General features: G+C 43.7%; 1 protein-coding gene across 5 annotated transcripts; it reads left to right on the top strand.

Moving 5' to 3' along the window:
* The first annotated feature begins 29,692 nt into the window (after positions 1 to 29,692).
* On the top strand, positions 29,693 to 125,150 carry LOC133086670 (protein FAM163A). Of its 5 annotated transcripts, none has more exons than XM_061183068.1 (5): positions 29,693 to 29,875; positions 116,598 to 116,689; positions 120,363 to 120,383; positions 121,205 to 121,319; positions 121,921 to 125,150. In XM_061183068.1, the coding sequence occupies exons 4-5, from the start codon at positions 121,227 to 121,229 to the stop codon at positions 122,329 to 122,331; spliced, it is 504 nt and encodes a 167-aa protein (XP_061039051.1). In that variant the 5' UTR covers positions 29,693 to 29,875; positions 116,598 to 116,689; positions 120,363 to 120,383; positions 121,205 to 121,226; the 3' UTR covers positions 122,332 to 125,150. The 5 variants fall into 5 exon arrangements, with proteins under 5 accessions (XP_061039051.1, XP_061039052.1, XP_061039049.1 ...); XM_061183069.1 differs by lacking the exon at positions 29,693 to 29,875 and adding an exon at positions 30,114 to 30,153; XM_061183066.1 differs by lacking the exon at positions 29,693 to 29,875 and adding an exon at positions 30,404 to 30,550.
* The last annotated feature ends 19,029 nt before the right edge of the window (positions 125,151 to 144,179 follow it).

The following is a 144,179-nucleotide window of genomic DNA, read 5'->3' as shown; positions in this document are numbered from 1 at the left end:
TTATACAGCAGCAACTAACACAACAATGTAAAGCAATTATACTCCAATAAAGATGTTCAAAAAAAAAAGATTAATGTGGGTGGTGTTATATGCTTGAGTTGTGGTGGCTTTTCTCTCCTCTCTCAAAAAGGACCAAGTGCTACGGCAACATGACAAGTGTGGGAAGGACATGACCAACCGTGAAGTCAGCAGTAACTCTTTTCTTTTATTCTTTGTTAACCAGTTGATTCAACAAGATAAACAGGTACAACTGGAAACTTGATATGAAACGCTAAGGAAATTGAATTTCCTGCTGTCTTTGGAAGGAATCTGTAGGAGTGTTGGGGTGGTCTGGTGTCACAAAGGGCGTTAGCTGAGGGTTTGTTGGTGATACTTCCTGGGCTTTTCTTCAAGACCAGACACAGCTGAGCTTTGAGGAGCAGCTGCTAAAACGGGACAGACAGCAAGAGTGAAAGTAGTGTGTGGAAACCACGTGGGAGTTTTAACTTGGGGATTATAAACCCAGACTTTCTCTACCTGAATTACCTCTCAGAGTACATTTGGTGAAAGGAATATTTCAACAAAGCTGCATTTTATAAAATCTGTTGTGTTCTAAATTAATTGAAGTACGTGGTTCTTCCGAGATTGGGTTTTGCTGTCTCCTCACTGCTAGGTGGCGCTCTAGGACAGGAATTCCGTTGCCAAGCCTGGTGCTAAAAATCTTTTCCTTGAAATACTTTGTTTCACAGCACTGTAGAGTTTCAGTGGTGGAAATGGATGGATCCTGGAGCTCACTTCATCCAACCTCTCTTTTTACTTGAAAAAAACAAATAAAGTGACATAAGTGACTTCTTTGGGAAGTAAGGGTCTTGGAGTAATTCTCATAGGATGCTCTTACCATGCTTTAAAATTTCTTCTAATTTGACCCTACAAGAAGCTGCCACAGAGCTCTCTCTTTACAGAACTTAGACTTTAACACTGTATGTCCATCTTTATTACGTGAAGGTGGAGGGGAAACACCAATATAACCATATTTGGAAGCTACAACTACTAATGCTACCTTGCTCCATTGAAAAAGTTCTAAGGAAAAAAAAAAGTCACCTTTCCATCTTTATTTTGGACTTTCCAAGCAGATATGTTTTTACCCTCTTTTATAAATTTCTGTTGTAAAAAAAATGCAAAATCCTTACAATTTAAGCACATTTTGAGTCTTTAAAAGGATTTTCTTATCCCAGGGCATTAAATTGTGTGTGTTTGTGTTTTCCTGGGGGAAGGTCCGTGGCTTCCTTGGATCTTCAAGAATGATTAAGAATGCCTTCAGGAATCTTGCAGCCTGTGTTAAAAGACTATAGAGGAGATGGAAATCAACTGTTAACCCTTGTGACTTCACTCTCTGGTGAAGACAAGCAAATTCTATGGTGCAGAGAATGGGTTTGACTCACAACAAGATCTTGAATCAGTTCTAATAACCGTCACTTCATAGGGCTGTACACATCACAAAGCAGCAGAGACAGCCGCCATCAAAAGCTAATGAGTTTGGGTCACATTAGCACAAGGATCGTGTATAAGTTCAGCACCCTGTTCACCTCTGGGCAACACCACATTTACAGCAGAGGTAGACCATCATTCCCAAGAGTATTGCTTGAATAATAAGAGCTTTATCGAGTTTATGTAAGGTGCCACAAGCTGCTTGTTACAGATTATCTGCTTTATACAGATTATCTCATTTAATCCTTTCAGCACCACTATGGAGTAGGTACTATTTCTCCTGTTTTACAGATAAGAAAATTGAGGCACAGAAAGTTTAAGTATCTTGCCCACACTGACAGAAATTAATATTGTGTCATAAGAATGTTAATATTAATTTACTAAGTACTTATTATATGCTATACCTTCTACATATTTTATTTAATTTTCACAGCATCCCTATTACTATTCCTGTTTTACAAGAGGAGAAACTTGAGGCTCAGAAAATTAATTTACCCAAAGTCACATCTAGTAAGTGGCAGGAACTAAATGTCTGACTCCTCCAAAGGATTGTCTACGTTGTGTCACACCATGCTTCTTCTATTCCCTCTTAAACCCCCTCCACTTCCACCCACACCACTGTATCAAAAGTGCTCCTGTAGAGGTCACCGGTAACCTCCACATTGCTGATTCTAAGAGTCAGCCCTCAGTCCTCATCTTGCCTGACCCATCGGTAGCATTTGACGCCCTTTCTCTCCTTCAGGATGCCACATTCTCTAGGGTTCCCTCCTACTTGTTGGTTAATGCTTGGCATCTCCTTTCCCGGCTCCTCCTATTTCCCCCTGAACTCTTAATGCTGGAGGACACCAGCCTTCAGTTTCTTGGTGAGTTCCTCTAGTCACATGGCTTTTAATTATCATCTGTATGTTCCCACATATTTATCTCCAGCCCAGACCTCTCTCCTGAACTATATACTCAAATGCCCGCTTGACCTCTACACTCAGATACCCAAACAACATCTGAAACTTAGCAGGTCCAAAATGGAACTCATGGTCTTTGCCCTGTCTGCAACCAAAACCATGCCTTGTACAGAGTCTTCTGTAACCCACGTGATTGCAACTCCCTCCATCTAACTACGCAGGCCAAAACCTTGGGAGTTATCACCAACTCTCCTCTTTCTCTCACATCCTGCACCCAATCAGCGGGGGAGTCCTACTGGCTTTACCTTCAAAATGTATCTGGCATCCGACCCCTTCCCCACCACGCCTACTCCTACCACCTGGTTTGAATCACAGTGTGTGTAGCCCAGGTTACTTCAGCAGCCTCATCTGGCTTCCCTGCATCCTACGTTGCTCTTTCACTCTGTTCTCCACAAAGCAGTCAGAGAGAAACTTTCAAACCATAAGTTGGAAGGAATCTCTCGTCTGCTTGAGACCCTCCAAGGGCTCCCAGTTCTACTCAGAGTCTTTACAGTGGCCCTTAGTGGCATTGCCAGATAAAATGCAGGATGCCCAGTTAAACTTGGATCTCAGATAAGCAGCAAATAATTTTTTAGTGTAAGTATGTCTCATGCAATATTTGGGACATAGTTATACTTAAAAATATTCATTGTTTATCTGAAATTCAAATGTAACTGGAATCCATATTTTTATTTGCTAACTCTGCCAACCCTACCCGCAAGGCCCTAGCTGATGTGTGCCCCCCATTACCTTCTGCCCTCATCCCCACAACCTCCCCCTTGCTCACTCCATTCCTCCCACACTGACCTTGCTTTCCTCGAGTAAAACAGGCAGCTCCCACCATTGGCTTTGCCTTGGCTCTTCTCCCTCTAGTATCTACATCTTCTCAAAGAGGTCATTTTGAAAAATACTACTTGACCCCGCACTCCCAATGCCTCCTACCCTGCCCTACTTTCTTCCGTAGCACCTAACATCTAACGTAGGATGTAACTTCTTGTTGTGTATTGTCTGTCTCCAGCAACCAGAATATGAACTCCACAAGCAGGTATTTTTACCTATTTTGTTCACTATTATATCCCAAGGGGCTAAAACAATAGCACATAGGTACCTGATAAATATTTGTTGAATGAATGAATGATTTTGAAAGACTACGCTCCTTTCCGTTGTGTTATATCCCCTCTGTTTCAACTTGTCTTATGAAAAATATTTGAAGAACCGGAGAGTGTGTGGTTTGGAGAGGAGGTTATCGGCTGAGGTGGGGATTGCACGTACATCCCAGCTGTGATGGTCCTTCCATCCTGGGACATTCTGGGTCAAGGCACGGGGACTGTCCATGTCTCTCTGCCCAGGCAATCACCATGTCCCTCAGCACCCTATTTAACAAAAAGTTGTTTATTTTCTATATGCCAGGCCCCATGCTAAACTCCAAGGATATGAGAATAAACAAGATACTTCCTACCTAGAAGGACCTTAGAGTGGGGTTGAGGTTCCTGCCTGTCTGATAAAACAAAATTGGGAATTGGGCCTGACTGGCCACATTTGCCCCCTTTCCAAAGAAAGCACCACAGCTTCCAAACACCCTCCATAACCAATCATCTCCCCCCAGGTTTTTTCCTACTCTTGGTAATCCCCAGAGAAAAAACAAAGTGAATATTAAGCAGCAGCAGTGAGAAGAACATCTGCTCTAACCTCACTGTGACCCCGATGCACTGGGCAGAGATAAATTAAAGCAAGTGCAGGAAGCCTGTTGGCGTCAGTCTCGAATGACGCCAACAGGAAGGTGGAGCGGGAGAGGGAGGATGAGAGAGTGCACACATGGGCCCCGAGAAGCAGATTTGCTGCTGAAAATCATTTCCTCCCAGAATGTCCCAGGAGGAAAAATAATCGTTAACAACTAGAATAACAATGTTTACTCAATAACTTTGTGTAAATTTGCAACCCACCTTATTTCTGCACTGTTATGTTCCTGAATTACTGATTAGAGAAATCACCATCTCAGTATGCAGTTGCTAACTAGAAAATTCTACATCGGTTTGCAGAAATGTAGTAGTAATACGGCTAAAATGCATAAACTAGAAGATGGAGCGAGAAGTATCTTTGGGGGAGGATGGTTTTCTCTTCTCTCTCTCCCCCTTCATTCCGGGTGGACCTTCAGCTTGTACTGGTCACTCAATGAGAGGGCTGTCATTTTCTAATTCAATGAAAAGTTACTGTGGCCTATTTGACACAGGCTGTAAAACTTCCTGTTTCCATGGTATTAAATTTACCAAAAGAGCTCATCCTTTACTAAAAGAAGACAGTTCCCTAGTGCAACTGACCAGGCAGAGAGAGGGTTAAAAAAAAAAAAAAAAAAAAAAAGTAGGCCTTGGGATCAACTAAATGCCAGTAGCAAGAACTTGTTCTTTCTTCTTGTGAAAACTGACCAGATGCTAGCTGGAACTCAGGACACCTTAGATGACAGCCCAGGGTTCTAGAGGGTAATCCTAGACCTGCCAGATCTTGTAAGGCAGAACTGGCCCAGCCAAACTGGGGAGGAGCCATATTGATCCTCAGCATTCTTCGATTTTCATTTTCAACTCTTCTCTCTCTGACCTTTTTTTGCTGTGCCCCATGAGGGGCCCTGCCCTGCCCTCCCCCATCACAGCACATGCAGGCCCTGCTAGGCAGCATGACCCTTGTTTCACTTTTTAGAGGCAGGATTTGGCTATCCAGTTTTAAACTTTACCCATCACTTTTAGTAACTATTAGTGTCTTATAGTGAAATCTAGTCCCCTGACTAAATCGTCCCTCTTTTTTTTCTTAACAATTGCACATATGAAGGGGAGAGAATCTATGCTCTCTGCATATTTGCTTCAACAACTTGAAGATTTTCCCATCAGTCCTTTATCTTTGGCTTAACATAATGTTTTTCTTTTTCTTGATAATGTCCTAGGAGGAAGTATTTTTTTTTTTTTTTTTTTTAGGAGGAAGTATCTTAAACTTGTTTTGGCACTGGGCATTTATCCTTCCATCACCTTGATGAGGTGGGAATCTTGGAATAAATAAGATTCAAATTGCAAAAATAGTTTTAGAAATTAATTAAATAATTTTACTGGAAAAACATTGCACCTTGAGCACCAAAGTAAGGGCACTATTTTCAATCATTTTAGTAGATTATGTCCCAAGAACAAAATGCTCAGGGCAGGCCCGGCAGACTGTCCACGACCACTGGGAACATTCAGGCTGAATGTTCAGCGCCATTACTTTCATGTTAAAGGTTAATAAAATTTTCCCTGCTGCAAAAACTAGGATCTGATAGGATCCACTTACAACTTTATCCCGAACCCCAATCTTCTTCCCAGGGAACTTAGCCATCTAGGAGGGGAATGTGATAAAACCAAGTCAAAAGGAATAGCTAATGACTATAAGCATTTAGATGACCTTTCTTGGAGTGCTTGTCTTTTGGAGAAGCAGTGAATGAATCAAGAAAATGAGGCTTTACATGTCCAGGACCAAATAGGCCCTTCTTAGCTGCTATGCCTCAAAGTAATACAAGAATTAACTTAAATTCTGCGACTATGCCAAGAAGAAACCATTCCATTGACCCTCATCATAACTGAGACAACTTTTAGTTCCTAATCAACCCTCCCCTTCTCCAGACAGACGCCAGTTCCCCTTGTTTCTAATTCCTCACCTGTGGCAACATGAAGAGGTATTATTTTAACTATGAAAAGATGTTAAATTTCTTCATCACTTTGTCCAAAAATATGTGATCCAGTCACATACAAAATGAAAGATGGCTGTTAAAGATTTCTTCCAAGATAACTAAGTCTCCACCTCCCCCAACTCAAAGGACCCATTTTAAACTGAGGAATAGGCTCTAAGAGGAAACACTAAAGCCAAGTGTGAATAAATGTCTAGCCCACTGGTCCTGGATGGCTAAAGCCCAGCTTCTTCATTCAGTCAACAAATACTTGCCAGGGACCTACCATGTGTCAGGCATTGTGCTAGATGCTAAAGACAGATGTCGTTCCTGTCTTTAAGGATTCCACAGTTTGGTGAGAGGATGGGCAGGATGGCGGGAACTTGCCGATGAACACTACTGTAGGCTTGATAAATGCTCTGTGGAGCATGTTTAGGAGTCCTCGGCAGCAGAGAAGGCCTGACCCAGCCTAGGGCTGGAGAGCAGGATATGTTGCAGGGAAGACTTCTCTGAAGTTTTCGCCTACGCTAGGTTTTGAATTTCATATTACCTGTCTCTGGTTTTAGTGCATAGAAGGTATTTAAAAACCCCTGGAAAGGTATTTCAAAAGCACAAAAGGAAGAAAGGAAGTATGGGAGACGTATTCCAGTTGCGGGGGAGATGGGGAGTTTAAAAAATAAGTTTAAGGAAAATACCCAGAACCTCTAAAGAAGGTAAAAGATGATCTTACGACCTTTTATGTCAAGCTAAGAGCATTTTCTAAAGAGCCTACCTAAATTTATTTGCACAACTGATCATGGCCGAAACATTTTACAAGTCTGTAAAATTTATAAGGTGATTTTCTTTTTTGCCAATTTAAAGAAGATAACTCTGAGGTTTGTAGTTTATTGTCCTGTAGGACATTAACCAATTTGAAACTAACTTAGCAAATTTATTTCACCATTCTTTTTTCTTTTCTTTGTTAATTATAAAAATCCCAAGTTTTCACGTTGCCTTTAAAAACAGCTTTGCCATCCTGCTGGTTTCATCATTAGAGTTAATAAAACTTTGAAATGAGCTCACTATTTTTTGTTTAAAAATCAGGCTCGGGGCTTCCCTGGTGGCGCAGTGGTTGAGAGTCTGCCTGCCGATGCAGGGGATGCGGGTTCGAGCCCTGGTCTGGGAGGATCCCACATGCCGCGGAGCAACTGGGCCCGTGGGCCACGATTGCTGAGCCTGCGCGTCTGGAGCCTGTGCTCCGCAACAAGAGAGGCCGCAATAGTGAGAGGCCCACGCACCGCGATGAGGAGTGGCCCCTGCTTGCCACAACTGGAGAAAGCCCTCGCACAGAAACTAAGACCCAACACAGCCAAAAAAAAAAAAAAAAAAATCAGGCTTGTAACATTTTGGGAATTACCCTTTGATAGATAAGTATGACCAGAAAATAATAGCTCATTATAAAAGCATACATGGTATGCAAAGTGCTTATTAAATAAAGGTTTTGAATTTAGTGATATTACCCAACTCTTATTAGCTACGTTCTCCTCTGTTTTTCCATCATAAGAAAAATAGGGATATTCAGTAATGATCTAGACTCAGCACTTTCATCTAGGCAGCAATCTCAACTATTGATCTGTCACCTATGTGAACTAATAGGGACCTTTTTTCACTGCTTCATCTAGGGGCCTATGGAAATGTTAATTTGTGGGGTTTTTTCCTTGTGCTTTTTTTTTTTAAGTTTTGGCTCTATCCTTTTATTTTGTTTTTTTAAATTTATTTATTTATTCATTTATTTTTGGCTGTGTTGGGTCTTCGTTTCTGTGCGAGGGCTTTCTCTAGTTGCGGCAAGCGGGCCTCTCATTATCGCGGCCTCTCTTGTTGCGGAGCACAGGCTCCAGATGCGCAGGCTCAGTCATTGTGGCTCACGGGCCTAGTTGGTCCGTGGCATGTGGGATCCTCCCAGACCAGGGCTCGAACCCGTGTCCCCTGCATTGGCAGGCAGATTCTCAACCACTGCGCCACCAGGGAAGCCCTTTCCTTGTGCTTTAAAAAGCATATACATTTACAGAGATTAATTTGAGAACACCAGAACCATATAGTACCATGTAGAAATTAAGAAAGTGTACACCTGCCAGGAAACAAGCTTACATCCTGCTGGAAGTAGTGCAGCACTGTGATTAGGACACTTTCTTCTGAGCTTGGCCATCACAAGATCCAAAACTTTTGACATGAGTTTAAACTGAGTAATATTTACATTAGTTCATGATTATTTTTAAAGGAGTTCATTTCTTCTTCACTTAATTAATTGCATATAAATCTAGAGACAAGTGTATAGATAAATAAGGTGGAGAGTGAGTATGCACCAAGCAAAGAGACCACATGTGCAGAGGTATAGAGATGTGGGGAGCAAGGGAAGAGTGTATTTGAGGAACTCCAAGTAGATCAGTACGACTGGATCACTGAGCAGATAAGGTAATGAAGATGTAAAGCTGCCCCAAATAGACAGAAGCCAAATGAAAATGGGCCTTGCAAGCCATACAAAGGAGTGGAGATTTCTGAGGGCAATAAGGAGTCACTGAAGGATTTCAAATGCACTTTGTAAAGATCACTTTGATAGCAAATATGAAGCATAGACTGAAGGACGCAAGATTGGAAACAGGGTCACTCGTTAAGAGGTTATTGCAATAATCCATAATCCATGTAGAAGTAATGAAGGCCTAAAGGAGGACATAGGGGATAGGGAGGATCAGATTTCCTCCCCTTGAAAAGGAAACTGTCCAAAGATCTTATCAGAAAGTATAACTCTTTCCCATGTCTTGTCTCCACATCTATTTGTATGAAAGCAAAGAGATAACAATAACATTCCAAGTAGGAATTTTATCTCTGTGTCTTGACTCTGTTCGGGGAATAATATTGTTTCACATTTGGCCTCTCCAGCTGTATCTTTTGCTGTACATACATTTAGGAACTCCAAGTCTATGAAACTTTTGCCATGTTCCTAAGAAGAGCACCCTGAGAGGAACTGGTCATGTGGCAGAAACCTTGAACTACAGTTATCTCCCTTCAAGTCTTTTGGAAACAGAAATTTTTCATTTTTACAATTCGAATGAATCACTTATAACTAATCAAAGCTCTTTTTCTTAAAAAAATGCATCATTTTCTTTTGCTAAAGTTGGTATTTTCTTTGGCATGTAGTGGAAAGATAGATAAGTTGATCTCTTAGAGGGGACTAGGATCCCAACTGGTCATTTAAGAATGAGAAGGAGACAACTGAGGAGTCCAGGACCTAAAGCCATCTGGGAAATTGGTGGAGTAAAGATCTCCAAAAATTCTCTTTCATAAAAGCAAAGAAAACACTGGCAACATTGTGAGAATCAACTTGTTCAGAACTCTGGAAATTAACCAAAGGCTTGCAGCAATCCGAGGAATGTTCAAGAAAAACTTGGTAAGAAGAGCAAGCACTGTGGCATTTTAACTTGCCCTATTTCCATTCCCCCTTTCCCCAGCATCATGGTGGTCTTGAAACCAACAATCACAATGAAAATCAGCAGCCTGGCAACTACTGTAGGGGCACAGTAGGACTGGAGCTTCTTCACAGTCCCATTACCAGAAAACTTTTATTTTTTGACCTGTCTAGCAGTTCCCTGGAAGACTCCACTAGCAAGTATATCTTTATTTGACTTGAGACAGAGTTCAACCAGTACAGACAACCTATTCCCTGGGGATATTTATTGAAAACAATCAGAGACAATTATTTTACATCATGAATGCCTGAGGCAGTAGATAATAGTTGGGACAGTAGCTGAACCAAAAGTCATAAAAGAAAAGTAGGGCATGAGATATACCTAGAACTTTGAAAAGCTCTGATGTACATATTCCTGAGATTCTAGAAAGCTGTTTGAGGCAGTGCATATGCTCTGGAAAGAATGAACTTGGACCCCTACATCACATTATATACAAAATTAACTCAAAATGGATCAAAGACCTAAGAAATACAGGCATAAATCTCAGTGACCTTGGATTAGCAATGATTTCTTGGATATGACACCAAAAACACAGGCAATGAAAGAAAAAACAGACAAATTGGATTTCATCAAAATAATTTTGTACTTCAAAGGATCCATCAGGAAAATGAAAATATAGCCCAAAGAATGGGAGAGAATTTTTGCAAATATATAAGGGACTTGTGTCTAGAATACATAAAGAAATCTTACAACTCAGTAACAAAAAGCAACCAGCCCAATTAAAATGGGCAAAGGATCTTAATAGATATTTCTCCAAAGAAGATAAACAAATGGCCAATAAACACACTAAAAGGTGCTAAACATCGTTAGCAATTAGGGAAATGCAAAGCAAAACCACAAAGTAATACTTCACAATCACTACCATGGCTATAATAAAAAAGACAGAAAATAACAAGTGTTATGGGGATGTGGAGAAATTGGAACCCTCATACATTTCTGGCAAGAATATAAAATGATGCAGCTGCTTTGAAAAACAGTCTGGCTAAATACAGAACTACCATATGACCTGACAGTTCTACTCCTAGCTGTTTACCCAAGAGTAATGAAAAGTGATGTCCTTACAAAAACTTGGACATAAATGTTCATAGAAGCATTATTCATGATAGTGAAAGAAGTGGAAACAACCCAATGACTCATGACAACAAATGGATGAATGCATAAACAAAATGTGGTATATCCATACAATGGAATATTATTCAGCCATAAAAGGAATGGAGTAATGATTCATGCTACAACATAGATCAACCTTGAAAACACTACGGTAAGTGAAGGAAGCCAGACACAAAAGGCCAAATATTGTATGATTCCATTTATATGAAATTTCTAGAATAGGCAAATCCATAGAGAGAGAAAGTAGGTTAGTGTTCGCCAACGGCTAGGGGGGAGGGGAGAATAGGGAGTAACTGTTAATGGGTATGGAGTTTCTTTTTGGAGTGATGAAAATATTCTGAAATTAGATAATGGAAATGGTTTCTTAGCTTTATGAATAAGCCACTGAATTGTGCGCTTTAAAGGGGTGAATTTTATGGCATGTGAATTATGTCTCAGTTTAAAAAAAAGGTAATTAAAAAAAGTCTTTTGATTGGAGCAAAAGCCTATATCTGATCAAGCGGGGCTGTTGACATCACAGACTACAAAGGAGGCTCAGGACACAGTGCTGTATGGGATCTTAATCAGAGACATGGATCAGAATCATTTGTGGAGCTTTTAGAACATACAGACAATAGGCCCACTTTTAAGTTTTCTGATTTAGTGGGTCTGCAGTGGAATTATGAGTGCTTCCATGCCCCAATTCCCACCCTGTCTCTTAAAGTGTGGATAAGACCAAACCTACGATTTTATATATTCCTGATTTAGGTGTTGAGGACTGCCCAGTTATTAGAGGACAGCATGAGAAATTAGAATCAAGAAATCCAGATTCCTCTCATTCTAAGTCATTTTGGTTCTATACCAAGGTTTCTCTCCTCTACTCTAAGAGCAATTGCTGTCCATAACTCATGTTTCATGAAGAATATTTACAAAGCATATTGGTCACTTACACTTATTTTCCCAAATTCATGCCAATATCTCAGCTGTGTTAGGTATGTAAGAGGTACTCAATAAATGTAATTTATTTTCCCTTTTATTTTTAAATGAATTTATTTATTTATTATTTATTTTTGGCTGCGTTGGGTCTTCGTTGCTGCATGCGGGCTTTCTGTAGTTGTGGAGAGCGGGGGCTACTCTTCGTTGCGGTAAGCGAGCTTCTCATTGTGGTGGCTTCTCTTGTTGCAGAGCATGGGCTCTAGGCACATGGCCTTCAGTAGTTGTGGCACACGGGCTCAGTAGTTGTGGCTCGCGGGCTCTAGAGCGCAGGCTCAGTAGTTGTGGCGCATGGGCTTAGTTGCTCCGTGGCATGTGGGATCTTCTCAGACCAAGGATTGAACCTGTGTCCCCTGCATTGGCAGGCGGATTCTTAACCACTGCGCCACCAGGGAAGCCCTAACTTGAGTCTTTGAAAGGATTCAGAAGGGTCTACAGAAAAAAGTCTCCCATCCATTTCCCTTAATCCTCCAGTGTCTTATCCCAGGGGCAATGGTGCCAGGCATCGTTTTAGGTCCTGGGGATAGAGCAGCGAACGAAACAGAGTCCCTGTCCTCAATGAGCTTACATTCTAGTATGGAGAGACACAAAATAGCTTTGGGTCCTGATAAACCCCATGAGAAACATAAAATAGCCTGAGAAAGACCAGCCTTTGAGGCTCTCAAGGAGAGCTTGGTCGGCTTTGCCAAATGTTGCCAAAAGGTTGAGTGTGGAGCTACATGTAGTGATGTGTCTACCGGATTTCCCAGCATGAAGATGGTTGGTGACCTTGACAGTGGAGGGTAGGGATAGGAGCTTGATTACGATGGGTGGAAGAATGAATGAGAAGTGAGACAGTGGGGACAATATTAACTCACTCCAGAGACTTGCTGTGAGTGGGCAGAGAAATGGGACAGTAGCTGGCATGTTGTTGCACAAGTGAAATGAAACAGCACATATAAAGTGCTGAGACCAACACCTGGCACAGAGTGAGCACATAGCTATTTTTAGTATTATCTTTCCTATCCCTAGTCCTTTCTATGTCTATTCAAAGCACATTTTCTTCTAAAAATATTTTCAACCTCTGATTGTCTTATTTGAGTCCTGAGAATGTACAGTGACTCAGAGAATCATCCACAGCTATGAATGATTGTATCTCTGGCGACTATAGACAAAAGTTACTGTTCCAGGAATTGTAAAAGGAAAGGCTTTGTGCTTAAGTGGCTTGTCAGAGTGCATTTAGTGCTGGCAGGGTGAGGTCAGATAACAAGTCATTTCAGCCTGAAAGAGTGCTTTGAAGGGGCTGCCAAGTACCAGATTCCAGGCAGGAAGTGATTTTTCTCCTTTTTCTCTCTGCTGCTGGGTCCCACCTTCAGTTCAATTATAGTACAGACGTGAGAGCACCCACATTCATTGTCTCTAGGCAGGTTTTCTGGCATTTGCATATTTTCCTATGACAATTGTTGGGCGGTGGCGGGTTTGTGATTTGTTTGCTTTTGGTCTTTTATTTGAGAAATGTCTGCCACATAGACATATTTCCCAGTTGTCACTGTCTATGATCACTTAAATGGCCATAAGAATAGAAAGACAAAGAAACTTGGACAACTTACAACCAAGGTAAACTACCCTAGCAGAAGGGGAAGGGTGCTAATGGCGTCTATCCTAAGTCACTCTAGTCCTGTTCCTCAAGGCACCAGCTCATGTCCCAAGCAGTAGCTCCATATTCGTTTCAAAGCCTGGGCATATGTGCAGCATGTCAATCCTGTTAAAGCATCAGTTAATCCCAGATTCTCAGTAAATGAATATATTTGTAGCCAGCTGGATAGCTATTGCTCTGGAAAGAGAAGAACATTTCTTCTTATCTTCAAGGGGATAAAGTCAGAATGGACCCTTCTGTTTCTCCTTCTGCCAGCTGACAGGCACCATTCTGAAGCTTCTCCTCTTGGAGTTGTGGCTTCTTAAACCACTCCCTTGATGTCTCTTTAGCATTGTCTCCTTTTTGAAAGCAATTTGATGGATATTCATTATATAACCCCATGTATTTGTGACTTCAGTCATTGCCTTGCATTGACATATAGTTGTTCTGTGTGTCTTATTTTTCCAACTATAACTGTGAGCCCCTTAAATTTCTTTGAATTCCCTTCAGCTGAGTATATAGTGTAGACACTCTGTAAATACTTTTGAATTAGTTCTAATGCATTACTTTACCCTCGAGGATCTTAGCGTTTCACTGGGGAGGCAAGGGATACTCAGGTGAAATAGTTCAATAACAAGGCAAAGCAACAATTCAATGCCAAAGTGGAAATGTAGACCCAGGAGGTACAGTGCCAAGGATGCCAGGAGAGAAAAAGTCACAAGGCTGGGCCAGTCTGAGAAGGCTCTTACTTGCCCTGAGAGAATAAGTCAATAGTTGGTTTTACAAATGAATCTACCTAGCATAATAGTATTACTGCAACTGTCATTTTGTCTTTTGTACACAGATCTCTCTGCTTCCCAAAAGGAATTTGTTCTATAGACAAGCCCAGATCCTGGCCCCTAGAAATCTCCCAGCAAAGTTTACTTCTGTCCTCTTTTCCCACTTTCCAAAGCCCTTTCATCACTATTTTTTTTAAACCTCTGTTTCTATGAAAAGATTTATCTTATGGTTCAGCTCTCTAAAAGAAAGAGCCGATAGCAGGAGAATGGGCAGAGAAAGGATGCATACGCTTTCCTGTGCTGTTTTCTGGGTGCTGCACTTGTGCTTTTAATCCTGCTGCTGTCAAGCTCCATTAGGAGATTTGAGCATCAGCCTCCTACCTTTGGGGCCTGGCCTCCCATCAGCCCTGGCTGAAATGAGGACAGTGTTTGAGAATGGTAATCAGGAAGAAAGACAGGTTGAGTATCTGCAAAGAGCCCTTACCATCCTTACAGCCCAATCACCTTTCATATCACACGGGGGCATTTATCCTCCCAGTTATAAGCACTGACCGCCATTAGGGAAGCCATCAAGATGCCATGTGCTGGCATCCATAAAGTGATTTTAAAACAGTAGTAGAGAATCAAGGCTAAGCTTCTGTAACCCTCGTATACTTTTGAAAAGGAATGGATTTCCTCTTTCTAGGAACATGGAACAGTGCTGGAGGAGCAGGACCTCCTTTTCCTCCAAAGTAGGCAAAACAATCCTGGTAATCATGGGGTGACAGATGTTACAGCCAGACTGCCTTCACATCTGGCCTCTGATGTGACTTTACTGGGTCAAAGCAATACTTGGACTCTTGCCTCAGACCACTGGCAGCAAGTTTCTGGGAAGGAAAAGGTCCCCTGGTTTCCCTTTCTTTGCATTTGATATAAAATAGGAACCAGTGCCATAGAAAGAATCCATGGGGATGTTTGTTTTTCAAGCTGAAATGAACACCTTTGTTGTCATCAGCAGAAAGTATTAAGAGCCCGTCTATGCAGGTTATTATGCTGGATCTCAAACCAGAATCTGTATATTTTTTGTGAGCCCTTAGTGTAAAAAAGCACTGATTTGCACTCAGCAAATATATGAAAAAAATAGATGGAATATGAAGCTCAAAATCATTGTTAGTAGGGAAAATAAATAGAAAGATTATGAGTGTTTATCCCTATCTTGTTTCCACAGCTAATTATGGAAATAAATGCTTCTTTTTTTGAGGAAAGCTCAAAAGTTTACATAGAAATTTATTTGCTGAGCCAGGCATTTAATTTGGAATTTTAATTTATTTGTTAAAATTTAACTTGTAATTAAAATTTGCAAAATTTGAATTTGCAAAAGAAAAAGTTGTATATTAATGCCTACAATTAGTTTTAGTGATACAAGTCCAACACACTCATTTTTTGAAATGGTTATTTATCCTTCATTAGGTTGAAGCAAAAAATTTTCTAGTATAATCAGTGAGACAAATATATTTAGTATTGGAGGGTTAAGGTAAGTTCAGACAGAATGGCTTCAGAAGAAAGAGGAATATAGATTTATGAGGTGATATGCCATGAAAAACTATAAATGTGAGTTTGGATGTGAAGTAGCAAAGGAAAGACTGAAGTAGCAGCAAATGTCCAGACGACAATGAGCAAATCACTTCTGATGTGAGAGCCTGGGAGAGCAATACTGAGCTAAAAACAAAGATTTAGGGCTCTCCTTTGGACAGCAATGATAATAGTAGGAGAGTGGTCTCAAAGAAATTTCCACAGGAAATAGGACAGTTTGCTCTATAAGACGTGACATATGAGAAAACAATTTATATGGTAGATTTTTAATGATAACTTCTGGTATAAGAAGAAAATATTGACTTGTGGTGCTCACCTTGGCCTGAATAAATAATGCTCTGGACTTAGGCCATTCTGGCCAGACTCAGCATTGCCCAAACTGCGGTGTTTAGAATGACCTCATCATGATTCCCCTGTGTCTTCAAGCAGCTTGCAAATTAGAAGAACACCATTCTTTTCCCTTGTGCCCGGATATGCTATATAAAGTCTTTTTAGAGGGCAAATATTGCCTCCTCTTTTTGTTGTTGTGATGTTGCTGTCCTTCATTTTTTCTTTTTTTCCACCTTTATTGAGCTATAATTGACAAATAAAATTGTACGTATTTTAAAGTGATAGTTTAATATACGTATACTTTTTGAAATGATGACCACAAGTCAAGTTAATTAACACATCCATCACCTCCTATAGTTACCTTTGTGTGTGTGTGTAATAAGAAAATCTAAGGTCCACCCTCACAGCAAATTCTAAGTATACAATACAGTATTATTAACTATCTTCACTGTGCTGTACATTAGTTCCTCAGAACTTATTCATCTTACAACTGAAGGCTTGTACTCTTTGACCAGCATCTCCCCATTTCCCTCACACCCCAGCCCCTGTTAACCACCATTCTACCCTCTGTTTCTATGAGTTCAGCTTTTTTAGATTCCACATATAAGTGGTATTATGCAGCATTTGTCTCTCTCTCTGACTTACTTCACTTAGCACAACGCCCTCAAGGCCCATGCATGTTGTCACAATGGCAGGATTTCCTTCTTTCTCATGGCTGAGTCATATTTGTATTCATATATATATCTCACATCTTCTTTATCCATTCATCTGTCGATGGACACTTAGGTTGTTTCCATATCTTGGATATTGTGACTAATGCTGCAGTGAACATGGGAGTGTAGATACCTTAGAGATACTGATTTTGTTTCCTTCGGCTATGTACCCAGAAGTGGGATTGCTGGATCATACTGTGTTCTATTTTTAATTTTTTGAGGAAACTTTACACTGTTTTTGATAATGGCTGTACCAATTTACATCCCCATCAATAGTATACAAGGATTCCCTTTTCTTCACATCCTCACCAACACTTGTTACCTCTTGTCTTTTGGATAAAAGCTGCCCTAACAGGCGTGAGGTGCTATCTGTGGTTTTGATTTGCATTTTTCTGATGATTAGTGAAGTTGAACACCTTTTAATGTTACCTGTTGTCCATTTGTATGTCTTCTTTGGAAAAGTGTCTATTCAAGTCCTTTGCCCATTTTTAATCAGATTATTTTGTTTTTGTTTTTGTTTTTGCTATTGAGTTGTATAAGTTCCTTATATATTTTATATATTAACCCCTTAACAGATATATGGCTTGTAAATATATTCTGCCATCCCATAGGTTGCCTTTTCATTATGTTTATTGTTTCCTTTGTTAGGCAGAAACTTTTTAGTTTTATGTAGTTCTACTTATATTTGCACTTGTTGCTTATGCTTTTGATGACATATCCAAAAAATCATTGCCACAGCCAATGTCAAGGAGCTTTTCCCCTATGTGTTTTCTTCTAGGAGTTTTACAGTTTCAGGTCTTACACTGAAGTCTTTAATCCATTTCAAGTTATTTTTGTGTGTGTGTGAGCAGTGTAAGATAGGGATCCAGTTTCATTCTTTTACACGTGGATATCCAGTTTTCTCAACACCATTTATTAAAGGAACTATCCTTTCCTTTCCCCCGTTCTTGGAGCCCTTGTCAACGATTAGTTAACCATACCTGCATGTGTTATTTCTGGGTGCTCTATTCTGTTCCATTGATCTATGTGTCTGTTTTTATGCCAATACCATACTGTTTTGATTACTACTGATTTGTAATATAGTTTGAAATCTGGGAGAGTGATGCCTCCGGTTTTGTTCTTCTTTCTCAAGATTGCTTTGACTGTTCAGGGTCTTTTGTGGTTCTATACACATTTTAAGATTGCTTGTTCTATTTCTGTGAAAAATGCCACTGGGATTTTTATAGATATTGTATTGAATCTGTAGATCACCTTGGGTAGTATGGACATTTTAACAATTTTAATTCTTCCAATCCATAAACATGGGATAGCTTTCCATTTATTTGTGTCTTCTTCAATTTATTTTATCAATGTCTTATAGTTTTCTGCATACAGATGTTTCACCTCCTTAGTTAAATTTATTTCTAATTATTTTATTGTTTTTCATGCTGTTATAGATGGGATTGTTTTCTTAATTTCTCTTTCTGATAGTTTGTTGTTAATGAATAGAAGTACAACTGATTTTTGTAGGCTGATTTTATAGCCTGCAATTTTACTGAATTTGTTTATCAATTCTACAGTTTTTTGGTGGACTCTAGGGTTTTATATATATATACAGTTATATCATCTACAAATGGAGACAGTTTTACTCCTTCCTTTCCAATTTGGATGCCTTTGTCTCTTTTTATTTTCTAATTGCTCTGGTTAGGACTTCCAGTACTATGCTGAATGAAAGTGGCAAGAGTGGGCATCCTTATCTTGTTACTGAGGCCAGCATTACCCTGATACCAAAGCCAGACAAGGCTACTACAAAAGAAGAAAATTACAGACCAGCGTCCCTGATGAACATACATGCAAAATACTCAACAAAATACTAGTAAGCAGAATTCAATAGCACATTAAAAGCATCATATGTCATGATTAAGTTGGATTTATCCCCAGGATGCAAGGATGGTTCAACATATGCAAATCAATAAATGTGATACACCACATTAATTAAATGAAAGATTAAAAATTGTATGATCATCTCAATAGAGATCATTTGACAGAGTCAACATCCTTTCATGATAAAAACTTTCAGCAAATTAGGTATAGAAGGAATGTACCTCAACATAATAAAGGCCATATATGACAAGCCCACAGCTAACATCATACTTAATGGTGAGAAGCTGAAAGCTTTTCCTCTAGGAACAAGACAAATGCTACATCCTTGATGGCAAAGAAAGACTATAGTGCCAGCGATGTTCCTAGGTCTATTCAGATCTTTTGCATAGCTTGAGTAAATCCCTATGTGAAGATAGGCTAATAATCCCAGTTCACATGGGCCTGGAGAGGTTCCCAACCATGTGAATTAATTACCAAATATATAATTGTGTTGAGAAAGATAAGTTAATATCTTGCCTATGTTTTAGGTGGATAAAAACAGACCAAGGCAAGCAAATTCTATTTTTCTTTCTTTCTTTCTTATTATTATTTTTTTATTTTTGGCTGCGTTGGGTCTTCATTGCTATGTGCAGGCTTTCTCCAGTTGCGGCGAGTGGGGGCTGCTCTTCGTTGTGGTGCACGGGCTTCTCATCGCAGTGGCTTCTGTTGTTGCAGAGCACGGGCCCTAGGTGTGCAGACTTCAGTAGTTGTGGCACACAGGCTCAGTAGTTGTGGCTCACGGGCTCTAGAGCGCAGGCTCAGTAGTTGTGGCACACGGGCTTAGTTGCTCCGCGGCATGTGGGATCTTCCCGGACCAGGTCTCAAACCTGTGTCCCCTGCATTGGCAGGCGGATTCTTAACCACTGCACCACCAGGAAAGTCCCTCTATTTCTTTAAATCACTCTCCTTTGATTTAAGCAATTGCAGGAACCAGTTAAAGAGGTTACAAGTCTGAATAAGAAATTGTTCTTTACTTATTTACTGAATTATCCCATAGCTCTTTTGTGAATTTTTATTCAAAAACGGATTCATCCTTCAATATATTCTGGTGGCCCATGCCAAATGGAAATTGGATGTCAACTTTGCTTCATATAGAAACATAGATGCCCTAAAGCTCTTTGGTGCTGGGTGGAGCTTTCAGGGTATGGGCGTTGGTACTGTATTCCCATACAGCCACACACTATTTTACCCTCAGTTTGCTGTACCAGTTACCTTAACTCAGTGGTGAGAAAGTACTCTACTATGATTATAATACATTTCAGCACATTGTTTTAGTGAGTTATATTTGTACCACCACCACCACCCCCCTGCCCACGCAAGAAAAGAGACTGACCACATTCAACTCTAAAAGCAGCTACCCTGGTTGTAAAGTGGTTGTTTAGTCTCGTGCATGGGCCTGTCCTGGCTACCAGGGCAGGTGAGAGGAGCCAGAGGAGAGGATGTGAACACAAACCTGCTCAGAGAGGCTTCCTAGAGTGTGAAAGTAAAAAGAGTTGCTTGATAGTGATATGAACATGAAGCATACAGAGATGAGTCAGGGACCCTAGCAACTCTCTATTTTTTAAAGCTGTCTTTATTGTATACTAACTCTGCATAAGCACTGGGTTAGGCAATCTCCGTATGTGCAGCCTTAAGAGGTAGAGAGTATTTATCTCCCATTTTGCAGCTGAGGAACTAAGGTTAAGAAAGATTAAGTAACTTTCCCAAGGTTACTCTGGCTGTGAAAAGATCCAGACTCAGTTTGTTTGATTAAAAGGTTCATGCTGTTAATCGTTTGACTATTGACTATACTATTTGTTTTTGCAGTATGATTATTTAAAATTCAAGCCAGTAACTCATGATTCCTGGACTTCCCTGGTGGTCCAGTGGTTAAGACTCCGTACTCCCAATGCAGGGGGCCTGGGTTCGATCCCTGGTCAGGGAACTAGATCCCACATGCTGCAACTAAGAGCCCACATGCCACAACTAAAAGATCCTGCATTGCCACAACTAAAGATCCTGCCTGCTGCAACTAAAGATCCCGCATGCCACAACGAAGATCCTGTGTGCCACAACTAAGACCTGGCACAGCCAAATAAATAAATAAATATTAAAAAAAATTCCAGATTCCCAAGAAGCAACTATAAATTAAAAGACTTTATCTTAAGAGAGGATAGATGCTTCACTTGTATTGGGGAGACCAAGAAAGGGAGACAGAAGAAAAATGCAAAGTTGAATAAATTTAAATGCAAGATAAAATTCAGACCTTCACAGAGGTAGCACACCCCTTTTTGTTGGATAATTCATTACACCTTACCAGAGTCTCATTTCCAAGGACTTGTGAGAGAAGACCACACCCGCATTATTTCTGGGAGTTTTCAGAACTCATTTTCTCACATTTCTCTCTTTCTCATGTATATTAACACATGCTCTTCCTTCCTGACCTACACTGCAACAGGCACAAAGCCAACCCCCTTCACTTGTTCCTACACACCCACAAATTCACTCACAGAAATGCATATTGTCAGTTTAGAAACTTTGCTGAAGATTTGGGGGAAGAAGTTCACAGGAAGGGGTGACACGTGCCTGTGTCCACTGACCTCCTCTCTTCCTCCTTGTTCTTTACATCCCAGGAGCAACAAAGTCTTCCCCTTGCCTCATGGAGAACAGTTTTTTGAAAATCAATTTCCCCCCTAAATTTAGAAAGGAAATTTGGTGCATATCCTGTCTATTAACATAACACACCCCTTACAGAGACTGGAGTGGCATTCAAATACATCAATGTTTTTGCAGAATTAATAAATACTGGCACCAACTGAGATAAATAAAGATTTTAAATAGCCTCACTGTTGCTTGAGATTTGCCACCAAATCAGATCAGATCGGCTCAGGTTCTTTCTCAAATGAGATCTTTTCTATACTGATGTTCAGAGGTTTTTGAATTTCAAATTGTGGATAAGGGATTGTAGAACTGTATAAGAGAAAACCACTGAGCTGGGTTTTATAATCTAACCCCTCTCTAGAGACATCTGTGGTCCTAATCACTGATTAAACAGTATTTGACATCTTTAAAAAGAAAAACTTAAATCCTAGCTCTGATTTAATACGTGGCTTGAATGGCAGATGGCAGAGGTGGTCATATGGAAGAAATTAAACTAACTAACTAACACTCCTTTTGGAAGCTTCCACCAGCAAAACCTGTCTTTAGATAAAAAGAATTTTTATTTACCCAATTATACTGACAACACCAAGACAGCTTTGGAAAGACAGGAACAGCCTTCTCAGATAAGGGAGGAGGAGATGTTTCCACTGGCCAAAGAGACTGGGTTGAGGTGATGTAGTCCCTGTCTAAAGGGTCCTTTTATTTTGTTATTTTTTTTTTTAATAAATTTATTTATTTTATTTATTTTTGGCTGCGTTGGGTCTTCACTGCTGCACGCGGGCTTTCTCTAGTTGCAGCGAGCGGGGGCTACCCTTAGTTGTGGTGCGCAGGCTTCTCATTGCAGCAGCTTCTCTTGTTGCAGAGCACAGGCTCTAGGCACGCGGGCTTCAGTAGTTGTGGCAGGTGGTCTCAGTAGTTGTGGCCCGCGGGGTCTAGAGCACAGGGTCAGTAGTTGTGGCGCATGGGCTTAGTTGCTCCGCGGCCTGTGGGATCTTCCCGGACCAGGGCACGAACCCGTGTCCCCTGCATTGGCAGGTGGATTCTTAACCACTGCGCCACCAGGGAAGCCCTATTATTATTTTTTTAATTTGGCTGCACCACACAGTAGGTGGGATCTTAGTTCCCCGACCAGGGATCTAACCTGTGTCCCCTGCATTGGAAGGACAGAGTCTTAACCACTGGAGCACTAGGGAGGTCCTGGGTCCTTTTATTTTATAATGAAAGTCAGTAGAAAAATATTATTGACTTTACAACTTACTTTACTAGAATGCATCTAAGAGAGCAACGGATATAGGTAATTGCTTTTTTCCTTGATGTAGTCTTATAGATCTCTAGCCAAATGGTGGAATTTTTACCCAAACATAACTCCTCCCAGATTAAAACAAAAACAATACCTTCACACATGCAACTGGAGATCTTCTGCTTCTGATAGTGACAGACACATACTCCTGAAGGGTAAGCTGAGGATAACTAAAAGGTTGGATAAAACATGTTTAAAATCTTCTTAAAAGCATCAAAGAGCTAACAAGTTAATAAGGAATTACTAGCATTAAAGCCCCAAGAGAGGATAGAAATCCAAAGAGATGAACCTTACATTTGGGACACTGGGGGGCATTTGATAATCCTGGTTAGAGGTCAAAAGTTGGAGCCCATGGTTCACCAAAGGTAGGGATGCTGCTAAACCACCCTCTGCTTTGGGTTGGGATCCTAAAGGAGTTACACTCTAGGGTAGGGTGAATGGAAGTGCACTTGTACTTGGGTGTGGGCTGGATTTAGTGACTCATTTCTCATGAATAGTATATGGCGAAGGTGATGCTTTTTCTCCACATGATCCTTCATCCTGGGTTTCTTTTTTTCAGTTTTTATTTAAATTGGTAGAATAGTTGATTTATATATTGTGTTAGTTTTAGGTGTACAGTGCACTGATCCAGTATTTTTTCAGATTATATTCCATTATAGGTTATTGTAAGATAATGGGTATAATTCCCTATGCTATACAGTATGTTCTTGTTGCTTATCTATTTTACATATAGTAGTTTGTATCTGTTAATCCCATACCCCTAATTTGTCCCTCCCCTCTTTTCTCTCCCTTTTGGTAACCCCAAGTTTGTTCTGTATCTGTGAGTCTATTTCTGTTTTGTATATACATTCATTTGTATTATTTTTTAGATTCCACATATAAGTGATATTATATAGTATTTGTCTTCCTCTGTCTGACTTATTTCATTAAGCATTATATTCTCTAAACTGAAGATCAACGAGGATATGGAAGACTTGAACAAACTATAAAAGAGCTGGATATAACATACACCTATAGGATGCTTCACCCAACAACAGCATTCTTCTCTGGTACACATGAAACATTCTCTAGGATAGACCATACGTTAGGCCATAAAATAAGTCTCAATACATTCTAAAGATGTGACATCATAGAAACCATGTTCTCTTACCAGAATGGAAAAAAATTAGGTAATAATAACGGAAATAAATTTGGGAAATTCACAAATATGCACAAATTACACAACATACTCCCAGATTACCAATGGGTCAAGGAAGAAATCAAATGGAAAATTAAAAAGTTGAGATGAATGAAAATGAAAACACAACACACCAAAACTTATGGAATGTAGTGAAAGCAGTGCTTAGGGAGAAATGTATACCTATAAACAGCTATATTAAAAAAGAAGAAAGAAAAAAAAAAAGAAAGATCTCAAATCAATTACTTAAACTTCTACCTTAGGAAACTAGGAAGAGCAAACTAAATTCAAAGCAAGAAGAAGGAAATAGTAGAGATTAGGGTGGAAGTAAGTGTGATGTAAAACAGAAAAACAATAGAGGATCAACGAAACCAAAAACTGTGTCTTGAAAAAGATCAACAAAATTGACAAACCTTTAGCTAGGCTGATCAAGAAAAAAGAGAAAACTCAAGTTACTAAACTCAAGAATAAAAGCTAATCACTGCTGACATTACAGAAATAAAAAGGATTATAAAGGAGTACTATGAACAATTGTATGACAACAAATTAGATAACCTTGAAAAAATGGACAAATTCCTTGAAAGACGCTAACTACTGAAACTCACTCCAGAAGAAACAGAAAAATCTGAATACACCTATAACAAATAAAGTGCTTTAATTAGTAATTAGAAAACTACTCACAAAGAAAAGCCTAGACTCAGATAGCCTCACTGATGAATCATATTGTTTAAAGATGAATTAACACTAATCCTTCACAAACTCTTGCAAAATAGTGGGAGAGGAGGGAACACTTCTCAATTCATTCTATGAGACCAGTATTACCCTGATACCAAAATCCGACAAAGACATTACAAGAAAAGAAAACTACAGACAAATATCCCTTATGAATATAAATGCAAAACTCTGCAACAAAATATTAGCAAATCAAATCCAGCAACATACAAAATGGATCATACACCAGGACCAAGTGAGATTTAGCCTAGGAATGCAAGGTTGTTTTAAAATCCAAAAATCAATGAATATAATACACCATTTGAATAGAATGAAAGCCGAAACCACTTGATCATGTCAATAGATGTAGAAAGCATTTGATAAAATCCAACACCCTTTTTTAAAATAAAAACACTCAACAAATGAGGATTAAAATGTACCTTCTTCAACCTGATAAAGGACATCCATGGAAAAACCCACAGCTAACATACTTAATGGTGAAAGACTGAATGCTTTCCCCCTTAAGATCAAGAACAAGACAAGGAGGTCTGCTATTTCCACTGCTATTAAAAATTTCACTAGAGGTTCTAGCCAGGACAGAAATAGTGGAGAGAAGAAAGCTGACCACAATGGAATCAAAGTAGAAATCAATAACAGAAAGATAACAGGAAATCTCCAAACACGTGTAAACCAAACAACACACTGCTAAATAACCATTTGATCAAAAAGGAAGTCTTAAGGGAAGTTAAAAAAAAAAAATTGAATCAAATGAAAGTGAAAATACAACATATCAAAATTTGTGGGACCCTGTGAAAGCAGTGCTGAGAAGAAATTCATTTCACTAAATGCATGTATTAGAAAAGAAGAAAGTCTCCAATCAATAATCTAAGTTTCCACCTCAAGAACCTAAGAAAAAAGAGCAAGATAAACCTAAAGGAAGAAGAAGGGAGACAAGATTAGAACTAAATAAAACTGAAAACAGAAAAACAATAGAGAAAATCAGTAAATGAAGAGCTGTTTCTTTGAAAGAATCAATAAAATCAACAAACCTTTGGCAAGACTGACAAAGGAAAAACGAGATAACACAAATTACCAATGTTTCAAGAATGAAACAGGGAATATACTACAGATCCTGCAGACATCAAAAAGATACCAAGGGAATACAATGAACAACTCTACACACATAAATTTGACAACTTAGATGAAATGTATTTCTTTGAAAAATGCAAAGTACCACATCTCACCCAATCTGAAGTAGACAATTTTAACAGCCCTATAACTATAAGGAAATTAAATCTGTAATTTCAAAACTTCCAAAAAAGAAATCTCCAGCCTCAGATAGTTTCACCAGAGAATTCTACAAGCATCTGAAGAAGACTCAACATCAAATCTACATCACTGCTTCTAGAAAACAGAATAGGAGGAAGCACTTCCCAATTCATTTTATGAAGCCAGTATTACCCTGATACCAAAATCAGACAAAGACAGTATAAAGGAAGAAAACTGCAGACCAATACCTCTCATGAATATAGACACAAATGTGCTTAAGAAAATATTAGCAAATAGAATTTAGCAACACATAAGGAGAATTATATACCATAACAAAGTGGGTTTTATTCCAGGGACACAAGGCTGGTTCAAATTTTAAAAATCAATCAATGTAATTCACCACATTAATAGGCTAAAAAGAAAAATCACATGGTTATATAAACCAATATAAAAGTATTTGACCGAAGGGTGAGATGTGACAGGGTGAGAGAGTGTCATGGACATATATACACTACCAGATGTACAATAGATAGCTAGTGGGAAGCAGCCGCATAGCACAGGGAGATCAGCTCGGTGCTTTGTGACCACCTAGAGGGGTGGGATGGGGAGGGTGGGAGGGAGGGAGATGCAAGAGGGAAGAGATATGGGAACATATGTATATGTATAACTGATTCACTTTGTTATAAAGCAGAAACTAACACACCATTGTAAAGCAATTATACTTCAATAAAGATGTTTTAAAAAAAAATTTGACCAAATTCAACACCAATTTATGACAAAAACTTTCACAAAAATAGGAACAGAAGGCAAATTTGTCAAGTTGATAACTACAGCTAATTTATACTTAATGATGAAAAGACTGAATGCTCTCTCCCTAATTCTTATCAAAATATCAGCAAGGTTCTTTGTAGATATAGAGAAGATTATTCTAAAGTTTAAATGGAAAGTCAAAGGAACTAGAAGATCTAAAATGATTTTGAATAGGAAGAATAATGTGGGCAGAATCAGTCTGCCCAATTTCAAGATTTATTATATAGCTACAGTAATCAAGACCCATAATAGGAAAAACTGAAAAATCAGACCTTATCAAAATTTAAAACTTCCTCTGCAAAGGAAGAAAAGAAGAAGTATTCATGTAAAGAGGATGAAAAGACAAGCTACAGACTGGGGAAAATATTTTCAAACCACACATGCACAAAAGGACTAGGAACTAGAATATATAAAGAACTCTCAAAACTCAACAGTAAAAAAACAAACAATCCATTTAGAAAATGGCCAAAAGATATAAACAGATATTTCACCAAAGAGAACATATAGATGGAAATATAGATGGCATATAAGTATGTGAAAAGATGTTCAACATCATTAGCCACTAGGGGAATGTAAATTAAAACCACCATGAGCTATCATTACAGATCTATCAAAATGGCTAAAATCTTAAAAACAGCGACAACACCAAATGTTGGCAAGGACGTGGAGAAATGGGATCACTTATACATTGCCAGTGGAATGGAAAAATGGTACAGCTACTCTGCAAAACAAGTTGGCAGTCTCTTAAAAAACTAAGCATGCAACTACCACACAATCTAGTGATTGCTCTCCTGGGTATTTATGTCAGCAATATGAAAACTTAACATTTACACAAAAACCTGTACATGAATGTTTACAGCAGCTTATTCGTAAACTCTCAAAACTGGGGAAAAAAACCCCAGTGGTCTCTCAGTGGGTGAATGGATGGTTAAGCAAGCCATGGTACATCCATACCACCCAATAAATAAACCTGGATGAATCTCCAAAGAATTATGCTGAGTAGGAAAAAAATCCAAAAGGTTATGCACTGTATGATTTCATTTGTATAACATTTTTGAAATTACACGATTTTAGAAATGATAGACAAGTGGTTTCCAGGGGTTAGGGATGGGAAGGGGTGCCAAGGGGAAGCAGGTGTGGCTATAAAAGGGAAACCTGAGGGATTCTTGTGGTGAGTAAATATCTGAAGAGGCATTTCACAAAACAGAAAATTCGATTAGCCTATAAACACATGTAGAAGTGCACAACCTCATTAGTCATTAGGGATATAAAAAGAAGATCACAATTTTGATACCATTCCACAGCCATCAGATTGACAAAAATTAAGAAGTCTAACAATATTATGTTTTGGAAAGGATGTGGAACAAGTGGAACTATCATACATCTCTGGTGGGAGTGTAAACTTTATGACCACTTTGGAGAACAATCTGGCAATATCTGATAAAGTTAAATATAAGTATACCCTATAGCTTAGCAATTCCCCTCCAAGGTATATACACTAAAGAAGAGCTTGCCCTTGCACACCAGGAAATATATGTATATACAAGAATGTTATTAGCAGTATTATTTGTAATAACCCCAACTACAACTACATGCAACAAAAATAGATGACCTCATAAACATAACCAAGTGAAAGAAGAGGCCAGACACACAACAAAATATTCATGCTACACTACTCCATTTACAGAAAGTTCAAAAACTATAGTGTTTAGAGATGTATAACAAGATGATAAAACTATAAAGATGTATAAGGAAATAATTACCATAAAGTTAGGATAGTTGTTGCTTTAGGGGGAAGGACTTACGAAAGGGAATGGGATCTGGGTTGATGGCAATGAGCTGGGTGGTTATTACAAGGTTTAGTAAATCATGATTTCTTAGGCTGTATGTTGTCTTCATTTTCTCTGTGTATAATTGTTTATAACAAAATAACACGTCTCTTCATATTTCACTGCCTTGTCTTCAAGAAGAAATAAGGAGGGAAGAATGTAGGTGTGAGGTTTTGTGTGAGAAAAGGCAGCACAGGAAAATCTGAGGTCAAAATTTAAAACTTGTGAAGAGAGAGAGGGAAAAAAAAGTGGAGTCTTGAGGGAATGGCAAACCTGCTGGCATGATTAGGTGTGCCTATGGATGGTTTTTTTTTTTTTTTTAAGTGCTTCAGGAATAATAAAGTTTGCTCCAAGTACTAAATTTCTTACTCCCTTCCTTTACAACTAGGACCTGAGCTGAGGGACTATGGTTTTTCAGGTTTTTGTTGTTGTTGTTGTTTGTTTGTTTTTCAAATTGATACTTCATTCACCTTTGCTTTGAATCCTCCAGACTATCCGGGGTACGAAGAGGAAAACATTTGATGTGGAGGAGAACCCTCCGTCCTTGAGCATTAACCTGGGTGACTCCATCCCTCCCTCCTCCCCAGTCGTCAGTCCAACCAAGACTGGAGAGCAGGGTCAGGAGAAAGATAAACAGGCCAAAACAGGTAAAAGTTCCAAAAGTTTGGAAGTGCTAGAAAGTGACAGAAAGATGAGATTCCACCTCATCCTGTCAAGTTTTTCGAGCAGATCTTCTGAACTACTGATGTCAGAACTACTGTTTGGGGTACAGCACATAAGCAACTTTAAAAACTTTTAAAAAACTTTACAAGAGGATGATTTAACAAGAAACCTAGAGCACCGTTAACGTCTTGTTCTTGTGTTGTGGGGTGGGGAAGAGCATTGCTTCTTCTTTCCTGCTTTTTCCTGCCAGATCTTGCCATCACAACTCTGATCTTACACTGACTCCCTGCCCAGCCACGAGGACCGGGTACCCCTCGACGGCGGGAACATCAGGTATCACTGGACTTCCAGGGACCACTGCGGGCCGGAAACAGGAAAATAGATGAGCCTTTCAGGCGGCTCTCAAGGCAACGTCCAGTGGATAGCGACACACCTTGGTCCTTAAGACTCTCATTCTCCTGGGAGCTTCCGTGCTGGACCCAGTCTGTATGCAGCACGCCAAGTCCCCCGCGCGAGCGTTCCTAGGGCGCTCGACTCCAAGTTTACATTTCTTAGGCAAAAAGGCAGTAGAGCTAAGGGAAGCCTCTTTGGAAGGCAACAGCCTGCGCTGTTTTATCCCTTCCCTTCGCCCTGGAGCAGGCAGCCTCTCTAGCAGGGGATTCTCCCAGGACTGGGGCCAGCGCCAATCAGGACGCTCGGCACCTGCCCCCAGCCCCGGCACCTGGAGGGGCGATGAGCTTCTTGGCTCAGTGCAAAGCCAGTCCTCTGAGCGCCGGGGAGGGCGGAGGAGCTTCACGTGGGCCTCCCCAGCCAGGGGCGTCCGGAAGGACGCGCGCAGACCCCGTGGGAACCGAACGCGGGAGTCGCCGCCGGAGCTGAGCCGCTCAGCTGAGGTAATGTGTAAGGCGCTGCTCCGCGCCGAGGTTCCCTGAAGGAGGGGGAGGGGGGGAGGGGAGCGGCGGGGCTGGGCGGGGGAGGGGAGGGGTGGGGGAGGGGTGGGGGAGGGGAGGGGTGGGGGAGGGGTGGGGGAGGGGAGGGGCGGGGGAGGGGAGCGGCGGGGCTGGGCGGGGGAGGGGAGGGGAGGGGCGGGCCGAGGACCTCGCGGGGCGCCTGCCACCGCGCGGGGTTGTGTCGGGCCAGCGTGTACTTTCGAGGGCGCCTCTGCAGCCGGGTAAGCGCTCCCCGGGGCCGCCGCCCTCTGCCCACCCCTATCTTGGCAGTGGCCGTGCCCGGCTGGCTCTGGGTCCGCGCTCGCCTCTCCTGCTCGGCCCCCGAGCCGTTCGCTCCGGGGGGGTGGGGGTGGACGTCTTGGGCCTCAAGGCCAGGCCGCGGGTCGCGCCGTCCCCGCCCCGGGGCGGGCCTTGCCGGGTCCCTGCCCCCGGCCGCACCGCTGCTGCTGCTGCTGCCGCCGCCTCAGCCCCGCGTTGCCGACCTGCTCCCCGGCGCCTTCCGCCCGGCGGGACCCCACACGGACGCGGCTGCTGCGCCTCGGCGCCCGCGAGCTCCCGGGGACCATGCGGCTGCCCGGGCCCGCGACACGGCGGGCTGCGAGGGCTGGCCGGGCGCGAGTGAGTGAGCGGGGCGCCGGGCCGGGGCTGCTGACCCGGGGTGGGTGGGAGCGGTCGGACTGTGCGGCGGGGTGGATCCGAGCGCGCGGGCGCCCCCGGGCCAGCCTTGCAATCTGGGCTGGGTGAGCTGGTGGTTTTCCTGAAGTTTTACAAAATACGGCGGGCGGGGGTGCGTTCGCGGCGCCGGGTCGGCCTCTCAGATCCAGGACCGCCGGGGGCTGACCGTCTGCCTCAGGGACAGAGAAGCCGGAGTCTCACCTGGGCCGCTGTCCGCTTCCTCCTGAGGCCCCGGGGCGGGCGTCCCGCACCCCATCCCCCAGGGCCGTGCGCTGACGGGCGGGCGCGGCGGGCTTGTCTGGAGGCGCCGGCCACATCGAAGCTCCGCTCAGCGGCCCGGAGGAGGGTTTGGCCGGCGTAGAGAGATCGGGAGGTGAGCGGAAAGCAGTGTCGGGGTGAAACCCGCATTCTGCTGCTCGAGTCCCCTTCACTCGGAGTCTGGCTGGGATGGGCGGGTGGAGTGCCCAGCGCGGCGCCCGGAAGACCGCCTGCAGGGGGGCTTCCTCGCTGCTCTGCGCCTCCGAAGGCAGCAAAGGAGGGCAGGAGTGGAGAGCTGTCTTCTCTGTCAGTGCCCCTGGGCTGTTTACACCACCCGTGTTCTTGTGTCTCACGTGGGCATTGCTTTCTTCTGGTGGAACTGTGGGGCCCTGGAAGTTCGCTCTAACTAGTTTGATGGGGCGGGGATGTAGCCAACCCGCAGGCTGGGGCCCCGCAGTCAGTTGAGGCACTTTCTCTCGTCCTTTCCAGTCTGCCCAGCTACGGACCCTCCCCTAGCCCCAGGTCACGCTTGCGGCCTGGCTGGAGGACCCCGGTTGCGGGGAGGGTGGTTCTCACCGGCAGGGCTAGGGGTCCGATTCTGAGGAAGCAGCCGTGTAACTGGCAGGGGTCGACGTCTACGCAGTCTGGTATCTGCCCTGCCCGGCCCGCCCGTGTCTGAGGCAGACCCACGTTTTATACCTTGTGAGAGACTAACGATGGGGGACTTCAGATCCTGCATGTTCACTTTGCCTGCGATTGGCTGGGATCTGGAGTCTTGGGGGGGAAAAGGCCACTTTCTTTCTGTACTAATGAAGTACTTGAAATTATGTTCAGATCTTGCCCGTTTCCTTCAAACTGACAGAGGTGGACTAAGGGGAAGAAAGAGCAAAGGAACATTCTCTGAAAGCAATTATAATTTCTCAGACCTCTCCCAGGAGGTTCCAGCTCCCGTGCCTGAGAGGATCCAAACCGCGTATAGAATATAGAGATGGGGGTCGTGTTGGCGCGCAGGGAGGAACTGAAATATGGCTTCCTGAGGTTCAGCCAGGGCATTCGATCAGCAGCAGCGCCCTCCCTCACTATCATAATTTCTGCCATCCTGGGGGATGAAATGAGACAGGACCATGTGTAAATGGGAAAAGCCTCAAGTTCTTTGGGAGGAGGGAGTGTTACATGCCTAGATAGAAGCCCTAGCACCACTGGCATTCCTGCCAAAACTAGAAATCTGCATTTAGTGACCTCATCAAAAATAGTGCTTGGGAAAGGAGAGATGGGCTCTGGTGCCGATGAGAGCAAGTCCTTCATGTTTTGCCCAAGGATCTCTGTTTTGCCTCTGACTTGCCCATCTGAAATTGGAAATGAGCTCTGCTTAGACCAGAGTGCCCTTAGTCTGAATACAAACATCATCTGGCAGCAGCGGAGGCTGGCACAGAAACAGCCCACACCTCACCCAGAGGCCTTGGGTGGGATTTTAGTGAGCTCTCCTGCTAACTTTGGAAGGAGGGTGTGGTGACTTCAAGGAGGAGTTGGGAATCCTCTGGGTGGCCACTTAACAAAAGAGCCATTCGGCCCTGGCTGGGCTGTTCCAGGTCCTGTCAATTGTGAAAAGTGCCCTGAGGTTTAGAATCTGGCCTGATGATTATTAACACTAATGAAAACTGCTACTATTTGTTAAGTACCTTCTATGTACCAGAGATAAAGCTTTGCAAAATCAGTATTATGATCCCCATATTTCATGTGAGGAGACTGAGTTTGGGAAAGGTTAAGTAATTTGCTAAGATCATAAAGCTAGTCAGTAGCAAAGCTGTGCCTGGAACCCAGGTCTGTCTGATTCCAAAGTCTCTGCTCCTTCCACAGCGCAACTCTTCTCCCACTAAGAATAGACACACATGTGGTAGCTGAAAATCTAGAACATTGTGAATAAAGACTGTTATTTGTAGGTCCGAGGGATGTTTGTGACCCCATTAGATTTCAGAGAAAGTGCTGGCCTAGTAAAACTGGATGCTCTTTTTTCCCAGTAAGACTCAGGCATTTAATTCATACACAATGGATTAATTTCTTTAATATGTAAAGTGTAAGCTGCAGTGACGTATTTATTTACCTTTCAGTTAGCAAACATCAAAAAGATTGATAAACTGTTGATGAGGTTCTGGAAAAATAGGCAGTTTCATATATTGCTTGTTGGAGAGTAAACTGGTACAACTCCTTTGGAGAGCATTTTAGAAAAGTATATCAAAATTAGAAATGCCCATGCCATCTGACTCAGTGATTTCATTTTTAGGAATCCGATTTGCCATTGTTCTTGCATGTGACCACAAAGACATGTGTATATTATAGCACTGTTTGAACTATGAAAGAACAACCTACATGCTCATCAAAGGGGGACTTGTGGTACTTCCAGGTAGTTGAATACTGTTCTGTTCATCCATAAAAAAAGATTTAGGAAGCTTACTATATAACTGATATATGACAGTTTTCAAGATGTAGGGCTGAGTGGAAAACATGCATAGGGTGTTTATAATATGCTACTCTTCATGCTATAAAAGAGGAGGAAGAAGGAGCGGTCCAAGATTTTTGCTTGCATTTGCATAACCATATACACAAAACCTAATAATACCTGTTGCCTCCAGGGAGAGTGGACCTGTAAACTCTTTTGTACATTTCTTAACATCTTTATTGGAGTATAATTGTTTTACAGTGGTGTGTTAGTTTCTGCTGTATAACAGAGTGAATCAGCTATACATAAACATATATCCCCATGTCCCCTCCCTCTTGCGTCTCCCTCCCACCCTCCTTCCTATCCCACCCCTCTAGGTGGTCAGTGAGCACCGAGCTGATCTCCCTGTGCTCTGCGGCTGCTTCCCACTAGCTATCTGTTTTACATTTGGTAGTGTATATATGTCCATGCCACTCTCTCACTTCGTCTCAGCTTACCCTTCCCCCTCCCTGTGTTGTCAAGTCTATTCTTTACGTCTGCGTCTTTATTCCTGTCCTGCCCCTAGGTTCTTCAGAACCTTTTTTTTTTTTTTAGATTCCATATATATGTGTTAGCATACGGTATTTGTTTTTCTCTTTCTGACTTACTTCAGTCTGTATGACAGAGTAATATTCCATTATGTGCCACATCTTCTTTATCCATTCATCTGTTGGTGGACACTTAGGTTGCTTTCATGTCCTGGCTTTTGTAAATAGAGCTGCAATGAACATTGTGGTACATGACTGTTTAAGAGGGGACTGTAAGTTCCCTCTATGCCTACTTTCTGGAGAGTTTTCATCATAAATGGGTGTTGAATTTTGTCGAAAGCTTTTTCTGCATCTATTGAGATGATCATATAGTTTTTCTCCTTCAATTTGTTAATATGGTTTATCACTTGGATTGATTTGCGTATATTGAAGAATCCTTGCCTTCCTGGGATAAACCCCACTTGATCATGGTGTATGATCCTTTTAATGTGCTGTTGGATTCTGTTTGCTAGTATTTTGTTGAGGATTTTTGCATCTATGTTCATCAGTGATACTGGCCTGTAGTTTTCTTTTTTTGTGACATTTTTGTCTGGTTTTGGTATCAGGATGATGGTGGCCTTGTAGAATGACTTTGGGAGCGTTCCTCCCTCTGCTATATTTTGGAAGAGTTTGAGAAGGATAGGTGTTAGCTCTTCTCTAAATGTTTGATAGAATTCGCCTGTGAAGCCATCTGGTCCTGGGCTTTTGTTTGTTGGAAGACTTTTAATCACAGTTTCAATTTCAGTGCTTGTGATTGGTCTGTTTATATTTTCTATTTCTTCCTGGTTCAGTCTCGGGAGGTTGTGCTTTTCTAAGAAATTGTCCATTTCTTCCAGGTTGTCCATTTTATTGGCATATAGTTGCTTGTAGTAATCTCTCATGATCCTTTGTATTTCTGCAGTGTCAGTTGCTACTTCTTTTTCATTTCTAATTTGGTTGATTTGAGTCTTCTCCCTTTTTTTCTTGATGAGTCTGGCTAATGGTGTATCAATTTTGTTTATCTTCTCAAAGAACCAGCTTTTAGTTTTATTGATCTTAGCTATGGTTTCCTTCATTTCTTTTTCATTTATTTCTGATCTGACCTTTATGATTTCTTTCCTTCTGCTAACTTTGGGGTTTCTTTGTTCTTTTTTCTCTAATTGCTTTGGGTTGTTTATTTGAGATGTTTCTTGTTTCTTGAGGTAGGATTGTATTGCTATAAACTTCCCTCTTAGAACTGCTTTTGCTGCATCCCATAGGCTTTGGGTCATCGTGTTTTCATTGTCATTTGTTTCTAGGTATTTTTTGATTTCCTCTTTGATTTCTTCAGTGCTCTCTTGGTTATTTAGTAGTGTATTGTTTCGCCTCCATGTGTTTGTGTTTTTTACAGGTTTTTCCTGTAATTGATATCTGGTCTCATAGCGTTGTGGTCGGAAAAGATGCTTGATACGATTCCAGTTTTCTGAAATTTACCAAGGCTTGATTTGTGACCCAAGATATGATCTATCTTGAAGAATGTTACATGAGCACTTGAGAAGCAAGTGTATTCTGTTGTTTTTGGATGGAATGTCCTACAAATATCAATTAAGTCCATCTTGTTTAATGTATCATTTAAAGCTTGTGCTTCCTTATTTATTTTCATTTTGGTTGATCTGTCCATCGGTGAAAGTGGGGTGTTAAAGTCCCCTACTATGATTATGTTACTGTCGATTTCCCCTTTTATGGCTGTTAGCATTTGCCTTATGTTTTGAGGTGCTCCTATGTTGGGTGCATAAATATTTACAATTGTTATATCTTTTTCTTGGATTGATGCCTTGATCATTATGTAGTGTCCCTCTTTGTCTCTTGTAATAGTCTTTATTTTAAAGTCTATTTTGTCTGATATGAGAATTGCTACTCCAGCTTTCTTTTGATTTCCAATTGCATGGAATATCTTTTTCCATCCCCTCACTTTCAGTCTGTACATGTCCCTAAGTCTGAAGTGGGTCTCTTGTAGACAGCATATATACGAGTCTTGTTTTTGTATCCATTCAGCCAGTCTGTGTCTTTTGGTGGGAGCATTTAATCCATTTGCATTTAAGGTAGTTATTGATATGTGTTTTCCTGTTACCATTTTCTTAATTGTTTTGGGTTTGTTATTGTAGGTCTTTTCCTTCTCTTGTGTTTTCTGCCTAGAAAACTTCCTTTAGGATTTGTTGTAAAGCTGGTTTGGTGGTGCTGAATTCTCTTAGCTTTTGCTTGTCTGTCAAGGTTTTAATTTCTCCGTCTAATCTGAATGAGATCCTTGCTGGGTAGAGTAATCTTGGTTGCAGGTTTTTCCCTTTCATCACTTTAAATATGTCCTGCCACTCCCTTCTGGGTTGGAGAGTTTCTGCTGAAAGATCAGCTGTTAACCTTATGGTGATTCCCTTGTATGTTATTTGTTGCTTTTCCATTGTTGCTTTTAATATTTTTTCTTTGTATTTAATTTTTGATAGTTTGATTAATATGTGTCTTGGTGTGTTTCTCCTTGGATTTATCCTGTATGGGACTCTCTGTGCTTCCTGGACTTGATTGACTATTTCCTTTCCCATATTAAGGAATTTTTCAACTATAATCTCTTCAAATATTTTCTCAGTCCCTTTCTTTTTCTCTTCTTCTTCTAGGACCCCTATAATTCAAATGTTGGTGCGTTTAATGTTGTCCCAGAGGTCTCTGAAACTGTCCTCAATTCTTTTCAATCTTTTTTCTTTATTCTGCTCTGCAGTAGTTATTTCCACTATTTTATCTTCCAGGTCATTTATCCGTCCTTCTGCCTCAGTTATTCTGCTATTGATTCCTTCTAGAGAATTTTTAATTTCATTTATTGTGTTGTTCATCATTGTTTGCTCTTTAGTTCTTCTAGTTCCTTGTTAAAGGTTTCTTGTATTTTCTCCATTGTATTTCCAAGATTTTGGACCATTTTTACTATCATTACTCTGAATTCTTTTTCAGGTAGACTGCCTATTTCCTCTTCATTTGTTTGGTTGGGTGGGTTTTTACCTTGCTCCTTCATCTGCTGCATATTTCTTTGTCTTCTCATTTTTCGTAACTTACTGTGTTTGGGGTCTCCTTTCTGCAGGCTGCAGGTTCTTAGTTCCCGTTGTTTTTGGTGTCTGCCCCCAGTGGGTTAGGTTGGTTCAGTGGGTTGTGTAGGCTTCCTGGTGGAGGGGACTGGTGCCTGTGTTCTTGTGGATGAGGCTGGATCATGTCTTTCTGGTGGGTAGGACCACGTCCGGTGGTGTGTTTTGGGGGTGTCTGTGACCTTATTATGATTTTCGGCAGTCTCTCTGCTAATGGGTGGGGTTGTGTTCCTATTCTGCTAGTTGTTTGGCATAGGGTGTCCAGCACTGTAGCTTGCTGGTTGTTAAGTGGTGTTGAGTCCTAGTGTTGAGATGGAGATCTCTGAGAGAGCTTTCGCCATTTGATATTATGTGGGGCCAGGAGGTCTCTGGTGGTCCAGTGTCCTGAACTCAGCTTTCCCACCTCAGAGGCTCAGACCTGACACCCGGCTGGAGCACCAAGACTCTGTCAGTCACCCAGCTGAGAAGAAAAAGGAGAAAAAAGAAAGATAGGAAGAAAAGAAAAGAAAGTTATTGAAATAAAAAATTAAAAAAATATTATTAAAAATAAAAAAGTAATAAACAAAATAAAGAAAGAAAGAACAACCAAACCAAAGAACAAATCCACCAATGATAACAAGCGCTAAAAAGTATATTAAAAAAAAAATGGACAGATAGAACCCTAGGACAAATTGTAAAAGCAAAGCTGTACAGACAAAATCACACAAAGAAGCATACACATACACCCTCACAAAAGGAGAAAAAGGGAAAACTATATATATATATATTAAAGAAAAAGGACGAGAGCAACCAAGTCAATAAACAAATCTACCAATGATAATAAGCTCTAAATACTAAACTAAGATAAACATAAAACCAGAAGCAAATTAGATGCAGAAAGCAAACCCCAAGTCTACAGTTGATCCCAAAGTCCACGTCCTCAATTTTGGGATGATTTGTTGTCTATTCAGGTATTCCACAGATGCAGGGTACATCAGTTTGATTGTGGAGATTTAATCCATTGCTCCTGAGGCTGCACAGAGCGGTTTCCCTTTCTCTTCTTTGTTCGCACAGCTCCTGGGGTTCAGCTTTGGATTTGGCCCTCGCCTCTGCATGTAGGTCGCCTGAGGGCATCTGTTCCCTGCCCAGACAGGATGGGCTTAAAGTAGCAGCTGATCAGGGGGCTCTGGCTCACTCAGGCCGGGGGTAGGGAGGGGTACGGAATGTGGGGTGAGCCTGCAGCGGCAGAGGCTGGCGTGATGTTGCAACAGCCTGAGGCGCGCCGTGTGTTCTCCTCGGGAACTTGTCCCTGGATCACAGGACCCTGGCAGTGGCGGGCTGCACAGGCTCCCGGGAGGGGAGGTGTGGATAGTGACCTGTGCTTGCACACAGGCTTCTTGGTGGCTGCAGCAGCAGTCTTAGCGTCTCATGCCCGTCTCTGGGGTCTGCGCTGATAGCTGTGGCTCGTGCCCATCTCTGGAGCTCATTTAGGTGGTGCTCTGAATCCCCTCTTCTCATGCACCCTGAAACAATGGTCTCTTGCCTCTTAGGCAGGTCCAGACTTTTTCCCAGACTCCCTCCTGGCTAGCTGTGGCGCACTAGCTCCCTTCAGGCTGTGTTCACGCCGCCAACCCCAGTCCTCTCCCTGGGATCTGACCTCCGAAGCCCGAGCCTCAGCTCCCAGCCCCCGCCTGCCCCGGCACCTGAGCAGACAAGCCTCTTGGGCTGGTGAGTGCAGGTTGGCACCGATCCTCTGTGCGGCAATCTCTCTGCTTTGCCCTCTGCACCCCTGTTGCTGCGCTCTCCTCTGTGGCTCCGAAGCTCCCCCCCGCCGTCTCTGCCAGTGAAGGGGCTTCCTAGCATGTGGAAGCTTTTCCTCCTTCACAGCTCCCTCCCAGAGGTGCAGGTCCCGTCCCTATTCTTTAGTCTCTGTTTTTCCTTTTTTCTTTTGCCCTACCCAGGTACGTGGGGAGTTTCTTGCCTTTTGGGAAGTCTGAGGTCTTCTGCCAGCATTCAGTAAGTGTTCTATAGGAGCAGTTCCACGTGTAGATGTATTTTTGATTTATTTGTGGGGAGGAAGGTGATCTCCCATATCTTACTCCTCTGCCATCTTGAAGCTATCCCCAATTAACTATTTTTAAAAAACCCTCTTTCCTTGCCCTGTGTCTGACATATTCCCTCAAGCTCTTCTCCAGCTGAACAGTGTGGGGCAATATTCCCCCTCAGGTTGCTTGAGAGGTTCCCTTTGGGATAAAAGCCAAAGCGCTGTGAGACCACACAGGGCTCATAGGCTCTGAACCATCTAAAATTCCTTTAAATTTAACTGTGCAAGTTTTCTTGGAAAGCTGGGGAGAGAGGTGTCTTTAGCCTCTCTGAGCTGGGTAGGCAAGATAGGATCCTCCAATCTTGAAAACAACATGAAGAAATAGACACTATCCTTCTTTTTACCGCCCTACTGTTTCCCTATACAGAATAAAGTGTCAGTGCCTGGACAGCACTAGGTAAGGGGGCAGGAGGAACACTGTGGTTGGGCATCAGAGAGGGCAGAAGAAGGTCTATTTCTGGTGTTGCATTTGGGCCTAAGAAAGGAGAGGAAGGGAGATACGCTTGAAAGAAAAGGTTTGAAAATTGCTCTGGGGTCTCTTGGGCTGTATTGCCCCAGAGGAGGAAGGAAGGTAGGTTATTGATGCAGTTGTCACCTGCATCAATCAGTATGTCCCTAGATGCCCATTTGGCTGCTTCCCATCTGCCCAGTTCAGTTTTTTCCCCCCATGCAGCTTGGAAGCCACCAGATGCACGAAGGGTATGGGGACAGGTATTAGGCACTGCCTTCCTTCCTTCAGGTAGAGCAGCTGTTGAATAGCAGAAGCAGTGGAAGAAAGACTTGCTTCTAATCACATGAGAAGGGGTCCTCCAGCACTGTTAGGTAGGAAGCCTTCATTGGGAGCTTTCTCTGTTCCCGTTACTCTGCTAAGCACTCTGCCTACATTATCTCATTTAACCACTTGATCAGGTACATGTGAGAACCCAGGCTCTTTGCCATCAAGCAACGACACCTTTATGCTCTCCTTTCAATGACCTTTTCCGATCTCTGCACAGTAACCTGCAGCACAGGCACAGCGGCATCACAGGGGTGCTCGCATACTCAGTTTGGGTTATAACAGCATGTGGCTGAGCTGGAATCTTTGCAGGCTGGATAGGTTTGTATAAGGCATGGTTCAGGGACTAAGCAGTCAGCGCTTTTGGTTTGGATTTCCATCTTTCTTGCTTCTGTCTCTGTGTGTGCATTAGGGCTGGGTTGAGTGGACTGCAAGTGTAATGTTCCCCAGGGACAGAGGGAGGAGGGGTTGTCTCTGCTTTGGTCCAGACGCCAGTGGTGTGGAGGGCTGTGAGGATGTGCTCGGGAGGCCCGACGTCTGCCCCCAAGGAAGAAGATGAGCAGGGTGGCCCCTGAACGCCAGGTCTGTGCTGGGAGTCTGTCTGCTGTTTGAAACAAAACAGCCTGAGAACTGAGAGCCTTGCTCACTGCAAACCTTTCTTCTCCCATGCAGCTCACTGGCTAGGACTCATCTCTGACTCCCATTCCACTTCAAAAAAAAAACAGCTTGAATTTTTCTCCAAATAAATTCTGGAGCACACAGGCAGCTTCTCCTTCTGTATGCTCTGTTGCCAATAGGGGTGAGAGCAAGAAGCTAGACTGGGCTCTCAGCTAAGGCTGTTAGAACCTAGCCAGAAGGGGGAAAGCCAGATACCACAACTATTTTTTTAAAAGTCACCTTATGACACACACACAAATGATATTTACATATATACTAGTAGTGGATGATCAGCCTAACACACTTCAATTCAGAAAATGCCTATTGTTCAAGGCACTGGAAAGACAGAAAGATGAGCAAGGCCTGGTCCCTGGGTTTGAGTTGCCTGCAAGGCGGTGTGGGAGAGGAACAGTCATAACATCAGCAGGACTCTGCAGACTAAAGAAGTAAATGCCAAGTAGAGGTACAGGCAACATGCGGTCACATGCAGAGGGGCTAAAGTGAATCAGGCTGGCCCCAGTAATTCTGGTAGATCATGAAGGTATTTTTGGAGGAGCTGATTTTTGAACTGAGCCTTGAAGGTTAAGTATGATTTTGATAGACAAGCTCAGGAGAAAGGGCAGAGGTGGCTAAGAGAACAGCTTGGGCAAAGGCACAGGGTTATGATAGAATATGGAGTGTTTAAAGATATACTTGTATCAGTAAAATGTCATGATTTACCCAGCTTCTGCTACAGACATAGTACATAGCATTTTTAGATACAGAATAAAACTTTCTCTCCCCATTAAGTAGGCAGTCACTATGATTTTTTTTTTTTTTTGGTGGTAAAATCAACAGGGCTTAATGATGGATTAGATATTAGAAGTGAAGCTCACAAGGACTAGACCTGTAAAGTTATAATAGGTTTATATCGGATTCATTTTACTTTTAAAAATAACAGCGGATGGTATTTTCATATGAAAAATCTACATTTCTGTTGTATCAAACCACTGTGTCACTGAGTTTTCCAGTTGGGAGGCAGCAGAGAATAGGAGGAAGAGTACTGAGGCTGAGGATTTAAGTTCTGTCTTCCTATTTTATTCGGTCTTTTATTCACTCATGCATTTATTCCTGCATTCAACAAACATGATCCATGTGCCTGGGCCACATGCTGGGCTCACTAGGGAGAGGGAGAGGGAGAGAAGGAAAAGCCACAGTCCCTGTACCCTCCAGGAACTTGCAGTACATGAAAGAGATCACAGGAGAAGGTGATAAATGCTATAGTAAAAATAGGGGCAAAGGGCAATGGGAAAACATAATATTTTCTCAATAAATGCTGGTTGCTAGGGACTTACCTGTTGGCGCAGTGGTTAAGAATCCGCCTGCCAATTCAGGGGACACGGGTTCGAGCCCTGGTCTGGGAAGATCCCACATGCCTTGGAGCAACTAAGCCCGTGCGCCACAACTACTGAGCCTGCGCTCTAGAGCCCACGAGCCACAACTACTGAGCCCATGTGCCTCAACTACTGAAGCCCGTGCACCTAGAGCCCCTGCTTGCCACAACTAGAGAAAGCCCGCGTGCAGCAATGAAGACCCAACTCAGCAAAAAAATTTTTTAAATAAATAAATAATATTAAAAATAATTTTTTAAAAATGCCAGTTGCTATGAATAACCAATATGATAAATTGTATGAGACACCACCAAGAGAACAAATAAGAAAACTAAAAACTTTTCTTTGGATTTGGCCAGTAAGTCTCAAACACTTGTTCATGTCATGAAACCCATGGGAATCATGGTGTTCTTTGGAGAACACCATGATATATTTATATATTAAAATGGATGAATTATAATTTTGAACTAAATCAGAGCGCATCCTATGCCAGATTCTACCACAGACATAGAAGAGTAGGTGTCACGTATTAAGAAAACTTTCTGAAACAAAATCTTTAAATTAGAATGATCTGTCAGCTCATTTTTTCCCCTAAGAATTGGGGAAAGACTGCCAGGTGTCTATTTTAGTGCAGGAAACCCTCAGTCCGGCTAGTAGAACATCAGGACTCCACAGGAGTACAGTTTTGGCAGTTTGAAGGTTGTTGACGTTAACAAGGGCAGTTTTAGAGAAGTAACGAGGCCAGAAGCTAGTTAGAGTCGGGTTGAAAAGTGAGGATCGCATTTTCAAGATGTCAACAAGTACTTATTGAGTATCACAGGGGATACAATGTTGAGGGGCACAAAAACCAAAACAGTCAAAGCCGCAGCCTTCATGGAGCTTGAAGTCGCTTGCAGGAAACAAATTTGTCGCAAGGGAAATGTAAAGTGACACTGTGAAAAAAGCTCTAAAGTAGAGAACATGGTACATTATAAGAGGGTTTAATGGGAGGTCTGGGGCCATCTAGGGAGGACCTGGGAAGTCATCCTGAGGGAGCGATGATTGAGCTGAAACCTGAAGAGTGAGCAGGAGCAAAGGAGGTGAGGGGACTTTGGGAGCCGGGAGAGGATATTCCAGGAACGGGGAAGGTCCCTGGCTACAGGGAACATGGCATTTTGAGATGCCAAAGGCCTCTCAGTGGACTGGGGTGCAGAGAGTGAGAGGGAGAAACACACGAGATGAGCAGGAGAGGTAGGAAGGAGTTAGAACATGCAGAGTCTTATCAGCCACAGTAAGGATCTGATGTTGATTCTACAGCAGTGGGTAGTCACTGAAGTACTTAAGCAGGAGAGTGACATAGTCAGATTTTCCATTTCAAAGAGATCACGCTGGTTGTATAGTGTGGATAATCTATTTGAGGTGGTCAAGAGTATATCCAGGGAGACCTATTAGGAGACTCACTTGATACTTCAAGTGAGTCCAGGTGAAAGATGACAGTTGTTTAGGCTTGGACGTGTATAGTGGAGATGGAAAGAAGTAGGCAGATTTGAGAGGTTTAGAGGATAAAATGGACAGGAAGTGATGGCTTGGATGTGAGAGTTGAGAAGGAAGTATTGAGGATAAGTCCTAGGCTTCCAACTTTGTGTGGTGGATGGTGGTACCATTCCCTGAGGCAGGAAATAGTGAGGGAGAACAAGACTTTAGGGTAAACATCATGAGTTCAACCTCAGCCATGTTGTACTTGAGGAGCCTTTGAGCCATCTGAATGGGGCGATCAGGAGGGCAGGTGGATATATAGGCAGGAGTTTTGAGAAGTCTGGGCAGGAAATATGCCTCTGTAAGTCATCAACATCTACGGGTAATTGAAGCCATGACATGGATGAGGCTGCCTATGGAGCAAGGATGGGCTTAGAAGAGAAGGCCTGGCGCTAACTTCAAGTAAAGGAGGATGAGCCTGAAAAGTAACCAGAAAAGGATGATCCAGGGAGATAAGAGAAAAAGCAGAAGGCGAAAACTTCATGAAAGCCAAGAGCAGAGGGTTTCCTGAAGAAGAGAAGAGAGAGCATAGGTGCTGCTGAGAGGTCAGTGAAAACAAGGACCAATAAAAGTCCATTGGCTTTTGCAACATGGAGATCACAAGTGATTTAAGCAAAAGCTTCAGTGATGTGATAGGCAAAAGTCAGATTGTAGTCGGTGGAGGAGAAAGTGGAAAGTGAGGAAATGGACACTGCATGTATAAATCTTTCCAGAGGTTTGGCTGTGATAGAGAGATAGGCTGGTTTAATTGTTTTAATGGGAGACAGCTGAGCACATTTAAATACCAATGGAAAGGATCCAGTTGAATGGAGAAGTTATAGGTTAAAGGAAGGATAATTCACAATGTGAGGTTTCTAAGAAGATGGGAGGACAGCATCAAACGTGCAGGTGGAGGGACTGGCCTTAGGGTGGAGAGGGACCACTCGTGGGGCTAACTGGAGAGGAGGAGGGTAGGGTTAGGGCGGATGTCAGTATGCTTGTAAGTGATGCTTGTAAGCGGTGGTGGCAAGATGAGGGTGTTGCCATCGATGAAGAAAAGGAAGGGTGAATAGAGGGGAGACAGGAGGAAGGGCATTATCTTAGAATGGGCATGGTGAGGACAGTGAAGAGAGAAGGGTGAAGAAGCTAGAGAAAGATGATATTGAAGCACTTATTAGGTGTGTGACATTGAGCCCGTTTTCTTACCTGTAAGATGAGTATAATACCCATGATGCCTACTCTAAAGAGTTATGCCTGACACATAGAAAGTGACCAACAAATGCAGGCTCCGCTTTTAACTTTTATCCTCACCATCAGTGGCTAGCTGTTGAACACATAATTGGTTTTAGTATGAAATAGTCATCAGTACTCCCAGGAAGTTAGTAGCTAAGAAGTAGATGGACACCTCTCCATCTGCCACTTGTCTCATGTCCCATCTCTGAGGCACCAATCTCTTTTTTCTCCAAGCACTTGGAAGCTTTTCTACTACTTAATGCTGAGGGATTTGTACATGGTGCTTAGCCAGGGCAGATTCTATTAGGGAATTTAATCATATGGGCAGGGCACTGGGCCAGGGTGAAAAGAGAAGAGGTTCAATTAATTCAAGAGCCCAATCTCCTCTGACCTCATTCATATACAGAGGAACTCATTTCTTCATTCCTTTCATAATGTTAGTTGAAGCCAACTTAGCACCAGGCCTGCATCCGGGGCTGAGATACAGAGATGAATAGGAATGGTTCCTACTCTCGTGGTATTAATCTGATAAGATAAATGTTGTAATGACTGTATCACATGCTAGGAGCATGGGAGAAAGAGCCCCTGGCTGTGCCCAGACAAGGCAGGGAAGGCTTTTCAGAGCAGGTAGTGTTTGAGCTGGAACGTGAAGATGTAAGTCTTTGCAGACAAGAAGGGAACATCTTTGCAGACAAGGAGGGAAGTCTCCTGGATCTTGCAGTCAGAGGGAGGCCTAGGACGCTCAAGAAATGGCAGGAGAACTGGAAACTGCATATAATCAGTAATGTCAGAATAAGAAATGTTAGATTATGGAGAAGAAATGAGAGACTGGGCAGAGCGTGGCATGCTGCCTCCCTGGCTAAGGACCTTGACTTGACCCTGTAGGAGATATGGAGCCACTGTAGATTTTTGAATAGAGGCAGAGTGATGGGTCAGAAGACAGTGGTGGTAGTCTAAGTGAGGGTTGACCAGAGCACAGTTTCAGTGATATGGGTCGAAGCATGGCCATGGTAGTAGATGAGTAAAATGAAATTAAAAGCCATTGGTGTTAAGGAAGTCGTGGAAGTTTGAGGCTAGGGTGTTAGAGAGGTCATCTTTATACATGTTGAAACTTTCTGGGATGATGGCAGAAGCTTAGGTGATGGGGAGACAATTGCTAAATCCTCAGTGAGCGAGGGAGCATCGGTTGTGGGCAAGGGGTAGAGTGAAGAATACTCAAATAGCATGGACCTCAAAGGACTAAGGATTTTTGCTAGATAGTGGAAATAAAACACTCTAGACTCTACTTCTGGAAAGCAGAATAGACTCATGAAAGACTTTAACTGTTGCTTATGTCCAAGGTGAGGCAGCCACCGTAAAACAGCACATATTTCCAAGATCTCAGGCCACTGAGGACTGCTTGAGGACACCATACAACATGACAGATGGGTACCCACAGATTCAAGATCTCAGAAATCAGCTGAGTCGTCATGATAACTCCACAAGCCATGATGTTGTCCTTGGTGGAGTCCTTTTCCCAGTCCGTCAAAGAACCATTTCTAGCTTCTTTGCTGAGGTCTTGTCCTCTCACTATGGCAAAGGAGTTGGGCAAACAGCAGCCATCATCTCAGGGCACTGGCTGTTCAACACCTGTCGTCTCTTGGCAGATGGGTCTCATTGCCAACTCACTTCTCTGTTGGTCATCCACTCTGTACCCAGTGCTGTTCTGGGCACACTGGAGGATTCAGAAAACTACCAGACATGGTCCATGCCCTCAAGGATCGCATTGTCTAATTAGAAAAGCTAGACTGGTACACCTGGAATAGTAAGAGGCAATAGTAAGAGGCCTTGTCCAGTTTAAGGGGTAGGTGTTGGGTACAGACAGTCAGGAAAGGAGGTACGTGTATTCCTACTATCTAGTCAAGAGTTCAGGGGGATGGAAGAGAGAGCGTAAGGAATCTGAAAAGACCTTCAGATTTTTGGATGGGGGAAGGAGGCATGGGAAGTGGTGGTGCCATTTGGAGAGACAGGAAGTACAGTAGAAGAGATACTTGGAGGGGAGGTGAAGACCTCTGATTTGGAAATGGAGAGTTTGTAGGCTTATTTAGGTGGATGTGGGACTCACTTTTCTATGTTGATGCAATGGAAAGTTCTGAGCGTGCATTAAGAATAAATGTCTTAACAAAAGGAAAAAAGAGTTAATGAGGAGCCAAATGAAGACAATGCAATAAAAGGATGGAGAAAGCACATATTCTAGAAACAGTCATGAGAAAAATGGGTAAGATTTGGTAATTGATTAGATGTGAGGGGAGAGACTGGGATGACTCCAAGTTACTGGGCACGGGGACTGGGTGGATGGTGGTACCACTGATTAAGAGGAGGGAAAGCACTTTGCAGAGAAGAGCAGGTAAAATAATAAGGCCTGTTTTGGAACATTCAAATCGGAGATTACTGTGGGATAACTAAGTATACAGTGTCTAGGAGCCACTTGGTGGTGCAAGTCAGAAACTCAAGGAGTATTCAGCCCAGATATATAGCTTTGGGAATCATCCGTAAACAGGTGAGTGCCTGAGGCAGGCATGGTGGAGCAAGGAAGGAACCTTGGGAAAGACTCATGTTTATGAGGGGAATGGTCTAGATAGGGGTCCCCAACCCCCGGGCCTCGGACCGGTAGCGGTCCGTGGCCTGTTAGGAACCGGGCCGCGCAGCAGGAGGTGAGCAGCAGGCGAGCGGGTGAAGCTTCATCTGTGGCTCCCCATCGCTCCCCATCCCTCACATTACCACCTGCACCATCCCTCCTGCCCCCCCCACCCCCATGGAAAAATTGTCTTCCCGAAACTGGTCCCTGGTGCTAGAAAGGTTGGGGACCGCTGGTCTAGAGGAGACAGTCAAAGAAGGAATAGTCTGGATGGTGTGAGTTGAACCAGGAGAGGTAGGATCATGATGGTTGAAGAGGAGAAAAGTTAAGGACTAAAGAGTGAGTAGTAGGAGTCCTTTCAAGTAGCAGTGAGTAGTCAACAGTAGATTGTTTGGGAGGGGCAAATGGGGCCATTGATGGCCTACGTCAGAGCAATTTCAGAGTAGTGGTGGGATTTGGGAACCAGTGAGTTCAGAATGAAGTTGTGAGAAAGTAGAGAAACAAATATTTGAGAAGTTTTGCTGCAAACAGGCAGAGACAGGCAGCAATAGCTGGTTGAATATTATGAGGATGTGGAGACAGCAAGGGCAGATTTTTATTCCTAGTAGCTTTGTTGGGAAGAAGCAAGATTGTTGGGACAGTAACAAGCGGGGATGGTATCCTACAGGGGGATAGGAGAAGAAGCAATGGGTTGTTTTTAAGAGTGGAAGAAACTTGATCAGGCCCATGGGCTGAGGGGATAGAGCCATGAGGAGAAAAGGGGAAGGTCCAGGTAGAGAGAGTATTCAGTGGAGCCTGGGCTGGGAGGAGAGGGAGGAGGTGGGATCTAGATCACGGGTAGGAGGCTGGACTGACCAACAGGAGGAGTCTTTCAGCCTTTGGATAGTCAGGAAACAGGATGCGGGTTGGGGACGGCCTGGATAAGATTTTGTGTTAGGCTAGGGACGGGGAAAAGAAGCGCAAGTAGTTCACCCTTGATGGAGTCAGTACCCTCCATGATGGAGACAAGGCTGTGTGCTGAGAGTGAAGAGAATGGGGGTCTGGTGGGAGCATGAGAAGGAGGGTGAAGGTTTAGAACAATCCCTAAGGGGAATGGAAGTACTATGGAGTAAAGGCTTCCGGTTATTAAGCCCAGACAGCTGAACAATGATGATCACGTTGACAGAAATTGGAGTTGCTCAAGGGAAAATTGGGAGGAGAATGCTAAGGGTCTTTTGAGCATGTTAAATTCAGGGTGGTGGCAGGAAATCCACAAGAACAAGTCCTACGGGTGATGAGACTATCTCAGGGTACATGACTACTAGAAGCCAGCATCCTCTCCAGCCTCCAGGCTCTGCTAGCAGAGCTGTTTACCCCAGCCGCTGCACAGAATCTCCCCTCAGACAGAGGAAGTGGTGAAACCAGTGAGATGTTCAGTAACATACTATGAGAGTGTCTCTGAGCACCAAGTGATATGGGCTCATAGATGTTGGTATTGTTATTGGATTCTTGATGACTTGTTAACTGAAAGGTCATATGGGGAAAGATAGGTTGGGCGAGAATTCTTCTTGTAGCTTTTTTTTTTCTTCTTCTGTCTCTATGAACAAAGCCTGAATCAGAGAACATGCTGCTCTGCCTTGGGAGAAAATGCTTATCTGGATGCCAGAGCTTTCCTCAATCCAGATCATCTTCCCAAATGATTCCCTACTGGCAGACAAATGGTAACTGTATCTTCTGGATCTTTTAGAATCTAAAAGAAGGTATTTTACTACATACAATATTTGAGGACAAAAGGCTGCTGTTTCTCCGAAACAGGCTTTTAATGGTTTAGGAGAAAAACAACAGAAAAAAAAAGTGCTAATGTTTCCCCTAACCCTATCACCCCTTCTCTCCACCCCATCCTCCTGTCTGCTCATGCTTCCACCAGTCTGCATGCCTCCTCTTACTAGGTGAGCTTGAGTAAGTGTGAAGGGTACAGGAATATATGACTATGTAGATACTATAAATAGTTGCTCTAGTCCCTTTCCTTTCTTCAGCTCACTAGCTACTTCATTGGTGTTCCTGGCCTTTTGTCCACCCATCCATCTGCCTTTTAGCAGGTATGTATTGGTAGGGCCATGCAGGTTATTACAATTTTTATATACTTTCCTATTGGATGGTAAATGGTCATTTTCTGGAGTTCTTTGAGTCTCCTACCCCTGGGGCTGCTCTAGCCCCTCGCTTAAGACTCCCAGATTTCCCCATTGTCCAGCAAGCAGAAGGGTAATGCCTGGCACAGTGGGGGCCTCCTCTTCATAGCCCCAGTGCTGTGGTGGACATCAGTACTGATTGGTCATGATGGGCCCTACCAGTTATTTTTCCATACTGAGGCTTACTGTGTATCAGATACCGGGCCAGGTGCTGGAGATACAACGGTAAACAAGGCAGGCAAAGTCCCTGCCTTTGTGAAACCCATAGTCTAGACCAATGTTTCTCAATCTCATCACTTGACAAACTTAGGCCTGATAATCCTTTGTTGTGGGGCTGTCCTGTGCATTGTAGGTTGTTTAGCAGCATCCCTGGCCTCTACCTACTAGATGCTCGTAGCAACCTCTCCCCGCCCCCCGCCCCCCATCGTGACAACCAAAAATATGTCCAGACATTGCCAAATGTCCGCTTGAGGGCAAAGTACCGCCCCTTCACCATTGAAAGGATAAAAAGTATTATCAAACAATTGATCACAAAGATAAAAATACAATGACCAAGTATAAAGATGCTCTGAAAAAAAAGAGCAGATACCATGATAGAGAGTGAAAGGAGACTTACTTTAGGTTTGATTATGAAGCAAGGCCTCATTGATGAAGTAACACTTAAGCAGAGGCCCAGGGGAAGAGAAGGAGCCAGTCACATGAGGAATGAGGGGCTGAACAAAGGGCTTTTGCTGTTTGAAGACAGAAAAAAAGACTCGTTTACTGGGGCCTAGGGACCAAAGGGAAAAGTGGTGCAAGATGAGTGTGGAGAGGTAGACAGGGGCTAGATTATGCAGGGTCTTGTAAACCATGGTATTCTAAGAGTAATCCAAATACTTGTACAGTGTTTTAAGTAGGCAAGCAATATGCACAGGTTAATGTTTGAAGAAGATCGTCTGTCTGCTGAGTGGCAGCCAGTTGGGAAATGATTACAGTGGTCCAGGCAAGAGATTGAGGGTAGCCTGGGTCAGGGCAGTGGAGATGGAGAGATGTGGATGGATGTGGGATTTGCCTTGCTTGTTCCTGATGCCTCACACATTTTGGTCATATCCAAGGGTTGGCAGTACTGGTTTGGGGACTACCTTTACTTTATTCAGTAGCATTTATTGAGTGCCCACTGCATGCCCAATGAGTAAGACACTGATCCAGGCAGCTCAAAGTCTAGTAGGGAAACAAATACAATATGATGCCAGAGTGTGGAGGTGCCGTGACTCTATAAGCATGAAGTGTTGTGGAAGTCTGTGGAGGGGAAGCTAACCCAGCCTGGGGGGAGGAGAAGAGTCAGGGGAGGACTGGAGGAGGTGGCACTTAAATTGATTATAAAAAATAAGTTAACCAAGTGAAGTGGAGGAGAACAGGCATGCCAGGCCTAGCACAACCCAGCGGAGACCCAGAGGATGCAAAGAGCATGGCAGGGCAGAAGCATAAAAACCAGGGCAGGAGCAGATGAGACAGGAGGCTGCAGGGGTCGGCAAGGGCCAGACCATGATGGCAAATGCAGCCTTTGGGTCTCAAGGGGCAACTGACAGCGAGGGGAAATCAGGAGCAGATGAGAGGTGTGGGGTCTCCAGCTCCCAGTCTAGTCTCCTCCAGTGCATCCCCCTCTTGCTACCAGAGGGTTCTCTCTAAGGTCTAGAACTACTTAAGACCTCTCAGGGTTCCCCTCATCTTGTATGTCCCACAAAGTTCCCCACAATGGCTCCCAGTTGTCCTCTTCGCACTCAGCTCCTGCCACACCAAGTGACATTTACCTTTACAAACCCGCCGCTCTCTTCCATGCCGTGTGCCCTCTCTCATGCGGCTCCCTAACTCCCCCCCAAAAAAAAACCAGAAAGAGAAAGCACAAGATTGTCCTCACAGTTAAAATAACTAGTATCAACGGAAATGTTTACTAATCAGGGATTTCTTTAGTAAACTAGCAGCCACTTAAAATGATGTAGAAACATACTTTACATGAAAAGATTTACATGATCTGTAGCTAAATTATAAAGTGGCATGTACATAGTGTAATCCAGTAATAAGCATGTGTGTATATGTGGGTGTGTGTATGGGAGTATAATAAAACGTTAACAGGGCTTATCTCCAAGTGAACAGTTACAGGTGATTTTAATTTTTATCTTTTGACTTACGTATTTAAAAAATTTTCTAATACACAATTATTACTTTTATGGTAAGAAACAAACAACGAACAAAGCTGCTCTAGAGATCTGGCTGGCAAAGTTCCCAAGAGGGACTGACCTCTGGCTGGCTACCCTGACTGCTCGTTGTAGACACAGCTGTATTTTTCTCCAGAAGGACTGCAAGCAAGACTAATTCATTAAGTTCTTTCAGTCCTGAAGACGACAGGAGCCAGGAAAGCATAAAGTCTTGTTACTATGACAGCCGGTAGCCTTGATGTCTGTGTGTTTATTTATTAACAGGACTTTATGTATCCATCCTCCCACCAGTTCCAGGAGCTTCACAGCTGACTTTGATACAGATCACATTCTCAAAATGGTACAGCCCCTCCGTCAGAAGAAAGACAAGGCCGGCTCACCGGAGAATTAAAACACCGAGAACACGGTCCTAGGAAGCAAAATGAACTTGAAAGATATTGACTAGGGCTGGTGAGGTGTTAGGAGAATAGCATGTTGAGGAGCAAACTGGATTCTTGGGTCACTTTCTTTAAGCTAACAATTATTGAATGCCTTTATCGTGCAGGCATCGAGTGTAGTTCCGTATACACTTTTCTCCCTTTAAACTTTGCAACAGTTCTGTGAGGAATTGCTCCCATTTTAGAGCTGTTGAAACTGAGACTCAGAGAGGATGAAGAATTAGTTAATAAGAGCTTAGGTTTTAACACAGCTATTTCTTCAACGAAACATACCTCCCCACACACACCCCTCCCTACTTAACGGATGTGGCCTAAAGGAAGGGAATTTTAAGGCTTGGAAGATGCCCTATTGATTTTGGCCTAGAAGTTACTCAGCATGGAGTAGATGCCAAATGCTCTTGTTGAATGACTGGTTGGATGGATGGATGGATGAACAAAGAAAGAATGATTTTTAAAAGGTCTTATAGGGCTTCCCTGGTGGTACAGTGGTTAAGAATCTGCCTGCCAATGCAGGGGACACGGGTTCAAGCCCTGGTCCGGGAAGATCCCACCTGCCGCGGAGCTTAGTAAGCCCACGCACCACAGCTACTGAGCCTGTGATCTAGAGCCCACGAACCACAACTACTGAGCCCGCGCACCACAACTACTGAAGCCCGCGCACCTAGAGCCCATGCTCTGCGACAAGAGAAGCCACCGCAGTGAGAAGCCTGCGCACCTCAACGAAGACCCAACGCAGCCCAAAAAGAAAAAAAAAAAGGTCTTATAATCATACAAAGGCAGAGGGAAATAATCACATTAGAAACCTTCTCATAGACAGTTCTACAAATGGATGTGGCCAGGATTGTGTGTTCCCTACCAAAGACTTACAAGTGTATGCCTGTAATGGGAGTAAACATCAGGAGAGTCATTTTTCGAGTGCTGGAGAGAATTGGGATCATGCTGGGTATGTGGGTCAATCAGTCCTATCACAGTCTGGGGAGGAAAGGTGTTAGCTTGGTCGAGTTCCCATGCACAAAGCTTAGATGTCTCCTGTTCTCCTTTGCAAACTGGTTACCAAGGTCCTACTATGTCCTACCAGTTTGCCTGCATTGCTCTATTCTCGTGGTCCTGGGACACAAAACAGCAAGGAGACCTAAACAGTGCTGCTTCCTGGGCTACTTGTGAGAGAAATGCTTTATTTCATTTTATTTTTGAAGGTTGTATCAAACTGACAGCTTTCTGTTGGCTCACATGAAGAGCTGTTTTTCTCTGTGTGTGCTGTCAACTTTAGGAATGTGGGAGATTGGTTATTGGGTCAGCAAGTAGAAAATGAAGGAAGCGTTGGTTCACATCTCTTATCTCCTGAGTCATCTTCCTTGCTCTGCATAGAAGAGGTTCACATATTCCTTTTTCCAGCTCTGCCTTAGTCAGCCAGTAACAGGAATGAAGGCCATTGTGTCCAGACCACTGTGGGAGCCTAGAAGAGAAATACTTCGGGCAACGTGATGGTCCTTGTCTTCTAGGAGTTCACAGCTTCCTTGGAAAGAGAGTGTACACCAACTTTAGATCACAGAGCAGTGCCACTGAAGCAATGATGAAAAGTCTGTGAGTGAAGGGGCTGTAGTTTCTTCTTATGAAAAAATGAGGGCAGTTTGGATGGACTCTACTTTTTCCTATTCTCTTTCTGCTTTAAGAATGTGTCCTTCTTTAATCACAAGTCTAATGAGGTTAATCAGGGAAGACCCGAAGAAGCTAACTTCTGAGAAAGGGCATAGGACACTTGGAGAACTGCATCTCAGCCTGGGAGGAGACACATGGTCTCTGGTGGTAGGCTGTGGCAAGTCCCACTTTACAGATGTGGAAACTGAGGGCCAGACATCCCCCATACCCCCTGAAAGTGGCAGAGAAATCCTAATGCTTGGACCTGTGCAATGGCTGCAGGACAAATGCTTTCCCTTGTCTGAGAAGAAGAGGTACTTTCCTGGAGGCCTCAGCCAGGTGTGTGGAGGAGTCTGAATTCCTCTCCTTGATCTTCCTGCAGACTTGTTCCCTCCTGCTTCCTCACCAGCCCCATCCAATTTGGATTGGGGAACAGCTTTTCAAAATTATTTCTAAAAGATCACACACACACATACACACTGAGGGAACTCTTCCTTTTTATTTTATTTGGGAAATCATAAATGTCTCTCAGGCTAAATAGAAACCTGAACCAATCAAATGAGTTTTCCAGGGGCTCAAAAGAAACAAGATTCACAGAACTGGCTGGCAGTACTGCAGAAAATAGAGCTGATGGAGACCCCCACGTGGGTGTGGGGTGACCTTGACAAGGAAAATACTAGCTGGTATTTTTATCTGCCTTCTTTTTCTCAGGACATTGATGCTGTTGAATGCACCAGTTAACAGGCTCCTGTTTGTTCTCATAACATCTGGGCAGAAGGGATGGGGAAGACAGCGTATACTCATGTGCGGAGTAGGGAGGAGTAGCGAAGCTGAGCCATAGATGGAGAACGAGCCTTGTTTAAATTCCTGTGGACAGAATTTCGGGTTCCTCAACTAGAAACAGGTTACGCACACTCTGATTCAGTGCTCTAACAGCTCGAATTCTATAATCTCAAGTATTTCCTATTACATTTAATTTCCTTTCCTTCTATTTCTCTTCTGTTACTCTTCTGTGGGAGGTGAGGTGTCAGGTATCGGTAGGGCAACCAACTTGCCCAAGGCTCCCAGTTTTAGCACTGAAAGTCTCACATCCAGGGAACCCTCTCAGTCCCGGGGAAACCCAGATGGTTGGTCACTCTAAAGGTATGTCACTGCTTCAAAAGAAACTCCTGTGGAGTGAGATTGTTTCCCCAAGTTTCTTCTGGAGGTGGTCTCACATGGTAGCTAAAGTGTGGGCTCTGGGCACATGGCCAGGGTGCACATCCTGGCTCTGGCAGGCGTCCCTGCCAGACCTGGGGCAAGTCACTTGACCTCTCTGTGCCTCAGTTGCCTCATCTGTAAAATGGGGATAATGATAATCTGTACCTCAAGACGTTCCTATGTGAAACTATGTAAATCAGTACTTGTAAAGCACTTTTAAAAGTGACTGTTAGCTATAGTTATTATTTTGTTAATAAATTACAAAGATCACAGGATCTCAGAATTGATGGGATGCCTTCTTAGATTTCACCTCAGTGACACCCAAATTTAAATGCACTTCACACATTGTAGTGAACCCAGTCTGTGTCCACCTTCCACCTTTACTGTATCTCCCCACAGTGGTGACAGCTGCAGCTGGTGGAGGTTAGTTTGATCGGCCCCTGAGTGGATGCTACTCCACTTCACCTGGTGGCAGGGGAATGGGGTGTGATGGCTAAGTGTGGTACCTCTCAGATGTGAACGTGCACACAAATCACCTAGGGATCTTGTTAAAGCTTGTTAAATGTGAATTCTGATTCAGCAGGTGTGGGTGAGGCCCAAGATTCTGTATTTCTTTTTTTTTTTTTTAAAGATTATTTTGATGTGGACCATTTTTAAAGTCTTTATTGAATTTGTTACAATACTGCTTCTGTTTTATGTTTTGGTTTTTTGGCCACGAGGCATGTGGGATCTTAGCTCCCCGACCAGGGATCGAACCCGCATCCACTGCATTGGAAGGCAAAGTCTTAACCACTGGACCGCCAGGGAAGTCCCAAGATTCTGTATTTCTAACAAGCTCCCAGGTGATGTTGCCGGTCCAAGGCCCACACTGTGAGACCAAGGCCACATCGTATGTCAGCCTGTGTGGGTCTGAGCAAAAGCCTGTGAAATTCATGCCCAACAAGTTCCTGAGATTAGAGAATTAGTCCTGGGGGCTGGGGTAGGAATTTTTGCTTATTTTCAGCATCAGAGCTGGTTCAAGACTATTGCTTTAATCTGACCTCCTAGCTCACTTGTGTCCATGGCTTTGGTCTCTTGAATGGTAGACAGAGGGGTGCAGTGCCCCACCAGTGCCCAGGAATCACACATGGTGAGTAGGGCTGCAGAAAGGTTCAGAGCTACTGGCCTGAAGAGACAGGCGCCCCCAAACCTAGGACTCTGGTGTCCCACCCCATACTCCCTCAGTGACCTTGCCGGAGGGAGGTGTCTAACACTTCCTCAGCCACCTCAGAACATGAGTCCGGATCTTATACCTCTGCTTTGGATCGATGGACCCAATTCTCCCAAACAATCTGAGTACCAAAATACGCATAAACAGCAGACCCCTCACATTTGAGGAGTCTTTACTTCTTTTCCAAAACCTTGAACAGGAGTTCTCTTGCCATCCGTCTTCCCTCCGAGACCTTATCAGGCACCAAGATAATATCACCGTCTAGTGCAGTGAATCTGTTCTCTGCTCTCTGGCCTGTACACATGCGGGAGGAAACTTTGCAAGAGAGGTCAAAGAAAAGGAGCTGGAAGACCAATTCTGCCTGCTGCTTCCTGGATTCCCTGAGGCCAGACTTGTGCTAATTTGAAAAATGGCCTTATGATGCTAAAGGCCTTAAATGGCCTTAAATGAGTGCTAAAAGCACTCTGCAGACCCTGGTGCCCTGGGAAGAGACTGGGGGACTCAGTCTTCCCAGCTCCCTTCCCTGCACGGCCTGCTCTCAGCATCCGCGCACTTTTAATCTCCCACACGTCTGCCGAGTGTACTACACATTTGTATCTGTCACTTCAGATTCCCCTGCATGGCTGCTCCCGGCCAGCTGGGCTTTCTCCTTTCTTCCCAGAATGTTCCCCGAGGACAACCCAGCCCGTGATAAAGGCTTCCACTTTCTTTTGTTTCTCTTACTTTGCTGAACCCCAGCCCCCAACTCCAACCGTACAGGACCTTCCCAGCCCCCTGGCGCCCCCTACCGGCAGCCTGCCTCCCGATGGATTTGGCGGAAGTTGAGAAGGTTCGGAATACAGCTTCCCTCCCACCCCATTTTCCTGAGTGGCTCCCTGAGATAGTGGTGTTCTGAGGTGCCTCCCAACACAGATCAAACTAACAGCATCCTAGAACTGTATTACGCGCCTCCATTTCCTGCAACCAGAATAGACCTCAGAAGTTGTTTTTTTTTGTTTTTTATTGTGGTAAAAAACATAACATAAAATTTACCGTCTTAGCCAGTTTTAAGTGTACAGTTCAGTAGTGTTGAGTATATTCACATTGTTGTGCAACAGATCTCTATAGAATTTTTTCATCTTGCAAGACTCAAATTCTATACCCACTAAACACTAATTCCCCTTCTCCCTACCCCCAGCCCTTGACGACCACCTTTCTACTTTCTATGATTTTGACTACTTTGGATACTTCATAAGAGTGGAATCATGCAGTATTTGCCCTTTTGTGACTGGCTTATTTCTCTTAGCATAATTTCCTTGAGGTTCATCCATGTTGTGGTATGTGAATGATTTCCTTTTTAAGGCTGCAAAATATTCCATTGGGTGTATCCACCATACTTACTTTATCCATTCATCTGTTGATAGACATTTGAGCTTCTTCCTCAGGTTTTTAACCCCTTATTTTGCAACTGGTCACCCACTTAAACTAAATGACTTGTCTAAGACCACACAGCCAATCAGATGTCAGTTTTTTTAGGATTTTATTGTTGTCTCCTGGGTTCCGGCATCAGCATTTGGGGAGTCTGGTTCAACCTGAAGTTATTGGGATAGGCCCTCCAGGATTTTTGCAGGCTTCAGAGGCAAATGATGGCATCCAGGCAAGTCCTGATGACTATGAGCCTATGAGAACACCCAGCTTCGGCTTTGGTGTGGTCAAATGCCCTATGTGTATGGACACTGGATTTTTATGATATTAGGCAATTATTATTCATTTGTTTAGGGGTGCTAATGGTATTGTGTTATATGTTTTAAAAAGAACCACTTTTAGAAATACGTACCAAAATGTTTATAAATTAAATGTGTGGTGCCTTCGGGTGTGCTGCAAAATAATCAGTAGAAGGTATGGATGGAACAGGCTGGGGGCTCATTATACCTTTTTCTCTACTTTTGTATATGTTTAAAGTTTTATCTAGTAAAAAGATTTTATTCTTTAAAAAAATTTTTTTAATCTTACGTTTGGTTAGGGTGACACATGCCCACTTTCCAGGAACTTAAATTCTTGCTGAAATTGGAGCACTTTTGACAGTTATCAATGGTATATTATAGAGAATAAAATACTGCCACCAATGGGCAAATAATGTAAAAACAAGCAAACAAACAAACCCCTGCAGGTTGTGGGGATGACACCAGCAAATAGGTGTGTAGCCCGTTGGCAGAGGGTCAGTGGCATGAAGGGCTCAGATTTCTCTACTGGAGCATCACAGGCTCTGGGCTCAGTTCTTTCATCCTGAACCTGGGGAGCTTCTCCACCAGACCCTCCTGTCAGCAGTCACCAGCTTCCTAGCTTTCAAATATTTGGCCACAGTATGAAGCAAATATGTCAGTTTGTTGTTCATTTGTTTACATATTCATTCATCTGCCCATCCCCAATTCATCCCATTTTCTAACCACCCACATCCAAGCAACACTATCTGTGATTGAATTTGCCTTCTAGATATCTTGTATCTGCTCACTTTAACCCATAGCCATGGCCGCTACCCTAGTCCACCCCACTGTCATCCTTAGCTCTGTTATTCTAACACCTCCTAATTGCTCTCCTTATCACCACTCTTACCCTCTTTTACTCCTTTCCATCCATTCTTCTGATCTTTTCACTCATCCCTGCTTAATTAAAACCCAGAAGATCTTCCTACTGCCCTTGTGATGAAGTCCGAACTCTGGCGGTGCCTTACAGAGTCCTTGGGGACCTGACTCTAAATGCCTCTCCAGTCTCATTTCTCATCCCCACCCCGTCGTTCCCAGTGCCCCAGCCTCCCTGAAGTTCTTTCAGTTCCTCAAAACACCATGCACGTTCTCATTTCCAGGCCTTTGCACAAGCTGTTCTTTCTGCCTGGGATACTCTCCCTCCCCACCCCCTTCTCTGGGTAACTCTTTCTCGTCCCACAGGTGTCAGCTAAACCTCACTGCCTCCTAGAAGTGTTCCTTGACCCAGTCAGTTGGTGTTCCTGCTCTGAGCTCATCATGTAATTCTCCCATCACAGCACTTAGACCCATTTGGAGGTGTTCTGTAAATATTTTTTAAATTGACAGAGTAAATTTGATTTGAAAGAAAGGGAAAATATGAAAATGTATATTCCAACAAGCAGGTTTACAGTATCTCAGTTCCCAGATACCCCCTGATCTGTCAGTCAACCCACAAATATTCCCTGGTCACTGAAAGAAGTTTTCCAATTGCTGCTGAGTCCATTGTGCCGCCCTCTGCTGTAGGAACCTGCTTGTTCATGGTGTGATCTCACCCTCTTCTGACATTCATTCTATTGGACTTGTCACTCCCCTCACTTCCACCCCACCACCATGCAGGACCAGCACAACACCCTCTGGCCACGCCCTTTTTCATCAGGGGAGCTGGGCGTTCCCAGCTAGTGGACTTTCCTGCCCAGATGCATCTCCTGTGCTTGCAGCCCCGCCACCTCTGCACCCACAGAGCCTCACCCAGCAGTGGGGTCCTCTTCTGCCCCTTAGATGCTCAGAATCCATCAGCCTTCACTCTCTAATCTCTGGGCCTTTCTGTGCTGCTTCTACGAGAGCTGCTATCACTGTTAATCTCCCCTTTGCAAAGTTTCTGTCCTTCCCTCCTTCTCTCATCTTGTCTCTGAAGTGTCCCTCTGACCTGTACTTCCAACCCCATCCTCCCCTTCCTCGTCCAGGACCTTGTGCCATCATTGCCCCCTTTTTTCTAGTATCTAATCTGTCCCCCTCTTCCCTGTGTTCTTTCCTTCTGTGTACACCTGTGCTTGGACATCCATCTCTTATAAAATCCCCCCCACCCTTCTGACCCCCATAAGTTAACATCCTGGCTCTCTGCTCCCTCTTCTCACCAGAGGCATCTCACCACCTCTGTCATCACAGCTCCTCACCCCATATTGCCCCACCACTGTCACCAAAGCCACCCATGCCCATTTAGTCACAAATCCTAAGTGGTCTCCTTGACCTCTCTGCTGCCTTGGATGCCAATGACATCCTCTTCTCTCGGCCACTCTCTTCAGGTTCCCTGGCACAGCATCAGCCTGCCTTGGCTTCTGTCCTTGTCCACACTTTGTGACTCATCTGCTGGCACATCCCCATCTTACCAACCTCTGAATGTAAGTTTTGTTGAGATTCTGACCTCTGCCTACACCAGCTACCCAGCTGCTCCGAAAGACCCCTCTAAGTGGATACAGTATCCAGGCCAAGCATCTCTCCTGCTCTTGTTTTGCATTTCAACTTTGCTGAATAAGGCTGAACTCAAACTGCTCTCCTCTAAATGGCAACTCTTCTGGACTTTCTCTCTCTGTCAGCAGTACTGTCATTCTCTGCTCCTCCAGGCTCAAAACCCACAGCCACCTTTGGCACCTTCCTCTGGCCACATCCCCTCAGCTTCTAGGTCTGTCACTTATGCTCTCCCCAAGGTTCTCACATCTATCTCCTTTGAGTTTTTCGTACCCCACCCTTACTTTAGGTCTCACTGCCACTGGCAGAAACTGTTTGCCCCCTTTCCTCCTCCCCTAGATCCTTTTATTCTGGCCTTTATGCCTCCAGTCCATTGTACACTCTGCTGCCAAGTCCATGCATTTGAAGAAGTCGTTCTCAAGGTGCAGTCCCTGGACCAGCAGCTTCAGCATCGCATACTCTCAGGCTCCAGTCCAGTTTCTACTGGTTCAGAAACTCTCTGAGTGGGGCCCAGAAATCTGTGTGGAGTGATTCTGATGTATACAAAGGTTGGAGAACCACTGACCTAGAACATAACAAAAAGCAAATTTCTCCTCTGCTGAAGAACCTAAACATTTTGTTTAGTTAGGACTCAGTTCAGCTGGATATAACTTTAAAAAGTGGCTTAAACAAGATAGAAATTTATATCTCTCTCACTTAAAAAATGTCAGGCCATGGATAGTGCAGGGATATAGCAGCTCCATGGTATCACCAAGAACCTAGCTTTCTATTTCAACTCCTGGAGCATGGCTGTAGTGGTCCAAGATGGCTGCTAGAGCTCTAGCTATCACATCTATCATTTTTGCTCCAATTCCAACATTTAGGGTTTGTTTGTATTGGTTTTTTTTTTTTGCCACACCAAGCAATTCTCAGACACCAGCTAGGTGTCCTACAATTCGACCCAATTTTGACACTGTCTGTCCAGAGATAGCATCAGATCCCACAGGGTAAGGGCTTAGTCTCACAAGACTGCCACCCCCATTCTTCAGATGCCAATAGCAAGTCCAGGTTGTCACCTGTACTTCTGACTGATTGGCTGTAGGTTAGAGGTTCCAATGATCCCCTTCCTTGGGTTCGATTAATTTGCTACAGTGGCTCACAGAGCTCAGAGAAATGCTTTGCTTACTAGATCACCAGTTTATCATAAAAGAATATAACTCAGGAAAGCCAGATGTAAGAGATGCCTAAGGCAGTGTACGGGGAAAGGGCACAGAGCTTCCATGCCCTCTCCAAGTGCGCCACACTCCCCCAGTCGCCACATGTTCATCAACCCAGAAGCACTCCTAACTCTCTCCTTTTTGGGTTTTTATGGAGGCTTCATTTCATAGGCACGATTGATTAAATCATTGGCCATTGACGACTGAACTCAATCTTCAGCCTCTCTCCCTTCCCGGGAAGTTGGAGGGTGGGACTGAAAGTTCCAATCCTCTAATCACAGGGTTGGTTCCCCTGGCAACCAGCCCCCCATCCTGGGGGTTTTTGGTTTGGTTACGTAGGGGTTTTCCAAAAGTCACCCAATTAACAGAACCAAAGACACATTTATGCTCTCATCACTTAGGAAATCCCAAGGGTTTTAGGAGCTCTGTGCCAGGAATGGGACAATTATGTATTTCTTATTATAAATATCACAGTATCTCACATCCTAATACAGACCAAGAGGTTAAGCAAAAGAGCCAAAAGATGGACTCTTCCAGCTGAGTCAGCTCCCTTTAAGCAGCCACCTCAAAAGACCCAAATAACACTTCCACTTAAATCCAGTTGGTCAGAATTTGGTCACATGGCCATATTGGATACAAAAGAAGCTGGGAAATACAGTTTTTGTTCTGGGAGGCAAAATGCCCAGCTAAAAATTGAGGTTCTCTCAAAAAGTTACATACTGTATGATTCAATTTATATAAATTCTCAAAATGGCAGAATTATAGAAGTGGATAACAGATTAATGGTTGCCAGGGGTTGGAGAATGGGGAGGAAGGGAGTTGACTCTGGCTATCAAAGGGCCACAAGAGCCCATCCTTGTGATGGAGCAGTTCTGTGTCCTGACTGTGGTGGTGGTCACACGAATCTATACGTGTGATAAAATTGTATAGAGCTAAATATACATATGCAGACATGCATGTGTTCATATAAAGTTGGTGAAATCTGAATCTGGATTGTATCAGTGTCAATATCCTGGTGTGATGCTGCACTATAGTTTTGCAGTGATCATTGGTGGAAACTAGGTGAAGGGCATATGGGATATCTCTTTATTATTTCTTATAAACTATATAAATCCACAATTATCTCAAAAATAAAAATTGAAGAAACAAAAAAAATTGAGGTTCTGTTTCTGATGAGAAAGGGGAGATGTTGTAAGCAACTAGCAGTTTCTGCCATAAACCTCACCCATTCTCCCGTTGTAATCAGTGCAAGCTTGTTAGCATAATCAAGACCTTTATAATCTAGCAGTAAGGAACCTCCCAAGCAACCCATACCTTATCACTGTAGGGGAGGGAAATCTCCCTGTACAGTCCTAGGTTCAATAGCTGGGTCTATGAAATAAATTGACAATATTCAGATTAACAGGATAAAGCACATACAAATTTATTAATTTTTAATATTATGTGTATGGGGGTATCACAGGGGAAAAAAGATGACTATCCAAAAAAGCAGTGAGGGACTTCACTGGTGGCGCAGTGGTTAAGAATCTGCCTGCCAATGCAGGGGACACGGGTTCGAGCCCTGGTCCGGGAAGATCCCACATGCCGCGAAGCAACTAAGCCCGTGCGCCACAACTACTGAGCCTGCGCTCTAGAGCCTGCGAGTCTCAACTACTGAGCCCACGTGCCTAGAGCCTGTGCTCCGCAACAAAGAGAAGCCACCGCAGTGAGAAGCCCACGCACCACAATGAAGAGTAGCCCCTGCTCACTGCAACTAGAGAAAGCCTGCACGCAGCAACGAAGACCCAACACAGCCATAAATAAATAAATAAATAAATAAATAAGGGAAAAAAAGGTTGTGAGATTTAAGAGCTTGTATATGGTCTTAACAGGGGAAGGGGAGAGGGAATGTAGGAACTTAGGGGAGAGTAAATGATTTTTAGGAAGGATGAATGGGCCCTTAGGAGAATAGATGGAAGATATGACAGTTTGTGACAAAGTTTGTCTGCATGTGGTATTGACTTCTAGTTTCCTCTCTTGTGATAGGAGTCAGTCTCTGTGAAGAAACTCTCTGGGGATTTATGACCATTGAGTTCCTTTTGGAGGAACTGTCCTTAGGCAGATAAGGGGAGTTAAGAGAAAGCCTCTCCATGCATTTGCTGTTTTTCAAGTGCCTTCAACTCAAAATAATCAATATGCCAAAGTGGCATTTTTTTAAATGGCATTTTAAAAAATTATAGTTGATTTACAATATATTAGTTTCAGGTTTACAACATAGTGATTCAATATTTTTATAGATTGTATTCCATTTAAAGTTATTATAAAATATTGGCTATAGTCCCTGTGATGTACAACATATCCTTGTAGCTTATTTATTTTATGCATGGTAGTTTCTACCTGTTAATTCCCTATCCCTACCTTGCCCTTACCTCCTTCCCTCTCCCCTCTGGTAACCACTAGTTTGTTCTTGATATCTGTGAGTCTGTTTCTTTTTTGTTGTATTTATTCCTTTGTTTTATTTTTTAGATTCCACATATAAGTGAAAACGTACAGTATTTGTCTTTGTCTTATTTCAGTAAGCATAATACCCTCCAGGTTCATCTATATTGTTGCAAATGGCAAAATTTCATTCTTTTTTATGGCTAATATTCCATTGTATATATACACCACATCTCTATCAGTTTATCTCTTGATGGACACTTAGGTTGCTTCCATATCTTGGCTATTGTAAATAATGCTGCTATGAACATTGGGTTGCATGTACCTTTTCAAATTAGTGGTTTTTTTTCTTCTTCAGATATATGCCCAGGGGTGGAATTGCTGGATCACATGTTAGTTCTATTTTTAGCTTTTTGAGGAACCTTCATAATGTTTTCCATAGTTTACATTCCCACCAACAGTGTACTAGGGTTCCGTTTTCTCTGCATCCTCGCCAGCATTTGTTATTTGTGGTCTTTTTGACAGTAGCCATTCTGACAGGACAGGTGTGAGGTGGTATCTCATTGTGGCTTTGATTTCCATTTCCCTAATGATTAGTGATGTGATGTTGAGCATCTTTTCATGTGCCTGTTGGCCATCTGTATGTCTTCTTTGGGAAATTGTCTGTTTGGGTCTTCTGCCTATAATATAGCCAGGTTGTTTGGGTTTTTTTTTTTCATACTGAATTGTATGAGCTGTTTATATATTTTGGATATTAAACCTTCATTGGACATATCATTTGCAAACATCTTCTCCCATTCAGTAGCTCGTCTTCTCATTTTGTTGATGGTTTCTTTTGCTGTGCAAAAGCTTTTAAGTTTAATTAAATCCCATTTGTTTATTTTTGCTTTTGTTTCCTTTGCCTGAGGAGACCAAGCCAAAATAATATTGCTACAATTTATGTCAAAGAGTGTTCCGCCTATGTTTTCTTTTAGGAGTTTTATGGTTTCTGACCTTGCATTTAGATTTTTAATCCATTTTGAGTTTATTTTTGTATATGGTGTTTGGAAATGTTCTAATTTCATTCTTTTACATGTAGCTGTCCAGTTTTCCCAGCACCACTTATTGAAGAGACTGTCTTTTCTCCATTGTATATTCTTGCCTCCTTTGTCATAGATTAATTGGCCGTAAGTGCTTGGATTTATTTCTGGGTTCTCTATTCTGTTCCGTTGATCTATGTGTCTGTTTTTGGGCCAGTACCACACTGTTTTGATGACTGTAGCTTTGCAAAGTGGCATATTTTGGGGTGACATGTCCTGAACTCCGTCACCATGTCTATGTTGTTTGTGTTAAAGCATAAACCTCTAGAAGGCAGACCCCAAGGGCATTTATGAAGCATTTATCTTTTCACTTACATGGTCCTGAATAGAGCCAGTGAAACAGATATTTTTCTCCCCTTCAGGAGCTTCCATTCTGAGAAAGTACCAAGATTCTTAGGTGTGTTGCCAACCTAAAAGAGAATGAAAATGGCCGTTTTCCAATCAAAAGGGGCAGTGAGCGAAGAGGGACTTTTTTTTAGATCCATATGTTGCTGTAGTGACTATAGTGAGAGCAGGAAGAACTGAAGCATATTTTAAAATGACTTTTAAAGAATTCCATCCTGTCATCTTTCTCCCTGTTCTGATGCTCTTTCCTGAAGGCATTACCCAGCACCAGCTGCTTTCTCACCCCTGGGCAGCTTTGCTGAACTTGACTGTGCCCCCACGGGAAGGAATTAAGCTGCTTGTTAGGAGCTTCTGCTCAACCAGAATCCTGCCCAGAGGCTTCTCCCAACAGCTTTCTGAGCTGCTCCAAAAGGGGCAAAGAAGGTGCTGAGGAGGGAGTGAAGGAGGAGGGTACAGGACCTGGAATGGAGCCACACCATGGGAAAATGGTGCTTCGGTGGCAGAAAGATGCTGAAGAGAGAGAAGGGACAGACATCTGAAGAAAGAATAAAGGGATGTAGGCACAGACCTGGGAGAACGAGGAGGAAGGATGGAGTCAGGCAGAGCCAGCATTAAGGGGCCCGGAATGAGAACCTGGAGGCCTGCCTGGCCGAGCTGTCCTCGGCCCTGAGGGGCAAGCACAGTATGTGGCAGAGGCTGCCTGCTATGGAGAGGCCTTCTGGGTTATAGGTCAGGGCTTCCCAACCCTGAGCCACGGACTCCCAAGGGGGTTCAGGGATGGGCTTTGGCTGTCCCATGAATTCCCTGAACTGGTAGGCAGAATTCTGTGCATATATGCTTTTTCCTTTAGAAAGAGTGTCCATGGCTTACATCAGACTCTCAAAAAGATCCGTATGCCCCTCAAAGCTGAGAATGCTACTCAATAATGTAAAGGAAGGGAGCTTTGGAGGGAGGAGTGGTGAGGGAATTGTAGGTAAGGGCCAGGTGGAACAGGGAAGTAGAAAAGCCTGTGAGAAAGTACTAAGCTGTGGCTTGTAGGCCAAGCTGGTACAGGCAACACTCATCCTCCCAGTTCCCTGTGAGGACAGATGTCCTGACCTGCCCTCAGTCCAGGCAGAAGTCATGGCCAGGGCAGCAGGACAGCCTGCTTCCACTCCCAGGCCCTGGGGAGCCCCTCTTTATGCTGGATCCTCCTGATCTAATCCTTTATCTCAGCTTAGTGAAGCCCTCAAGCTCAGGGAGAACTTCCCTGAGCCCCCAGACCTGTCTGTTCCACTGAAAGACACTCCCTAACCCCCACTGCATTTCCTTGTCAAAGCCCCAGCACTTGTCACTGTGGCCAGTGTCTATCGTTCCCTCTGTAGGGTGCCCTCCTCTCTTATTCACAGTTGTAGCCACTGCAATAGCCTGGCCCGGTGCCTGGTATATGATAGACATTCAATATTCAATAAATATTAATTGAGTGGATGGATGGATAAAAATATAAAAGAGTATGTTGCCTTATGGGTGAGGACATGACACCCAGGGAATAGTTTGAGGCCCCTCAGAAAAACAGCAGAGGCTGACCTTTAATCCAGCAGCGAAGAACAGGAGAAAGATGAGTCCAACTTTGTGAAGTAACTCCATTGAGGTAAAGCCTAATTCTACCTACAAGATATACCCCATGGGGTCCTTGGCAGGAAAGATTTATTCTCATTAATTCTTTGCTATAAATTCAAAAGCAGATGAGGCTGAATGAATTGATGGGGTGGGGAGACATTAGGGAAATAGTTACATTTGAGGGTGAGTGGAATAGGTGAGTCATGGATTCAAAACAAAAGCCTACTTATTTGTGGTCTAGCTAAGCAGTGTGCATTTTAGGAGTACTCATTGTGGGCCGGGTGCTGAACAGATAAAAGCAGTATAAACCTGAGGCAGGACTCATGTGGAAGAGAAGGAACCTGCAACTTTACCACCCTCACATTCACTATCCCCTCAGCTCTGCCCTATAAGGAGGTGAGTGTTGGCCTTGGTGAAGCTCTCTCATTTCCACAAGGATGTCAGCCCTGCCCTCTGCTCAGTCAATTGTCAGGTTGTGAAATGGCCTTTAATTGGCAATGCTGATGATCCTCCCTTCAAGTTTTTCTGTTTAATTTATTGAAGTGAAATTCACATAACATAAAATAACCATTTTGCAGTATAAAATTCAGTGGCATTTAGTACATTCACAGTATTGTGCAATTACCACTTCTATCTACTTCCACATTTCCATCACGCAAGTAATACCCAATAACCCACTAAGCAGTTTCTCCCCAGTCTGCACCCCGTCTCTATGGATTTACCTATTTTGGAAATTTTATATAAATGGAATCATGCAATATGTGAACTTTTGTGTCTGGCTTCGTTCACTTTACAGTGTTTTTGAGGTTCACCCATATTGTAGCATGTATCAGAATGTCATTCCTTTTTATGGCTGAATAATATTCCATGTTATGTATATACCACAATTTTTTATCCATTCATCTGTTGATGAACATTTGGACTGTTTCCACTTTTTGGCCATTGTGAATAGTGCTGCTATGAACACATGTGCACTTGTATTTGTTTGAGTACCTGTTTTTATTTCTTCTGGGTATATACCTAGTAAAGGAAACCCTTTACGTTTTTACCCCAAAATTTAAAAATGAATTTAAATTTTGCTGGCAATTGCTTATCAAAAGCTCAGTGAAGAGAAATATTACTCGTGACAGGTTTTTAAGCCTCAGTTTTTTGATGGAAAATCCTTTTGTCAAACAGCTGACCCCAACTCTAATAAAACCGAAAAGCAGAGATGCTCTGGGTGAGGCAGGTGAGGAGGTCAGAAGCCCTGTGAGATCAGCCTTCCTACAACACCACCCGCCTCATCCACTGCCCAAGGCCCGAGGAAGCTCCCCAAACCTCCTAGGCTCTGGGCAGCAGCCGTCAGAACCGCTGCTCCAAAAACCCTAAGCCCCAGATCAAGCTCCCCTGTCAGAGAGCTGCAGATTTAAACGCTGCCACCTTCAGGTACACTCCCTTTCAGAGAGTTGTCCCTGGGTGTTAGGCCCTCAGACTGCCCTGGGAGATACAGTAAGAAGCTGCTTTTTTATATATGTAATGATGTAGTAACAAGTTTCCCCTATAGATCTCGTCCTCCCCTTTAAGAGGGTCCTTGGAAGAAACTCCTCTTAAGGCTTAGTGGAAACAAAAGCTGAGCTCCTCCTAAACTCTGATTTGTTTTAACTGACCCTATTTCCCTTTTTGCTTTGGTTGCTAAGAAGCTTAGAGTTAAATTTGCAGCCCACACATACGCAGCAATTCTGTGTATCAACTTTATGATTGGCCGGGCATTGTTATGCTACCCTCCTTGCTGTCTTTATTTAATTTTTATTCTACTGGATGGTATGCATTTCTGAAGCACCAATCCTTTTTGGGTTAAGGTAAGATATAAAGAATCATTTTTTCATCTTGGTAGTCATGAGTATAAATGTCCTCCCATCATTAGAACCCCAGGTGGCCTAGGTTAGATCGTGAGGCGGCCAGAACAGCCCCCTCACACCCTGCTGGCCCTGACTCCAAGGAGGAGACGCCCCCTGGGACAAATCAGGTGAAGGTGGGTGGGCCCAAGACCTTACATCATCAGTTTCTGTTCAACCACCCCTGTGCACCTGCTTGTGAGCAGCACTTTATGGAATAAAAGACAACATAAGGATGATCTCAGGCCACTAGGAACTCTAGAGGGCAAGACAGTGTGGGCATTAATGACTGTGGTTAGTGCACAGAAGTGGCGTGCATGCCCCAGGAGCAAGGGGAGAAGGAGATTTTTCTGACCATGGGATCTGAAAAAATGAAGATTTGTTCTGAGTTTTCGGACAAGTGGTGGTAGGAAGAATAGCATTTCAGACAGCAAGAATCACTTGAGTAAAGACTTATAGGCAGATGTGGGGGGGAGGTACATAGATTAGTGTAGCTAGACACACAGGCTATAAACTCAAAGGCCTGCGTGGGGTGTGCAGTTAACATACATGTATAAGGGATGTGCATGTGCGTGCGTGTGTGTGCACATGTGTGTGCGCGTGCACGCGCGTGTGCATGCATGCCTGTGTGTGCGTGTGTGTGTGTGTGTGTGTGGTAGTAAGTGCCAAGAGGCTCGTAGTGGAGCCAGGTACCACCCACCCCACCTCGTAACACTGTCCTTTCAAACGCTATGGGACATAATGAACCAGCCCGTCAGACACATGTCTGATGGCTGCGTGACTCAGGCTGCAGGCTAGGATCAGAGGGTTTAGGAAGGAGGTTCATAAGGAGAGATTAGATGGACCCAGGAATTCAGGGAATGTTTAGGTTTTATCTTAGAAGCAGGAGGAGCCTTCAAAATATTTAGGCAGGAGAGCGATGTAGTTGTACTTTAGAAAGTAACTCACACTCAGCCATAAAAAGGAACGAAATTGGGTCATTTGTAGAGACGTGGATGGACCTAGAGACTGTCATACAGAGTGAAGTAAGTCAGAAAGAAAACAAATATCGTATGTTAACACATATATGTGGAATCTAGAAAAATGGTACAGATGAACCGGTTTGCAAGGCATAAATAGAGGCACAGATGTAGAGAACAAATGTATGGACACCAAGAGGGGGAAAGCAGCAGGGGGCGGGGGTGGTGGGATGAATTGGGAGATTGGGATTGACATATATACACTAATGTGTATAAAACAGATAACTAATAAGAACCTGCTGTATAAAAATAAATAAATAAAATTTAAAAAAAAGAAACAAAACAGTGCTCTCAATATACACTCATGTGTTGAAAATGATAGAAAATATTAACAGTGATTATCCTAGATATTAAGAATCTGGGTGGTTTTTATTTTCCTTATACTTTTTGTCTTTACTCATGTTTATATGATTAGAAAAGGAGTCAATAAAAGTTATAGCAAAATAAACATTTAAAATATTTTATATGGGCAGTAATCTGCGAGGGGTCATAAGGCTCTGAACCAGGACATTGGTAGCAGAAGTAGAAAGACGTGAGTGAATGTGAGGCTTTTTTGAAGTGGGAGTTAGCCTAGGCAGAGAGAGAGAGAGAGAAAAAGGTTGAACGTGGGCTGGAGCAGTCAAGATTCACGCCTTTCCTTTGTGGTCAAGCAGCCCCTGGAGAGCCCAAGTGCCCCCCTGGCCCGTCAGTGTCCCTGCTCCCCTGCTACTTTAATGAGAATTAGGGAGGTTGGGGACTGTGGTGACTCTTAGCTGGCACAGAGAGCTGCTTCCTCCCAAAGGCCTTAAAAGGCCCAGTGGGACTTGGTTAGTGGGTCTCAGAGAAGAAGCCCAGGCAGTGACGAAATGATGTTTCAGCTAAATGAATAGACTGAAATGTTCCAGGGAACATGGTCGTGCATTCCGGGCACTTGAGACTAAAAACTGAACACTAATATGCATTCACATTTCCTGCTTATCTGCGCCCATTGGTTTTTGCTGTCCACCTGTAGATAAACAAATTTATGTTGTTTTCAAGTGGAGGTCCCAAGGCCTTCATAATGACAAGTGGGGTTTTTAACTCTAGGAATCCATGTGAATGATAAAGTGGTAATATGTGGCCATGGCCTTGGCTAGAGGGCTGGCTTCACCTCTGGCTGGGGATGTCGGGAAAATCACCTCAGTAACTGAGTTGCAGTTTATTTGTGTGTTAAATAGCATAATAATGCCATTCCTTGTGTCATAGGGTTGCTTGAGCTTTTATAGTAGATGATGTGAACATACTATATAAAGTATAAAGAGCCCTGTGTGTGTGTGTGTGTGTGTGTGTGTGTGTGTGTAGTTACTGTTATGAATATTACTGTTTCTTCCTGGAAGAGATATGGTTGTTTTTACAAAGAGTACCTGCCCCTAAGAATGCCTGGCCATGACCCAACGTCTCATGTTGGCTCCATCTCTGAAGCAAAACACATGAGGGGCTGGGGCCAAGCAAGTTCATATGGATATTATGATACAAGCCATGACACACATGTTCAAAGGAGAGCCCTGTAGATGATGGAACAATAGGGCCCAGGACTATGCGAATGTATGTTTATGTTATGGGTAGACATCTCAAAGGTGACCGTAACTAGGAGGAGAATATAATCTGTAAATTCACGGTCACTCTTGTGTTCAGAAAGGAAATTATTTACTATTTGATCATGCCCTTTGCAAGCACATTAAGGAGTTGCTGATCTTGGATGCCTAGTGTGAAATGGACAACTTTGACCATAAAACACACTTATGAAGATACAAGCAGTGTTATTTACCAATGACTATATTCAAGACAGTGTTATTTACCAATGACTATATTCAATGACTATATTCAAGACAACTTAATTAGCTTGAAGGAGTGACATATAAATAAGCCAGATGCATGAGATGGGTGACTCTTCTTCTTTGCTGTGGCCATTAGTCGATACAGGGGTGATAACCATGCATGTACTGTGTCAGTGGTTCTCCAAGTGTGGTCCCGGACCAGCAGCATCAGCATCACCTGGGAACTAATCAGAAATGCACGGTCTCAGGCCCCACCCCAGGCTTGCTGAATCAGAAACTCGGGGGCTGGGGCCAGCAATGCATTTTAACAGGCTGTCCAGGGGATTCTCATGTTGGCTAAAGGTTGCATGATTCCTGTACAGGTACTTGCCCCCCCCCAAACAGTTGACATTAATTATCTTTGTGGTTTCTCATGTTTGCTTAAAATGCCTTATTCTAAATGCTAAAATAAGGTTCTTGACATTGGTTAAACTTCTAACACTAACTACTTATATCAGCTAGACTAGAACTATATTCCCAGACTTAAACCAAAGAACCAGGAGTGCAGTAGTGCGGGAACAGAGGGCACTTGTCAATCACAATGTGTGGCAGGAACCCAGGAACCTGCAGCATTTAAGTGTTTGAGATCTCAGGAGTAAAAGCACCTGATGTGTCTCATGCAAAGGTCTCTTGGTACCCAGTTATGAAAAAATGTAGAGATGGGGAGGGGAGAAGTAGGTGTGCAGGATGGCTCTTAAATCCAGTGATTTAACTGATACAGAAAGTAGATTAGTGGTTTTCCAGGGCCTGGGGAAGAGAAGAGAATGGTATGGGGTTTCTTTTTGGGGTGACGAAAACGTCCTAGAATTAGAAAGTAGTGATGGTTGCACAACGTTGTGACTATGCTAAAACACCGCTGAATTGTATAGTTTAAAATGGTTAAAATTTGAGTTTTGTTATGTGAATTTTATCTCAAAAAATGTTTTTTTTTTTAAATTTATTTTTGGCTGCGTTGGGTCTTTGTTGCTGCACGGGCTTTTCTCTAGTTGCGGTGAGTAAGGGCTACTCTTTGTTGGGGTGCGCAGGCTTCTCATTGCGGTGGCTTCTCTTGTTGAGGAGCACAGGCTCTAGGCGCACGGGCTTCAGTAGTTGTGGCACACGGGCTTCAGTAGTTGTGGCTCACGGGCTGTAGAGCTCTCTGTTAGTTGGCTGACTGCTCTGACCCCTGAGAAGGGGGTTCAAATGAGCAGGCACCTGGGGATTAACATGGTTGGACTGCTGTCCCTGAGGCAAGCGTACCTTTTCTTGGAATAAATCCTCACCTCTGGTTCGAGAGATTCCACTGGGATCATGGAGGGGAAAAGTGAATGCAGGTTGGAGAAAAATGACTTCTTGCTTTGAGAGCAAGTTGTTTCCAGTTCCCTGTGATGAGCACAAATCTGTTTATGCCATCAGAGGCAAAGCTTGGGAGGCAAGCTGCTGATCCTTGATGTGGAGAAGGCGCCTCTCCTGGGCTGACTCCTGCCAGCCGCAGACAGCCCCAGGGAACCTGGCGGGATGATCTCACGGTTCTGGGTCGAGCGAGCATCACGGACAAGGACCAGGCCCCTCTGCTCGCCGATATAATCAGCTTTGATGGGCAGAGGCTGAGGCATTTTTCCAATTAGGGCTGTTAGAGGATTCTGGCAGGGGCAGCAGTGGGCTTAATTTAACAGACCCGCACTCATTGAATTAGCCAGTGGAGAGGGGATGAGACGGGCGCTGGTGTGAGGGATGCTGGAGCAGAGACGGGGAAGGGACGATGGGGACCCGAAGGGTGGGTCAGCAGGGACACACAAGTAAGGCCTGGCCATGTGGTCAGGGGGCTGCCTTTCCATGCCTCCTCATTTGGCGAGGAAGCTCTGCAACCAGGTGTGGGGTGGAGCCTCTTCTGGTACTGAGAGGGCTGCCTGGGAGCGCTCTGCTTGTGGGGAACTGGATTCTCAAAGGCCATTGCCAGGGTTCAGGACAGTGTCTTGTGCCCATCTGCCCTCCCAGGGACCTGCAGCTGCTGCCGTCTCCTCCCCCTTCCAGAACCTCCAGTTCTAGGCCGCCCCATCAGGCAGCCTCCTGTTTTGAGAACAAGGAACATGAGCACCATTCAGATCCTTAAAGGTCCTGAGTCCACACCTTCCTTTTGCAGAGGAGGAAACTGTTTCCTAGAGAAGTTTAGGAACTTGCCTGAGGCCACCTAGTTTATCAGAGGCAGTGGAGGGTTGCAATCCAGGCCTCCCTAAGTCTATCTTGCCTATCTCCCAACATTCCATTGAAATAATAGAAGAAATAGGAAGAGATAATCCTATTTTATATATGAGAAAAGCAGGGCACAGAAAGGTTTTAAAACTTGCCCAAGGTCACATAGGTATCAAGTATTAATATTAAGTAGAAAATCTAGAATCTGATCGTAAGTCTATATGAACCCTCAACCACTGTGAGGGACTGCCACATGCTTTGTACTTTTTTATACTTTCCAAATTTTCTACAATCGAGCATATAAAAAACCTAATTGTACTTCCTGATGGGCTAGGCTAGGTGGCTGTAAGGAACATCCCTCTGATAATACTTCCCAGCTCCAGAATTTGCTCAAACACTGGCCATTTTCACCCTCAAGGACACATTTGGAATAAAAGTCCCTAAGGAGAGATGTGCAAGTGAGCTTCCTTCCTCCTCTGGGCTTACTAAGGCCTGTCCATCTACGTAGGAGCCGGAGGTTGGCTCTGGTCCGCAGTGACCAGGCTGGAGGATTCCTGGAATGCTGGGGCAGATCAGGGTTGGGCAGAGTTGGTTATATTTGAAGACAAGCCCGCTCTATACCCACCAGAACCTTGGGCCTTCCAGAACCTCCTGTCCTCTCCAAGAATGACCTGGCCACAACTACACTTACTTGTCCCTGTCCTCCCCTTGGGCCAGTGCCTCCTCTTTGAGAGTAGTGGCGGAAGAGGTGAGTGTGGGATCCAAGCCACGCTGCTAAGTTCACAGCCCAGCTCGATTCCCAGTGGAGTGAGCTGGGCTGAAAGTTACTTTAATCTCTCTGAAATGCTTGTCTGAAAATAAAGACAATTTCGCATTATAGAATTTGTTGTGAGGATGAGCTAAATTTGCAGTTACTGCAGTGCCTGGCACATCGAGGCTATCCCTCTGCTGTAACCTTCCGCAGTTCCCTTCCTGTTCTGTGTCCAGCACTGCCCCAAATACCTACATACCCAAACCAGAGAAAACATGACATGGCATCGTCCCTTGAGGGGCTTATCATCTTGTGAAGGCAAAAACCCTGCACATATGAAACACAAACTTGGAAAGAAAAGTAGGCTAACATTTGCTGAATTCCTGTTATATGCAGAGAAAGAAAAAAGATACTGCATTGCTTTGATATAGAAGATAGCCCAGAATTGAGATACTCACAGTGTATGAGAGCTAGATGCTAGGGGTTTAGGACCTTCCTTCCAGTCACCTTTCCTTGTGATTATTGTATTTCACTGACTTAAGTGACCTGAATCCCCCCCATTCCTGTCCCTTCAATTCTGCCAAGCAAGCTGGACTCTTCTGTTGCTTGGCTACCAGGCAGGTGGTCTCAAATGTGGAAAAAAAAGCTGCCCAACCTTAGAAATTGGCCATGGACGTCACTGCGGGAGCACAAATAAATATAGAACGTGAAGGGATTATTCATTTAGAGCCCAGCTCCTCGAACATCTCCCTGCTGTGATTCACCAGATCAATTCAAGATGCCGTAATTCAGTGTGTCAGGGAGGCTGGGAAGAGAACAGATTCACCCTCTCCTGCTGTCCCCTCGTCCACATCCCCCTCCACTCGCCCCCAGCCCTCACCCCAGCCTCTGACCAGATTTGCTCCTCCCTTGCCTGGGATGTAAGTTACTACAGCTTGTTTCAAGAAAACCAATTAAGAAACCATACATTGCAGTGGACTCCAAAGGTCACTGCACAGGCTATAAATACAGGCGTTTCTAAACTGTGAATGGAAGTCTATCTGAAGCCCATTCTCTTCTCCACACCCACACGTCTTCCAGCTGAGGCTTTCCTTTGATAAACGGAGAGCACATCCAGCCCGGGATCAGAAAGGCATTTCCTGGGTTTTCATTTTGCAGCCTGCCGTTTATAGTGTACCTGCAAATTCTGAACTCTGGTGGGACTGTAGGCCTTAGGCACCCCAGCCGGACTCCACGTTTTATTTTGTTTTTCTTCATAACAATCATTTCTTCACAATGCATAAAAGATATATGAGTTCAAGGTAAAAACTTAGAAAATACTGAAAAGCATAATGGGGAAATAAGAACCCATAATTCCACCCCTTAAAACAAATCTAACATTTTAGGATATATTATTCCAGGCTTTTTTCTCCCTAGGCTATATATATATATATCCATATTTGTTTTTCTTTACAGAAACATGTTTAAAGAGTATCATTTAGTGATACTATTTTTGAGCCTGCTTACTCAGCAATATTTATGTTAATGTTATTTTTCCATAGTATTCTCTATGTACCAGAATGTATTTAACTTTCTCCTGCTGTTAAGCATTTAGATTGCTTCCAGATTGTCCCTCATATATAATGCTGCAGTGAACATTACTGACTTAGAGTTTGCATATAGCCATAATTACTTCTTTTGGGTAAATAAGACTGGTACATGTTGCCAAGTTGCCTTCTAGAAAGGTTGAACCTATTTCCGGTTCACCAGTGTATGCTTGTGACCATTTCCCCACACGCTTGCCAAAAACTGACTATTGTTATATATTTTTTAAATCTTGACCACTTTGTTGGGTTGAAAAAAAGATGTCATGTACTTTTAATCTAAAAGCCACTTAGCATCTACTAACACATCACAGAGGCTCCCAGAACCACCAGGAACTTGACCTGGAGTGGATGCCCCTTCCTCCCACCCTTGGCTAGGCCTTCTGAGGTCCTCACCCTCAGGAGGGTGGCAGTGACGGCACTGGGGCCCCAGGTTCCCCCAGGGCAGATCCAGAGCCAGCACAACGGTCCCAGTCCTGATCATTCCACAGAAGAAGGACACTTCAGGGCCAGCCACCAACCTGGGCTGCAGGCCTGAGAGTCACGTACAAAGTGAAGCACAAATTTGGATGGGAACCTTACCTAGACTGTGGGCTCACGCCCAGGGCCTGGCTTTTCTGCTTCCCCACCAGAGCCTTCAGTTCAGCAACAAAGAGGGGTCTTGGGGCTCAGTCTCTTCAGCCACATGTGTGTGCAGCACATAACCACCTGCTAAGCCCTTTGACATAATTGTGTCATTTAATCCTCAAGACAACCCAGGAAGGAAGATACAAATATTATCCCCATTTACAAATGAAAATATCAAGGTTCAGAAAGATTGAGTAATTTTCCCAGGGTTGGAAGGAAAACCAGGATTTAAATCCAGACTTCAGACCCCAAATACTAAGCATTTCCAGTGTGACCTATAACACATCTGGCCCCTGGCATTTCTCAGCCCAGCAGTACTGTCCTCATCCTTACGTACTTTGTGTGAGTTTCAGGACCCAGGAACTCCTTCTCAAAGGTCCGGCTGTGGAACGTGCTGGCTGGGAAAGCAGGGTGCCTGAGCCATCACTGGCACCCCCTTCCCTGCCAGTTCTGCCTGCACCCCGGCCACATCAGGCCTGCTGCCAGGAAAAGGGAGCGAGATCTCCTTAACCATCAGGGCTGTGGGAGGATTAAAGTCCATTAGGCAAACCTTGACATCCTTTGACTTACAAAGCAATATTATTAATAATGTTTGAAATGAGATTATTTCAGAAACATTAAGTGGTCATGGAACAAGTGGTATCAAACCCAAAGCAGAGTCTTCCAGTTCCTAAGCAATCTCTTTAGTCCAAGGCTCCTCTTAATTTGTAGTAAATACACCAAGCTATTTAGCTGTGCGATTAGGTCTTTGAGCAAGGAGCGCTCATAAACATACCTATTCTTGAAACATGCTTGATCTAAAGTGAACATAAATGGCAGCTCGAGGTACCTGCATGCATGTATGCATTCATTCATTCAGCTGGTGTTTATAGAGCCGCTACCATGTGCCGGTCCCTAACCAGGCATGCGGGATTTGGAAATGAAAAGGCACAGCCCCCTGCACCGAGGGCTACCTCCCCCAAATTCTTGTGCAGTTAAATGGATCTGTAATCTCTGAGAGCGGTGCTAATAGAAGACACACAGCACCTGCTACAGGCCTGGGGCGAAATCAGGAAACACTTCCCAGAGGAGCTTTGCAGGAGGAGTCGGGTGGAGGTGAGAGTGGGGTCTAGGCACACCACTCTATAGCTCCCCCAACGCGCCAGGCCGTATAGCCTGAGGGAGGCAGGGGAGGGATCAGATGTGTTTTAGGGAACTCGGTCTGGTGGCAGAGTGGAGAAGGGACTGGGAGGGGAATTGCTGGGGACAGGAGCCCAGCGAGGAGCCCACTGCAGGGCCCAGGTGAGAGTGATGGGCGGCAGTGGACACTGGCCTGGCTGAGAGCAGCAGGGCTCAAACCCAGCTCCCCGTGGGAAGCCCCGTGGGAGCATTTAACCATACAGCTTCCACCTGCAGAATTCTGATTCCGTTGGTCTGGATGGAATCTGGGGACCTGGATGGTAACAAAACTCCCCAGATGACGCTAGTGCCAGCTTGGGAACTACTGGCCCATGTGTCCTCCAGCTTGGATATTCTAGGAGACGAGTTAATATATAGGCTTTGTAAGCTGTAAAATGTTATGCAAACATGAGTGATATGTTTCTCAGGATTTTCTGGGTGAAAGTAATTTTACCAAACACCACCTGATCACTTCTCTCAGCGTGTAATCAGTGGCAGGCTTGACCTTCAGTCTCTGACACTCTGCATCTGTTTCTCTGGTCCTGCCTCTAACCGTCCAGGCAAAACAGAATTCTTCTTCAGCCAAGGGAAACAAAAAGGGGATAATTTTGACAGTAAATAATCCTCTCTCTTTCCCACCACTCACTCACCTGTTCATATATTTGGGAAATCCAAATGATATTCCTCTGGTTCTAAATAAGACCATTTTATTCGCAGACTGCTCTCGTTAACCATCCAGAGTCCATTTACCTCCTCCCGGGGGGCTTCCTTGACCTCAGCCTCACAGGCAAAGCCTGCTCTGGCCAAGACCTGCTCTTACACTGACCCTATTACCATCTTGTACTGGCCAAAGCTTGCAAGATCTCTAATGGGCTGAGTCCAGATAAACTCGTGGTGTGTGACGCTTTGGGGCATGCAAATTTAGGTGCCGATCTTGGTCCTGCCTCTTACCAGTTGCATGGGTTTGGACAGGTAATTTAAATTTCTGAGCCTCAGTTTCACAACCTCTAGAATGGGGGAAATAAGACCTATATCCCAGGGATCTTATAAGACTGCAATGAAATGATGCATGTCATGTGCAGGGTATGACATTGTGCAAGAATACTGAGTTGCAGAGCTGCAGCTTTTGGGAGGAGAGATGTCACAAAAAGTGAAAGGGCTCAAGAAGTCTGCAAACAAGGCACTCTGGCTCTGTGAGTGCTTTCCCATGCAAGGCCTAACCCTCCAGCCTGCCTCACTTAGCAGGCTGTGTGCTCACCTGGCATAGAAAACTGCCCCTCTCTGGGCACTATGTTCAGGCCTCAGACTTTGTTGCCCTCCCATGTTCCCTAAAATAGTCTCCTTAGTTAGTACATATCAGCCTCCTACCTCCAGCCCCATGCTCATGCAGACAGCATGGTCTCCGTGTGGACACGTCTGTCACCAGACCCCCTTCTGTGAGCCCGAAGATGGTTCTGGTCAGTCATCAAATCAATTTAAAATAAGTGAAAATTTCTGGTTACTTCATCTCAAAATCTTCCAATGCATTCCTCGAAGAGATCAAATTCTTCTCTCTCCTCTTCTTCTACCATCCTCTTTTTTCTTTCTCCTTCTTTTTCTCATTTTAAAATGTTGTTAAGTCCTGGCTTTGATCATCTAGCCAGGAGGAAGTTTGCTTTGAGGTGTCCCTTAAAAGAGAAGGACAAAGAGTATCCTGGACCAGACCTGCAAGGACTAAAAATTTAATATTTACGGAGTGATTTAAGCTTACAAAGTGCTGTCACATTATCTTAGGTGGTCCACACAACTGCCCTAGGAGGAAGGTAAAGTCATTCTATAATAAAGTGGTATTACCACCCCCATTCTGCAGGATGAGAACACAGACTCGAAAACAATTAAGAGCCCTGTCCAGGGTCACACAACTAATAAATGGCACATACTGGATTTCAACCCAAGATACCTGACTGGCAGGATTCACAAATAGACCAATCTGGTTTGCACTGAAGACTCATTTCGGATGGTGGTGAAAAGGAGGACGAGGATTACATTTTGCAGGGCTGAACAGCCGAGTTTGTGTTCATGCAATGGGCAATGGTGAGTCCCAGAATGTTTTAGGGGAGGGAAGGAACATGACCAAAAAATGATTTAGGAAGGTGAATGTAGCAGCACACAAAAAAGATGGAAAGAAGAGATTAGTAGGAAAGGGACAAACTATTTGATTTCTTTATTTTTAAAAAAAATTTATTGAAGTATAGTTGATTTACAATGTGTTAATTTCTGCTGTACAGCAACGTGACTCAGTTACACATATATATATTCTTTTTCATATTCTTTTCCATTATGGTTTATCACAGGATATTGGATATAGTTCCCTGTGCTATACAGTAAGACCTTGTTGTTTATCCATCCTATATATAATAGTTTGCATCTGCTAATCCCAAACTCCCAATCCTTCCCTCCCCCGTTCTCTCCCCCTTGGCCACCACAAGTCTGTTCCCGAGTCTGTTTATGTTTCGTAGATATGTTCCTTTGTGTCGTATTTTAGATTCCACATATAAGTGATATCATATGGTATTTGTCTTTCTCTTTCTGACTTACTTTGCTTAGTATGATAATCTGTAGGTCCATCCATGTTGCTGCAAATGGGGACAAAACTATTAGAAATGTGACCCTCAACGCAGATAGTGGCAGTAGGCATAGAAAGGAAGAGACAGATTAAATGCAGGAGACAAGTAAAGGATGTCAGAGATAGTACCAAGGCTCCAGGCCTTGGGGTGGAAGGAATACCGTCAACAGAAGTAGGAAGTATTATTAATAACAGCTGACTTTTTTTTTTGAGAAGCTGTTATGTCCTAGCCACTGCAAAATTAAGAGCTTTTTGTGAATCTTTTCATTAAGTCCTCCTGTTGGCCCTGTAACATAGCTAAAATTATCATCCCCATTTTAGAGATTTTAGAGATAGAAAATTGAGACCCAAAGTGATTACATGATTTGCTTAAGATTACAAAGCTAGTAAGCTATGGACCAGTATTTCAACCCAAGTCTGGCTCACAGTCTCTAGAATCCACATTCTTAACCCAGCGCTGAACAGCACTTTCAACCCACCTGCAGATATAAGCTGGGATAAAGGGAGAGTTGGTCTGGTGAGCAAGGCAAACCTGGCCTCTGTAGCTGCTGTCACCCCTAAGAGACCAAGTTCACCCTTCCACTGATCTGGGTAGATGGCAGTCAGTTCTCATGGAAATTGGGATTTCTGTTTAAGATATTTGCTATAGAAAAGGTGTACTGTAGACTGGGGGTGGGGGGGTGAGGAGAGAAGGCAACTTCAGTTCAGATTCTGGACAGACTTGGGAAGATAGTGGCCTTTGGAACATCAGAGAATAAGGAGAGGATGGAGCTAGAGATTATCATACTAAGTGAAGTAAGTCGGAAAGAGAAAGACAAATACCATATGATATCACTTATATGTGAAATCTAAAATGTTCCACAAATGAACCTTTCTACAAAACAGAAACGGACTCGTGGACATAGAGAACAGACTTGTGGTTGCCAAAGGGGAGAGGGGGAGGGAGAGGGATGTACTGGGAGTTTGGGGTTGGTAGATGCAAACTATTACATTTAGAATGGATAAACAACAAGGTCCTAATGTATATCACAGGGAACTATATCCAATATCCTGTGATAAACCATAATGGGAAAGAATATAAAGAAGAATCTATATATGTGTATAACTGAGTCACTTTGCTGTACAGCAGAGATGGGCACAGCATTGTAAATCAACTATACTTCAATAATAAAAAAAAAGAAAAAAAGAATAAGGAGAGAGAAGAGATCAGTGGAAGAAAGTTGTGGGATAGAGGAGGAAAATTCCCCAAAGCCCAAAACATTCTTTTAAGTAAAGGACTTTGTATGGGCAGCCAGGCAGGGAGAAAAGAGCAAAAACAAAAGGAAATGAATTCCTTTCCACCAGTTATTTTATCTGGGTTTCTCCAGCAATATTCCTTTTTAGGCCACTGCACCCAAAGTCTAATAGCCTAGTAAAGCTTCCCTAATGCCCAGCTCAGAATTATCCACCGTAGATGTCTTTGTCCCAGACAGAGGATTTTGGTCTTAAACTCAGATAATAAAAACATCCAAAAGAAAGGAAAGACCCAAGGAACTTAACATCACGGAACTCTCATATTGGAAGTAGCCCTTAGACCCAGGCAAGAGAGGCCTCTGCCCTGGGTCTCCTTGGCCACACCCCTGCTCTGTGAGGACAAGTCTGTGGGGTCAAAAGGACATGTCTGTGCCTTCTCTTTTAAACCATTCCTTTGCCCTGTCCAAACAGCCCTGAGCTGCTTCCAGGACCTGTTCAGAGCTCTTCTCCCTTGGCTGTCCTTCCATGGGTACGCATATGTCTGTGCAGGGTGGCCAAGAGGCAACTCTTTGGGGACAGTGAATGGAGCCTGGACTTTTAGGCTGGAGTGTCCACACTCTGTGCACATGAGGTCCCTCATGCGTACAGGAGCAAGTCTGGAGTGGAAGGAGGAGGGGGGTGGGCTACAGGCTAACAACTGGGCCAGCTATCACCATGCTGCCTCATTTCAGCATGGAGCTCCAAGTAGTCTTGGTACTCTAAAATTGAAACTGGATGTCCAGGCGTCCAAGTATATTTATCAAGGCAGGAGGATAGAACACTTTTTATCTCACAGGTGCTAGCTTGATTTTTAACTTTGAGATATTTAGACCTATGGTCTGTGGCCTCCATTTGTCATCTTGCCCTGGGCCCCACAGATGTTAGGAGGAAGAACTTGGATAAAAGAAACCATAAAAGTCATCTGCTTCAATCACCCAGCCAAGCGTGGGATCCCATTAAATGCTTAAACACCTCCAGTTATGACTGGCGTTGGTCTCACTGCCCCCTGAGTCACTAGACTACTCTGTCTCAGCAGCTTCTCACTTCTAAAAAGTGCTCCTTTCTTTTGCGTGAAAGTCCATCTTCCTGTTCCGGAAATAACATTTAGTAGTACTAACTGAAGGCTTACTCTGCCAAGTAATAGGGTGCTGAGGTTAATGAGCTTCAGTGTCACATAGACCAGGATCCAAGCCCTGACTCTGCCGCTTACTAGATGTGTGCTTTGGGCAAGTTTCTAAATCTCTCTCACGTTCAGTTCCTTCATTTGTGAAATGGAAATAATAATTCCCACTTCAAAGGATTGTCATGGTTAATAAATATCTATGATCGACACTATTCATTCCTTTTTTTAAGGTAAAATTAACATATAACATTATATTAGTTTCAGGTGTACAACATAATGATTCCATGTTTGTATACATTGCGAAATGATCACCACAGTAAGTCTGGTTAACATCCGTTACCACACATAGCTAGTGGGAACCTGCTGTACAGCTCAGGGAGCTCAGCTCGGTGCTCTGTGGTGGCCTAGATGGGTGGGATGGGGGAGGGTGGGAGGGAAGTCCAAGAGGGAGGGGATATATGTATACATATAGCTGATTCACTTCGTTGTACAGCAGAAACTAACACAACATTGTAAAGCAACTATACCCCAATTAAAAAAAAAAAAGATCCACTCTCTCTTAGCAACTTTTGAATATGCAATACAGTATTATTAACTGGTAGTCACCATGCTGTATATTACATCCCCACAACTTATTTATTTTGTAACTGGAAGTATGTACCTTTTAACCACCTTCCCCCATTTCTCCCACCCCCCCAACCCCTGCCACTGGCAACCACCAATCTGTTCTTTGTTTCTATGAGGACAGTATCCAGCCTTGATATCTTAGGAGAAGGTCCAGTCCCAGTGAGGAGGGACATAGTTAGTGCCAATAAATAGCGGCTTGCTTGTTATTGTTGCCTAGGTGCTCTTACACTTTTTCTCATGGGTGAGAAATTGACATTTGACCTAGAAGACCAGAGAAGCAGTCTGCAACACCACTTACTAGTTATGTGACCTTAGATGAGTCACCTGTTCTCCCTGAGCCTCATTTACCTCATCAACGAAATGGAGTTGATGATGACTCCATCACCTCACAGAGCTCTTATATTAAAAAGCTCCTACCCAAACAGTCATTTTTCAGTTTTTCATTCTGTAAACATGCATGAAAGGTCTACTCTGTATTAGGTGCTGAAATAGGAAAGTGTGCCCCAGCTCATGACCTCAAGGGCCCTGCACTCTAGTGAATGAGACAAAGAGATAATAATAATTTTTTAAAAAAGAATACAGTGTGATAAATGCTGGCAGCCTGATGGAGGGGACAACTGGCTCTGTCTCGGCAGGGTTTCATGGAGGAAGTTGCACTTGAAAGAGGTGGAGGCAGTGGGGAGGGGAATATTATGAAAAAGAAAGCATGGAGTCACATCATTTAATGGAGCAGAAATACAGCATACAAACAAGTCTTTCTTTTAAGAGACAGGTCTTCAGATATTTGACAAAAGTTATCATAGCCTCTCCTCCCATCCTTTCTCCAACATCTTCTCTTACACAAGCTCAACAAGCCCAGTTTCTTCAACCATTGTTCACTTGACTGGCTGTGAACATGGTCCATTCCCTATATGCCCCAATGGCAGGGAATACTTAAAGGTCTACATATATCACATAATCACCATAACCAGTTTATTAGCTATAGCATAATTAAAACCTTATTTTAAAGCCATTTATACTTTCCAAAATTCCAGGAGTCTGTAAGCTATACTACAAATCAGGAGGCTCATCATCTATTCACATAGTGGTGTATGGGCTTGTCTCATGGACATAGAAAAATTATGTGTGTGAAGAGAGTATAAGGCATATAGAAAAGAGGAAAAGAATGTGTACACGCTCATGCAGAGATTCTGTGGACTGCTGGCTTAATGCTACTAGGAGACAATGAAAACCTCAGTTCTAGATGGTGTCTTATTAAATCTCAAGGGATCTTGGTGGAATAGGTCAGAGACTAGGTCAGGTGTCATTTTTTAACTCTCTTAGGCTCAAAGGTCTCAGAATTGGCTTTGATGGAACTGGGTGCTTTTCCATGATTGTAAATTAAAAGGAAAAGCAAAATGAACAGAAGGAAAGTTCCCCTGGAAGGAAACAACAGCCCAGCCACAGGAGCTGGAGGCCCGGCTGCTGTCTTAAATATCACACTGGGCATCGGGCAGATGGCAGAGCCCCACCACAAGCTAGGTGGCTGTTGTTGGCCCCGGGCTGTCTGACTTAACACGGGTGTTCATTCTCACTGTTGAATATAGGGCATTATTTGTGTAAATGAAGTCCCCTTTAAAGCCCCATCTCTGGGTGAAAAGAGCCTGGTCCTTGAAGGATAGCTGGAAGGGTACACTGGCACCAGTCTTGTCAGTTTCATTCACAGTGGCCACAGCCAGCATCTCTCAAGGTAGCAGGAGGCCATTGTGGGACAAGATCTACCTAGGACACTAGCTGTCCTTGCTCACACTCTCAGCCGTCTTCTGCTTCTGCCTACCCCAATGGTAGTACTGTAGCTGCCTGCTCAGCCTGTCAGTTCAGGGCCTTGTCCTTGCTGTGGCCTACTAGGGAATTAAAGGAGGGAAGACACCTGGTTTCCATCATGAAAGAATTAGAACCTTGGGCAGTGGTTCTCACACTTCACTGTAAAAGGAAATACTTGAAATGAGGGTGACTATCCTGATTTATGCCAGTTGTCCCAGCATAATTATTAATAGTGCTCCCTTTTACTCAAAAGTGTTCCAGTTTGGGCCATAAATTGAACAATCACCCTACTTAAATTCAGATAACCAGACCTCACCCACAGAGAGTGGTTTACTAGGTCTAGGGGTTGCCAGGAATCTGGATTTTAAACTAGCATACTCAGTGTTTCTGTCGCATGCTTTAAGAAATTCTCATAGTGAGGTAAAAGCGAGTGGAAACAGACAGAAACTATTAAAACAGCCAGAAGACAATTAACAAAATGGCAACACGTACATATTTATCAATAATTACTTTAAATGTAAATGGACTAAATTCTCCACTCAAAAGACATGGAATGGCTGAATATTTTTTTAAAAACAAGACTCATCTATATGCTGCCTCACTTTAGATGTGAGGACACGCACAGACTTAAAGTGAAGGAATGGAAAGAGATATTCCATGCAACTGGGACACAAAAGAAAGCTGCAGTAGCTATATTTATATCAGACAAAATAGACTTTAAAACAAGACTATAATAGGAGACAAAGAACGGCATTTATGACAGACATAATGATGTAGGGTCAATCCAACAGGGTTGGTATAACATTTGTAAATATTTATACACCCAACGTAGGAACAACTGATATATAAAGCAGGTATTAACTGACCTAAAGGGAGAAATAGACAGCAATACAATAGGAGTCGGGGACTTTAATACCCCCACTTACATCAATGGATAGATCATCCAGACAGAAAATCAATAAGAAAACATCAGCTTTAAACAACATGTTAGAACAGTTGGGACTTAACAGATATTTACAGAACATTCCACCCAAAAGCAATAGAATACACATTCTTCTCAAGTGCACATGGAACATTTTCCAAGATAGGTCATGTTAGGCTACAAAACAAGTCTTAATAAATTTAAGATGATTGAAATCATATCAAGCATATTTTTCTACCACAATGGTATGAAATGAGAAATTAATTACAGAAATAAAACTGGAAAACTCATAAATATATGGCATTTAGACAGCATGCTACTGAACAACTGTTGGGTCAAAGAAGAAACCAAAAGATAAATTAAAAAATTACCTTGACACAAATGAAAATGGAAATGTAACATACCCAAATCTGTGGGATGCAACAAAAGCAGTTCTAAGAGGGAAGTTTATAGCAATAAATGCCTACCTCAAGAAACAAGAAAAGTCTTAAATAAACAGTGAAGGTTTACACCTCAAGGACCTAAAAAAAGAACAAATAAAGCCCAAAGTTAGTAGAAGGAGGGAAATAACAAAGATTAGAGCAGAAATAAATGAAACAGAGACTAAAGAGATAATAGAAAAGATCAATGAAACTAAGAGCTGGTTCTTTGAAAAAAAATCAAGAAAATTGACAAACCTTTAGCTAGATTCACAAAGAAAAAAAGAGAGAGGACTTAAATAAATAAAATCAGAAATGAAAGAGATGTTACAACTGATACCCCAGAAATACAAAGGATCATAAGAGACCACTGTGAAATTATGTGCCAACAAATTGGATGACCTAGAAGAAATGGATAAATTCCTAGAAACATACAACCTACCAAGACTGAATCATGATGAAACAGAAAATCTGAACAGACTAATTGCTAGTAAGAAGATTGAATCAGTAATCAAAAACCTCCTAACAAAAGCCCAGACCAGACAGCTTCATTGGTGAATTCTTCCAGTCAAAGAAGAATTGATACCAATCCTCTTCAAACTCTTCCAAAAAAAAAAAGAAGAGGAAGGAACTCTCCCATACTCATTTTATGAGGCCATCATTACCCGTATACCCAAACCAGACAAGAATGCCACGAGAAAAAAAATTACAGGCCCTATCCCTAATGAATATAGATGTCCTCAACAAAATATTGACAAACTGAATTCAACATTTAAAGGATTTAATTAAAGTACATTAAAAGGATTATACATCATAATCAAGTGGGATTCAGAGATGCAGGGATAGTTCCAACATCTGCAAATCAGTCAATGTGATACACCACATTAACAAAATTAAGGATAAAACTCATATGATCACGATATCAATAGGTGCAGAACATTTGACAGACTTCACCATCCATTTATGATTTAAAACTCTCAACAAAGCAGGTACGGTGGGCACATACCTGAACATAATAAAAGGCCATATATGGCAAGCCCACAGCTAACATCATACTCAATGGTGTAAAGTTGAAATCCTTTCCTCTAAGATCAGGAACAAGATAAGAATGCCCACTCTTGCCACTTTTATTCAACATAGTATTGGAAGTCCTAGCCAGAGCAATTTGGTAAGAAAAAGAAATATAAGGCATCCAAATTGGAAGGGAAGAAGTAAAGCTCTCACTATCTGCAGATGACATGATATTATATATAGAAAACCCTAAAGATTCCATCAAAAAAAAAAAACTGTTAGAACTAATAAATGAATTCAGTAAAGTTGTAGGATGCAAAATCAATACACAAAAATCTGTTGTGTTTCTGTACACTAATAACAAACTATCAGAAAGAGAAATGAAGAAAACAATCTCATTTATAATTGCTTCAAAAAGAATAAAATACTTAGGAATAAATTTAACCAAGGAGGTGAAAAACCTGTATATTAAAAACTACAAGACATTAATGAAAAAATTGAAGACACAAATAAATGGAAAGATATTTCATGCTCATAGAATGGAAGAATTAATATTGTTAATATGTCCATACTACCCAAAGTAATCTACAGATTCAGTGCAATCCCTATCAAAATTCCAGCAGCGTTTTTCACAGAAATAGAACAATCTTAAAATTTATTTGGAACCACAAAAGACCCCAAATAGCCAAAGCAATCTTGAGAAAGAAGAAAAAAGCTGGAGACATCATGTGCTCTGATTTTAAACTATATTGCAAACCTGTAGTAATTAAAACAGCATGGTACTGGCATAAAACCAGACACATAGATCAATGGCACAGAATAGAGAGCCCAGGGAAAAACCCCACAGATATATGGTCAATTAATTCACAACAAAGGAGACAAGAATATACAATGGAGAAAGGACATTCTCTTCAATAAATGGTGTTGGGAAAATTGGACAACCACATGCAAAAAAAAAAAAAAACAAAAAACTGGACCACTATCATACAACATACACAAAAAATCACTCAAAATGGATTAAAGGCAAATGTAAGACCTGAAACCACAAAACTCCTAAAGTAAATAGGCAGTAAGCGCCTTGACATAGGTCTCAGCGATGATTTTTTTGAATCTGACGCCAAAAGCAAAGGCAACAAAAGCAAAAATAAGTGGGACTACATCAAACTAAAAAGCTTCTGCACAGCAAAGAAAGCCACTAACAAAATGAAAAGACAACCTATTGAATGGGAGAAAATATTTTAAAATCATTTATCAGATAAGGGGCTAATATCCAAAATATATAAAGAATTATACAACTCAATAGCAAAACAACAACAATCTGATTAAAAGATGGGCAGAAGATCTGAATAGACATTATTACAAGAAGACATACAGATGGCCAACAGATACATGAAAGTATGCTCAGCACCATTAATTATCAGGGAAATGAAAATCAAAACCACAATGAGATATTACCTCACACCTGTTAGAATGGCTATTATCAAAAAACAAGAAATAACAAGTCTTGGTGAGGATGTGGAGAAACGGGAACCCTTGTAGCCTGTTGGTGGGAATGTAAATTGGTGCAGCCACTATGGAAAATAGGATGGTGGTTCCTCAAAAAATTAAAAATAGAACTACCATATGATCCAGCAATTCCAATTTCTGGCTATTTATCCCAAAAAAGTGAAAACACTAACTTGAAAAGATATATGCACTCCTTTGTTCATTGCAGCATTTTTTTTCAATAGCCAAGATATGGAAACAAGTGCCCATCAGTGGATGAATGGATAAAGAAATTATGATAGATAGATAGAGAGGGGGAGAGAGAGAGAGGTTATTCATCCATAAAAAAGAATGAAATCTCGCCACTTGCCACATGGATGGACATTGAGGGCATTATTCTAAGTGAAATAAGTCAGACAGAGAAAGACAAATACCATACGATTTCTCTTATATGTGGAATCTAAAACAAACAAAACCAAGCTCAGATTGGTGGTTGCCAGAAGTTGGGGACGGGCGGGTTGAGAAATGGGTAAACTGTTTTGTTCTGTTTTTTAAATTTAAATAAATTGAATAATTTATAATTTAAATTCTGCAAAATTAATAATAAATAAATAAACAAACAGTAATTCTTTGCTTTTACGAAGGGCTTATATTGTGCTTTTATACATGTGACTCTAATTTAACAAATATGAGTACCCACGATGTACAGAGCCCTTTCTAGGTGCTGTAGGAAATACAAGGTAAATAAGACAGTTCCCTTATTTATTTGGACAGGCGTCAAAGGAATTTATATCTGGAAAGGAATTCAGACAGATACATGGGGGTAAACTCCAAGTAATGAGGAAATGCTGAAGGGGAACATTTACACAACAGTGTAACAGTGTAAGTAGGAAGGGCTTTACTATAAGGAAATGGGAGATGGGAATTTCAGAGAGGCTGAGTGACTTATCTAGTTTCATCGAACCAGGAATCAAACCTGGGCCCTCTAGCTCAGGTCTGGGCTCCTTCCCCACATACTCACCATGTGTAACCATGGGCACCATCCTGCAACCCCAAAGAAAAGCATGCACATGGTAAACACTTGGTGAAGTGGCAAGAAGGGGACATGGGAGAGGGTTATCAGAGTGACCAGAATTACTGGAAAACATAAGAATTCATCTAAAGAGGATTTATAGAAAAGGGAGTTTATAAAAAATGTATTATAAAGCAGCATTACAGAAAGTGATTAAAAATAAAGGGGAAAATCATCTATAATCCTCAACACCACTTCCACTCCCAGTCAAGAACTGTATAGACCATTTCTTTGTTCCTTTACATTCAATTTTTTGCCTGGTTGTTATCATATTTTACATGAATTTATGTCCAAGTTTGTCCACTTAAATGTTTTTCCATAATAGGATAAAGTCTTCATAATTATAACTTAATAATTATACAATGTGTCATTGAGTCCCTGTATTATGAATAAACTAATGATTTCGGTATCATTAGCTATTTACTTGTTCCCAATTTTTTCTGTTATAAATAACACTACAGTGAATCTTTTCTCTGATTCTTTTTCCTTATTTTGTATCATTTCCTTCTGAATATATTTCCAGAAATAGGAATATTGGATTAAACAAATGAATATTTTTTAGGTGTTAATCTCGTACACACAAGTTTTAATACAAATGGAATCTTACTCTACCTCATTCTTCTTAACAACTACATAGTATTCCATTGAAGAATTGAAATTCATTTAACATTTCCTCTATTAATGGATATTTATCAAATTTTTGCAATTACAAGTATTACTACAAGGAATATACTTGCATCTGTGCACGTGTGTATTTCTATACAATGGGTTCCTTAGAAGTAGAATTGGTTGGGGGAAAGTGTATGTACCTTTCCGATTTTGGCACATACTATCAAATTGCTCTCAAATTGACTCTGCCAGCTTACACCCTTACCAACAGTGTATGAAAGGGCCAGTAACCCCCTACCTTCAACAGCACTGGATATTATCCAGTCTTTTATATTTTAGTCAATCAGATGGGCAAATAATGCTGCTTCATTGTTGTTTCAATTTATATTTCCTGATTACTAGGAAACAATAAGTTTACTGACTTCTGGGCTTGGAGGCTGTCCATCCCTCTTGATCACTGGGATACTGCTTTTCTTATCCAACTTTAGTGTCCATCCTGGGAGTTTCTTGTGGTGAAATTCCTCCTCCAGAGAGCCTTAAACTTGAACTTTATCCTGCAGGCAAATGTCCAAGTCATCAGCTCAAACAGGCTGGCTTAGCTAGTTTGTCTGAAGGCCCAAGTTCAAAGCCCAAGTCTATCTCCTTTCCCAAGGTCCAATGCCTCTGGTATCTGGATTATGCCAGAGTTCTGGTAGGAAAACCTCTTGTTTTGGATGTCCTTTCTGCCATCTGTTATGGGCTCATGGGTTCTTAGTATTCACCATCAATCTGCTCCCAACATCTTCATCTCATCCAGAAATTCCCAATTGGAGGCACAACGTTTTGGTTTTTCAGGACTGCTGTAAATGTATTTATTTTTTCATATGTCTTGTGTTTTTTCAGTGGGATGTTGGGAGGTAGGAAAGATAAATATAGACTTTGGTCAGCCATTTAAAACTAGAAGCCTTTGTTATATACATTTCTAAAATAAATATTGCCAAATATTTTCCCAAAGAGTTTTACAGATTTTCACCTAACAACATAGAGTATTAAACCCCAACCTGATCAACACTAGGTATTATAATTTCCCGTACTTTAGTAGAAAGAAGAAATATGTCTCAATTTGCATTTCTTTGACTATTAGTGAGGTTGGATAATTCTATATATGTTTATTAATTCATTTCATCCTTTGTAAATCATCCATTTCTGTACTTTGCCCATTTACATATTTGGTCTTAATATATTCCTTTATCATCTAAATAAGTTCTCCTATTTATTGCAGGTACTTTCCCAATCTATTATTTACCTTTTAATTAATTTTTCTCCTGGGTTCTTTTACACGTAGAGTTTTAATTTTGAATGTAGTTAGGTTTTTCTTTTGTGCCTGTAACTTGGATGACCCACTTCATCAGCTTGGGGTACAAAAAAGTTCATAACTCTTATTTCTCCAACTAATTGTTCAACTCCTCAAATGTTCCTGTTAGCAAAAAGTTCAATATCTCCCTCTTGAGACCTCTTTATCCTCTCCCTCCAAACCCTAAGGATCTTATTCAGCCCAGAATAAGATCCAGGTACAAAAATGAGAAAGAAACTTAGAAATTCTGGTCAGTCTGTTTGCGTTTGGTTGGTGCTATATGGTGTACTATTGAATGCTAGCTCTGGCACTATCCAATGGACATATTTGTCTACGGCTATGGCAAAGTCCTCCCTGCTGACATGGTCCCTGAACAGGCCATGCTGCCAGGTTAAATATCTCTTGGTTCTCATGCAGCCGTTGCTCCCCAAAGCCCCATGCTATGCCAAAGTAGCTGAATAAGAAGAGCCTTCTGGCCTGAGCCACATGACAAGTCAGAACCAGCCATCCCGCCGCAACTGTTAAGCCCTGTGTTAAGCCTGGATCACCTTCACAGGTACCCACTGCCCCCCCTGGAGTTCTTTACTTCCAGCAGATATTGGTCAGGGTCACTCCCCAGGTTTCCCTAACTTAAGATCTTAGGAAGGAGTTGAAGTCTTGGTTTCTGTCCTCTCAGAAGGATCTTGGGATTCTTATACAAATTCATACACTTGTTTTTCAGCTCTGTGCCTACAAATGGTCTCAAGAAGAGAGGTACAGTTTTTATCAAGCCACAAAAGCTTTGGATCACCTTTCCTGGAGGTCAGTGGGTGCCTACTCATATTGGTCAGGTTGCAGATAACAAAAGTCACTCTAGCTATTTTTTAAATTTTTTTTTCTAGTTGTCTTTATTTTTGTTTAATTTCATTTCAGCTATTTTAAGAGAAGTGTATTTAATACAGGAGATTAGGTGCTTACAAGTCATTGGAAGATCTCAGGGGCAGGCTCTAGGCTGAGCCCCTACAAATGACCCCCGGAACAATAGCACCTTATCAGGAAGCTGAGGGATCACAAAGCTAAGGCTATGGCTGCTGGCCATAGGAACACATGGCCTTAACTGTAATCCAGAGGTCAGGAAGCTGCCACCACAATGATTGGCTCCAGTGCCACACAGATCCTGCTAGATCCACCACCGCAAAAAATAGATGCCACTAGCCCTGCCTCTTGAGTCACTGAGACTTCTGCTAACCCTGCTACAGAAAACTCATTGTCTCAGTAACCCTACTTGCCAGCAGAAGCAGCAGAAAAGCAGCTTCTGCTTTACTTCCACATTCCAAATCTCGTGTGAGTGCATCTGATTGGCCACCCTTAAATCATGTCCAGAACCCTAGCTGCAAGGGAGTCTGGAAAATGTCACTTTTAGAGTTCTAGCCTCTGCCATGTAGTAAGACAGGCAAGAGGAGGATGAGCAAGATGTACTCCAACCCACCATACCAATTGTTTATATTTACATGACAAAAAGAGGCTACCCAAATGATTGAGTATGAAAGAAAGAAAAGTCTGAGGCCCAGTGACTGCCCCTATTTATGGACATAGAAGCATCTGGCATAATTTTCAAAACCCCACATAACCTGGCAATACCTTATACATCTAAACTTAACACCCTTCCCCTGAGGTTTTTTTTTTTTTTTTTTTTAAACATCTTTATTGAAGTATAATTGCTTTACAATGGTGTGTTAGTTTCTGCTTTATAACAAAGTGAATCAGTTATACATATACATATGTTCCCATATCTCTTCCCTCTTGCATCTCCCTCCCTCCCACCCTCCCCATCCCACCCCTCTAGGTGGTCACAAAGCACCGAGCTGATCTCCCTGTGCTATGTGGCTGCTTCCCACTAGCTATCTATTGTACATCTGGTAGTGTATATATGTCCATGACACTCTCTCACCCTGTCACATCTCACCCTTCCCCCTCCCCATATCCTCAAGTCCATTCTCTAGTAGGTCTGTCTTTATTCCCGTCTTGCCACTAGGTTCTTCATGGCCTTTTTTTTTTTTCCCCTTAGATTCCATATATATGTGTTAGCATACTGTATTTGTTTTTCTCTTTCTGACTTACTTCACTCTGTATGACAGACTCTAACTCCATCCACCTCATTACAAATACCTCCATTTCATTTCTTTTTATGGCTGAGTAATATTCCATTTTATATATGTGCCACATCTTCTTTATCCATTCATCCGATGATGGACACTTAGGTTGCTTCCAGGTCCTGGCTATTGTAAATAGAGCTGCAATGAATATTTTGGTACATGACTCTTTTTGAACTATGGTTTTCTCAGGGTATATGCCCAGTAGTGGGATTGCTGGGTCGTATGGTAGTTCTATTTGTAGTTTTTTAAGGAACCTCCATACTGTTCTCCATAGTGGCTGTATCAATTTACATTCCCACCAACAGTGCAAGAGTGTTCCCTTTTCTCCACACCCTCTCCAGCATTTATTGTTTCTAGATTTTTTGATGATGGCCAATCTGACCGGTGTGAGATGATATCTCATTGTAGTTTTGATTTGCATTTCTCTAATGATTAATGATGTTGAGCATTCTTTCATGTGTCTGTTGGCCATCTGTATCTCTTCTTTGGAGAAATGTCTATTTAGGTCTTCTGCCCATTTTTGGATTGGGTTGTTTGTTTTTTTGTTATTGAGCTGCATGAGCTGCTTGTAAATCTTGGAGATTAATCCTTTGTCAGTTGCTTTATTTGCAAATATTTTCTCCCATTCTGAGGGTTGTCTCTTGGTCTTGTTTATGGTTTCCTTTGCTGTGCAAAAGCTTTTCAGTTTCATTAGGTCCCATTTGTTTATTTGTGTTTTTATTTCCATTTCTCTAGGAGCTGGGTCAAAAAGGATCTTGCTGTGATTTATGTCATAGAGTGTTCTGCCTATGTTTTCCTCTAAGAGTTTGATAGTGTCTGGCCTTACACTTAGGTCTTTAATCCATTTTGAGTTTATTTTTGTGTATGGTGTCAGGGAGTGTTCTAATTTCATACTTTTACATGTATCTGTCCAATTTTCCCAGCACCACTTATTGAAGAGGCTGTCTTTTCTCCACTGTATATGCTTGCCTCCTTTATCAAAGATAAGGTGACCATATGTGTGTGGGTTTATCTCTGGGCTTTCTATCCTGTTCCATTGATCTATATTTCTGTTTTTGTGCCAGTACCAAACTGTCTTGATTACTGTAGCTTTGTAATATAGTCTGAAGTCAGGGAGCCTGATTCCTCCAGCTCCATTTTTCGTTCTCAAGATTGCTTTGGCTATTCGGGGTCTTTTGTGTTTCCATACAAATTGTGAAATTTTTTGTTCTAGTTCTGTGAAAAATGCCAGTGGTAGTTTGATAGGGATTGCATTGAATCTGTAGATTGCTTTGGGTAGTAGAGTCATTTTCACAATGTTGATTCTTCCAATCCAAGAACATGGAATATCTCTCCATCTATTTGTATCATCTTTAATTTCTTTCATCAGTGTCTTATAATTTTCTGCATACAGGTCTTTTGTCTCCTTAGGTAGGTTTATTCCTAGATATTTTATTCTTTTTGTTGCAATGGTAAACGGGAGTGTTTTCTTAATTTCACTTTCAGATTTTTCATCATTAGTGTATAGAAATGCAAGAGATTTCTGTGCATTAATTTTGTATCCTGCTACTTTACCAAATTCATTGATTAGCTCTAGTAGTTTTCTGGTAGCATCTTTAGGATTCTCTATGTATAGTATCATGTCATCTGCAAACAGTGACAGCTTTACTTCTTCTTTTCCGATTTGGATTCCTTTTATTTCTTTTTCTTCTCTGATTGCTGTGGCTAACACTTCCAAAACTATGTTGAATAATAGTGGTGAGAGTGGGCAACCTTGTCTTGTTCCTGATCTTAGTGGAAATGGTTTCAGTTTTTCACCATTGAGGACAATATTGGCTGTGGGCTTGTCATATATGGCCTTTATTATGTTGAGGAAAGTTCCCTCTATGCCTACTTTCTGCAGGGCTTTTATCATAAATGGGTGTTGAATTTTGTCAAAAGCTTTCTCTGCATCTATTGAGATGATCATATGGTTTTTCTCCTTCAATTTGTTAATATGGTGTATCATGTTGATTGATTTGCATATATTGAAGAATCCTTGCATTCCTGGGATAAACCCCACTTGATCATGGTGTATGATCCTTTTAATGTGCTGTTGGATTCTGTTTGCTAGTATTTTGTTGAGGATTTTTGCATCTATGTTGATCAGTGATACTGGCCTGTAGTTTTCTTTCTTTGTGACATCTTTGTCTGGTTTTGGTATCAGGGTGATGGTGGCCTCGTAGAATGAGTTGGGGAGTGTTCCTCCCTCTGCAATATTTTGGAAGAGTTTGAGAAGGATAGGTGTTAGCTCTTCTCTAAATGTTTGATAGAATTCGCCTGTGAAGCCATCTGGTCCTGGGCTTTTGTGTGTTGGAAGATTTTTAATCACAGTTTCAATATCAGTGCTTGTGATTGGTCTGTTCATATTTTCTATTTCTTCCTGGTTCAGTCTCGGCAGGTTGTGCATTTCTAAGAATCTGTCCATTTCTTCCAGGTTGTCCATTTTATTGGCATATAGTTGCTTGTAGTAATCTCTCATGATCCTTTGTATTTCTGCAGTGTCAGTGGTTACTTCTCCTTTTTCATTTCTAATTCTATTAATTTGAGTCTTCTTCCTTTTTCTCTTGATGAGTCTGGCTAATGGTTTATCAATTTTGTTTATCTTCTCAAAGAACCAGCTTTTAGTTTCATTGATTTTTGCTATTGTTTCCTTCATTTCTTTTTCATTTATTTCTGATCTGATCTTTATGATTTCTTTCCTTCTGCTAGCTTTGGGGTTTTTTTGTTCTTCTTTCTCTGATTGCTTCAGGTGCAAGGTTAGGTTGTTTATTCGAGATGTTTCCTGTTTCTTGAGGTAGGCTTGTATTGCTATAAACTTCCCTCTTAGAACTGCTTTTGCTGCATCCCATAGGTTTTGGGTCGTCGTGTCTCCATTGTCATTTGTTTCTAGGTATTTTTTGATTTCCCCTTTGATTTCTTCAGTGATCACTTCGTTATTAAGTAGTGTATTGTGTAGCCTCCATGTGTTTGTATTTTTTACAGATCTTTTCCTGTAATTGATATCTCGTCTCATAGCGTTGTGGTCGGAAAAGATACTTGATACGATTTCAATTTCCTTAAATTTACCAAGGCTTGATTTGTGACCCAAGATATGATCTATCCTGGAGAATGTTCCATGAGCACTTGAGAAGAATGTGTATTCTGTTGTTTTTGGGTGGAATGTCCTATAAATATCAATTAAGTCCATCTTGTTTAATGTATCATTTAAAGCTTGTGTTTCCTTATTTATTTTCATTTTGGATGATCTGTCCATTGGTGAAAGTGGGGTGTTAAAGTCCCCTACTATGATTGTGTTGCTGTCAATTTCCCCTTTTATGGCTGTTAGTATTTGCCTTATGTATTGAGGTGCTCCTATGTTGGGTGCATAAATATTTACAATTGTTATACCTTCCTCTTGGATCGATCCCTTGATCATTATATAGTGTCCTTCTTTGTCTGTTGTAATAGTCTTTATTTTAAAGTCTATTTTGTCTGATATGAGAATTGCTACTCCAGCTTTCTTTTGATTTCCATTTGCATGGAATATCTTTTTCCATCCCCTCACTTTCAGTCTGTATGTGTCTCTAGGTCTGAAGTGGGTCTCTTGTAGACAGCATATATATGGGTCTTGTTTTTGTATCCATTCAGCCAGTCTGTGTCTTTTGGTGGGAGCATTTAATCCATTTACATTTAAGGTAATTATCGATATGTATGTTCCTATTCCCATTTTCTTAAATGTTTTGGGTTTGTTATTGTAGGTGTTTTCCTTCTCTTGTGTTTCTTGCCTAGAGAAGTTCCTTTAGCATTTGTTGTAAAGCTGGTTTGGTGGTGCTGAACTCTCTCAGCTTTTGCTTGTCTGTAAAGGTTTTAATTTCTCCATCAAATCTGAATGAGATCCTTGCTGGGTAGATTAATCTTGGTTGTAGGTTTTTCTCCTTCATCACTTTAAGTATAACCTGCCACTCCCTTCTGGCTTGCAGAGTTTCTGCTGAAAGATCAGCTGTTAACCTGATGGGGATTCCCTTGTGTGTTATTTGTTGTTTTTCCCTTGCTGCTTTTAATATGTTTTCTTTATATTTAATTTTTGACAGTTTGATTAATATGTGTCTTGGTGTGTTTCTCCTTGGATTTATCCTGTATGGGACTCTCTGTGCTTCCAGGACTTGATTAACTATTTCCTTTCCCATATTAGGGAAGTTTTCAACTATAATCTCTTCAAATATTTTCTCAGTCCCTTTCTTTTTCTCTTCTTCTTCTGGGACCCCTATAATTCGAATGTTGGTGCGTTTAATGTTGTCCCAGAGGTCTCTGAGACTGTCCTCAGTTTTTTTCATTCTTTTTTCTTTATCCTGCTCTGCAGTAGTTATTTCCACCATTTTATCTTCCAGGTCACTTATCCGTTCTTCTGCCTCAGTTATTCTGCTATTGATCCCATCTAGAGTATTTTTAATTTCATTTATTGTGTTGTTCATCATTGCTTGGTTCCTCTTTAGTTCTTCTACGTCCTTGTTAAATGTTTCTTGCATTTTGTCTATTCTATTTCCAAGATTTTGGATCATCCTTACTATCATTATTCTGAATTCTTTTTCAGGTAGACTACCTATTTCCTCTTCATTTGTTAGGTCTGGTGTGTTTTGACCCTGCTCCTTCATCTGCTGTGTGTTTTTCTGTCATCTCATTTTGCTTATCTTACTGTGTTTGGGGTCTCCTTTTCACAGGCTGCAGGTTCGTAGTTCCCGTTGTTTTTGGTATCTGTCTCCAGTGGCTAAGGTTGGTTCAGTGGGTTGTGTAGGCTTCCTGGTGGAGGGAACTAGTGCCTGTGTTCTGGTGGATGAGGCTGGATCTTGTCTTTCTGGTGGGCACGTCCACGTCTGGTGGTGTATTTTGGGGTGTCTGTGGACTTATTATGATTTTAGGCAGCCTCTCTGTTAATGGATGGGGCTGTGTTCCTGTCTTGCTAGTTGTTTGGCGTAGGGTGTCCAGCACTGTAGCTTGCTGGACGTTGAGTGAAGCTGGGTCTTGATATTGAGATGGATATCTCTAAGAGATTTTCGCCGTTTGGTATTACGTGGAGCTGGGAGGTCTCTTGTGGACCAGTGTCCTGAAGTTGGCTCTCCCACCTCAGAGGCACAGCCCTGATGCCTGGTTGGAGCACCAAGAGCCTTTCATCCACATGGCTCAGAGTAAAAGGGAGAAAAAATAGAAAGAAAGAAAGAAAGAAAGAAAGAGGATAAAATATAGTGAAGTAAAATAAAGTTATTATAAAGCAAAGCTATACAGACAAAATCTCACCCAGAAGCATATACATATACACTCAAAAAAAAAAAAAGGAAAAGGGGAAAAATTAATATATCCTGCTCCCAAAGTCCACCTCCTGAATTTGGGATGATTCGTTGTCTATTCAGGTATTCAACAGATGCAGGCACATCAAGTTGTTTGTGAAGTTTTAATCTGCTGCTTCTGAGGCTGCTGGGAGAGATTTCCCTTTCTCTTCTTTGTTCGCACAGCTCCCGGGGTTCAGCTTTGGATTTGGAGCCGCCTCTGCTTGTAGGTTGCCTGAGGGCGTCTTTTGGGAGGTCTGACGTTTTCTGCCAGCGTTCAGTAGGTGTTCTGTAGGAGCAGTTCCACGTGTAGATGTATTTCTACTGTATCTGTGGGAAGGAAGGTGATCTCCGCGTCTTACTCTTCTGCCATCTTCTTCTCCCCCCCTCCCCTAAGGTTTTTAAAATGTCCTACCAGAAGGGATGATCCTTGAGTGGAATATTAGATGTGCATGGCTGGGGGAAAGTATTCTGAGAGGAAAGAAGGGTCTATCACCATAGCTGAGGCCCTGTCCCACACCTGCTGTGAATTTTACCATTGAATGAGGGGTCAAAGCCAGCCCAGTGAATCCAGCACCAATCAGTTCAAACCCAGAATGCCCTAATTAGATCTGGGGTTCCACATTTGATGATGGATTAGACAAATTAGAGTTCATTCTGAAGACGGAGACAAGGATGATGAAGAGTCTGGAGGCCATGATACTTGGGGAAAGGTAGAAGGAAATGAGAACATTTAGCCTGGGAAGAAAACCAGGGGAGATGTTCTGTCTTTTGTTCATTCAGTCAGTAAGTGTTTACTGAGTCCTTTCTGTCCCAGGCGCTCTGCTAAGCAGGTGCCATTCCTGCCAGCACTGGGCTTGCAGTTTAGCAAAGGAGACAGGCCCATCTCAAAACAATTAGAAATTATGCTACGAAGTCCTACAAAGGAGGGATCCATAAGGTACAGAATGAGGAAGTGCGAAGTCTGCCTAGAGGAGTCACGGCATGCCTAAAAGGGGCATGAGGGGTTCTCGAGCTGATTCCTAAAGGAGTAATAAAAATTTGCCAAATACAGATACGGGTGGAGAGAAAGTGGCCTAAGATGAAGGAACAGTATATATAAGGATGAAGAGACACGAGAGAGGATGGCTTATCGGGGGGGACAACATGCATTTCAGTATTACTGGAGCAAAAGTGCAAAGAGAGAATGCCAAGGACTAAGGATGCACTAGAAGGTAGAGACCGTGGCAGAGATGATTCTGCTCAACAAAATTCAGTCCTCCTTCTTCCTGGGCACTCGGCCCTTTACGGCTCCCAGTCTCCCTTGCACTTAGGCGTGGCCTGTGTCTGGACTCTGGCTAATGGCATGTGAGTGGAAGTGATGTGCACCACCCCCAGGTCTGACCCACAGAACTGCTCCTCCAGTGATCCTCCACTCGTCCTCTGTCTGATGGCTGGAGGCAAAGAGGCATAAAATGGGAGGATCCTGGGTCCCCTCATCACCACATGGAAGGCTACCTGCCCAATACCCAGGCCCCAGATTTGGGGGCTTCTCTTTTACAGCAGCTAGCTAAGCATGGATGTACAGCATGCTATGTGTCTTGAGATGTTGAGAAGACTGTCTTTTGAAGAGAGAGGATCTATCAGAAATGACCCTTGAGGGCAAACCAGCTTGGACAGGTGAAAGTCACACAGAGGCAGCTTTCAGCTCATTTATTCCTTTATTGTTACCCAGGTGTCATCTTTCTGCCTGTCCCCCTTTCCCCCCTCACACCATCTCCAGAAAATTTAAGAAAACAAGGAAGCAGGCTGCATCCGATCACAAGTCAGCTGCAGGCATCAGCATATCCACACAGTATGCTCCTTCTCTTCCTCTCCCTGCTGCTCTCAGCAACACTTTGGTTGTTTTACAGCTGGGAGTCGCTTGCTTTCTGATTGGATGCTGCATCTGCTGCATTAGCCTCCATGGAGCAGTGGGATGGAGAAATCACATTTGCTTTTAGTCGCCCAACTCTCCAACCTCATGCCCCCAAAACTTGTGCATGTAACAGTTTTGATTGGCAGGTTGGGAATAATTAGAGGGGCGTATTCTGCAAGAAGGAAAAAATTTAATTGGATGTTGAGCCTGGCCAGTCCCATACCATCATCCAAGGGGACAGAAAGCAAGTTCTCTCCCTTTTCCTCTTCCTCTTTCTCTCTTTCTCAGAGTGAACCATTCTTTGGTCCATGACCCACAGGATTTGATCGTTCCTTAGGATCTGCCCGCCTTGTCCCTCCAAGGCAATGCAAGGACACGGTATGCCAGCAGTCCATTTCCCAGCATCTGAGCTAGCTGATCTAGAATCACATCGGGCATTTGTGGGAGGGAGAGGCTTCACCAGCACAGGCCAGTCCAAGCTGGGCTTTGGCCCTCCAGGTCTGTCTGTCTGTGTCTCTCTGTCTCTGTCAGGTAATGTGACGTGCAGGGATGCCTACTGCAGTTCTCTAGAGGGTCGGTGTTGGTTCGAGCATGTGCGTGCACACACACATTCATATAGCATGTCTCCCAAGGTCAAATAATTCTCAGAGACAGTTCATTCTAAACCCAAGTTAAGGAGAAATTTTCCTAAACACAGCATCACCCGTAAAGATTTCCCTGTCCACAGAAGAGAAATCGCTTTACAATATTACCCAGAGCAGCTTCGATTTGGGGCTGGATGTCCTCCCCTGAGGCCTCTGCATGGAGAGAGGAGGCAGCCCCACTCCACCCCTACCTCCCAGGGGGACTGCGTCCCACATACTCCCAGTCCCACCACCTGGGTAGTGGAGTTTGAAAAGGGACTGGCCCAGCTCTTCCTGCTGTTGATAAGAAGAAACTGAGAGTCTCAGGCTTCAGTTGCTTTTCCTCTTTGCTCATTTACAGATGACACGGTTCAGTGCCCTTTCCAAGTGGGAAAGCTCTGGGGCAGAAGTTCACATTTCTCTCCTCATCTTAGTCCAGCCGCAACAATCTTCCCGGCCTTGGCTTCTTGTTATGAGGCCCGGAGCACCTGCGTAAGAAGCTATGGCCCAAGAGCTAGGGGCAAAGGGGCTAGTGGCTGCAAGAAAGTCTGCACTCACTTGCCAGGCAGCAGAGCTCTGCCCGGAAGTAAAAACAGACCCATAAGCCAGAGCCCCAAGGAAGCCTTCTAAGGGGCAGGTTACATGGATGTGTTCAATGTGGGAAAATTCATCAAGATGCTTATTATGGGACTTACCTAGTGGTCCACTAGGTAAGACTCTGCACTCCCAATGCAGGGGGTCCGGGTTCGATCCCTGGTCGGGGAACTAGATCCCGCATGCATGCCACAACTAAGAGTCTGCATGCCACAACTAAGAAGTCCGCATGCCGCAACTAAGAAGTCTGCATGCTGCAACGAAGATCCTGCATGCCGCAACTAAGACCCGGCACAGCCAAAATAAATAAATAAATAAATATATTTAAAAAAAAATAAGCTTATTTATGATTTGTGTACTTTCTATATGTTACGCAGAAATGAAAAGTTAAAATACAGTCTTACATTATGGAAGCAACCTAAGTGTCCACCCACGGATGAATGGATAAAGATGTGGTATATATATATACAATGGAATACTATTCAGCTAAAAAAAATGAAATTTTGCCATTTGCAACAACACGGATGGACTTGGAAAGTGTTATGCTAAACGAAATAAGTCAGACAGAGAAAGACAAATACTGCATGATATCACTTATATGTGGAGTGTAAAAAATAAGACAAATTAGTAAATATAACAAAAAAAAACAGACTCACAAATATAGAGAACAAACTAATGGTTACCAGTGGGGAGAGGGGAGGGGCAAGATAGGGGTAGGGGACTAAGGGGTACAAATTACTATGTATAAAATAGATAAGCTGCAAGAATATATAGTACAACACAGGGAATATAGCCAGTATTTTATAATGACTATGATTGGAATGTAAGCTTTAAAAATTGTGAATCACTGTGTTGTACACCTGAAACTTATATAATATTGTACATCAACTATAACTCAATAAGAAATATATCTTACCAGCCATTAAAATTTATGATTAATCAGGTTAATAAAAACAGTAGGATATAGGAATAGTTGTAGGCTAATAGGTAAATAGAACTGAATGGGGATTTCAGAAACAGATTTGTACATAAATAGATCTGAAATTAATATGTACTGAAGTTGATAATTTAGCTCTAAGAAAATGGGCTCACCTGGCAGAATTGGCTCTCTATCTAAGAAAAGAAACCAACTAAAACAAAAACCCTAGGAGTATAAAAACACATCCCTGCAAGATGAATAATTAAATTTTAAAAATGAAAAATTCCTTACATAACCCTGTGTGCAAGAAAACTTCCTAAATAGGAAAGAAAAAGTGATGAAAGATTTAGCTCCCTAAAAGTTTAAAACTTTTACAGGGAATAGGAATTCATATTGGGAAAAATATTTACAGTATTTATGACACTGCAAGTGTTAATATACCTAATTGGTAATAGTCAAAGAGATCGATAAGAAAAGCACAAAGTAACAAGTAGGAAAAGTGTATGAAATTAAGAAGTGGTCATTCAAATAAGAGGAGATTTTTAAAAAATATCCTCCTGATCCCCCTGGGTCAGAGACCCAGGTGCAGGCTGTGCCTTGGCCGTAGGCTGGGGCTTATGTTGGCTGGTCCCAGAGGGGCTACTTACTAGGAACATTTTGAGGAACTGTTTATCATTCATGTTTCCTACCAAATCCCTATCTTCTTTGTGTCTTTCTGTTTAGGAAGTTCATAAATGCTAATCTCTCTGTCTCTTTGCAGCTTTACCTAAATTGGCATCCTCCCATCTCTGAGAGTTACTGGTAATTCCTACCGATCATTTTTCTTTGGACAAGTCATCCTCCTTTATGATGATAACCCTTGAAAAAACAGGAAAAGTTGCCTGTGGGCTCAGTCTCTTCAAGGTGTCTTATTTAAAGAAACTCAAGTCCAATATGCAAAACATATGTGGAAAGCAATTTAAACCTTTATTGAAGATTGTGGGGAAGTCCCAATGGGATAAATTTCATTCATAATATACAAAAAAACTTAAAAAGTCTCTTTCCCATTTCCGTCTCTCCCAATATCTCACGCACACGGCAGCCACCTCGAGTCTCCTCCTCCCTGCAGTCTCTCCAGAATGTTTTTCAAGTACCTTTCATGCCAGCTCTTGAACTTCTCCTTTTCTCCTTTCATTGTCTAAGTGTATTCAGGTCAGGTCATATCAGTTCAAACAGCATGGTATCTCCCGACTTATCTTTTATTCTCCCCAGTCCAGGAGATGAGCTGGTAGGCAGAGTTTAGCAGAAAGCAGAGGATATAAACATTATATGTTTCCCTGTTACACAATATGTTTTCCTATTGCACCAAAAAGTGTAGAGTTGCTCTCTTTTAACCTGTTTTTTGAGAAAGCATGGCTTATCTGGATCAGCCTATTCTGGAGGCTTCCCTGATGGGTAATTTGGCCACATGCAGTTTTCACCCGCTTCAGCCCTCAGGGGCCAGTGGATGAAATGGGACTGCTGTCTCCATCTTCACTTCTGGGGGGCAGTTGGAAGCTCAATTTAGAATCAGCACAAGCCTCCCCACCGCATCTACAGGGTACAAAGTGAGAGATTCAGCTGGAAGAGCCATCACAGGCCCCTCCCATGGCCAGAGAAATTAGAGCATGTAATGCAGAGAGAATTACGATTCATCGAGATATAACTACTGTTTGCTTAGTTTTGCTCCCTCTGGACGACAATATATTGATAAGTCAAGTAGGTCAATTTTTAGAAAAGTTTAACTTGGAACTTCACAAAGACACCCAAGGAATTAGTTGAGAATTAGCAAACCCAGAATGTGGAATAGGAACCATATATATTGTGGGATGCAGTTGACTTGAGTGTGTGTGTGTCAACTATTAAGAATAGGGGGCATATTTGGATGTGAATTTCCCATTCTCCCACTAAGCCCACGGCGTTCTGCCAGGAGCTCTCCCGTGGTTTTCGTGGAGTCCCGCGCCCACCTGCACAAGTAGCAAAAGGTCTGCTGCCTGCATCACTTCATCACCTGCAAATGGACTTTTGAGCGTCCTCCTCAGGGCCCTCTTGCCCATTTTAGAATGTTTTCATTGAAGTGATTAAGGATCCTGAATAAATCCTGGTGCAACTTTTAAGGCCCCCAAACCCTGTAGCTGCCTCGTCACACCCTCATCCTGCCCTCAGCCTGGTTCCATCAGACCCGACTGGCAGGATGAATGGGCCAGGTCTCTGGGCTGGAGGACAGGAGAGGGGGCAGCTCAGTAATGCTTCCCACACCTCCCTGTACCACATGGGTTGACAGTTTTCCAATCTCCCTGCTACATTTTTTTGTGTCCTGTGAGATTTGCCTTAGATTTGGTCTAAATTTTCCTTGGTCTACTTTTATCCCATTACTTCAAATCCTGTCCCCTTGGAGCACATTGAGCAAGCCTCCCCCTTCCTGCTACTCTGAGTTAGATGACTCTAGGGTCCTGTGACCAGTCCCTCACAGGCTAGCTCCCTCTGGCCCACTCATTAGCCTAATGCCTTGCCCCTCCTTATCTCCATCTGGCCTCAGAAATCAAACTCTCTGTCCCTTCAGTGGCCTGGCTTCTTATGTGGATCTCTTACAGTCTCCTGACATCTTGCCAGCAAGGAGAAACAAACCCCATAGATGCTTCTGCCTTTCCTAACAAGCCTGTTCAGTAGTCATCAGGCTGGAGGCCTGCTGCCTGGGGATCTCGGAACACCTTCCAAACAATAGTAGAGATCAAATACAGATGGAGAGAAATCCAAGCGTGTGGTGCAGAGCAACGTACCTTGTGGAAAGGAAAAGTGAACCCCTTCCCAACACACAGGCCATGGTGCCCCTGAGCCTCCTGCAAATGGTCAGGTCAGGAAATAGAACGTGGAGTCAGAACTGGGGTGGGACAGAGATGGGACCCATGGCACAGGGCACATGTTCCCTGCAGAGCTAGAACTATGCTAGTCATGGAAGAATGGTGTGGGCAGTGTGTCCCAGCTCTTCCCAAAATAGCTGTGTGACCTTGGCCAAGCCACTTGGCCTTTCTGAACTTTATGCTTTCTGTGAAATAAGAGAAATCAAAAAACTGCCATGCCTGAACATCAAACAAGATGAACATAAGAAAACTATCAGCAGTAATGAACGTTGTTTTGAAAGGCAGAAAGGGAAAGAGAGCCAAGTCCAAGGTGAACAAAGCCCTTGATACTTTTACTGGCTTCTGCACCCATCTCTCTGAAGCAGAGAGAACAGATCCATGATCAGGAACCCTGACCCCAAGAGCTGCAGGGACAAGTGTCATCTGCACAAAACAGCCCACACCCATCTAAAATGACACATAATTAAGTCCCTCTGTGCCCTCTAGACTATTAGCACAGTGGGAGTTTGCAGGCAGCTCAGGGAAGGCTGCGAGGTGGGGCAGGTGAGGCTGGAGGTGCCGTGAGATGCTCTGTGGCAGGGGCGGTGGGCGGTGGGCGGTGGTCAGTGGGGGTGAGCGGGGGGAGTGGCGAGGAAGACTTCCCACAAACCTGGCATGTGTCTATTCACTAGTCTCTTTGTTTGACAAGCATGTATTGAGCATCTATTACGTTCTAGGGCTGGGGATTCGCTGGCAGACACAAAGCAGCGTACTTACTGGGTTTTAGATCAAAGTCACACCCCCTCCCCAGCCTGAGGAGCCCATAGCCAGGTTCTTAGGCTCTGAAGGTTTGAGGGCTCCTACACACATGCACCCACTGTTCTTCCATGATCGGCATGGTTTTTATTGGGGGACCACACAGGGCAGCCCATCTTTGGGACATCCTCGTCAGGGAGGAGGTGAGCTCAGCCTCACCTCTGACAGAGGCATCAAGGACACAGGCAGCACCTCTGGGGTGACCCTGGGCTTTGAGGAGCAGGGCTGTCTCCTCTTTGCTGTTTCTCTGCAGCAAATATTCGCTGAAAACCCCAAGCACTGGCTGAGCAGCTCTTCCTGCTCCAGGGAGTTTGCAGGCTCACGCACTGTGATAGGCTGATGGGGACTGCAGAGTCACCCCCAGGCCTTGCATCTGGGGGTCCTGGGGCCTGAGGACAGGCTGTGCCCACTACTGTTTACTAGTCTCCCATCCTGTGAGCTCCTTGAGAGCTCTCTGCCTGTTCATCTTTGTGTCCCTGGAGCAGAGCTCAACGCCAGGCACTTACTTAGTGCTCAGTAAATAGCAGATAAAGAATAAGTGAGGGGAATAGCACAGTTTCCACGAGTATCATGCTGAGACAACAAGGTCCCAGCCAGAACACTAGTCAAGGTCATGATCAGGAGCCTTAGGGACACATTTAATCTGAGAGTTAGGTCTAGGCTAGAACAAAAGAGGAATGACCATCTATTTTCACATGCAATACCTCAGGCATAACTCATATATCAGCTGGGATCATGTGTTCTAAGGATCTAGATAGGACTTGCTCTAACCCCTGTTCCAGGGCTCATAGGAAGCCAAAATCTGTCCCAAGGGCCATCGTTCTCATGGTGACCTCTGGCTCTAAACTGCGCACACTGAATTAGTTCTTGTTGTGTCATCTGCGTTCCACAGATATGCACCCAGGTCTGAGCTCAGTGCCTTCACTGGATTGCCACAAACAAGAAAAATATCCCTCACATTTGTGAGTTACCAACAGTTTGCGAAGACAATACAAAAAACTTAGAGACCTCCCAAATCTTAAAAGGCTTTCTCACAAACTAACTGCTGGGGTTTTATCTGGCCAAGAGACTCAGCAGGGTCTGGGCCATTCTTTCTGGCTCCTCTCTCTTCCTCACGCTGCCCTCCCTGCTCTTCCTGCCACCCTACACCCCAATAAATTCTTCTCACTCTCTTATGCCGAGTGGTCCAGCTCTTACCAGGGTCTGCTCCCAAAACTTGGCATAGCCAATTCATCAAGGGATGAGTGTGCACAAAGGGCCATCTCTCCTGTTAGCAGCACAGAGGACTTCAGGAACCCTGAGTCCTTGGAACAACACCTACCCTCCTTAGAAGGCTGCAGCATTTTAAATAACCACACCCTTTCCCATAATCCTCACCCCGTAAGGGAAGATACATCATTTACCTTCGTTTTGTAGATGAACCTCAAGGAGATCATTAATTGTCCAAAATCGCCCAAGCAATGAGCGTAGAAAACAGAATTTAAACCAAAATCTTGGGACTCTTAGCCTCTTTTCCACTACATGCAGCAGGTGAGACCAGAATGGAAGGCTGTGTGTTGGGACAGCACTCTGCATGCAAAGCAGCTTCCCCATTTGACCTGCCATCCCACTGTCTAGAACGTGCAGAACACCAGGCAGTGGGAATGGAGCTTTATGAAGACACAAGATTCCAAGTCTGTGCCCTCAAATGGTCTGGAATTTAAGAAGAAAGCAAAATACAGCCACTTAACACCAGTGTGTCAACAATACAGTTACCTGAGAACAAATAGGAAGGTCAAATAGAAATGCGCAGCATTAAGTCAATCATGGAAGGCCTCCTGGGGGTGGTGAGAGACCCCTTCTTTCTTTTTTGTTTGAGTTGGACCTCAGACATAGAAGGTTAAGTTAATTATACTCCTCAGTGTTACTTCTCAGGTAGTCCACATTATTATTCATCATTGGTCTTGGCAAGGCCCCTCTCCTCTATTATTTATTTTTTTCTCTTTTATTCTTATTCCTGTTCTCATTTTCCTCCTTCCACAGTCAGCCATTCTAGCATATTTAATGTGTATACATTTTGGGGTATGTGTTTTTGGTTTTGTTTTGTTTATTGAGATATAATTGACATATAACAGTGTATTAATTTCAGGTATACCACATAGTGATTCCGTATTTGTATACATTGCAAAATGATCACCACAATAAGTCTAGTTATCATCCGTCACCACACATAGTTGCCAAAAAATGTTTTTCTTGTGATGATAACTTTTAAGATCTACTCTCGCAGCAACTTTCAAATATACAATAGAGTATTATTAACTATAGTCGCCATGCTGTACATTACTTCTCCATGACTTATTTATTTTATAACTGGAAGTTTGCATCTTTTGACCCCCTTGGCCCATTTCTCCCACCTCCACTCCCACCCCCACCGCTACCTCTGGCAACCACCAACCTGTTCTCTGTATCTACGAACTTGGGGGGTTTTTTGTCTTTGTTGTTTTGGTTTTGGTATGTGTTCTTGAAAATGTAAATTGTTGGTCTGTGTGCCTGTATTTTAAATTTATATAAGCAGTATTATACATCTTTATACATCTAATTCTGGGGTTTTTTTTTTTCACTTAGCCTTCTGCTAAGATTTATCCTTGTTGCTCTGTGTTACTATGGTCCACTTGGTCCATTGCTTTCAGCAGTTGCATTATCCTCTGAGGTGTGCATCTACCTGACTTTACCTCTCCACTCTCTAGTGATGATCACTGAGCTTGCTTCTAATTCCTTGCTGCCATAAAACACAGTGATGAACGTCTCCGCACATGGCCCCTTATGAATATATTGAGAAATTTGGGGGATACAGACCCAGGAGCAGAGTTGCTGTTTCATGGGGTCTGAACTTAATGTGACCAAGTAGTGCCAGATCTCTCCCTCAACAGTTGTCATAACTACACTCCACCAGCAGTGCCCTTAAATTCCCACATCTGCTCCAACATGTGACATTATCCAGCATCCTAATTTTTGTCAGTCTACCAGTGTAGAGTGATAGCTCACTGTGGTTTCAATTTGCGTTTCCCAGATTACTAATGAGTTTGGGCATCTCTTCATTTTCTTGTTAGCCTTTTGGATTACCTTTTTTATAAACCACCTGTCTATTACCCATTATTATATTGAGGGTCTCTTTTTTTCCCTTGATGATTTGCAGAGGTTCCTTGTATCTCTTAGAGAGGCCCCTTCTCAAACAGCACAGGCCTCTCTTTGCTGCTGTAGTACCTCATCTGGAGCAAAGGAACCGATCTGACCACCAACTCTTCCCGCCCTCATCCCGGGGGTCAGGGCTTGGTGATGGCCATAAGTACAGTCAGAGTGAAAAGAGCCCCTTCCTCTGATTCCCTCTGCCAGCCATGCCTGAGCATTGATGTCCGACGAGACAGGGAACAAGGAAAAAAACTGTTCCTCTTCTCCGGGGCCGCTAACCTGCTGTGTCAATTTCATGAGTTAATAAATGACTGGAGAAGGCTTAATTGCATCGGAAGAAATTGAGATCAGCCGGTGCTTAGGCCCCACTCAATTAACTTGTGCTCCTAAGGGGGCCAAGCAGGGTGCAGGGGGCAGCCAATCGTTAATTACATGTGCTAGGGCCAGCTACAGCAGGCGTTCTGCCACTGTTGGTCCAGGCAGTGAGGGAGGTGACCCTGCCTCTGGGCGCTGAAGTCACTGAGGGCAGGGGCCCTTCAGAGAGAACATAGACCCCTGGTCTTATGGGGAATGGGAAACCCATTTCCAACACATTCTATCAGGGTGGCTTTTAATGCTCCCCCAGCCCCATTCTTCCCCTAGAAGAATGGCCTTAAGGTTCTGCATTCTAACCTCTTTATTGGCTCCAACCCACCCAGAGACACCATGTACTTTTGGTTCTCCTCACACTCCCTTCCTCCTCCTTCTGGCCTGCTTGGCCCGAGGACACAGAATCCAGAGCCAGTCTTGTTATGGGCAGCAGATGATGCCACAAACTCTGCAAGGTCACCCACCTCCCCTGCTGCCTCCAGCCACCTCCCCTGCTGCCTCCAGCCTGAAATCCTCCCAAAGACCTTCATTCCTGCATCATTTCCCGAAAGGGCCAGATAGTAAGACTCAAACCTGTTAAAGACACAGATTCCGGGCCCCTCCCCTGGAGATGCTGCTTCAGTAGGTCTGGAGTCTCTGCTTTAACATGTGGCTCAGGTGATTGTTACCAAAGCCAATTTGAGAAACCCTACTTCAGGGGACACCTTAGCTCCTGGGGAGACAAGTGCAGATGTTCTAGGAGGAGAGACAGCATCCTAATGGCAGGGCCCTGGACTGGGGCCAGGAGGCTTTGCTCCCAGCACCTCTCCAGCTCCATCTCTATCTTGCTTTGTGTGGTTAAGCAAGTCACTTGTCCTCTCTGAACTTGGTTTCTTCATCTAGAAAAGTAAAGATATTGGGCCAGATCTCTTAGAGTCCTTCTATTTCCATGGACTGTTTTTGTATAAGTAACTGGTTTGTTAAACAAGCATATTGCATGGTTTATGCTCAAAAAGCAACTTTGATTTTTTTTATTTTAGTATCCCTTTATTTTTTAATTTTATTTTTTTAGTATACCCCTCCATTTATGTAGGAACCTTTAAAAGTCTTTATAAAAGTAAACTTTTATAGATTTCTACATAAAGTCTCTGTATAGCTTGTGTTATGTATATACCTGGGACCTAATAATTTTATCATCATTTTATATGATGTCTTTAAAATTACATTTTCTTACTGTTTTTTGCTAGTGAAAAATGATAATAAGATGACTTAGAATGTTTCTTCTTTTTCTGTTATTGGAATGCTTTGTGTAAGATAGAATGATTTCTTTATTAAATGTTTGGTAGGTGTTTCTGGTGAAGCCCTCTGGGCCTAGGTGTTTTCTTTTTTCTTTTTCTTCATTTTTATTTAAAGTCAATTTTTGATGATTTGATTCTTCACATTATAATATGTTTCAAGTAATTTACTTCTTGAGGAGATGTTAGTAGGTTACATTATTCCATAAATGCATTCGTTTCATCTGTATTTTTAGATTATTGGCATAAGGTTGTTTTTAATACCCTTTAGTTTCCTTATGTTTGCAGCATATGTGGTAATATCCATTTTCATTTCTCCTAGTCTGTAGTTGTGTTTTCCCTCACTTTTATTGATCAGAATCTCACTGAAGGTCTATCACTTTATTTAAAAAAATTTTTTAATGACATATAGTTGATTTACAGTGTTGTGTTAGTTTCTGCTGTACAGTAAAGTTATACATACACACATATCCACTCTTTTTTTTTTTTTAATAGATTTATTTATTTATTTATTTTGGCTGCGTTGGGTTTTTGTTGCTGGGCGCGGGCTTTCTCTAGTTGCGGTGAGCGGGGGCTACTCTTCATTGCGGTGCGCGGGCTTCTCATTGTGGTGGCTTCTCTTGTTGTAGAGCTTGGGCTCTAGGCATACGGGCTTCAGTAGTTGTGGCACACGGGCTGTAGAGCGCAGGCTCAGTAGTTGTGGTGCACGGGCCTAGTTGCTCTGCGGCATGTGGGATCTTCCTGGACCAGGACTCAAACCCGTGTCCCCTGCATTGGCAGGTGGATTCTTAACCACTGTGCCACCAGGGAAGTCCTATCCACTCTTTTTTAGATTCTTTTCCCATATAGGTCATTACAGAGTATGGAGTAAAGTTCCCTGTGCTATACAGTAGATCCTTATTAGTTACCTATTTTATATATAGTAATGTGTATATGTCAATCCCAAATCTCCCAATTTATCTGCCCCCCTTATCCCCTGGTGACCATAAGTTTGTTTTCTACATTCGTGACTCTACTTCTGTTTTGTAAATAAGTTCATTTGTACCTTTTTTTTTTTAGATTCCCCATATAAGTGATATCATATGATATTTGTCTTTCTATGTCTGACTGACTTCACTCAATATGACAATCTCTAGGTCCATCCATGTTGCTGCAAATGGCATTATTTTGTTCTTTTTTATGGCTGAGTAATATTCCATTGTATGTATGTACCACATCTTCTTTATCCATTCCTCTGTTGATGGACATTTAGGTTGCTTCCATGACCTGGCTATTGTAAATAGTGCTGCAGTGAATATTGGGGTGAATGTATTTTTTTGAATTATGGTTTTCTCCAGGCATATGCCCAGGAGTGGGATTGCTGGGTCATATGGTAGTTCTATTTTTAGTGTTTTAAGGAACCTCCATACTGTTTTCCATAGTGGCTGTACCAATTTACATTCCTACCAACAGTGTCGGAGGGTTTCCTTTTCTTAGTACCATCTCCAGCATTTATGTTTGTAAATTTTTTGATGATGGCTATTTTGACCGGTGTGAGGTGATACCTCATTGTAGTTTTGATTTGCATTTCTCTAATAATTAGTGATGTTGAGCATCTTATCATGTGCTTTTTGGCCATCTGCATGTCTTCTTTGGAGAAATGTCTATTTAGATCTTCCACCCATTTTTTTGATTGGGTTTTTTTTTTTATATTGAGCTGCATGAGCTGTTTGTATATTTTGGAGATTAATCCCTTGTTGGTCAATTCATTTGCAAATATTTTCTCCCATTCTGTGGGTTGTCTTTTCATTTTGTTTATGTTTTCCTTTGCTGTGCAAAAGCTTTTAATTAGGTCCCATTTGTTTATTTTTGTTTTTATTTTCATTACTGTAGGAGGTGGATCAAAAAAGATCTTGCTGTGCTTTATGTCAAAGAGTGTTCTGCCTATATTTTCCTCTAAGAGTTTTATAGTAGCCAGCCTTACATTTAGATCTTTAATCCGTTTTGAGTATATTTTTGTGTATGGTGTTAGGGAGTGTTCTAATTTCATTCTTTTACATGTAGCTGTCCAGTTTTCCCAGCACCACTTATTGAAGAGACCGTTTTTTCTCCACTTTATAGTCTTGACTCCTTTGTCATAGATTAGGTGACCATAGGTGCATGGGTTTATCTCTGGACTTTCTATCCTGTTCCATTGATCTATATTTCTGTTTTTGTGCAAGTACCATACTGTTTTGATTACTGTAGCTTTGTAGTATAGTCTGAAGTCAGGGCACCTGATTCCTCCAGCTCCATTTTTCTTCCTCAAGATTGCTTTGGCTATTCGGGGTCTTTCGTGTTTCCATACAAATTGTGAAATTTTTTGTTCTAATTCTGTGAAAAATGCTATTGGTAATTTGATAGGGATTGCATTCAATCTGTAGATTGCTTTGGGTAGTATAGTCATTTTCACAATATTGGTTCTTGCAATCCAAGGACATGGTATATCTCTCCATATGTTTTTGTCATCTTTTATTTCTTTCATCAGTATCCTACAGTTTTCTGAGTACAGGTCTTTTGTCTCCTTAGGTAGGTTTATTCCTAGGTATTTTATTCTTTTTGAGGCAATGGTAAATGGGATTGTTTCCTTAATTTCTCTTTCTGATCTTTTGTTGTTAGTGTATAGGAATGCGAGAGATTTCTGTGTATTAATTTTGTATCCTGCAACTTTACCGAATTCATTGATGAGCTCTAGTAGTTTTCTGCTAGCATTTTTAGGATTTTCTATGTATAGTATCATGTCATTTGCAGTCAGTGACAGTTTTACTTTTTCTTTTCCAATTAGGATTCCTTTTATTTCTTTTTCTTCTCTGATTGCCATGGCTAGGGCTTCCAAAACTATGTTGAATAAAAGTGGCGAGGGTGGACATCCTTGTCTTGTTCCTGATGTTAGAGGAAATGCTTTCAGTTTTTCACCATTGAGAATGATGTTGGCTGTGGGTTTGTCATATATGGCCTTTATTATGTTGAGATATGTTCCCTGTATGCCCACTTTCTGGAGAGTTTTTATCATAAATGGGTGTTGAATTGTGTCAAAAGCTTTTTCTGCATCTATTGAGATGATCATATGGTTTTTATTCTTCAATTTGTTAATGTGGTGTATCACATTGATTGATTTACATATATTGAAGAATCCTTGCATCCCTGGGATAAATCCCACTTGATCATGATGTATGATCCAAGTATCCCTTTACTTTAAAATGTATTTAGTGAGAGAAATCTGCCCCTGCCCCTAGATTAAGACTTGTGCCAGCCCCATTGCTTTTTTAAAATTTTATTTATTTAATTTATTTATTTTTGGCTGCATTGGGTCTTCGTTGGTGCACGCGGGCTTTCTCTAGTTGCGGCGAGCGGGGGCTACTCTTCGTTGCAGTGTGTGGGCTTCTCATTGCGGTGGCTTCTCTTTGTTGCAGAACACGGGCTCTAGGCACACAGGCTTCAGTAGTTGTGGCTCATGGGCTCAGTAGTTGTGGCTCGCGGGCTCTAGAGCACAGGCTCAGTAGTTGTGGTGCCAGTCCTTGAGCCATGAAAATGTCTGTCCTTTGACCTCCAGCTTCTGGCTGAGGCAGAGAACCTGGAAGTTGTTGGCCCTGTCCTTGTGGAAGGTGGCTCAGTGCATCCCGCTAATGGTTGAGTTCCCTCCCCAATACAAATACACCCAGTGGGGCACGTCCTCCTCAGGACAGTTAGCAGGGGCCCAGCGTCACCACCAGGGGGCGTCCTTCCTCCCTCCACCCCACCCCCACCCCATTCCCAGTGTAGGGCCTAGACGCTCCTCTAAATAATGTTGAGTGGGTAAAGAATTTTGGCTTGAAGGGACCCCCCAGTAATTAGACTACACTGGATTCCTCAGTAGGGTCTCACCTCCCCCTCCTCCATCAGCACATCAGTGTGAACTTACCCATCCAACTGTCTGGTTGGTGGGTTGGCCTGAGAAAGTCGGGATATTGGAGTAAGAGAAAGGAGTGATCAGCTCTGGGCTCTGGGAATACGGACAGGCCCAGGAAAGAATGGGGATGGAGATGGGAAAGAGGTGTGTGGGGCCAGAGAGAGGGGGATCGGCCATGCAGCCAACGAGGACACATCTGCCAGGGGACAGGTCAGCATTCTCCAGTGGAGCATGAAAGAGGCAGCTGGACTCCCTTCCCCCATTGAGCCTCGCTTCCCAGAGCAGGGAGAGGCTCTTGTCCTAATGGTGCATTGGGCAAGGGTTCCGGACAGCGACACTGAGGGAAGGAAACAAGGACGGGATAGGATGTGGCCTTAGAAGTCTGACCTCAGGTTCTTAGGCTCGGGGACCTCAGACCAAGGCAGCCGTGGAGGTCAGGAAACAAGCCCCCCTTGGGGATGTCCACTCCAGAGTCTTGGGGTCACAACCAGGTGCCAGCGTGTGCCCGTCTGTCCTCTCAGCCTCCCTTTCCAGCTCTCACTGACCTTCCCCTCTCTTCTCTGTCAGGGACTGACACCCTTGGCCATGACATGCCCCCAGCTGCTGTCTGCTCAGGCACAGCCTGCGTGACTGGGCCGTTGCTGCTCCAGCTGTTTCATGTAAGTGTGAGGCACAGGAGAAGGTGCCCGGGTGCTGGGTAGAGAGAGGTGTTGGTGGAGAGGGAGCTCCAGAAAGTCCTGGTCACAGAGGGCGGGCCCCGGGGGTCTGCAGTTGGCAACAGGTTTGTCCTTGATGGCTGCCCTCAGCCCCTGAGTTGGTCGCTACTGAATCCATTCTGTCCAGAGCTCCTAGGCCCTGCGAGGGAACGTAGGGACCTTGTTCTCAAGGCCTCAGGAAATTAATCAGGCAACTGGTGTGACAGAAACTCCACAGCACTGGCCCTTGGGTCCTGATTCAGACACTTGCTATTGTATGACTTTAGGCAAATCGTATAAAGGTCTGGCTTTCCCTCCTGTGAGGGGGTTTTTTGTATGGTTCAAAGGAGGTGTGTTAGTTATCTTTCGCTGTATAACAAACTACCACAATTTAGCAGCTTGCAAGAACACACATCGATTATCTCACAGTTTCTGTGAGTTAGGAATCCAAGCATCGCCAGCTGGTTCACTGTTTCAGGGTTGGTCATGAGGCTGCATTCAAGGTGTCCACTGGGATTACAGTTTAATCTGAAAGCTCAACTGGGGAGGGATTCACTTCCACTCTCACTTATGTGGTCGTTCGGTTCCTTTTGGGCCATTGGATTGATGGCTTTAACACCCTGCTGTCCATTGGACTGAGGGCCAGAGGCCATCCTCAGTTCCTTGCTACATGGGCCTCCCCAGAATCCAACTTGCTGCATCAAAACCAGCCAGGGCGAGAGCTGGCTCACAAGAGGGAAGTCAGAATCTTTGAGAAGCTACTCACAAAGTGACATCCCATCCCCTTTGCTGTATTCTGTTAGTTAGAGGCAAGTCACAGGTGGCACCCCTCCTCGAGGGGAGGGGAGTACACAAGGCATGACTGCCAGGCTCATTTGGGGCCACCTTAGAACCTGCCCATCATAAATGGGGACAGAAATGGAAACACGTTGTAAACTGTACAATGAATGCTGTTTAGATTCAGGGAGTTATTGTGATCATTTGCATCTAGTTGCAAAGAGAAAATAAGCACCCCTGAAATCATAGAGAGCCACTGGGTGTGGGAATTTAAATGCTAAGTTGCACCACCAGGACTGGGCCCTCTGGGAAGCTGGCTGGGACCTGGCTAGTTGACCACATGCACTTCACATGTGCCTTCTTGGTTTATGACTGTCAGGCCAGACTTAAGTGATCACAGAATGTCTGGGCCTTCCTTCTCCCCACAAATAACCATGTTTGAAGGATATCTTAGAGGTTACAAGGGGCCCTCACATACATGAATCTTTTTCCTGAGTTTTTTGGTAATCTCTCTTTTGCCATGAGAAAGAAGGTCAGTTTCCAAGATGGGATGTCCGCTAAGCGGCACAGTTGGGCCCTGAATGGGCCTTCAGCCCTGTGGCTCTGCCTGCACTGCAGTGCTCCCCATTTCCAGGCCACTTCTGCTGTGCAGTCTTCATGGTACTGAAAGAGGGAGGCCAGGCATGGAAGGCAAAGAAGGGAGGGCACTGTTCTTGTATGGCTTCATAATTCCCCGTTCCCTAAAACAGCCTGGACACATCCCAGGGGACTAGGCCAAGACTTTCAGTAGGGTGGACCACTGCTGCCCCCTCCAACTTCAGGTCACTAGGCCTCTCTGTCTCCTGTGCAGCCCTCAGGGGTGAGCATGCAGGGGAAGCAGGGGAGGGTGGAGTGGTGTGGCTGTGATGGTGTGTAAGTCCTCCCAAGGCTGAGGTTCACCTTCTCGCCCCCAACAAATACCCCAGTGAACCCTGAAGCATGGCTCACCGTGCATTTGGGCAAAGTCAAATTGGTCTTGAACAAGGATGCTCTGGTCTGCAGATCAGATGTGAGTGGAGAGATACAACTTGCTGCCCTCTGGTGTCAGATCAGAGTCATTACTGCCAGGCCTGTGAAAGAAACGCTGTATGGTGAGATGATTACCAAACTTTTAAGTACCCGCTGTGTGCCAGGCACTGTGTATAACGCTGCAGGAGGATAGGATACAGTATAAGATGCAACTCCTGATCCAGAGGACTCATAATTTAGCACAGGAGTCAAGATGTTCCCACATGAAAGTTGACAAGCATCATACCAAGACAGGATTTGAAAAGTGGCACATGGAAAGGCATTACAGTAGAATTCCAACAGGAGAGAGTGCATCACGATGAGGCAGTCAGGGAAGGCTTCTCAGAGCCTTGAAGGATGGGCAGAATTTAAATAGATGGAGACAGTGAGAGCATGCTCTTCCCTACTGAAACCCTTCAGGAACCCTCATTGTCTTCAAGAGAGATAAATCCCAATTCCTTGCCTGCCTTACAGCCTCTCCAGCTTCATTCCTACCCCCAGCCTTCCCAGATTCCTTACGGTTCCCGGAGCCTCTGTGTTCTTTCACACTCCTGGACCGTGCATCTGCCCTCTCCACCTGGTCTACCAGACAAGCCCCCATTCAGCCTTTAGGAGTCAGCTCAAATATAACATGTTCCATGGAACTTTTCCCCAAGTAGTTAGCTGCCCCTTCCTCTGTGTTCCCACAGCCCCTGGTCTGTGCATCTCTGGTTCATAAGGTATATTAAGTGTCTTTTCATCACTTGGCTATATGCTTCTTAAGAACTGAGACTACCTGATGGGCAGAGGATTCATGCAGGGGGACAGTGGGCGGTGAGGGAGAAAAGATAATTGGTGGTGAGCATGCAGGGAAGTGGGAGAGGGCAAAGCCTCTGAAGCTCAGTCTAAAAGTCTGCGCCCAGACAAATGTGTCCTGCAGGCAGTGTGGTGCCACAAAGTCTCCAGAGTAAGAGGGGTGCAGGGGCATGACGAAGGGCTAACTGTGGGTGATGTGAAGGGTGCTCAGAGACAAAACCAGCGAGATCTGTTAGGAAACCTTTGCACCAGTGCAGGTATGCGGTGCAGAGTCATAATTGGTGTGAAGAACAGAAGACTGGAAGAAGCCAAAGAAGAATTTGAGGATTTGAAAGTCTGGGCATCTAGGGGAACACGCCACAGCTCTGTCAAACTCTAATATGCAAATAATCACCCGGGACCTTGTTAAAACGCAGGTTCTGACTCATTAGGCCTGTGGTGAGGCCTGAGATGCTACATTTCTAACCAGCTTCCAGGTGCTGCCAGGCTGTGGTCCACAGACCGCCCTGTGAGCACTTTGAGTGATTTAGAAGCGGAGCCAGGTGCACACAGGGCTCCAGGAGCACGATGGTGAGAAGCAGTTGGTGTCTTTGGGTGAAGACAGGTGCCCCTCCCCGAGGTGAGCACAGCAGGGCGCCCGGCTTCCTGAGCAGCCGGCGTTCCAGCCCTCACTTACCCTTCGAGTAACCAACAGCCTGCAAAACCCTTTGTGGCAGCCCTGGTGGAACCGCTAACAGAGGGGTTGGAGGCGGGGAGCCCACTTGGAGAGAGGGTGATGACAGCCTGTCATAATTGGGTTCGAGGTGCCAGTGGGCATCTGAGGGACAAGTCTGTCCACTAGCTGTTGCAGACACAGCTGGAGCTGCAGATTTGGGACCTCTAGGCCTGTTGATGACAGAGCACATGGTGAGAGAGCAGGGTGAGGTGAGGTGGAGCTCAGGGATTAACCTAACCCTTGGGGCCTTTTTCAGGCTAACACTCTTCTAACAACATCTCCGTCCCTTTCATTGTCTTGCAGGTCACCGTTCCCTTTATGAACGTAAGTGCTCACGGTCATTCTGTCCTCAAGATGCCAAGTCTCCTCACACGTTCCTGCTCCGTTGACACAGCCCACCTTGGTCCCTGTGTGCCTCGGGGGTCGGGAGTCCCCGTTCAGTGGCCTGAAAGGGGAGTCAGCCCTCAGACAGCCTCACATCCGGAGCGCGCCTCCCTTTTACATACGGACAGCTGACATGGTGCCCAACGGGGGCGGAGGCGAGAGGCTCTCCTTTGCTCCCACATACTACAAGGAGGGGGGACCCCCATCCCTCCAAGTGGCAGCGCCCCAGAGTTACCCGGTGACATGGCCAGGTTCTGGCCGTGAGGTTATTTTTGTTTCAAAAGGTTATTTTGAGGGTTAACTGAGATAACCAGGGGAGTGCTTAACACAATGCCTCACACAGACTAAGGCCTCAGTGAACAGAAGTTGTTATCCTCTGTGTCTTGACCCCGTGGGGTAGGGGAAGGGGTGAGGGTTAAGCCTGATGTGAACAGAGGGGAGAGGGGAGAGGAGAGGGAGAAGAGAATTAAAGCAGAAAGACAGCAAGAACCTTTGAAAGTGGATGGAAACAGGGAGCAGCATCACACCTTCAGTTAGCTCTGTGCCGCCTCTCTTCCCTTCCGCAGCTATGAGCCCCCCAGGTTAGGCTGGCCCAGGCCACAGCTACCCTCTGTCTTCAGGAAGCCCCTGGTGTTCCAGTGCCCAGGGCCCTCCCTGCTCTCGGGTCCCCCATGCCTTCAGCTGAGAGAGTTCCAGGAGGGCTCCCGGCCCCACGCCCAGGGGGGCAGCTGCCCCTCACCTCTCCGCACACGTCTTTGCAGAGTTTGATGGGGCGTCGGGCGGATGACAGCGGGAACGGTTGTGATCACTGGCGGAATCCTAGCTGCGGTCATTCTCCTCTGCATCATCGCCGTCCTGTGCTACTGTAGGCTCCAGGTCAGTCCCCTGGCCCTGTGGCCAGAGGCCACCAGCAAACCACTTCCCCATCATGGGGGCAGAGCCTGGAGGCCCACTGCGGGCGTGACAAAGCTGTGGAATGTGGGAGGCGTGAGTCAAGGGGGCTGGGAGTTGGGGGCGCTGTCAGAAGGGAGCTACGTTCCCCTCACGCCCTGCACACTTCGGGCACCCAAGAGAGTGAGCTGGGAAAATACCGGGTCACTGTGTTGTGTCTCCCGCGCGTCTGAGATTTCAGGAGTGGTGGGAAGGGCACCGTGTGGGGAGACTCTGAAAGCAGCTCCCCGCACCCCAGCCTGTGCTTAGTAGGATCTGTATGTCCCTCGCTCTCTGCCTCCCCGCCTCTCTCAGCCTCCGCCTGCAGTTAATGCACTAGGAAGTAGGGGGAGGAAGAGGGAAGGAACTGGTCTTGCAGGGCTGGGAGGACATCGCTGTGGACCGTGGGCCTCTGGTGTTGAGTTTTCTCTCCAGGGCCAACCGAGCACCCGGCGCAGGGTCCTGAGCGGAGCAGGGCCGTGGGCACCTGTGCACACCCCGAGGGGGGCACTCAGCCCTCAGGCAGCCCTCCCCACTCTCCCCTCAGTATTACTGCTGCAAGAGGAGCGGAGCCGGGGATGCACGCGAGGAAGAGGAGGAGGAGCACGACCTGCCCGCACACCGCAGAGGCCCCACCTGCAATGCCTGCAGCTCCCAGGCCCTGGACAGCCAAGGCGGCCTGGCGCCTCTCACCAGCGAGCCCTGTGGCCAGCCGTGCGGGGTGGCGGCCAGCCACTGCACCGCCTGCTCCCCATACAGCTCTCCCTTTTACATACGGACGGCTGACATGGTGCCCAACGGGGGCGGAGGCGAGAGGCTCTCCTTTGCTCCCACATACTACAAGGAGGGGGGACCCCCATCCCTCCAAATGGCAGCGCCCCAGAGTTACCCGGTGACGTGGCCAGGCTCTGGCCGTGAGGCCTTCACTAATCCAAGGGCTATTAGTACAGACGTGTAACCCCTTCCACCCCCGCCATGCACCAACACTGCTGCCCCAGCAGGAGCGATGGGGACAGCGGACGACACCCCCCAGCACGGCCCACAAGGACTGTCTCATTGTTTCTGGCTTTCCTTTCCCCACAGTGGAGGGCTCACCCGGATTCAGGCTATTGAGGGCATTGAGAACCAGGGCAGGGCCTGGCCCCGCGGCCCACAGGTGGCGGCCTGACAGGTCGTGTTGGCAGCTCAGCCAGTTTCTCTGTTGGGACTGTCCTCTGGCCAGTGCCGGCACTGCCACCACCCTCTCACTTCCCTCAGCCCCCTGGCTTTGCCGGACTCTGAGGAGAGGAGCGGGAGCACCGGGGGAAGCTAAGCAAAGGCTCCGGGGTCCTTGGGGGATGAAAGGAGAAAGGGGGGTGTAGGGCAAAGGGAGAGGCCAGAACTGAGGCATTGGCAGAACTCGAGAAGGGAGAGGAAGGGGTTAAAGGGACTCTTCAGGACTTGCTTGCTGACATGAATCCAAGAGCTAGTTCACAGTCTAGTTTTGTACTTCGCCTGTTCTAGAGACCGCAGTCCCTGTAGCTGTTCCAACACGGATATTGCTTCCTGAACACATCACATCTGCATCTGCTTCTGTCTGCACAGAACACGTCGACTGGACTTTAAAGGCTGTGGCATAAGGTTATTTGTGAGGAATGCACCCAAAATGGATGTCTAGCCTTGTCTCCCCACAAATCCTCTTTCTCTGCCTTGGGAACCAGCTGCCCTGGCTGGAGAACCTTTTGCAAGTTTCGTTACTAGAGTTTTAGTAGCTTAGCAAAGGAAAGCCTGCTGATGGTCTCTGGGGCCCTGGTCCGCCACGCTGAGCGCTGTGCGTGGATGCAGCCCTGCGAGGACGTGTGCATTCCCAGGTGTGTGCACACAGGCCTGTCACCAACAGCGCACACCAGGACTTTGCCACCTTCAGGAGCCGCAGGGCGGAAGGGTCTCTGATGTACCAACTAGAAAGAAAAATCTGACTCCAGACAGCAGGAGCGAAAGGTGATCAAGGTGGCGGCCAATCCCCACGGCAGCCAGCTGGCTGGTACAGGAAGAGCCTGCGGAGCCTCCCCTGGGATAATGCTGCCGCGTGGAAGCCACGGAAGCCCCTCCAGAGACCTGGTGTTCTCCCTGGGCATCCAGCCATGAGGCCACAGAGCAGGACCCCTTCATTTCACCACGGATGGCAGCCCTCGCTCTGAGGATGGGAGAGACTTGACTTAGCAATCAGATTCCGTGCTGGCTGCCCTCCCTCCGCTGACCCACCCCCCCAGTCACAGGACAAGGGCCTGTTTATTGCTGTGTCACTCTAGCCCCCAGTCCAACTCCCAGTTATAACTCAGCTGTGGCCTTATGCTGCTTGAGTGAATGCATCTGATGAGTTTCCCAGTTGCCTCTGCGGTAAGGGGTGGCTGTTCCCCCACCTCCTAAGGGCATTAGTAACCCCCAGACTCTCTTGCGTCACCGAATGCTGCAGAGCGTGGGGCAGGGAGGGAGCTGGCCCCTCTGCTGAGATCTTGATTTTTGCATTTGCGACAGGGAGGGTGAAGCTGGGGAAGGGGAAGAGAATTTGCCTCACCTTTTGCATCACTCTGGGCACTGGTCACCTTGCATCTCAATCTGTAATCGAGGCTCACAGGGTTGAGAATCAGAGGACCTGGCGTCTGGTCACACTTCGGTCACTCATTAGCTCTAGGACCAGTCTCTTATCTCCTCTGAGATTCCATTTTCTCCAGGGAAATGAGACTTGCCCAGGGGGACTCTGAGGACCCTTTAATGCTCCATGAAGCCAGCACTCCCTGAAAAGTTCTGCCAGCCAGACCACTCTTTCTTGCCCCAGTCCTGGCAGGGGCTGGATGCACTTGCCAACTGCCTGATCCTGTGTGCAGGGATGTGTGTTAATGGATGAAAGACCACGGTAAAACACAGGATTCGCAGGCAAAACCATTTTAATTGTCAGTGGAAAGCAGACATGTTTGACCATCCTACTGAGTGACCTCAAATGACAACATTTCTCTGCTACCAGGACACAGCTCTAGGTGGGGTAATGAGCTCTGTCTCAGAACCGGGAGGGACCAGCTGAGGACAGCAGCTTTTCATGCCCATCCCACTGCCAGCCCTTACTGGGCTAAGCACGCCCCCTTGACACGAGCTGCTGGGCCTGGGCGTCCTCGCTGCTTCCTGATGACCAGCCCCAGTGCCTTGCTTGCCGCCCTGGGATTCCACGGTCACACAACCACAGCAGGGGCTGCCCCTCCTCACCCAGAAATTCCAGTACCGCCCGCCTTGGGAGAAATCAAGATCCAGTCAACTCTCACCCGCTTCTTGGCCCTGATCTGTTGGGGTCCCTGAGTGAAAAGCATCTCGTGCAATCCCGTCTCCTCCTAGAGCTTTCCCAGCCTAAATCAACCCACATATCAAAATCTGAGTTTGGGGCATTGTAGAGATGGTGGCCATGGCTCTCCCCACACAGCCCCACGTTGCTCAGGGCACAGGCTCAAGGTTGCCTGCCCGCCTCCCTGCAGCCACGAGGGCCTTGCCTGTGGAAGAGGAAGCTCACCCCACTCAACCACACTGTACTTTTTAGCTGCTGAGTCTGTGCTCTGGGACACTATTTGGACACTTTTCAAACTGCACCCTAAACAGGAAGAGGAGAGGCAGGGAACCCCCTGCTCTCTCCGCCTTTTCACTCCACCTCCACTTCACTGCTCCTGCTACAGATTTCTTGCCCTGCATCTTTGATAACTTGGAGTCACAACTAAGTGAATGTCAAAATAAAGGAGGAATTTGACATAGAAATCCCACAGGGTCCTCTGTTCTTTACCTGGGGAAGGGGCAGCTGGGCGTGGATTTAAGAGTGAATGCTCCTTATTGCCCAGGATGTCGTTTCTCAACACCGAGGTCTACCAGCTTCCTCTCCCTTCCTGCTTCCCTCTGCCGTGTACACCGTGTCCTCCACCCGACGCCCCCATCCCTTTCCTTGCCTCAGTGAGAGCTGTCACCCAGGAAGGATGTGTCATTTGTTGGGAAAGGGGATTGAAGTGTAGCCACTGCTGTCCCTGAGGTGGAAGGAGCTCAGTCAATGATGCGGAGCCCTGGGGAGCAACCTGCCTCCACCCCACCCTCACTGTCCAGGCCCCTGGGGTCCCACCTGTAATTCGGGTCAAGGTCCCCGCTCTAAAGTCCGAGGAGGGAAGAGAAGAGATTTTGGGGACCAGCTGCTCAGCTCAGGCCCCAGCAGAGATGGGAGAAACGGCAGCAGTGTGGAGTGAGGACCAGAGAACCAGGACATAGGTTCCGAGTGAAAGGGAGGCTTCAGGGGGGATGAGGGTGAAGGTGGGGCTGTGTGTGTGCCCATGAGTGTGTGTGGGAGACAGACACTCTCCCCGTCTCCGGACCTCCACAGCTGGCTGGGCAGCCGGCAGCCTGGCCTGAGCCGTGCGGCACCCAGGCCCCTGGAGTCAGAGGCCCGGCAGGCCCTTCACCTTCAGCTGGGGGGCAGCTGGCTGCAGCTCTGTCACCAGTTGTCCCTTGGAAACAAAAGCCCTGAGGCAAACCTCTCTCATCACTGCTGCACCTACCCCCGCCCTAAGCATCCCCCCGCGCCCCCCCAGTGGCCATGCCCATGCCAGCCTCTCACCCACCACCTCAGGCCATGCGGTGGGGTTACAGCCCTGCCCCAGCTCTTCTCTCTGACAGCCCCAAGCACACCCAGCCATTTTCTACCCTCACGCTTAGAAGTGCTGCTCAGAGACTAATCATTTCCAGGGCAAGAAGACCAAACCATAAATATCTTCTTTATAAAAAAAAAATTTATTTATTTATTCTGGCCGTGCCAGGTCTTAGTTGCGGCACACCGGATCGTCACTGCGGCATGCATGTGGGATCTAGTTCCCTGACCAGGGATCGAACCTGGGCCCCCTGCATTGGGAGCACGGAGTCTTACCCCTTGGACCACCAGGGAAGTCCCCAAACCATAGGTATCTAAGGCCAGGGTTCTTGAACAACGCAGCAGCAAGAACAGGCAGGACCAAGAGCTCTCCCCCCAGCTCTACTTGCTCGGAATGGAAATGGCCCAACCTTGGGCCCAACCTAGTCCCAGACACTAGTAACCTCTCCCTCCCTCCTCAGCCTGGTGTAGACTGCTCTTCTCCCCTCTCGGTTGGCCTCTCTCTCCCCCTTAGTCCCCCAGCCCCAATGGCCATCCCTCCTCCACTGCCTAGCATCTCCCTCCCAAGTAGCATGCGAGCCTCTGAAAGACGCTGTCTGCCCCTCAGGCCTCTGGGTGTCTCAGGGTGCCCAGCACACAGCACCGTCCAGCGCCTCATCCCCCAGCCACAGCTGGTGTTGTGCTGAGCACTGCAGGAATCAGGGAAGGAAGAGCTGCTGGGTCACAAAGCCATCACTTCCTCTCTCCCTGTGACCTAACATCCCAGCAATCTAGTCCTGGTGGTCAGAGGGTGGAGTTTTGTGTTAGACTTCACTTTGAACTCTGGTTCCACCACTTACCGTGTGACGTTAGGCAACTTTTTGGACCTCTCTGTGTCTCAGTTTCCTCATCTGTAAAATTCGGCTCATGACGCCTACCTTATTCCATTGCTGTGAAAATTACGTGAGCCTGGCGCACACGGTAGCCATTGTCGTTAGTAGGATTTGGTGGGGACTCAAGTCTGAGCTGTGGAGGCAGCTGGGATTGCTCAGGAATCAGGGTGGAAGCCTCCTCTGGGCTCTTTTTCATCTCTCCCCCAAGCCTTCCGGAGCCTCTCCTCCCTCACCACTTCTCTCTGCCTGTTCCAGACGCTGCCAGGACCACCTCTCTGCCCATTACTGCCTCTCCCTTCATTTGGAAACTCCCTCATAACTGCTTGTGACTCTTTGAGAGACCAAGGGTCCTATCAACCTAGGACTGAATTTTGGCCTCACATTTGCCCCAGTAAATTGTACAAATGAGGGAGAGAATATTCACACATACAGCAGCTCAGCTCTCAGCTTGGCGGCGTGCATATTTCACTGGTTTCCAAGTTCAAGGCTTGGGTTTGAAAGTCAGGTCAGAAGGGGTCCAGAGGACATCCAGCTCCTCCTCTTGAGCCTGGACTCCCCAGATTGTCCATCCCTGGCCCTGCTGAGCCTCACTCAGAACTTGCTAGACATTCTGGCTGCTCTGCTCCCAGGTGTTAGTGGGGAGGTGAGAGCGGGAGAAGGAGCAGGAGGGAGGGGGTCCCAGTGTCTGGCTGGGAGGGATGGGAATGTGCTTCTGTGGGCCACCATCTGCATCTTCACAGAGTTAGGAAACCAGAGGAGAACTGGACCTGCCACATCCCCATTGCCTCTCCCAGTGCTGGCGCCACGGGACCCACCTTCACTCGGCCCTGAATCCCCCCGCTGCCTGGATCCACGGAGAACAAAGAGGAATGATGGCTGAGCGCTACACCCTAACCCACAGGCCCCAGGGGACTCCACTTCCCTGGCTAACCACTGTATCATCACTTCCATCCCTCCTATCCGCGGGTGCAAACTTCCTAAGAAATAAAATCAAAGTCCTCTTTCTCTATTCAGTTTACAAAAGGCCAAGCCGACTCTGCAACCCTGCTGTGTGCCTATTTGTCTGTTTTTGTCACAATACTTAAAGTGTGACTTTAGGCAAGTTTTCTATATAATTCTAAGTTATTTGGGGAAATGTATCCACAGACTCGTTTCCACTTCAAGATGGGCTAAGGCAGCTGGTGCTAGGAAACTGAGATCTGGGAAATAAGACTCTGGGGCCTAATTCTGCTAGCTCTGTAAAAGAGGATCCAACCATTCCCATGGCCCCCTCCACAGGCGCCCTTAGAGAGGGACGGCCAGCCGGGACCAGACAGCCACCAAGCATCACCCACCGACCTCCTGCCCTGTCTGCCTTCATCCCTTGTCTGTGTCTTGCTGTGGGTGGGAAAGGGCTTCATCGGGCCAGATCATACTGCCTCTGCCTTTCCCCCTTTCCCCTTTGCTTAAGGGGTTTACAGGGTACTTTTTAGATGGGAGGAAAGAGAACCTGTAAGTATAATGTTGACACTTTGATCATGAGTTTTGTTCTGGATCTAACTACACAACTCAAGGTTAAACAGAGGCCTGAACCTCTTCACAAAGTCCTCTGAACTCCTCTCGAACATAGGGCCCAACCAAAGGGAGAGGCCATCTCCAGACAACCCACTGTTACCCACAATAACAGTGTAGCTGAGGGGGCCATGACTCAACCCCCAGGGAGGGTTCTCTCGAACTCTTCCTCAGGCAGGACTCCTGAGCGGGGCAGGGTCCTGGGTGAGGGTGGGAGGAGGGTGGAGAATGGCACCTCCACCTTCTAATCTCTAAAAGGCAAGATCATCAAAAGCAACCACACACAGGCTCTGAAAAATCTCAACGTTCTCCAAATCTGTGAAAGCATTGTCCAATAAACAAATTCAAATACATTCAGGAATAACAGACTTATCATGAATATTCTTAAGGGTAATATTTTCTGCCTTTTAACCCATTCGTTGGGCAGCCGTGAACTCTTCCTGAAGCTTAGGAGATGAACATTCACCCGGGGCCCCTGCCCTAATCAAGGCGGAAGTCCCCCTTTCTCAAGCAAACTGCCCCCCACAGTCCCAGGCGAGCCCGCTTCCCCAGGATGTCCTTTTCCAAGGGTGGCTGGTCTCTTGGGGACAATCTGCCCAGGCCTCCAGGGAAGTACTTGGCTCCCAACTTCTTCTCCATCCTGTCATCCCCCCCCACCTCCTTCCTACACACACACTACCATCACCACCACTACCCCCAGCAAGGAACCACAGCCACAGCCAGGAGTTGGCAGGTAGATGAGGCAGCCTTCTCCCTGAGCTCACTGGCCCCCAGTGGGCAGGACAGTTCCAGTCTTCACAGGGGTGGACATCCAGAGGCCGGGTGGCTGGATCGCATTGGGCATCTGAGATCACCTTCCCCTCCAGGTCTCAACAGAAGATGACACAGCTCATACGGCACCGGCCATGGGCACCTGAGGCCCTGGAGGCACACAGGGCTCCTGTGCTGGCCTGCCTGCAGGTACAAGCCAGGCCCCACATCCGCGCCAACCCGTCCCAATATCTGCATATCCTCCTGGGCTGCGTTTTGCCTTGGGCCAGAGGTTTTCTTTCTACGCATTGGGAATTCCATCCTTATTTCTATCAAAAGATCATTCCCCTGAGAAGATCTGTGTTCCGGGTCTAATCAAACATCCTGAAATTATAGCAGAGGCCTGACCCTCCTCACCACATCCTCTGAATTCTTTGTCCAAACATATAGGGCCCAACCAAAGGAATCCAGAATGGTCAGAAGACCCCAAAGCCCAGGCCCCTGCATAGAGACCAAGGGTCTCACCAGACCCTCACCCTCCTCTTGCCTCCTTCCCACCGTATGTGGCCCCGGTACCCCCATGTGAGGAGGAGCCATGAGCTGGTGACAACGAATGAGGAGGAACCCAAAAGAGAAAAATTAAGAATTGAGAATTTCCAATGAGGTCAAAAAGTGGTAATATAAAATGTTGGACATCGGAAGGATACATAAAAAACAAATAAAAATGGCTTCCTATTGGGAGGGAGTGGGGAATCAATAAGATGAAGGTAGAAACAAAGCTTTTCAGCGTATGCCTGGTTATATTATTTTGACTTTGTTAACTCTACATTTTGAAAAGTTTTTTTGTCTGTTAAATTATACCAAACTGTGCCTGAGAATAAGCGAGTACCTTCGCGGCAGTCACATGCAGGTGCATACCCAGCTGTGAGCAGAGCCCGGGGCGGGGAAGCCTGCTGAGCCCTGTGCTCAGATGCCTACCTGAAGAGAGGCTGAGTCTCCTAAGACGCTGCCGCATTTGGATCCTCCCAGGCCTGGGGCTGGGTCACGGCTTCTGCCTGGGGACCCGGGAGTGCGCACTCTCCGCAGGCAAAGAGGCTTCTGTGCTGCAAGTAGGGAGCAGTCTTCTCCCCACAAGGCCAGCAGGCAGAAGGCTAGAGGGAGAAACAGTGTCAGCCAGCATAGGTTCCTATCAGATAAATGTTTTTTGAATGTTTTTTGTTGTGGTAAAATATCTGTAACATAAAAATTTACAATTTTAACCATTTCGAGGTGTATGATTCAGTGGCATTAGTTCAGCAGTGGACTGATTTATTTATTTATTTATTTATTTGAGATACAATTGACATATGACTGTATTAATTTTAGGTGTACAACATAATTATTTATTTATTTATTTATTTATTTATTTATTTATTTATTTATTTACTTATGGCTGTGTTGGGTCTTCGTTTCTGTGCGAGGGCTTTCTCTAGTTGCGGCAAGTGGGGGCCACTCTTCATCGCGGTGCGCGGGCCTGTCACTATTGTGGCCTCTCTTGTTGCAGAGCACAGGCTCCAGACGCGCAGGCTCAGTAATTGTGGCTCACGGGCCTAGTCGCTCCGCGGCATGTGGGATCTTCCCAGACCAGGGCTCGAACCTGCGTCCCCTGCATTGGCAGGCAGATTCTCAACCACTGCGCCACCAGGGAAGCCCCCAACATAATTTAATATCTATATATATTGCAAGGTGATCACCACAATAAGTTTAAAGGCCATTAGCACATATAGGTACACATTTGCTGTTGTTTTGTGATGAGACTTTTAAGATCTATTCTCTTAGCTACTTTCCCATATACAATATATATATATATTTTTAATACAGTATTGTTAACTATAGTCACCATGCTGTACATTACATCTCCAGGACTTTTTATCTTATAACTGCAAGTTTTACTTTTTTAAATTTGATAACAACTTAAGTTCAAACACATTCTAAAGCTACTTTTTTACCCTCACCGCCCCGCCATGCTATGTTTTTGATGTCACAGTAGGTTCTTTTAATACTGTGCTTCTCCAGTTCACTTGCTAGCTTTCTCCAGTAGAGAAGGCAGTGGCCAAGGGCTCAGGATCTAGGCTCTGGTCTCAGTTTTGCACTAATAACCACGTGGCCTTAGCTGGTCACTTAGTCCCTCAGTTTCCCCACCTGTAAAATGAGGGATTTAGACTATACAGCTATTCCAATCATTTCATTTTGGTATTTTACACCCCCTTTTTTTAGAAGCTTCTAGGCAATGAAACAAAGCCAAAGTGTAAGGAGCCTATTGGTTATCTAAGTCCAATCAAATGACGTCAGAGCATTTCAGTAAAGACAAAACAACCTGGTTGTCAGAAACTTGACTCGTTTGTAACTTTCAGGAATCGATGTGTTGCAGAAAGTTATAAATGAAGTTCAGGGGCCAGAAACCATCATTCCCTTGGTGACCCAAGTGGTTCCCTCTGCAGCCGTGTCCACAGCTTTGAGCCATGTGACCCAATTCTAAGGGTGAACCAAAGTGCTCCCAAGCTGAGCTAGGCAGGAAGGCCAAAGGGCACAAATTGCCAAAGGGCACAAGCTGAGCTAGGCAGGAAGGCCAAAGGGCACAAATTGCCAAAGGGCACAAGCTGAGCTAGGCAGGAAGGCCAAAGGGCACAAATTGCCAAAGGGCACAAGCTGAGCTAGGCAGGAAAATAGCCATGAGAGAGAAGGGCTAACATAGGCAAAACTGTTCATTCAACTAACATTTGCTGGGGATGCAACACTAGGTAACAAACACTGTGCTAGGAGCTGGAGAAATATAACTGAAAAGTACCACCCCTGCCCTCAAGAGGTTTATACTCCAGGGTGGAAAATTAACACATATTTCACAGGTGAAATACTAAACCCTCCAGGTATTTACTTGCCCTGGACTAAAACAGAGACTGGAGACTCAAAGGGTAGAAGATGGAGTTCATTGTCCTCAGACTGGCATGGTCTAAGACAGGAAGGGGCAGGGTTCATCGGCTGCCAGATGCGGCACCATTACTTTAGGAAGTTGATACCAGCCTCAGCACTTCTTTCCTGCCAGACTTTGTCCTCATGTTAGAAAGAGCAAAATTGCTAAGTCAGCTCAGGCTGACAAATTACCATAGATAGGTGCCTTAAGCAACAAACATTTATTTCTCACAGTTCTGGAGGCTGGGAAGTCAAGATCAAGGTATTTTCAAATTTGGCGTCTGGTGAGGGCCCACTTCCCAGTTCATAGATGGCCATCTTCTCACTGTGTCCTCATATGGTGGAAGGGACGAGAGAGCTCTCTGGGGCCTCTTTTATAAGGGCGCTATCCTATTCATGAGGGCTCCACCCTCATGACCTAATCACTGCCCCCCCAAAGACCCCACCTTCTAATACCATCACGTTGTGGGGTAGGATTTCAATACATAAATCTTGGGGAGACACAAGCATTCAATCCATTACAGATGGGTCTCAGGTCACTGAGACAGGAAACCATTGATCAAGACAATTTGTAGACAATGAAGACAGACTGAAATTCAAGCAGAGACAGGTACAGACATGCAGAGGACGTACTAGGTTAAAGACCTTGAGAAGGTGAAGATACATAATGTGGTAAATTAAAGAGACGCAAGAAGAAAGAAGGTAGACTCTAAGACTCGATCCCAGCTGTCAGGATCACAGAGTCCTAGGGCTAGAAGACAGTCAGAGGTCACATAGTCACCCTCACCTCAATGCACTGTCAATGCAAATAATCGATAACCAATCTAAAAATAGAGGGGAGTTTTACTCAAGCCAAACTGAGAACTATAGCCCTGGAGACAGCCTCTCAGTAGCTCTGAGGAGTTGCTCCAGAAAGCATGGTTTTCAGCACAGTTTTATATCTTATCAGAACGAAGAACATCAAACATGACAGGGGTACATTCCTTCAAGTTTTCCAAAAAAACAGATTAGCAAGTACACAGTGAGTCAGTACGGCCTTGGCGCCTGGGAAGGGAGCCTTATCATCAAAGGAGTACTAGCATTGATGTCCCAGGAAGGGAGGCATTTATCTTTATCTTCAAAACGGACATTCTTTACTTCTGCACAGTGCACCCTTTTCTTTAATGGTTAGGGCAGATGTACAATGTATGTGTGATGGGCCACAGACAGACTGTCCTAGTTGGCATAAAGTTCAAGCCAAATCTTGTACAAGCTGGAATGACTTCCGCATACCTCAATATGAGAAAATGTCTTCCATCAGCCATTAGAAACCATCTGACAGGGGAAAAAAGTGTCCTGTTTTGAGGGATAACCAGACAACTTTGGAGTCTAAGGTGATCGTTACAGAGCAAAGCCAGCCCTGGCAGAGCATGACCCGACGGTGCTTGGCAACTATGATTGAGTCAATCACAGGTATATGTTCAAGGGCAAGAGCTTGAATTTGTCTTCTCATTCTCAGAAAACTTAAGCCCCTGCTGCTTATCTACCAAAGGGAAGAAAAGGACTGAGCTACAGAAAATATCTAGGTGGGAGGCACTTAAAAATAAAAAGGGAGTCATAATTCCCCCTTGAGTGTCAGTTTCTTAGACACTGGAGCCACAAGTACCAAACTAGGAAAGCCAGGAGTGGCTCCAGCAAGGGCAAGAAGGAAATGGAGGATCCAGGACTTGCTACAGCTTTGTGATTCTACAAGAAAGTATGTTTACAGCTTCTGGGCCAAATGTAACAGGCCTTGGTCATGCATGCATTTGTGTCTGTTCCCCACGTGGCTGACAGAGCCAAAGCCCTGTCATTTCATTGCCTCAGCAATGGTGGTGGCCAGGTCACAACCAGCCCTCGGCAGCTTTGAGGAGGAGGGGAATGTGGAATTTGGTAGACCTTGGCAGAGCAGTCGTGATGGGGATGATCAAACCTGGCAGGCACTGCTCAGCAAGCCTCCCTTCCCCCACAGGGTATCCGCAGCGTCACCTGATGAATGCAACCAGTGCTCACTCCACTTTTCAATATTTTAAGAATGTTAAACTAGAGCAAATTTTAAATTACAATGCCTAGTTGTGTTTTTTCCCACAGGGGCATTTCTACTCCTCCCATAGACATCTGCTCTAAACTTTAGACAGAACATGGGATCCCAAGACCACTGGGAATTAGAAAACAGAGTGAAAATGGTAAGCAAAGGTCATTTACTCATTTTTCCCAAGTATATCTGTGAACTCAGAAAACTGTCTATTTTTGCTTTTTAATATAGTGTGTTTTTGCTATATGACTGTGAAAAGTTCTGACAGCTGATGCTACCAGGTGGGGTTGGTGTATGGAGAGTTATTTAAAACACTAAACAACATAAATCTAGAAGTTTGCATCCTTCCTCTGCAAAAGGCCATCCATGGTCTTGAACAAGCCATCCCACTAGTCTTTATTTAGTGTTCTGTGTGCCGTAAACTTAGGCTTGATGCTCCCCACCAGGATGTAGGGAGAGACAAATTATGGGGACTGAGTGCTGTCTGGACCATACCCGTGCATGCTCTGCACCCAGTTTGCTCTCCCCGTTAGATCATATCTCTTCAAGACCTTTCTGAAGGGCAGCTGTCACCTTCCCACTGGGCCTGATAGGGTCACCCCCTCAGAGGAACACTTGCATTTTCTTTCTGTGTTTTGTGTTTGGGTGCTCTCAGATGAAACCCTGTCAGGGAATAACCAGCTCCAAAACACAACTGGGAAGATAGTCTGCTGCAATGAGTGATTTGCAGGCTCTGGTGGGGTTGATCATCTCTAATGCAGGGCTGGTGACCCCTCCTGTAGCCTCTTGAAAGCACGATGCTATTAAGCCCCCAAATATCAATCTCCTTCTTTCAGACTTTGGACAGCATGTTGTTTATGGGTATGTGACTGTCAGCAAAAAGGACATTCTGCCAAATATAAATTCTTAGTCATACTTCCCACAGATAGAAGAGGCAAGATCCTATTCAAGATTACCAACTTTTGGGGTGGAAGGAAATATTCTCCCAAACCAGGTGAAAATTTTGATTTTTCCTAATTCATTGAGATAGCCAATGTTCTGTTTAGTTCTTGGCACACGGTGGGCACTTGGGAAATATTCACTGAACTGAAGGTAGCCTCACGCCTAAGATTACAGAAAGCAAAGTCAGGGGAGGAGACAAGAGCATTACAGGATGGGGGGTACTAGGAGAAGACTTAAAGACCACCAGTAGCCTTGGTAAGAGGGCATTTACAACCTTAGCCCAGGAATGAATATTCTCATAGTACTTCTATTATTCATCATTATTTGCAAAATAATCAGAATTCCATGGGAGAGGGGCTTCCTTTCACAGAGAACCATGGTAGTTAGGGAGCAGCACAGGCAGTATTGTTTTCTGTGAAGATCCTCAGTGAACTGAGTGATTCCAAAGATGAATAAACTCTCCCACTATTGGGGGTTGGGTGGGGATGGACGGAGGGAGGGATCACTCTTATCTTATATTTGAGTATGAATAAAATTGATGTTTTTATAGCGCAAAAGCTAAGAACATCAGCGTACGGTAGGTTTTTAGATTTGAGAAGCACATTTTCTAGCTTCTTCTAGCTACGGTGTAATCAAAAAAACAAGGCAACCCAAACTAAGCAGTTTATTTGCTTCTTGGATATGCAGAGTAAATGTCAGGAAGATGCCAATTTCCCACCAGATCATTAAAAATTGTAATACAATCCCTATGAAAAATACTAATCCTTTTTAGACAAGGTGATTTTAAAGTTCATTTGAAAAAATAAGTAATGATGGTAAGAACTTTCCAAAAATAAATAAATGAGCCACCACCAGTGTTAAAGCTCCAATAATGAAAACTGTGGTGTTTATGCCTAATGACCAGCTCAATGCATCAGAAAAGAAAATTCAGAAACAGGCACAAACACATATGGGAACTAAGTTTGTGACAAAGTGGCACTTCAAATCAGTGGGGGAAAGATAGATTCTCAGTAAATGATGTTTGAACAGCTACAGTAATTCAGTGAAGTAGGTCACTCAGACTTTCTGTTAAATGTGAATATTCACTTTCAAATATGTAAACGAAGTCTATAATGTAACTCAAAGTTAAAATCACCATATGTGATAGGTTTGAAAAATCTATCATTTAATTTAATAAACAGTTATCATTGTAAGGGTAAAATACTGAATCATTTATGTTTGTGAAAGTTGTTAATTTTATGTAAAAAAATATGAACTTGGAAACACTTCATAGGGAAATAAATTGACAGTTGATATGAATATCAAGAAAGATACATTTAGGAGAATAACATTACATTCTTTTTGAGATAAACACCACTTATTAAAATGTAAATAATAATAAGGAGATGTTGGTCAAAACTTTCAGCTGTAAGTTCTGGAAATCTAAGGTACAACATGGTGACTGCCGCTAATACTGTATTGTATACTTACAATTTGCTAAGAGAGTAAATCTTGTGTTCTCACCACAAAAAAGGGTAACTACGTAAGTTGATGAATATGTTAATTAACTTGATTGTGGTGATCATTTCACAATATACATATATCAAATCATCATGTTGTACACCTGAAATATATATTAGTTTATTTGCCAATCATACCTCAATAAACCTGGAAAAATGTAAATAATTCAAAGCAGATAAGAGATTAGATACCATAATTTTAATCTTCCTATGATTATTTGGGGTGCTATTATTTAACAAAATAGTCTTTAAAAACTGTATTTAATTTTTTTAAGTATGTAATAGGGAAGAACCTTCGTATTCTATTACCGGTTAATCACTAAAGGGATGTTGCCTATAAGCTTAAATTATACATAATGGCCCATCTCTGGGAACCCTGCCTCCCAGGTAATGAGCATTAAGCTAAAATGCTTCGCAGGAATCATCCTGACCAGGCCCACCTGTGAATGACTGCAGGGGGAAAGAAATTAACACATCCTCCCAGAGGCTGATGGGAACGAGGAAATGCTTGACTCTGCTCCCTCCCCTTTTAGTATAAAAGAAGCCTGAATTCTAACTCAGGCAAGATGGTCTTTTGTGACACGGGTTCACCATCTTCTTGGTCTGCTGGCTTTCGGCATAAAGTTGCTATTCTTTGCCCCATCAACTCGTCTCTCCACTTGCTGGCCTGTTGTGCAGTGAGCAGTACAAGCTTGGACTCGGTAACAGGTATTTATTTCCATTTAGGTCATGAGTCTTTTTTTTTAAAGTCTTATTAGGAATTTTTCACATCTTGTACAGATGCATTAAAAATAAGATGTCAGGCTTCCCTGGTGGCGCAGTGGTTGAGAGTCTGCCTGCCAATGCAGGGGGCACGGGTTCGAGCCCTGGTCTGGGAAGATCCCACATGCCGCGGAGCAACTGGGCCCGTGAGCCACAGTTGCTGAGCCTGCGTGTCTGGAGCCTGTGCTCCGCAACAAGAGAGGCCGCGATAGTGAGAGGCCCGCGCGCCGCGATGAAGGGTGGCCCCCGCTTGCCACAACTAGAGGAAAGCCCTCGCACAGAAACGAAGACCCAACACAGCCATAAATAAATAAATAAAAAATAAGATGTCAACTTTGCCACCTCAAACTATCATGGGGAGGAAATAATTCCAAAATTATGTATAAGAACACCTACGAATCAGATATAATAAAGAACAGAGTGTATGAAGAAAAGAAGTACAATATAAATGCTAACAACTCTTTTTTTTAAAAAATTTTATTTATTTATTTATTTATTTATGGCTGTGTTGGGTCTTCGTTTCTGTGCGAGGGCTTTCTCCAGTTGTGGCGAGCAGGGGCCACTCTTCATCGCGGTGCGTGGGCCTCTCACTATCGCGGCCTCTCTTGTTGCGGAGCACAGGCTCCAGACGCGCAGGCTCAGTAGTTGTGGCTCACGGGCCTAGTTGCTCCGCGGCATGTGGGATATTCCCAGACGAGGGCTCGAACCCGTGTCCCCTGCATTGGCATGCAGATTCTCAACCACTGCGCCACCAGGGAAGCCCTAACAACTCTTATTAAATAATATTATTATTTAATAATACAAAGGGACATTTAGTCATATGAAAAGAACATTAACGGTTTTGACAGCATGCTGGATTGATGATGAATTCATCTGTGCTTCTGCTTTTCTTGCTTTCTGAGAAATTTCTGAGAATTCCTGATCATTCAGAAAGCAATATGGTGAAAATCTGATTGAAGAAATATACACCTTATCTATGCTGTTTCTTTTGTAATTGGAATAGCTAACCACTTGGTAATCCTGCCCCAGACTTTCACCACTAAATAATAACCATTGAACTGATGGCTCTTGTAAAAGGTACTTTCCTTCTTTGTTTAAATTTGCTAATCCAGGCATTAAGTTTAAAGACAACTCTATAGGAAGAAAGACTATTACCTCGAGTTCACATGTAGTGATTATTTGGGGTGATATTTTTTAGTTAAAAAAAGGGGGAGAATTGTTTTTCTACCTATACCTACCAAGAGTATAATGTAAAAAATGGCACCAGCTCTTCTGTTGTGGCTCCTGTTTATTCTGACTGCTGCTGTATACTTAAATTTTCAAATCAAATGCAGTCGCTAAAGTTTTTGTTTTGTTACTTTTTCGTTAGTTTCCAGTAAGCATACTGACATTCTTCTAAAAGCCATTCATCTAGATTTTACATGGAAAATATTCTACATACAGCTTACTTTCTCAGTGAAACTCATAAACAAATAGACGAAAAATTGATAAAATGTTGTGCCATATCATTGACAGTAGACCAACATGGTGATTTAGTAACCGGAAGCATATGTTTGCACTGTTCAGTAATGTGTCTGACGAGTAATTATAGCCCCACATCATGTACTGAAATTACTGGCTATAATCAGAAAGATAGTGGGGCATATTCAAATTATCTTTCTCCAGCCAAACTACATGGCATATAAGAAATTATGAAACTGACTTGTAGCATACTTATAGGAGGCATTCAAACAAGATGTTTTTTAAAAAGCTGCTTGAAACAAAAGAATTACTGAAGTTTTGTGGATAACAATACTAATTTTGCAGGGCTTGCCTAGCAGCCATCTTGCTTATATAACCAAACTGGTGTGCCTCACATGGGGCACACCAGAGCCTCTGCCTGACTGGATGCAGGCCCAGGAGGCCTATGGCTTTAGCCCCACTCAGCACTTTGTTTGTACTGTTTCTGATCCTCAAAGGTGCATCTCTTGGCTTTGTGTTATTTTTGTTTTTTAACTTTATTGAAGTATAGTTGATTTACAATGTGTTAATTTCTGCTATACAGCAAATTGATTCAGTTATACATATATACATCCTTCTTCATATTCTTTTCCATTATGGTCTATCACAGGATATTAAATATAGTTCCCTGTGCTATACAATAGGACCTTGTTGTTTATCCATCCTATATATAATAGTTTGCCTCTGCTAACCCCAAACTCCCAATCCTTCCCTCCCTCACCCCCTTGGCCACCACAAGTCTGTTCTCTATGTTTGTGAGTCTGTTTCTGTTTTGCAGATAAGTTCATTTGTGTCATATTTTAGATTCCACATATAAGTGATATCATATGGTATTTGTCTTTCTGACTTTCTTCACTTAGTATGATAATCTCTAGGTCCATCCATGTTACTGCAAATGGCATTATTTCATTCTTTTTTATGGCTGAGTAATACTCCATTGTATATACATACCACATCTTCTTTACCCATTCATCTGTCAGTGGACATTTAGGTTGTTTCCATACCTTGGCTATTGTGAATAGTGCTGCTATGATCATAGCGGTGCATGTATCTTTTCAAATTAGAATTTTGTCTGGGTATATGCCCAGGAGTGGGATTGCAAGATCATATGGTAATTCTATTTTTAGTTTTCTGAGGACCCTCCATACTGTTTTCCATAGTGGCTGCACCAACTTAGATTCCCACCAACAGTATAGGAGGGTTCCCTTTTTCCACACCCTCTCCAGCATTTGTTGTCGACTTTTTAATGACGGCCATTCTGACTGGTGTGAGGTGGTACCTCATTATAGTTTTGATTTGCATTTCTCTAATAATTAGTGATGATGATGGCTCTGTGTTTTTCAATTTCCCTTGAATTTATTCTATTATTGTTACATGTTTGGAGTTACAAAAAGATGTTAAAATGGCATCTTAGGTAATATGATAATAAAAGGCATTACAGAGTTGACGGTTCATCTTAAGTACTGGTTTGTATATTAGAAAATGAGGGATCCTAAAAAGTGTCAGGCTACAGGTCAAAAAAGACGATTTGTGTCTCATTTGTACTGCTTGTGTGTATGAGGGCCTCCGCAGGCCCTAAATTCATGTCTCATGTGGGTGGATTCCTCAGTAAAGTGTGCCCTGCACATATATGAAACAGGATCTCCTTAAGTAGCTAAGAACTTCACTCAGTAGCTAAGATCATTCCCTAGTTTAGCTTGATGAAGCTACTTTAAGAAAAAAATATCCAATGATGTGTGTTAAAAATGGTAAGGCAGACTTGATTCAGGACCCTCATTATAGGTATAGGGACCACTGCAGTGGGATGTCACAGTGGGGAGAGAGATTGGGTTCAACTCCAAATACAGCTTGGGCAAGGAGGAAGTTATAACCAAGGAGCAGGGATGGAAAACTACTAAGAGGAAACACCAAGGAAACAGGGGTTCTGGCTAAAGTGACCTATCAGAATTCTTACTGAAGGCAGGCCAGAGTGATCAGACATCACCTAGGGGATGCTGGAAGATGAGGAACCAGGTAGGATATTGAGGGTGTGGGGTTCTAGTTAAATTGACTTAGCAGGATTCTTGCTAAAACTATGTTTTCCAAAGAAGCACACGGATAGGCCTAGAAAAATGTTCAGGAGCCTGACTAAAGTTTGGTCAAGCAAAGAATCATTGTCAGCTTCTGCATCAAACATTCCATGACCCAGACTGCAACTTCAGACTTGACATCATTTTTACTGTATACTATTTAAAATTACAATTCCTACAGTTACTAAATAACTCCTAGCACCTCTCTTCCTTATTAATCACGTTTTCACAGTATTGAGGCTTAAGTCTGTTCCAACGTATTTGGAGAAGTATCTTAACATCCTCTAGTGGTGAGTTTATGAATTAAAAAAAAAAAATCATGTTGCCGAAAACCCTATGTTCTTTGCCTTCAGGCTCCTCTTATCCTTTGACTTTAGCCCATTCCACTGAAAGCTCTTATTTAAGACATGCTGACTCCCAAGAGTTCCTATTTTTCTAAACTGCAGGAATAAATCTTTCAGATTTTCAAAACTGAATTCAGATTTGGTGGAAAACTGTTCAATAAAATGTCGATAGGTCTGTTGTTTTTAGTTGGGTACAAACAGTGGGGACAGAAAGCTGGGAGAAGGGTGGGTGAGGGGCTGAGATGGGTATTCAGGTGCTTCTGCGCTCTAACTCTGGTTTGACAACATTTCATGGCAGAAATTCTTAACACACTCTGTCCTCTCCCACCCCCGACACACAACTGAAAGATGTCCACTCTTAAGATTAACACATTCCCAATCAGCACACTAGGTTAGGAGCAATTCCCAGAGCTCTACTTACAAGCCCTCTCTCTCTCCTACTGAAGAAAACCTCGTTAAGTAGAAAGAGCACACGAAGAATGCTAAATGAGGCCTGCAACTGATGGCCGAGTGCCTCCTGACACGCACAGGATTCTTTGGCTCTTGAACTTATTACCAAAGGAGGGCAGTTTCCTTTCCCATCATTGATGACCATATGCCCATTTCTATAAACTTGCTATCTGGGGAACTATAATCAAGAATGAGTCAACGGAGAAAAATTAAGGAGATTTATTTTTCATAAAACCACACAACTAATTTGAATAAGGCACATTCTTCAACATCTATAAGAAACAAATGCAAACACCATCATGGTTACCTAAGGAAGAAGGGGGATGCCAAGAATTTTGACATTAATACTGGCAAAGCCCGTTTCTTTTTGTTAGGTAAAAAAAAAAAAGCAAACTGCAGTTGTTTGAAAGTCAATGTGCTGTTTCTTTTATGACAGGGATGGCAAACAGATTTAAATCTCCTGTAATCCGCTCAACCAGAAGCAGCTGCCTGGAGCTTTGGGCTGAGAAGGCTGAGGCTAGTGTGGGCACAGGGAGAAGGAAGGCTGGAACTGCCATGGGCCTTCACATCTTGCCAGCTCTACCCTACCTACTGAGCCCACTGCTTCCCAAGTCCAAAAATGTTCTTTTTGGTTCAGGTAACTGCTCTTAGCCAAGGGCAAATTTAGTTTATGAAGCCTCAATGAGGAAAAGTGGGAGATCATTTCCCAGTATAGGAACCAACCTATGGATTTTTAAAGACATCGAAACAAGCTGAAATAAACACAGCATATAATCCTGGAAGGAAAGGCATTGAAAACTGAATTATTTATATCTTTGCCAATTATTTACAGATTAGGGGATACTGGTTGTGTTCTCAGGCCCTTTGGATAAGGCTAGTGCTCTTAACTAGTTTGTATATATATATTTAAAAACAGGTCGAGAAGCACTGCCATATACAGAACTGATAGGGTCGTGTATTAGTTGGAAATGAGTTTCAGTAGCCCAGTCTCAGTCTGAATGAGGCAAATTTAGGCCCACATCATCAGCTACTTTACAACCTAATACCTAAAACTTAACATAATAGGAATAAGGCGTATTTTAAAGTCATCTGGAAAAACTGTTTTACACAGGTATCTTAATTTAGTTCTCTATAGAATTGGTAACACCTTCTTTGCAAATATATTGTTATTCATAGCAAGTATTTCCCACGTGACTCATAAGCCTCAGTATTTCATAATCTCATAGATACCCTTAGAAATATTTTAAAATAATCATTTCATCATATTTCTATGGATTATGATAGTGATTCATAATCATTAATATTCACAATACATATATAAAGACAAACATCAACATTCCCATCGAACAAGTGATACAGTGTTCAAGGTACTTTAATTTTTGAAAAAACCAAAAACAACAGAAAACAGAACCACTATAACTTTTCAACAAATTTCAAAATGAAATATATTATGCTCAGATTGGTGGACAAAATATTAAAATGAAGATAATATTTAACCATACATTCAACAGGAAAAGCAGATTAAAAACTGCATTTATAAAATGACATATTGAGGGCTTTACAAAGATGTCTTGGTTTATTTTTATAATTGTTATGTTTTATTTTCAGATGATAAAAGAAAAAAGGTATCATGTTCCTATTTGAAAGTACTTCTCTACAAATAAACTGTGTATGGATATAAGCTTTATTCCCAATAAATGATAATCGGCTATAATGATTATATCTTCTACTTAACATTAGTTTTTGAAGTTAGTACTAGACACCTGACTATGCTGCATAAAAACTGGTCAGATGTATGCAAATATAGTCCCGGTGAAGATCATCTTGCTGAATTAGTATCACTTTTACATGCTGAATTTGTTATATTTTATCATCAATGCTCCTTATGTTTCTTGTATAAAACAAACAAAAACTGTGAAAGGGTCAAAACCACCTCAGCTGCTAACACTGTTCAACTGTGTCATTACCTGGAGGATGGTGGGTCACAGGCCTGCTGAACCTTACCACATAAGCTTGGCAGCTTTCAAATGAAATATATTTAAATGACTTTATTGATTTAAAAATTAGAAGTAGAAACAACAGCATTGCTACCTTTAGTTATATGAATCCCCTGGAACTCCTCTGCCAACCCTTGGGAACTAACTGGGAAACCTAAAATTTACCCCACAGGGGAAAAAACTCAAGTCGAGAGACTGTTTATAATTCTACCAGTTGGCTCTAGAACTCTGCTATCACTCAAGAAGTGATTTATATTAATATATAACATAATTAGAGTTGTTCTATGATAATAATTAAATGGTGATGTTTGGGTATCATATATCGTGTCACATGCCCACAAGTCATTGTTCTAAGTCAAACAAGCAAACTATCTGTTATAGTAATGAAAGATCAACTACTAGACACACAAAAGAAAATTT

Source organism: Eubalaena glacialis, chromosome 3 (assembly GCF_028564815.1).
Source record: "Eubalaena glacialis isolate mEubGla1 chromosome 3, mEubGla1.1.hap2.+ XY, whole genome shotgun sequence".
NCBI lineage: Eukaryota > Metazoa > Chordata > Mammalia > Artiodactyla > Balaenidae > Eubalaena > Eubalaena glacialis.
Note: the sequence above shows the minus strand (reverse complement) of the source record. Positions and strands in the feature narration are given on the sequence as shown.

What these genes read in the sequence shown, in the direction of transcription:
- LOC133086670 (XM_061183068.1), top strand. Translation starts at nt 121,227, where the DNA reads ATGACAGCGGGAACGGTTGTGATCACTGGCGGAATCCTAGCTGCGGTC. An exon ending in TGTGCTACTGTAGGCTCCAG is followed by an intron (nt 121,320 to 121,920) that starts GTCAGTCCCCTG and finishes CTCTCCCCTCAG; the next exon opens with TATTACTGCTGCAAGAGGAG.